Source organism: Chrysoperla carnea, chromosome 5 (assembly GCF_905475395.1).
Source record: "Chrysoperla carnea chromosome 5, inChrCarn1.1, whole genome shotgun sequence".
NCBI classification, from domain to species: Eukaryota; Metazoa; Arthropoda; class Insecta; order Neuroptera; family Chrysopidae; genus Chrysoperla; species Chrysoperla carnea.
Window position 1 is genome coordinate 22493401 of NC_058341.1, and position 109324 is coordinate 22602724.

A 109324-nucleotide genomic window follows, 5' to 3' on the forward strand; every position below is an offset into this window, starting at 1 on the left:
GTCATTCTATTTTCAACAAGACAAAAACTTAGCCTGTTTGTAGGTAATTTTATTAAAATAAAAGTTCTAAAATAACAATAAATCAAAATTTTATGTCTACTGTCGTGAAGAGTATGATTTTACACATTTAGAATAGCGTGGCGTTAGAATATAGTGTTATAAATAGGGGAAAAAATACAATGAAGACTTTTGAATTCGTATCTACTAATAGAAATTATTAAGTCATGTTACTCATGTTCTAGAGATTACGAACAATTTTGTTCTATTTTCCATGTGGTCAAATTGGAAAATACGCACAGATTTGTATAAATAACGATATTATATGACATTTTCATTTGTCCAAATATACATTTCATTTTATTTCATAATTAAATCGATCTAAAATCTAAATAATATAAGGTCGAATCTTTGACCTTACCTATCTTCGTTCATGAGGTAAAAATATCTGATTTTTTTTTCTCTTAACTAATGAAATTTTTATACCATGTATATGAAATATACATAGTCCGTTTCCGGTTGTCTGTCTGTCTGTCTGTCGTCTGTCCGTCTGTCATTAAGATTACTCAAAAACGAAAAGAGATATCAAGCTGAAATTTTTGTAGCGTGCTGAGGACGTAAAAAGTGAGGTCAAGTTCGTAAATGAGAAACATAGGTCAATTGGGTCTTGTAAACCGTTACAGATAGAACAAAAGTTTAAATGTAAAAAATGTTCCTTATAAAAAAATAAACAACTTTTGTTTGAAACATTTTTTCGTAAACATCACTGTTTACCCGTGAGAGCGCAAATTGTATAGTATATATGTTGTGGCTATATTTATGTGTGACATGTATGTATGTGTAATATGACAGAGTAATCAACACTGTCTATGCATGGTATTTCAACAATTAACTAAGTCAATTGTTTGTTTTCACTTGTTTTAAATAGTAGTTTCCACTCTGAACCTTACCATTACTTACTACTTCCATTATAATAAAATAAATTTGTACTACTTCTTATAAATATGTAATCTAAAATTTTAACATCATGCTCGCTTGCAAATTCGTAACGCATATGACTAATTTTTTATATTATTAAAATAATTTTATATTTTTATGCATGTATAGTATGATTTGTTTAAAATAAACCTTGTAGGGGATATTTGTATGGTTAGAGTACATACATATGTAATCTGTTATGTAATATGACTAATTAAAACTATGTTCTTAACAGTTATGTTAATTGTTAAATTTTTTTTTTTTTTATTAAAGCGAACTACATATTATTCACATATGGTGAAAAAGAATGAATCACAGAAATATTGGAATTTTTACTATTTTTAAAAGTAATTGCTTTAACATATTGACAAATATAAACTAGACTAATATCTTGGTAATTTATTGATATTAGTGTCTAATTATTAATTTATATTGTTAGAATGTGGTAACTAGAAAGTCTTTCATAAAATATGTCCCACAAAATTTTGTCTTTCTGAATCTTTCTCTTCCCGAAAAAACTCTTTGTTACAAATATTATTTTTGTTTGTTTGAAACAATTTTTTCTCTCCATAAAACATTCGTAGGGATATACATTTTTTTTTCAGCCAAAATATTACATTTCGTTCACACAACTAACAGTTTTTTGGGAGTGTCATTAACCAAATTTGGACATAAACGATTTGCGTCATTCCATGAAAGTTTTTGCATTCCATATATCTCCACCAATCAATAAATACTGATTAAAAGTACATTAAGCCAATTTGTGCATGAAAGATTTACGTTTTTCAATGAAATTTTTTACATTAAATGATCAATACGCATTTTAAGTTTCATAAGTGAAACTTAGTACTTTTTTCTCAATTCGAAAACGCAGCAAAAAGTCGTAGTTATTTTGCTTTTATTTATAAATTAACCTTACGTGTTAATATGATTCAAAATCTATATTATTGAAAGTTTCATTAAAATCCATTCAGAAGAACTAAAAAGATTTAATCTCCCTAAAATAAAATGTAATTTAAAACAAAAACAATAAGAAGTATTCGTATTAACTTCGATGAAAATCACCTCTAAAATAAAGTTCTACCCCCTTTTTACTCCGTTAGTCAATGAGTTTCAACAAAACTCGAAACACGTCTTCCACCAATTCTGTAAAAGAATATTTATGCAAAATTTGAAGTAGATTGGATCAAGGAATCACGTTGTCTCATATCAACTTTGCCCCCGTTTTCACTCCCTTAAGGGGTAGAATTTCGGAAAATCTTTTCTTATCGGATGCCTACATCATACAAAGAACTCTATTCTGTAAAAAGGATCTAAATCAGCGGTTAAGGCTGTGCCTTGATCCGTCAATCATTCAGAACAAAATATTTTATTTGTATAGATAAAGAATATTTCAATATTTAAATCAATTGTTACTTTCACGTTTATTTTTATTCATTACTAGCTGTGAACTACCCGCTTTGCTGGGCAACATCCCCACTTGCACCCCTCCCTCCACATTTCCTTTCGTTGGATAACAGTTTTGTAATGTACACGTCATGCTCTTTTATTTGATACCCCACTTAGGTATATTTGTAAATATTCGATAATTCCTTCCCACTTTCTCGCTACACCTTTCTACCCTCCGACGGTTAAAAGTAGATAAAAACTATAGATCTTTGAAGCTGGTTGTATATCTTGTCAATATTTGAGCTTAATCGATGCACAACTTTTTTAGTTTTTGAAGCATATTCCTTTCAACCCCTATTTCAACCTCTTACTCTACTATAATATGGATGTATTATAGATAAAAACCTTCCTCTTGAATCACTCTATCCGCATCAAAATCCGTTGCGTAGTTTCAAAGATTTAAGCGTACATAGGGACATAGGGACAGAAAAAGCGACTTTGTTTTATAATATTATATGTAGTGATTTAGATTTTATCTTTTTGATGTGTTATTTATTCTTAGTCTTTTTAGTGCGTTCCAAAACACATTTTACATTTTTTTGACTCGCGAAGTATATGTTTAAAAAATACATAAAATATAATTAACAGTTATAAAAATGGCAACTGTCATTTTTTTAAATATATATTTCATTGCTATTTTATCCGTAAATAACAAATAATTGCTTACAAATAATGAACAACATATTTAATGTGAAAAAGAAGTATTGCACCAAAATAATTTGTTAATGTTTGTTTGATTCTACAAAATAATATCATCATTGGCAATAATTTTTGGTTTTGTTATATTAAATATAAACAATATTCTACATTTTATAAACAACACCAACACACACCATAAATATTTGGTTTTTAAAATAAAATTCCATTCCATTCGTATTCGAATTTAAATATGAATCCAATTTTATAATATTTTATGAAGACAACACACATAATAACACATATGTGATTGATTATACATTATAGATACATCACATACATACAATTATTACTGTTATAAATATATCGTATCGTCAGCCATTAAATGACAACAAAATTAATGACAAATTTACAAATTTTAAATAACAAAATCAATTAAAACATACCTACGTCACATAATGATCATTTTTTAATACCATGTATATATGAAATATATCAAGGTATACTAAGTTTAGACCCAAGTTTGTAACGCTTAAAAATATTGATGCTACGAGTAAAATTTTGGTATATGTGTTTATAAAATCACCTAATTAGTCCATTTTCGGTTGTCTGCCTGTCGACACGATAACTCAAAAACAAAAAATATATATCTATCTGAAATTTATATAGCGTGCTCAAGACGTAAAAAGTGAGATCGACTTTCTTGCATGACGTAAAAAAACAAACGATTCCGTAATTATGGTATTTCAACAATTAACTTTGTTGGTTTTCACTTGTTATTTATAAGACATAAGCGAGACGATAGAACACTAAAGACGCTTTGAGATCGATTTTTTTTCAGCCAAAATATATCCAGATGAATTCTATGTTATTTAGGAAGTCAATTATAAGATTTGTGGCCTATTTTGATGCTCTGGCTGTATACCTCATCCTTATGATTATCTCTAAATTGTTATAAAGTGAATCCAAAATAATTATTCGTGGATTTTCGTTGTTATTGTCCTCGAATTTATTAGTTTTTGTCTAAACATTTCAAACTACCTACCATTCCTAACATTTTTTGGTGTGAGTTTTCCCCTGTACAAAAAAGGAGGGGTATTTTCTTACTGTTTAGAGGTTTTTATTATAAAAAATCAAAAACTTAAAAAGACCGGTTGCGTAGACTACAAGAAAAACGTTGTACTAGTTTTAAAAACGTAATTTCGAGAAAAATGAGTTCAAAGTTTTTGTTACAAATCGTCGCTTTGTATAAAAACCGATTCATTTATTGTATATGATAACTTTTTTCTACTTCTTTCTTCATAAAATTTTAGGAGAGTAATTTCTATTTTATTTTAAATGTAAAAATAAGTTTCTGTCATTATAAAATTTTTATTATAATAAGAAATTATCTGATTTTTTTTAACAGTGGCATTTATTGACTTTATTTTTGTTTTGTTTCAGAAAGGCCGACCATAGAAGACTAGGTAAGGGCAATTTCTATTACATTCAAATAAAAAAAAGATAACTTTTCAATTTTTTCCATAGCCAATATCTCCAAAATTAGACCTCAGATCGAAATTTGGTAAAGAGCATTGTCTTTACTTTTTTTCAAGCTTATTCAGGTAGTCAAGAGGTCTGCAGTCATTTATAGAACATCATACATTCACCCTGTATAGGATATAATAGTTATTTAACGATACTAGCAGGGATAACAGTATTATTAACGTACGCCTACGAAATTTGCACGACGTGTGCGTAGCTTGAATTGAACAATCGCAGATAATGCATTTATCACACGTATATCGTACAAATTATATATTAAAATTTGATAATTATTATTTAAAATTTGTCATGGCTGATTGAGGAAAATAGAAAAAGGTACTCTAGTAACTTGTTATCAGATTACATTTTGACAGTAATTTGCAGTATCATAATGAATTCATTACCACCCTAGTACGGTATTGAACTAGTATTCCCACGCCTACTGAATAAGAAAAGTACTTCTTATCTCACGGGCGTAGATAATAATCATTTTCTTAGTACAAACTCTATATTTAGTAGCCATTTCTATAAAAATAAAATAATAATATGATTGTAGTCACCAGCAGTGTTGTCAACTTAGTAGTTTTACCACTAAAACTAGTGGTTTTTTTCTACTATTTTTCTACCTTTAGTGGGAAAATAATTTAAATAATTTAATATTTTAATATCATTTCTGGCAATATTATTGCCCTCTAGTTGTTTTTTAGTGGTTTTCTATCGCCTGTTTAGTGGGCCTTAGAGTTGAAAGTTGGCAACACTGGTCACCAGTGATGAATTCATTACCACCCTGGTACGTGTAATGAACTATTTTTTCCACGCATACTGAGAAAAGTAAATCTTATCTAACGGGCGTAGATAATAATCATTTTCTTAGTACAAACTGTATATTTAGTAGCCATTTCTATAAAAATAAAATAATAATATGATTGTAGTCACCAGTGATGAATTCATTACCACCCTAGTACGGATAATGAACTATTTTTTCCACGCATACTGAGAAAAGTAAATCTTATCTCACGGGCGTAGATAATAATCATTTTCTTAATACAAATTCTATATTTAGTAGCCATTTCTATAAAAATAAAATAATAATATGATTGTAGTTACCAGTGAATAAGGTACCTATATGAAATGTTATCGATTTTAGTTGAGAGAAATGGTGTTTTGTATTTTAGTTGATCTGATTTTATACATGTATGTATGTATGTATGTATATGTGAGTATTTCTCTTTGAAAACACAATACATGTAGATATATGTACTTGTACTTGTTAGAGGGTTTTATAATAATATATAAAATATTAAACTGCACATAATGTAATGCGCATATTTATATAAAAGAAAGAAAGACCTCATTGAACAGACTACTAACAAACAAACACAACGAAACGAAACGAAACTACCAAACTATACAAAAACGTAAACGTATATACATACAATATATAAATGTGAATTGTGAATGTTTTTGGCTGGCTGATGGGTTTGTGATGTGGTGATTATCATTAATATATTGGGTGTGAGTATATCTACCTCTTGAGTACGTATACTGTACTCTACTATCTAGAAATGTACAAAATACAATATACTTGTGCTTGGCTTTAATACCAAGAGTACCGACCGACATTGTTTTAAAATTACTTTAATCCATATATAATATTCAAATAATGTTATGTAAGATTTGTAATTAGAAATTTTATATTTTATAATATTCATTTAGAAATAAATCCGTTGTGAAGGCCGCCTTAATGACTTATAATACTATAAATACAATACTACCGTTATAATTTAAAAAATCTTAACTCCAACTATTTTCCAAATGTAGTTTTTGAGGGTTCTGACCTTTTTATGACTGAAAAGCTCAAAATATATGTTGGTACTAATTTCAGTTTCATATTAGTACTGGCTGAATATCCGATCGCTTCGGTGGGCTAAGATCACCGCGTTATAACCTTCACATCCCTTGCTCTCACTTACCCCCGTTCCAAAACACTCAATACAGATTGAGATTGTTGTACTCAGATAAAAGTAATTAAATAATCAATTTTCAATTTCATGAATGTAAAGTAGTTATAATACAATGAGTATATACAAAAAAAAAACCTGTGTGAAAAGATAGATGGCCATGAATTGTATCTTCTTCACCCTTTTCACAGAAATATTTATTAATAATGATGTTCATAGATGCCGCGTAGAAGTGTCCAAAAAATAAATTTGATTTTTATTAAAATATATCTTTATAAATTATAGCTCATGTGTTATTTAGTTGTATGAATTATAATATCGTAAAATTTTTTTCAAATCCATTCAGTAATATTTGCGTGAAAGCTTAATAAAACAAATACACTAACTTTCACCTTTTGTCATCCAAGTTTATCTGTTATGATCCAAAAATGTATTGATAAAATAGTTAAATACCGAAAGCCTGGAATAAATGATTATCAATTACAGTCAAACCTGTGTTAATAAGATCTGTATAAGCGAAAAACTCTACAAGTAAAATAAATTATCAAGTCCAGTCATTTTAACCTTCTTAAACTTCTATAAGTTAGAAATAGAAGTCTCGATAAGAGAAGGAAGTTTTTCTCTCTTTTTCTCGTTTTATGACTTTAGCTGCTAATTTCCTGTAACTTAAAAGCGAAGTTTGCCATCAGTAACTTCTTGTAACGCTATGTATAACGCATGACTTATCAATACATAAATCGGATTTTTGGTATATAAGAAAAATTTACAGTCTTTACTATCTAGATCAATGAATATGTCATCAACTTTATATTTACGACTAATTCCGAGATATATAACCGTGTTAAGAACTGTATGAAAGTTTCACAGTCTTTTAAACGAATAATAAAATAATAATTAGGTTTATGTTATTAAAAATATTGGTTTAGTTCATACCGTTGAACGTGGACGATGGACGCGCGACGATATTAATAAGTAAAAAAAATAAATAAAATAAACACGATAATTTATACTAAAACAGGTATAAATATAGTTTAAACATTCACATGTATCTTAAGACGAACTCAAAACATTAAAAATCAGTTTTTTATTTTTATTTCTTTTATTTTATTCTTCTTTAAAACAACAATAACATTACAATAATACAACAACTAATATAAGCATTTTTGTACTGGCTGCTTCAAAAGTTGCATCATAATATTGGAAACCGCTTAATTTAATCATAAGTACCTGTGCGAACGAGCATTGAAGACCGTCTCAAAACATTTAAAACACCTTCCTGAAAAAATTACTGCCTCCCTATAATGATTCCCTCTCCGAACAACCCCTGAAAAATCCCCCTTAATATTATCTGTTTACGAATTTTCATCAAAATCGCTAGAGCCGATCCCGAGATAGATATTTATACACAGGGTGTTCCGTGACTCGGTGGTCATAGTTAAAGAACGTGTTCTTTAGACAACTTTAAGTTGAAAGTGTCTTAGATACTTTTGTCGAAAACTCAAATAGTTAAAGAGTTGTGCACTTTTTTTAACCGATAAAGTAAAGGCATGTTGTGTTAAGTAGTTAAAGGATGTACGTTCATCAAGGTAATTTTAAATCAAGAGCTTGATTTGTTTTTATATGAAGTTGAACTAAGTCTAAGTAATCTGAACTTTGAAATAAATGAGTTCAAAAGTAGGCATATTTAACTTTGGTTTTATGGTAAAACGATAGATGGAGGATATTGTTATCTTATAATTGAAGACGTAACTCTCTGAAGAATTAGCGATGATTAGCATATGTTACTAAGTGTAAGAAGAATAATTTCGATTAGTTAATTCGTTCTGATAATGTATTGTAGTCGAAATAAGTATTAAGTAATATACAAATAAGATCTAGGAATTGATTCGAATTTGTAATACTTTTATATCATCAAATATCTTTGATAATTTAATCTAAGATAAATATAATTGGTTAAAACTTGGATGGTCCGAATTTTTAAAAACATCTGTATAAATAATAATCTAGTATAGATATTCAGTAGTGTAGTGTTTAGTGCAATAAAAGTTAGGTTAAGTTGCATTGTATTTCTGTTGTATTGCATAGATATGGCAAAGGCAATGGGTAAAAAGAATCAGAAGACATTGATAATCTTGAGGAGTAAAAAGAAACGACATGTATGTATAAATGTTGAAATGGCCGGTTTTTTTTTTGTGATATGCCAACTTGTGATTGGTGAGATGCCGTCCGTGGTTACATTTTTGCATGCATCTTGACTGCTTCGTCAGCATCTGATAATATTATACATATTCTGCACTTTTATTATTATTATTATTATTATTATTATATGCATTGTAAAAGAGTTAACTGATGCGCTTAAAAGCCAGCGAGCTAGATTTATATAAAACTATTGAATTATTTGTCTGCTGCATCAAACTGATTATATAATTATTTTTTTGCACAATTTGTGTTTATTCTGATTGAAAATTCTGTTTTGTGTTTCATTTTACGCGGCTTCTTAGGTATATAGTAACGTTGGAGCTATATCCCACTTTCCTAGGTGGAGATGAATGTATAACCTTTTAGGAAGTCATCCTGAATAAATTTTATAGTTTATCCAATCGTTTTTTTTTGGAATCCCCACATAAAACGTAATAAACCAAAATGTATGTTTATCCTTTTCTGTTATCAGATCTTTGTCTCATACATAATGATGATACAGGACTACATTTTCTGTATCTTTTTGACTACTTTTTGGCTACATTTTCTAGATAAGTTGATTATTGTGACGATTTAATTAATAGCTTTGAGATAACCTGAATTATTTCAAAACATCTATCACTTATAAGTCGGTATTTCAGAAGCTACTCGTTCCGATCATCAAGAAATCCGATTTTCTTGTCAAAATTTCTCTGCGAATTGAGTTTGTAAATTTGTATTTTTTTAAAGGAGTGTATATAATATTTTTAACCCACGAACCTCAACAAAGTTTGAACGCTATGTACATCTGTCTGTAGCATCGTATCTCCTAAAGGGATGAACCAGTTTTTTCGTTTTGTTGGAAAAGTTATTTATTGGAGAGTGTTTTTAGCTGTGTTTAGATTTCCGTACTGTATATTTGCTTGCGAATTGCATCGGTTGTGTTCGCAGTGTAAAAAGAATTTTAATAAATATATGTATTTTATAGGGAATATTAAATATTTGTCGTGAAATAAGAGCACAATTAAAAATAAAGGTAATTTTTCTTGTTGAAGTGACTGACAATAAGATTTAATATTTCTTCGTACTCTGTGATTATGTTAAATAAATGAAATAAATAAAAAATTCGCCACAGTACCATTCAAAATCGATCACTGTAATTGACAATATACAATATTGACAACGCATTGTATTATTTTTATTATTATATTGTAAGCTGAAACCCATTGAAGAATCATTGGTACGCATTTTCTTAATAATAATAGGTTCCTTAACAATTTCACCGGATTAATCACATTGAATAATCGCTTATTTTGTTACAGAAGTCAAAATTACCAATTTATATACCATGTATATGAAATATACCATGATATACTAAGTTTAGTCCCAAGTTTGTAACCCTTAAAAATATTGATACTATGAACAAAATTTTTGTTTAGGTGTTAAAATATCCTAATTAGTCCATTTCCGGTTGTCTGTCTGTCTGTCTGTCGTCTGTCTGTCCGTCTGTCATCACGATTACTCAAAAACGAAAAAAGATATCAATCTGAAATTTTTATAGTGTGCTTAGGACGTAAAAAGTGAGGTCGAGTTCATAAAAGCAAGTCAAGTGGGTCTTGGGTCCGTATGACTCATCTTGTAAACCGTTAGAAATAGAACAAAAGTTTAAATGTAAAAAATTTTCCTTATAAAAAAAAATAAACAACTTTTGTCTGAAACATTTTTCTGTAAACATTACTGTTTACTCACGAGGGCACACGTTAGAGCTAGAGTAATCAACACTGTCTATACATGGTATTTCAACAATTAACTCAGTCAATTGTGTGTTTTCATTTGTATTAAAACATAAATTCTGATCGACCTAGAGTAGATAACATTGAGCATCGAATACTCCAGAAATAAAAAGTTTGATACGATTGGTAATTGCAGTCGTACAATATATAAACCAATCTATACAGTATTGTATAGTGTACACTTTATATATTTGATATTATATGAATAAAACTAGTTTCACTGCATTATTGCATGACTTATTTCAATATTATTTAAATTTATTGTACAATTAGTTGTATTATTTTATCGTTTATAATATAATTTTTTTTCTTCACATATCTTGTAAGTGAATAATAAGAATCTTATTTTTAACAAGTAAAAACAAACAATTGACTGAGTTAATTGTTAAAATACTATGCATAGACAGGTTGATTACACTGTAACATTACACATACATACATGTCATACATACATAGCTGATATTCCCATATAATACATACTATATAATTTGCGCTCTCACGGATAAACAGTGATGTTTACGAAAAAATGTTTCAAATTAAAGTTGTTTATTTTTTTAAAAGGAACATTTTTTATATTTAAACTTTTGTTCTATCTCTAACGGTTTACAAGATGGGTCCTACGAATCCAAGACTCAATTGACCTATGTTGCTCATTTAAATTTCAGCTTGATATCTCTTTTCGTTTTTGAGTAATCGTGATGACAGGCGGACAGACGACAGACAGACAGACAACCGGAAATGAACTAATTAGGTGATTTTATGAACAGCTATATCAAAATTTTGTTCATAGCATTAATATTTTTAAGCGTTACAAACTTGGGACTAAACTTAGTAAACCTTGATATATGTATTTCATATACATGGTATAAAAACCTAAATAATAAGTTGCGTTGCATACGTATCAACTTTTTTTTTTGTTATTAATCGGTAGGTAATATAAAACGTTTTTAGATCAATGATATTTTATTGTGAATAATGAAATTTATGTTTGTCTTAAAAGATCATTTATTTGTTGGCTGTGTAATATTTATTGCTTTCGGTTATTGTTTGTCTGTCAATTTGTCAGACATCGAGATTGTCGAAATAAAATAAAGGGTACGGCTTTTAATAATAATTAAATTGAATATTTTTTGTAATTCTCATTTTCAAAATATTTGTAATTTTCACAATTTTACAAGATAATGCAATCATGGTGTACGAAGCCATATGAAAGTCGTTCAATTTAAGGTAAAGTCAACTTCATCTTATTTTGCATACTCAATTTTCTTCTAAAATTTAAGATCAGATAATCAGTGGTAACCTAGTATGGGGTCGTGACTTCGATTCCCCTCAAGATAAAATTCGCGTAATTTACCAGTTACCGTCTACCATTAAGCGAAGGGATGTATTACATATAAAGAAATCGAACACATGTATTATAAGTAAAATTTACTAAAGAGTAAATTTCGTGTCAAGTTATCATTTATATCACAAATAAAATTATTCAATTTATGTTTTTTTAGTTCTAAATGCGCACCAAGGGTAGATTATAAATTCATATGATTTAATAATAATTTTTTTAAACAATCCTTTATGAAGTGTTTTGTTTAAATAGAAAAAGTAAATGATGATAAATCAAAGTGTTATAGTTATGCAGTTTGGTCACTAAATTTATTACACCGAAAAAATCTAAAAACTAACATGTCAAAAACCTAATAAATATCGATTTTACGTCATCGTATTCAAACATAATTACTGTAAATGATGTCTGAAAATGATTTTATCGGACTAAATGATTTGAATTATTGCATGTTTGCATGTTATTTTTATCAAAGTTTAAAAAAAACTTGTACAATTATTTTATCAGACTGTGTGTGCACATATTTTTAGGATCCGATTAATTTTTTTTTGGTTACTTAATTTAAAGATAATCACAATTTTATTTTTATCACTGAACCTACAAATCTCACCGCAAAAAAACGAATAACCACTATTCTTGGAAATATTTTCTTGTAAGTTTTTTTATCCCGATTTTTTAAAGGAGCAGGGATGTAAAGAGATATAAATTATAAACCAACCGAAAGCACATAATAACAATAACTCATTATGGCAGACGTATTTATACCATTTATAACTTTCACATTGTATAATTTTATAACGTTTTTACTCGATTTTATCCCAAATTTCCTCGGGATTATATCAACTGTCTTGGGAGGTTTCAGTTTTTTCTTCGACAAAATCTTGACAAACTATTTAATTTGGCATTCCAAAAAAGAAACTCAGATACGAAGTCCCGAGAGACAAATAGTTTAGTAATAATATTTGTTGAAAATTTACAATTTTGAATGACTATTATTCGTTTTATAATTTGAATAAAGTTAGGATAATAAAACGTCTTGAACAATATAATTGTGATACCTATATACATTTAATACACAATTTGAACACTACATCATATTATAATTCTAAAAAGCATTTATGGATAACTTGAATGTTTTCCATTTAATGCATTATATATGCATTTATGTATTATATAAAAACGTGAACAATGTACTAGGGGGTACCGCTACCGCCATCTTTATATATATATTTATCGCATACAAAAATACATTTTATACATAGACAGTATAGTCAGTATACAGTACACCCACTATAAAAAAAGTTATAATAAATGTGCTATTTTAAAAATGAATAATAAAAGCAAATAATCATAATAAATTGCTTCCTTATATTTGAAAAAAAGAAAATAAATAAGTTGAAGCTTCTTTATTTTATAAGAATCATCATTTATCAATAGTCTAATTAATTTCTTCTATAAAAAAAATAAAATATCTGACATAATACTGGTACTAAATTTATGAACAAGAGGGCTAAGGCCTTACCTGTATAGTTTCGAACAAAAAGTATTAAATTTATGTTGGCTAGAAATATTGAAAAATACTAGTTTAGGCCGTTCTAAAACAGTAGTCGGTATGAATGAAAGATAGATTCATATTAATAAATCCAAAATTTGCATAAATGGCATTTGATACTAATAACGAATTAAATTCATTCCTTGGGGGTTATCAAAGGGTGAGCTCCGCATACCAGTTCAAGGGTTAAATAAATCTCGATAACAAAGTCGTCGTTAATTCGACTAAAACTCAAACAAGTTGCACAAATTACCAAATTGAATAGAATAATATTAAAGTACTGATTCGCAGGTTACAGCATGATTAAGATTACGGTCTTAAAACCATTTTACACATCGTTACTTGCCACTTTATATCAAGTATGGAAATAACTTCTGGAACAAGCTGTTCAAGTTAGTACTACCCTTATGGTCCACACAATCGATTTCCCAGATGATGAAAATAACTTTTCCTAAATTTTTAAAATACTATAATATTAATTATTTTATTGGAAAACAGCTGTGTATCTTAGAGGTTACATAAGTAATATGCAAGAGGTACTGAGATCAATACCCGGCACTTGGATAATATTTTTTTTATTGTTATACAAAATCATAAAATCAATTATCGTAAATATTTCTGTCAAGTTGATCAGAAAAAAAGTTATAATACAGGAGACGATATAAGCTCGATCTTCAACCCTCTGATAACCAGATGAGACTTTTGATGAAATTTTATAGAACTTACTTATACTGAGAAGTTAATAATATTTTTATCGTTTAACTACATTTTTGAACAATTATATTCTTGATTCATGGTAGAATATTATAGATATTTAATAAATAAAAATAATAGTATTCGGATAATATGAAACTCTAGCTGAATGACCTCAATACCGGTCACAATATTATTATTTTATTTCTCATACTGTGTAAGTGTTCTTGTTGTTTATGTATGTATGTATGTTTGTTTGTTTGTAGATATACATAATACATATTTATAATAATAATAAGAATAATACAATAATAGTTATGCTTAACAACGCTCATAGTTCACTCACTCACTCATAGGCACAGTATGACAATATCTCACCTCTTTCTTCTTCATTAGTTTATCCATAATTATATTGAGTATTCACTGTTCGATATTTTAACTTATAACACACAAAAATCGCTAAACAAAAGCATATTTGTTTCTCCGCTCGGACATCAGATCGGCGCCGAAAGGTGAGCCAAGTTATAACTGGGGGACTTCATCAAAAGGTAAATAACGTTAAAATAATGACAAATTTTCAATATATAGTCAAGAAATAGTATGTTCAAGATACACAGTGCTGATATTGCCAAAAGGGCTGCTTAGAAAAATTGCAAATGTCTAATAGAAATACAACTGCTTGTTTTCGCAATTTATCACCAGCCTTAAATCATGAAGGATCCTAAACGTATACTGTCAAATTTCAATTCTTTTAAGCAGGCATTAAGGTAATATTCCCAAAAGTATCCTTTTTCATCCAAAACTTGTGGAAAAAAATTATGAATAATAGTACCACAAATATCAAGAACCATAGAAATTTATCTGATGTGATTTATGGTATAATTTTTCCTACATCAAATATACCAAAGAGATCAGTAAAATTTTCGTTGTATTTTGCCGTAAAGGGAGGCCGACAAAATGAGGCATTTCAAATCATGCCATCTTCTGTTTTCAAAATGTTCGATTAATTCAAGAACTTTTTGTATTTCGAAAGATTGGGGTTAAGTTATTTTAAACAACACCAGATTCATCTATCATTTTATTGGATCAAATTCTAGATCATTTGTGGTAACTTCTCTGTACGGATCATTAGGCTCAGGATAACAGATTTGATTAATTTTGATGATTTATAAGACTTTTTTCTATAGACAATGATAATTTTAATATTTCTACAACTTTGTTTGTGATAAATGTTTCCATCTTACTATTATTATACAGGGAAGTTCAAATTTAAACACATATGCGTAAAGACTATGCCTTTTGTGGTTTAGCCTAAAATTTTTATTTACTTTAGAAACAAAAACTTTGAAAAAGTTTTGATTGTACTGTCGTTTTTTCAACGAGCTTGGTACTTGAAATATAAAGCACAGCGTACGACATAATAATAACAATAAAAACTTTTATAAATATTATGGCCATTAAAAACAAGTTTATAATATTTATAAATATTTAAAAATGAATTATTGTCATATATTTCTACTAAATATAATGATAACTGAAAGATGCCTTCAAATCCAGATCCAACCATGCAGATTTGATAATAAATTCTTTTATTTTACGCAGAATCGGATTTCAATTTTCTAAAATAAGTATTTAGACATTTTGAGTAAATGAATTAACTACAATTCAGTTAATAAAACTAATGTTAACACCATCATAGAACTTGAAAATTAAATTAAAATTGATTAAAAAAACGAAGAAGTTAAGCTTTCGAAGCTTTCGATAAGTTTTCTAAGATTGTTGTTCGTCTCTTTCTTGTAAAACTATGGGGATTCATACACTTGATGTCATTTTTATATATCTTCATACGAAAGCGGAACGAAAAACTTAGTCTATGTGAAATTATTGCACCCTATATCTTGAATCAAGATCCTTACTTCAAGATAGATATAATTCCAAATCCCATACAAATTTAGAGGAGCTTGCTCCACTAACAACTGAATCAGAATTGTATTAGGTATGCAGAGATGGACCCATGTGACATTGTATATGGTGAGTGAAGTAAGACGAGGATTTCGTGACAGCCCGTATATTTATAGGAGCATACTAAACATTCTATTCATTGTAGAGTGTCATTGTATATTGTATCAATGTGTGTTTGTTTGTTTGTTTATATGTTTGTTAGTTGTAGGCGTTTATTAAACACAAAATTTATGCGTTTCTCTTGTTGTTATATTAATAATACCCATATATGTAGTATATTTATTATTTTATATGTAAAATTATATCAATAATTTAACAAATAAAATAATAAAACACTTACCGCATTACAATTTTATAAAATAAATTTTACCTCCATGTAATGTAATAAGTATTCATAATCTCATATAATAATATATTCATCGTCATCCTGATGACGATTCATAACAGAGAATTACTGTGGTAAACGCTAGATCGATCACCAAGGAATAGGTCGTTTGTATCATTTTGTAGTAAAACTCCTTTATTATTTTATCTCTTTTTTTCAAAATAGTGCAACTTGAAAATTACTTTTCTCATTACTAAATTAAATTATAAACGATTTACGGCAGATCTGAATACTTTTAATTATCGTATCAGAATTATTTCTCAACCTGGCACTAAATTATGGAATTTCATTGGTAAAATATCGTTACTACAAACCTTGCTACAAACACAGAAGGGTCACTATAACCTTCCAATATTCAATATAACCTTCCAATATTCTTTTTTTTTTACAATTTTAAAAATTACAACCTATACAATGCATAGACGTAAAAGAACTACTATCTCATTATTATACATAAATTTGAATTATTGATTTATATAATAATTTCTAAAATAAACTCATTTACTTATAGTTTCTTACTTATACATATTAGAAAAGGATACCCAACGTAATATGATTATTATTATTGTAATTCGAATATTATTGTGAATAATTAAAAGTTGTTTTATTGATCAGTTTTAATTTTATTAAAGACTAACATATGCGCTAAATACTCTTTTTTATATTTTTATTATCTTATATGAAACATACCTTTATAGTAGAAGAGCCCATAACAAAAAAGGCACCTACAAATTATAAAAACACGTTACGTCCGCCAGACTAGTCATCAATCTTTTTTTTTTTTTTTTTTTAGCTAAATTTAGCTAAAAAACAATTAACAAATTTTTACTAGTCTGGCGGGTCTAACACCTTTTTTAACATGTTTTTCAGCCATTTTCACTTTATAATTTTGAGTTCGATGGGGTGCCTTTTTTTGTCACGGGCTCTTATACTATTGATGTTTTATGTATAAGGAAATTTTATGTTTTATAAATACTTATGAAGCTAGTTGAGGAACTCGCAGAATAACCAAATAAAAAATAATGCTGTTTTGTTTTCCTGTCAGGTGCCTAAAAAAGTTTGAAAACCGAATTTATGTTTATTTTCGTTTAAACTAGAATTGCTATATTTCAAGTCTGTTGCCAGATAAGAGAGTTGTTGAAAGTCTCTTTTTTGAAAAATATCCGAATCTTTTTCGGTATTTAACTCCTCTGGCCTTGCAAGATGTTTGCGGAATCGATAGTTTTTAGCAAAAATAGGAGGAAAAATTTTCGTGACCTTTGTACTAGGATTACTCGAGAAGTTGACTTGTGATTATATGTCAATTTTAAGCCGATGTATTTAGAAAGATCCATGCAAATTTTTCGCTTGTTCTACCACATTTAAAAGTTCAGTTCAAAAGTTCATTTTTTGTCTTATTTGATTATATTAGGCCAAGGTCACACGATACATTAAATCTGCCTTTGACGTGCGTGTTAGCAATACGTAATATTAAAATACTGTTGTTCATACTGACTTCAATCAGCCACGCACGTTAGAACTCTATTTAACACTATCCAATTCTAACAAAGAGTGAAGAAAAACATGCGTTTTAATCGATGTTCGTATGACCCCAGCCTCTCTAATGACGGGCCCTACTTTGTAGACGACAAAAGAAGTAACCTAATAAAAAATGATTGAGCGAAAATTATATGTTTTTTTTAATAATTCGCGGTGTTTTTTTGACAGAATAGTATAAATACTATAATTTATTCTAATAACTAATAATTTAAGCATGAAAGTATTTTTTAAATTATTTTAAGGTGGCTTGGCCATAAACCCACTTTTCTTAAGAATATGATGAAAAGAAAATATAGTGTTAATTATCTTGGAGTATTTAATTGACAAAGATTAAAAATAAGAAAAAATCCAAAACGGGTATAAAAAGTCACTTAAATAAACGTTTCAGAAATGGTTTCATTGGTAATGTCAAAATAGTTGAATTTTCTTCTTCAAAAGAAAAATAAAACTGAATTTACTTGAAAGGAAAATTTTATACATAAAATTAATATTAAAATAAAATAATCAATATTTGTATTTGTACATCACACTTTAAGAAAAATTAAATAAAATATTTGAAAAAGAATTCAATCTATTAATTAATACATTAGCTCTAATTGCTTATACGTTTAAAATATATAATATTATGGCAACAACAAAAAAAATACATACACAAATAGCTATTGAGAGTTGAGACTCAACACATTTACGTAATCATGTGTTCGCTTTATTATATTTCATCTCTATTTAATTATAATTGCGAAATTATAAAAATATTAAATTAGCAGTAATGTATACTCTACCCGGTGTTCTAAAATTACTGAAACATTTTACCAACCACTTTTTTGTCAACTGTATCTTTTTCCATCATTTTTATTTTAAAAATAAAAGTAGACAGAATGGACAATATTGTAAGATGTATTGGTTTAACTGACTTCGCAGTTTAGTTATCAACTATACATGATATTGGCCAAAAATTTAGGAAAATTAGTTTAGCAGATTCCGGTCAAAAGTTGTCTAGAGTGTGAACCTACAAGCTGAACTCAAAAATGGTTTAAAATTGCCTTTAAATATTGGCACTTAAATCTAATTTTGATACAATTAAGTAAAATTTACAATTTTCATATCAGCCAATTTTTAACTTTATCATAACAGAGCGTAATAGACATTTTATCCCGTATTTGATTTTCGAAAATGTGTTTTCTTACCTTTACTATTTTTATCATAGTTTTACCTTTTTTGGGCGTATTTCGATTGTTCAATTTTGTAGAATCTAAAATGTACGTTATCTGTTTTCTAAAGTTTTAACAATAATAATCTCTTAGATTAGCACACTTGCTGAGCTCTACTCATCTTTAACTCTTCATTGCTGTATGCTTTTCGTAATTCCTGACCCCTTATCGAATAATACGGCGTCCAGATAATAATCGCGTAATAGGCAAAGTCAATCTCTTATCTTAAAAGCGATTTATTGCAATGTCTATTTTTTTCTGACCCTGAAGATGGCACTTCTGCCCACTCTGACCTCTGACGTAGCGTTTTTTTTTTAAATTTAATTAGCGAGCGGTTTAATTTATAGGCGAGCCTTTCTTTTTCCCATTATTCACAAATATCTAGGAATATATCATGGTTAGAATATTATTTGGAGTAATTTAATCCTAATGCTAATGAATTACACTCTAAGCAAAAGAAACGCAAAAGTTAAACCATTCTAAGTGATATTACTATAACAGTACATGTAATTCATATACCGTTTGTAAAACATTTCGTTAGCCATTATTATATATGAAGTAAGAAGAGTTTTTATTCTTATGTATAAGACAAAGAGAGACTCTTCAGACAATTAATTGTGTGTGATGATTGTGATGTATGATATTGTCTTTTACATAAGAACGTCCATAAAAACTCTTCTTACTTCATATAGCATAATGGCTAACGAGATGCTTTATAAACAGTATAATGTTATAGCTATAACAATTAAAATGGTAATACACGTGCATTTTTTGTAACACGGAGTGTACATACGTTCAGAGGAGTGTGATTGTAATTCCCTCCATCTTCTGAATCACGGATTGGCCATACCTTTAATTTGATTTGCACGTACCTGCGAATTTGCCCTTGCGTTATTCTTGTGATTCCTTCCACTTTCTGATCCACTGTTAGTCATGCCTCTAATGATATCGAGAATTGATTTAAGGATGTATTGATGGTTCTTAAAATGATTTATTGATAACACATTAATCTTCGTCTAAAACGTTTTCTAATACACAGTATAATTATAATACATTTGTTGTCTCTTTTTAACGTTATTGTATAACAGTGTTAGTGTGTATATAAGGTCTAGTTATATTTAACAGAGTAACATCGCACATAGTGTGATGAGAATGGACAATACAAGTGTATATGTAATAGGTATGTCTGACATGTGTTAAACAAAGATAATAAGTGTAGTTAATAATTGAATTAGTATCGTTCACTCTATCTAATTCATATATGTATGGATGGATCGAAATAAAAAATAATACTTATACAACGTAGTATAATATTTTAATTAATATCAATATCTTGTTGATTTTAATATTTTTTATTAATATTTTATTTTTGGAATACCTACTCACTTGTAAGATTTCTTCTTTTTTCGTTTCTTTGTCATTTTATTTCCGATGTTGTAAGCGGGCATATTATCATCATATCAACATTATTTTAATTTTTTTGCAAATATAATTTAAACCTAATCCCTAACTTCCGCCTTAAGACTGCCTTTTGTTTGACTACAATGACAGAAAACTATAAATTTGAAATTAATGTAAGATGGAAATGGACCCGATTTCTGTAATATTTGGGTCAAAATAACCATAGAAAATGATTTTCATGAAGATTGGAAACAATAAAAAATTTTCTGATTTTTCGAATTTTTTCAAAGGGGTACCCCTTAAAAAAATTGTAAAATTTCGAAAAATATAATTTCAGTCCATATTTAATAAAAACATGAATTTAAGCTAATTTGGATCCAACGAAAATGATGCCTTTGGTTAAAATTCGATCTGGTTTATGATTTTCAAGATATCAGCCCCATATCCGTGAAATGCGAATCCAGAAAAATTGACATTTTGAATTTCATAGTTCGGATATGTAAATGGACACGATTTCTGTAATATTTGGGCCAAAATAATCATAGAAAATCGTTTTCATGACGATTGGAAACAAAAAAAATCCTAATTTCAAATCCTTAAAAATCGAAAAATATATTTTCTTTTATTTGAATAAAAACATGAATTTTATCTAATTTGGACCCAGCGAAAACGATGCTATGGATTAAATTACAAACTGGTTTGTGGTTTTCGCGTCATATGATGAATGACTTCATAAATGACCTGCAAAAATGTCTACGCCGTTCTTATTGGAGTTAAAACTTAGAAGGAACTGAATATTCGAAAGAAAATCAATAGGGATATTAAAAAAGTGAAAATTGTTTCAAATCTTCTCAAAACCACAACCTTTTCTACGGCATTGAACTCATAATTTAGTCGATTTTTTTAATAAAATAATTAATAATGCTTTAAACATATATATAACTATTTAAGAAAACTTTATTTTTATTGAGAAATAATTCAAGGTCGGTAAGACTGCCCTCACGTTTAATAGTTTGATGATACATAACATAAAATATTATAAAAAGACTTGTGAAATATTTATAAAAAAAATTATATGCAAAAAAAAACTTTTTAAAGTCATAAAAATAAAATATTTATAAAAGAATAATTACTCACTTGTGATAATATTGAATGTGTATATTGAATTCTAATATACAGAATGATTCAGTTAAGTTTATAGCTACATCAAAATCTGATGTTGAGGCCATTTAACTTCCGTGCAAGTATATAAACTAGTCAAATTGGGTTCAGGGATATTTGAAATGATTTTTTTGATTGAAATCTGAAAATTCTCTATATCATTACGTATTAACTAAATTTTACAAAGAGTTCGAAGTTTCAACATTGTACGGATAATGTTTTTTGTATTATGGAGATATTCGGGACTCTCTATTCTGCTGAAGGTTTAACAATTGAAAACTATATTTCCCATTTTCGACTCTCCAAATAAAAAACACTAGAGCAATTAAAATAAGAACTAATATTAATAGTTTATTTGACACTTGAAGCACACTATTCGCACCGTGCGTGAGTTTTATTGGAGGCGTTTCCATGGTAACGATACACTACTTTAAATATAGAATTACATGGATGCATATATAATTGTATGGATTGCATTTATGACTTACATTGAAAATTTAATATTATTGTCTCACTTTAAATAAATAATTATGATAATTTACATTTGAAAGATAATATTTGTGCAATTTGATTTCTTATTTTCACAATTTTAAATTTTTCACTGGAAGCGCTGGCATCGATTTTACTGTCCCTACCATGACTACGCACACAACGAATAGACTTAAAATCAGATTATTATATATTAAGGCCGAACCATGATGTAAGTTAAAGGTAAAGCGCGCTTGTTTCGGTAGTAGCTAGGAGATTCACTGCCTGGGTAATGATAGACAATTTATTCAATAAGGCCAATTTTGGAACCTTTTAGTTACATCATGAGTCGAACCAAATATTAAATTATATAAGCTTGCTAAAGTTTATAATCCAATATATGAAAATTGTTCTGTCAAATTTGGATTCCTCCAATTGATGTTCCGCCGCGGTATTAATTTAAAATGAATTAACCGATATTAAAATATTATATTCATAATATATAAAATAATATAAATTGAGGTCATACACAAATGAACAAAGCATTTATTATTGGCATGTTCTGAATGTTAAAATTCACAATTATTTGTATTATTATGATTATTATTACCAGTTTTATGTATTTATGTACAAACACACTATACAATACATATAATATACATATACACAACGCAACGTAAGCAAGCTGTAAGTAAGTGTAAGATGTAAACAACGGAACATTTTTATAAAAACATATATTATTTGTATTACTTATACATTAAAAATTTATTGGTGTAACATCATAACAGGCGAACGTTACAAATTACAAGTTTTTAATTTGAAATTACAATAATATGTATTCATTTATTGAATATACCATAAGATGGTGCAAAATCGCCCTTAGTCATCTTATTTTGAGAGACAAAATAACTACTCTCTTATTTCATCATTATTTCAGTTAGGCAACAATATTTCTTCTCCTGTTTGAAGTTAGTATCAACTGAGTACACAAATTTTCGATATTCATTCTAATAATGCCTCAATCGATTTAAGCACTGCAATATCCCAGTCACACATGTAAGCATATATACACGGTGTTTTATTTTTTTACTGCAAACCTCTTCACTTCCTGAATAATCTGAAAAAAAAAAATTATCTGATCAGTTAAAGAAGCCGACAGAACAGAAACAGTCAAATATCCAATTTTGAAGTAATAATTTACCCTAGGTTTTTGGGGTCATTTAACGTAAAAGGGTCGCTTTTTTTTGTAAAGTTCACTGTTTTCAAGATCTTAGCAGTCTAATGTTTGGAAAAACTACAAAATGGCCATTTTCAAAGCTGAAAAACGAGGCTAAAAATTAAATTTTTTAGCTTACCAAAATCCTAAAATGAACTTTGAACATATTTATAAAGTTCTGAAGAGGCAATTACAGATTTAATTCTAAAGCCTCAGTTTTTAATTCTTCAAAAGATGTCATAATTTCCGTTAAGGATGTACGAGCACCAAGGCAATTTTAAATAAAAACCAAACAAATTTTAGGGGGATTGTCCGTTTGTCCGAAGATATACAGTAGATAAAAATGAATCTCCGAAATACGAAAATCGACAAACTCGATTTCTATAAACTATTCGATTCGAACAAATATTCGATTCGTTGTCAAAAGTAAAACCTCGGTTTTCTTTATTACCAAAAACTATTTTTATCAAGCCTCGTAAATGCAAGTGAAAATAGAATTTCCGCTTCATTTTGGTAAAATGATAGTCTTTCAGTGTATGCAGAGAAATGTCTATGAGAAATATTTCGCTTGAAAAAGATCTAAGTCAAACCTTGTTGACTAATTTTACTTTTGTTTACTATAAACAAAATATTTTCTATTTACGATAAGATAACCCAGAAGATTACGGAGATTGAAGTGTGGAGTGTAGGAGAGATAATTTCACACATATTTAATTATATAAATATTAGTAATAAAATAATTTCTAGAGATAACACTTTAAAAATATATAAATACTTATTAAGGTGATTCATTCATAAAGCCTATAAGTTAAAATTAATTTAAATTAAATTAAGGGTACTAATGTAAGGATACTACTAACCTTTGAAAAATGCATGAAGCGAGTGAAAAGAATTTGGTATTTCCGAAAAAGTAATTTTGATTAAAAAACTACGAAAATAACATTCATTTGAACGTACACTGAAATCGACCTCTGTAGGTATAATATCTCAAGAACTATTATAAATCGAATCAATTGTAGGCATGAAAAAATTAACTTTACAAGTACAGTCAAAATTAGTTATAACGACATTGAAGGAACCAACAATTTTGGTCGTTATCAATTTAAGTCGAAAAGGTCGTATTGCCGTGTGTATGAAGGTCTTAAATTATTTTTTTTGTTATTTTAAATATAGCTTTGATATCGATTTACTATTTTGACTCAAAATTATTATAAATTTTTTCATGAAAGAACCACCTTAATTTTTTTATAAAAATTGTTATCATTTTATATAAAATAATTAAACTTAAATTATGCAAATTGGCACTGTAGAAAAAGGTCAATGTCAAAGTTACACACACACACACACACACACACAATCGTATACACACATATATACATACAGTCAACACTGGGTCAAGTTCAATGAACCCCCACTTATAACTCCCCTCGACGCCGTTATATTCCCCCAATACTCTCCTATATACTACATCCTATATATAGTACTATAGTACATATAAAATTATCTGTGTCTCGTCTATATATTATTGGGATATTTACCCACAGTTCCCCTATACAGGATGATTTAAAAAAAATTAATTTACGCGAAAACATCTGAACAGTATTAAATTTTTTTTTAATACGGGGACTTCGTCATAACCAAACAGAAATATACTTCTTTTCTAATGAAAATATTTATTTTTCATAGCAGGGATTAGTTACTGCAAAAAGGAAACTTTTTTTGAAAATTTTTTTCCTAGTATATTTTACGGTTCAAGTTTCCAACAAGAACATTTTTAAACAACAAACTTTAAAAACAAGTAATAATTTTTTACTGTGTCTTATTTTTCATCGAAAAAAAAACTTTTGTCTGAAAATTGTTTTACCTGTGAATTATTACAATTTAAACCTCAAAAAAAAAACGTAAAACCAGGTGCCTAAAATAGAAGTCTAGATAAAGGAATTTTCAAACAAATTTCTCCTACAAAAATATGTTCTATTTAAAATCTAAGTTGGCCCTTGTTGGGGCAAGAAGACGACTCGAAGACTTGTAAAAAACAACTCTATTTTCCCTCCCATAAAAATCAGCTGCTACGTATTTTTGCCGTTTTTTGTTTTTCCATTCCATTTTTGAAATGTAAGAGTCGAAATTAAAAAATCGCTCTGTATATACCTAGTTTCATAAGCCAAATAAATGTATACAAGATGTTCGGAAAAAATAGTTCAAAGAATTTAACTGCAAATGTTTTTATCAAGTTATATCTTGCTCTCTGATGGCCACGACTTACGAAGGCCAATATGTCATATATTCTCGTTGAAACACCAAGAGATGAGGTGTATACTACTCTCCCTGGATGCCAGGTAATCCGGGGACCGTTTTCATAATAATATTCATGTCCAGAAGCCCCGAATATCCTCGTGAGCCATTTTGTTTTGATATTCGAATTCAGCGGCCCCAAAAACCACCGAGTAACAAAAATAGAATCATTTCAATTGATATTTAGTTTTCAATTTTTTCGAAAATTAGGTTCTCACTACTAGAATGCAAAAACTTCATCCCGACCCGTCTTACTGCTAACGAAATCAACAGTTGACCCGTTTTTAGTGCTTTATTTATTTGTCTATTAATACTTCCTGTATCTTGGCTGAATTTTATTGATTTGAATAGCTGTATAAATATGTATAATTTAATTTTTATGTCACTAATCATATAAAGATCAATAATGGCGATATGGGTTCCATTGCAATAATATTTCAATTCATTTGGTATATCAAGTAAGAGTTATGAATTCTAGCAGGAAAATGGTCCATTATTTTCATATACTTCACGGAAGTAGTATTATTTTATCCGTATTTTTCCTAGCACCCTGTATATTATTGATAAAAGTATTATACATGTATTTGGTGGGATATTCGTTGTGTGCGTAGTCATGGTAGGGATAATAAAATCGATGCCAGCGCTTTAAGTGAAAAATTTTGGAGATAAAGTGGGCTGTTATGACTAATTTGCAATTATTTACATGTTAATGATATAGAAACTGTCAAATTAAAATGATTGAAAAACACTAATTAATTAAACTTAATGCATTAAAAATTGTGAAAATAAGAAATCAAATTGTACAAATATTATTTTTCAAATGTTAATTATCGTAATTATTTATTTAAATTTGTGAAACAAGAATATTAAATTTTAAATGTAAGTTTTCAATGCAATCCACACAATTATATATGCATCCATTAATTCTATAATTAAAGTAGTGTATCGTTGTCATGGAAACGAAATTCACGCTCGGAGCGAATACTATCTAGGGAACTCTCCACATTATCAGTGGAATTGTAAATGAGCCCCATTAACAAGTAAATTACTTGCTATACCTACCTACTCTGAATTGCTACTGATGTTATTACAATGTTAAACACACTACAACACTGCATGCAGTTTACTCACAATCTGTGTAGTTAATTAAAACACTTTCTGATTATTTTTTTAAGGGGACAACACATTAACACGTATGAAATGGGTTTCAATTTTTATTGTTGGCACGTGTGACCCCTCATTTTAAAGCTTGGAGTGTGGATATTTGAGGACGATATACACTAGCATTCACAGTAGCAAAAAATAGGGTTTTTTTTTTATATAAAAAGGTTGCTAGTTATTTTTTTCGTAAAGTTTATCGATAACGGGGTAGATATATTATTTAATATTTCGAAGAACGTAGAAATGATCATTTTCAAGATTGTAACATTTACTTTTTTAAAGCGGAATTAAGTTTTTTTTTTTGGTAAGGTTAAAAAAAGTAGGGTTTTACACAAAAAAAAGTTATTTTTTTCGTTAAGTTCCAGGTTGTCGAGTTAGTTATAGATTATTGAATGCTCAAATGTTGATTGTTCATCGATAAAAATTTAAAAATTAATGCTTTAGAATGAAGTAATTTGTTTATCAGTAATCTTTAATCGGTCTAGAATTTTCTTTTTTAAGTCTGTTTTTCAGCCTTGAAGACGGTATTTTATTTTTTTTTTGGTTGGATATTAGTTTACAACTAGTTACAAACCAGATTTATTTTAACCATAAATTTTCCTATCAAATTGAAATAAATTCAAAAAACCATGTGCCTGGTTACAAACTACTTTTCAACCGGTTTGCACCTAAAATAAAAGAAAATCTAAGAAAAATTCACAGGTGTGAAAAAAATTGAGGCCAAATTTTCGCTTGGTAAATTTTTCATCTATGTTTAGAGAATTGTACTATTAACAATCAATAAAATTTGACATGTGATATTTTAGAAGTTTAACCTTAAAAATCAAAAGTTTAATGTTATGGTATTTGATTAAAATTTAACAATGCCGACAAATCTGTCAAAAACTGTGATAAACATTGATTATAGGCTAGTAGTTAGCCTGAGAAACGAATCTGATCTCAATGGCTAGAATTCTTTCAAATAACATCGATAATTTTGATCAACGGTGACTTCGAAATATATACCTACTTCTAACCTAATTTACCACCGATTTATTGATAAACCTCCAATTTATTTGTAATTTTAAATAAAAATAATGAATTTTGATTGAATTTATTTTCAATTTACTTGAATTTTGTGAATCGTTTATTATTTTGGCATTTATCTTAAAACATAAAGAAATTGTTTTTAAAACTCGATTTTCACAAATAAACTAGGCTCCCGAAGATTTCCGTGCTCGATTGATGGTTCTGAATTCACCCAGGTTTTTCTATGTATTTTTATCTCCCGAATCTGAATTTCGAAGAAGGCTAAAAATTTTAAAAGAATTTTATTAGTTAGTGAATTTTTTTGTTTTAAATAAGGCAAAGAATCTGAAGATTTTGTTTTTATCTAAAAAAATGGATTTTCTATGTTCCTCAAACATTCTCGAATAGCTTTTTTTTTCTAGTATTCTTTCGAGTTTCCAGCTTCGAAATTCTGATTTAAGAGGTATATCCTAGATGAATCGTGCAACCTCAATCAGCAACGGTAACTCCTCGGGCGCCAGGATTAATAATAATATAATATAAAAAGTAATTTAGAATATAATACCAACAAGGTATTAATTTGAGTGGAAAGTGCATATTTTTGATATCGCATATTTGATAATAATATGCGTTTGAACAAGTACATTTGCACGTATAAATTTCAATACTATGTAATAATGGTAATACGGCACTGTACATAAGAACAATATAATCAGTTCGTTGATCCGTATGATCAGTCAGCCATGAATAATTGAAATTTAAAACTTATCTCAATCTTAAATCATATAATAATTTTTTTAAACTTACTCAGTTGGCTTAATATAAAAATTAATATTTGACAAATACCTTCCTTATAATATTGGATTGTTTTTCTCGAAATATTACTAATTGTATGCTCTTTTTGGTCTTTTATAGGTATGGAAAATGGGCTGAACTACATATTAGACTAAAAAAACAACAAAGGCCATTCTGCCTAATAAAGCAATGGATAAAGAAAATGGGGACGGTGGGAATGATGGTGGTTCGTCCACAAGTAAGTTGCCTACACCTGATCCCAGTGCTCTTTTGGACGCGGCTAGCTTATTTGGTATGTAATAATTTTCTTTAACGACTCACACATTATTATAGTTCTGGAGCCATCATATAAAAAATTTCACAAAATTGCATTCCATTTGAAACAGAGTATTTTTTTTGCAAGGGCAAGGATCCATAATTTGCGTAATAGATACTTTCGGTGATAAAAGTAACAGAAAAGCAAGAGAGAGCATTTAAGGAATAAAGCCAAAAGTCGAAAAATGTTTTTAAAGTAGTTCAAAAAACGAGTTCTAAGGCGGGACAAAACCACCTGAAAAAACACATTGAAAGTTATGAAAACACGTTCCTTGTTAATGCTGTGGATAATGGAATATTTTTGGTTAATGTTGGGGCAATCTTTTATGTGATTACTCCAAAGCTATTCTGCAAAAAATTGCTTAGTGTGTGAGATCGTCTTAATGTTTAAATTAGTTTTAGATTTGACCATTTTTAAATTATAGCTTATTGGCCACGTGATACAGCATCATTATTTCCTTCACCGTTTCCTCCCACCTTAGGACCACCAGGTGCTGGTTTTCCACCACCTGGTCTCCTTGGTACACCTCCCCATTCATTGTCTACTTCGTCATCCTCAAGCAGTGCTAATCTAATGACATCACCAAGTCAAGCGCGTGGAGGTGGTGGAAATTCTGGTTTAACATCATCCAGTAGCGGACGAAGTGGGAGTTCCGCTAGCGTTTCCAGTGCATATTCACATCCATCATTGGGACAAGGCGTTTATAGTAATACGTTAAGTGTTGCAGCAAGTCAAGCTGCAAGCTTAGGTCTAAATCCAGCTGCTAGTAAGTAACATAATAATTTTTTTTGACTTTTCTACGATTACAATATCACATGTCGAATTCTATAAGAATTTTAGATCTCGTTGAGTCGTAAAATAGTCTATTTTTGCTATTGTATTTCAAAATCTGAGTTTATTTTGAATTTTCTATCTTCGAATTTTAACAAAACAAATATTTTCAGGTGCGGCATGGTGGTCAATGGCATCTCATTTAGCTGCACAAGATTACCTTGCCCGATTACAAGCATCTGGTTTAAATTTTCCGTCATTAGGCAATCCTGATTTAGGTTATCCAGGTTTAGGTTTACCAAGTTTATCGCATTCTCATAAAAAATCTAGCTCAAAATCATCGAATTCATTAAAAAATAGTGGCAGTTCATCAAAACCTAAAAACAGTTCCGCGACTAGTTTAAGTTTACAAGCCGGGGCTAAATTAGATCCATCAAATTTAAGTTACACATCAAAAACTGGTCAAAAATTAAATCCTAGTCTAACTATACAACCAACAACTAAGTCATCATCGTTGACACCGAAAAATATTGGAAAAAGTTTAAGTAAAAATGATAAAAATAGTTATGGAAAACCAAGTTCCTCGTCTTCATCATCAGTACCAATGTCCAGTAGTATGTCTAAATCTTCTGGTGGAAGTATGACATCAATGGGACTGGTTACTTCCAAAGTGCCACCACAGGGTCAACCTGTATCTTCTTCTATTTTTACCTCTCCTTTAAGTTTAGCAACGGCTTCGAATACGGGTAATGATAAGTTAAGTGGGAGCACATTAACAACACAATCTTTGGTGAATAGCTCCATTGCCACAGGAATACCTGCAAGTATTTTAAGGTGAGTGCAAACTTGTATAACTATTTATTTTACAAAATCAAGTAAATTTTAAATTCAAAATGAAATATCCTTTAAACTAATTTACTTTAATGACACTCTCTGTTAGTGCTGCATTGGAGGGAAGGTAAAAATCATTTGTTACAAGCAAACACATTAAGGTAATCCGAACACTGTACTTGGTGGAAACATCCCTAGACTGGGCCAATAGTTGATTTTGAAATTTGCAAAAGTTAGTACAGTGCTTGTACTCCCTTAATTGTGTCGAAACTAAACAATATCTTAAATTATTAAATAAATTATTTAACTTATAATTTCTTCTTTTTTTTTTCAGTGATCCGAGTTCAATCCTGGGAGGTGTTCGATTGCCGCCCGATACGGAAATAATTAAGTATACGTCTTCAATTGTCGGTCCGAAAGTACCAGGTACAACCAATCGTGGCAGAAAAAAAACGATCTCTTTAGATCCACCTTCTGTCTCTGTTGTAGCATCTCACTCCAGTACGGGGATGTTAATTGACCGGGGTGGAAAAAGGCTTAAGCCACAGGTAAACATAATTTATAAATTTTTTTTCTTATTTTTAGACTGTAGAAGATAGAGTTATTCTCATCGAAGCTTGGCGAATTTTCTATCCTCTGGGAAAAAGTTTATTTTATAAGCTCTACAATTTTTAAATTACAAGAATCCCTAACAGTGGATATGCGGGAATAGGACTATAAACGTTTTCTTGGGGAGGTTACAAAAAGGTGTCGAGTTGTGACACTTGGGCCATGTCGAAAACAATACATTTTATATACAGCATTTTAAACCCTCGAAAATACAATAAAATGTCTCAAAATCCCCTAGTTTTCGATTGCCTCAATAGTTTCAAACGAAGCATTAAACATTTCTCGTCAAGCGACTCTTAAAATGCATGGGAAAACAAATCATCGTTATGAAAATTTATAAAACTAATTTTTTGCTTATTTTCATTTTCAGACTGAACCACAAGACTTTTCAAATCCTACACTTTCCACAAATGATAGAGTTGAGGTCATAAAGCTGCCAGCAACAACCAATGGGAGTCCATCCGGTATCACAATCCCATCGTATGGTGGTGGCGGAGGTAGCGGAGTAGGAGGAGGATCTGATTCAAATTGTGATGCACCTTTAAATTTATCAATGAAACCATCATCGTCGTCGTCATCATCGTCAGCACAAAGTTCATTAAGTTCATTAAGTAATATGTCTGCAAACTTAGGAATAACACCGCCACAACAACCTCAACATCAAAGTGATCGAATTTGTACGTATATAATACATTTTTACGGAACAATTAATCTCCTATTGTTTTTAAATTTTTGCTCCTTTTCTTCTTTTATAAAATGATCCAGTGACTTATAAAATATTTTACACTAAGGCCTTTATACAGAAAGGTACACTTAAAAATGACTCGCATAAAATCAGATCAAAAAGGTTTTTTATCGATTGATAGAATGCATTCAATAAAAGAAGAAACAAATTATTTTTCGTTATATTTGATTCACACAATCGAATTTCGAAAATGTCACAATTGATTTATCGCAACGATAAATCATTTCCTGTTTGTTCCATCCTTAATTATTTCTAATAATTTCATATTACAAAGTGAACTAATATTATAAATAAATTTTTTGTTTGTTTTAGCACGACGTAAACCTGGTCCAAGACCTCGCCGAGTAATCCCATCAAATTTAACAATATCAAGTTCTGTACCAACAAGTATTCCTTCAACTCCATCCCCATCACTAGCCCAATTATTTGCAGCTGCTGATTCACCACGACCTTCAAGTGGATCAGCCGAAGAAAACGATAATAATAATTCTAATAATAGTAACAATAATAATAATAATTCAAGAAGTGGTAATGCAGGTGATAGTATAAATAATATGACAGAAAAACAAAAAGATAGTCGTCCTAGAAATTTAGGCAGAGGTGTTTCGAAACCGAAGAAAAACACTGTTGCATCGTTACTAGCACAGAGTAGAGCTTTAGGTTTTTATCTTTCAATATATTTTTTCTAATATTTTATTTGTATTTTATTTTTTTTATTTTATTATTTAATCAATAATTTCTTATAGGAATCAAACCAATGCCCATATTAGATCCTAATACGTCAATAAATCAACAAATGTCTTTACTTAAATCTAATATTTTAGCTGCACAGCAGCTTATGGCTGAATCTGGGGATGAAAAACAATTGGTAAGTTGAATATTATTTGATTATTTCTAAAATCTTTGTTGGAGATGAAAGAAGTACACCAAATTTCGTACCCATTCTAACCTACTCTAAATTCCAAAAAACTCAATATTTATGGTTTGTTATTATGCTCAAATCGACTTTCGAATTCTTCGATATATGAGTAATTGTTTAATATCCAACAAAGAATCGTCTATAAATAATCATTCACTTAGAAGGTTATAGAAATATAATTTTTTCTCGAATAAAATATTAATATCGATTTATTTTAGGAAAAATTAAAAGGTGCTTTAAGTGATTCAAGCAATATGGAAGTATCAACAGATTCAGAGAACTTATCTGATTCAAACTTAACTGATTCCGATGGTGAAATGGACAATGGTCCAAATGCCAAAAAGAAAAAATATTACGACGAAACGGAATTACGTATTCCATTAGAAAAAGGTTGGAAGCGTGAAACAATTATACGTGGTTTAAGTAAAAATGGTGGTATTAAAGGTGATGTTTATTATATTCCACCTGAATCAAAAGGAAAATTACGACAAATTTCCGAAATTATTCAGGTTTGTTAATTAATATAAAAATTTATTTTATGATTATAGATAAGAATCTTTTAGACAGATATACCATAGAGATATTATGGTTCAGTAGTAGCAAATCACAGAAATTCGACGAGAATGTCTTTAATTCTTCTTGTTCTCGGTTAATGGCAAAAGAGCTGAGTGTAGGGCTTCTATCAATTTGCTCTAACCATCGTGAATAGGAATTTCGCTACAATTTAAAACCTTTAAGAGGTAGACAAGGATGGTATTTTTCATACTTTACGTTTATGATTTCCTTGTATTTACCACCTAATATCTCTATGGTCTATATTTGTGTGTCTATTTATCTAATTTATTTTGTTTTATTAGTATTTGGAATCCAATAATGTAACAGAGTTAACGCGAGACAATTTCACATTCAGTACACGTCCAATAATTGGTGATTTTTTACAACCAGCACCGTCTGAATTGGCAAATGATGGTGAATTTATTCGAATGTCTGATGAGGATGTTGCAAAAAGGTTTTACATTTAAATAATTTTAATTTCTTATTTCCGTTTCCAAGTAATATATAGTAACGTTTGGGTTTATATGACTTGAAAATGGAAGTATAATACTCTGTCAAAAAAGTACGATGGAAAGTATTTAACATAGCGTTTTTCACAGTCTATAAAACACTTTTATATACGCTTTTTGGGGTAAATTTCAATTTCATTATCAAATTCTGTGAAAAACTTGTTTCGGGAACTAAAGCAGTGCAAACTGGATCAAATTTTTCGTTATTCAATGGTATTTGCTGCTTTTTAGAATTAAATTCGATTAAATTTTCTCTTCTTTGTAATGATACAGTATGGTCATCGATAACCCACGAATTGTTTGTCAAATCTGGTCGTTTTTTAGTTTTAGGCTATCATAAAATTAGGGGAAATAATACAATGTTAATCAACAAACCTACGTCTAATTCCAAAACCGAAAGTTTATGGGATTCACTGGGTTTAAAAATAAAGACCGAGTTATACCCTTCACCTGCCTTGCTAATATTTATCCCTCTTCTTTTTATGAAAATATTTATTAAAATATTCATAATTATAGCTCATGTGTTATTCTGATGTATGAGTTATATTATTGTATTTCATTCAAATCCATTCAGTAGTTTATTCGTGAAAGCGTAACAACCCAACAAACAAACTCACTTTCACATTTATAATATATATAGATAGGAATGAATATCCACATTTACTACTTTTTTGGCAGATTATAGAACTTTGAACAAAACAATAATTGCAACGTTTGATTTGATTTAGATTAGAAGATTTACGTGCATTAACTAAACAACAATTACTAAAATCAACAATAACTGTTGATCAGCGTATACAATTAGCAAAACAGCAACAAGCAATACGTGAAGCAAAACGACATGCACGTATATCAAACGAAACAAATTCATCGTTAGCAGCAGCCGCTGCTGCCCTTGCTGCTAATGCAACATCAATCACAGCAACCGTTAGTAATTGGGATGGAAGTGCAACAACTATTACAGCCCAATCATCATCCTCTTCTTCATCCAGTTCCACTCAATCGAATCAACAGAATCAATCAAATAAAATCCGTAGCGATCATGTAACTAGTGGATCAACATCATCATCAAATCGAAAATCAACACCAGCTGAGCGAGCTGAGAAACAGGAAGCTGCACGACGTGATCGTGAAATGCGTAATCAACAAATGCTTGAGGTTTGTAATGTATTGTTTTTAAATATTTATTGATAATAAATTTCTCCTATTTTTGATTTCTTTTGTTTTTGATGGAATGATGTGTTTTTTTCTCTGTTATGTTTGAATTGTCGTGTTTTTTGTTATAACTTCATCAGTGTCTTTTTTGATTTATTTTTTGATTTAATTTTTTTGTTTTTGATAATAATATTCAGTTAATACTTACTCTAAGTCCAAAAAAATAAGCATTCTATTTTTGGATAACCAAAAATAAATGTTACTGAAGATTGTTGCACTTTTAAATCAATAATTAATTTCTATTGTAGCCCCGTCATTAGAGAATTTTTCATCAGGGATAGAGAATCTTTTAGTTTTGAAAAAAAATACATTTCTAAAGAATCTTCAAAAAAAGAACAGTCATTATTTTCAAGTTACTTTCTTTTTTTACGAGAATCAGATAATTGTTTAAAAAAAAGTCAAGAATTTTTGCAAAAAAGTTAACATGTTGTTTTTTTTTTCTTCAATTTTCCGACGTCTTTGATGGCTCTTGATTCTCATTTCGATTGAACTGTATAACTGACAGAGAAATTTATTGAAACGATGTTTCCAATAGTAAAACCAAAGCAGTAAGATTATTTTTGACTATAATGACTGGCCTATTTAATATTAATTATTGATTTAAAAATAATGATAAATGTAGTTAATTTATATTTATTTTCTATGTCTATATATTTATTATATATTGTTTTTATGTACATTGAATATTCCAAAATTTTTGTTTGTAATTGATGTGTAATTGATATTACAAAGGAAGTATCAAAACCATCCAAAAAGTTATTAAATTGCGATCAGATAAGTAAAATTCATTCAATGCACATATTAGGTAAAACAAAAATAAGTCGCTATTATTTATTACTGTGGGGGCAGGTCTCAAATATCGAACGTTTTGCTGAATTTTTGTTTTGTAATTGACAATTTTTTTCAATTAAATTATCATGAAAGAAATTTATGTTGAATATCAAGAGCTCTAAAATTTCGACCAACTTTAGATGAAATAAATTCATAAATATTATTATTATAAATAATGTTGTCTCTGTCCTTGATAGTTGATATTGTTTTGGGTTTCTTGGGAATGTAGTACACAAATAAAGTGTCTTTAGTTAATTTTTTTATTTTCCAAAGTTTTGACGACAATTGGGCCTTTTTTAAGGCTCTCTACAACAATATTAACAATATTTGATGTATGTTTTTTTGTTTCAATAATTATTTAAAATTTTATTGTTATAATTATTAAAATAGAAAAACTTGATTTAATGTTTTTGTTGTAGAACTTTGAAAAAGTTCCAATTGATGTCGAAACGTTGTCAATTTTAATTAAATACACTTCGTTGTGTCCTATATTCCCAAGAAACCCATAACATTATTATATACATTCGCGATATTTCGTCTTTTATAAGCGCTCGAAATCTAGAAAAAATTAAAATAAAATCTATTTATTGCATAATATTGTTCATCAGTGGACTATGCTTAAAAGCTAAATACATTCATTTTAGGATTCCGGAAAATGGAATACATTCATTTTAGGACTTTTAATAAATGTTAATGTTCGTTTGTCTGACTAGTAATAGAAATTTATTTCGAAAACGGCGTGATGTAAGAATTTAAAATTTGTTACTTCTGTAGAACACCTGTCATAATGAAAGACATGTCAGCCCAAAAGAGACTACTATTCTTTAAAATAAATTTCTTTCAAGCAATTAATTTATTTTAATTCAAATAATATTCAGCAAATCGTTGATTTTTAATTTGTTTAAAATAAGACCTTGTTAAATGAATGTTAGGAGTAGAAATATTTTTAAAAACCAAAAAGAAAATAGCCAAAATATATAATTTCCACATTTAGGGACGTAAAAGATTAGCATTCACACTTGAACAAAAAATGCAAATAATATCGGAAATCGAGGCCGGTAAAACGAAAAGCGATGTATCCCGTGCTCTGGGATTGGCTAGCTCAACAGTAGCAACCATTTGGAAAAATCGCGACAACATCTTAACTGCATATGGTTGCAACGAGCAGTCATCCCAAGGGGATCATTGGGGTGGTGATCATAATAATACAACACCCCAACAGTCTGATAAAACAACTATAATCGATTTAGCGAATTCATCACAGAAAAAATTTAATTCATCTTTGGCGGAAAGTTCTTTGCCATGTTCAGATAGTATTATGGTATGTCAATAAATTTTTTTGTAGTACAAAAAATTTTCCTTTTTTTTATCTTGGCGTTAATAATTTTCAAAAAATGATAATAATTTAGTTTCCAAGTATAATTTTGTATTATTTTTATCAATTGAACTGAATACAAAAATTATTTCATGCCGAGATAAAAAGAATTATAGTATACTGAAAGTAGCATCCGCTCATGAATAAGTTCATCCAGTAGGAATTTTAACGTTCCTTTGTCATCTTTATAAAAGCCGACAAAACCCATTGACGGGAAATACAATTCTCCGGGGGCCCTAGGCAGTGTGAAAATCATTGTTCCGTGTTTTTTGTCTTCGTAAAGCACCTTATCGGCTCTTATAAAAATTGGTGTTTCCCCTTTTTCTTAGTCTTCGTAAATCAACTTTACGCCCTTCTCGTACAAATTTGTCTTTTGACCTTTCATGGGGCTCCTAGCTTTACGGAGCCCCTAGGCAGTTACCAATTTCGCATAATGGTTAATCCGTCACTGAATTTTGTCATAAAATTTGACTCTCAAAGTAGGATGTACACTATAATCATTATGAGGTCAAAAAATAAATAAATATTATGTAAATATGACAGCAAAGTTAAGAGTTGATCGCCACAGACTCCAGATGTCATTGGCAATATTATATTTCTGCTGCTCCTTTATCCTATTGATAAAGACAGCTGATTATTTCAATGATTAAAGAGAGAGGAGATATATGCTTTATTATACATTTTAATGTGCTATGCTATATTTGGCGTTCTGACAATAGTTCTTTTTTTCTATCCCTAGATAGAGTCTTTCTTAGCACTAAAATCCAATACTTTTTTATTCTGACGTCAATATACCATGAATCGATTTTGTCGGATTTTTGATACGTTTTAAATTTGATGATATTCAAGAGGGAAACGTTAAATTGCTTCTGTTACAATTTATTCAATTTTAGGCCAATTTGTTTTTCAATATTTTCAGTATACTAGAAACTAAAGAATCAGTAATAATTAAAATCCCCTGCTAACCAGTTTATTTGCTGTTTATTACAGTACTAAATGGCGTACCATAATTTTAAACTAATTTTGATAAAATCATAATAATAATGCTTGTAATTTGCTTTTATGAACCCAAAAGAAACCCAAAAATTATGTATAAGAAAGGGAATCAATAATAATCGTATCACACATCAAGGGATAATAATTTATTAATTAAAAACATGGAATATTTGAAACAAATTTAAAATACACATTAAAAAACAACATGGCATTGTATATTTACACAAATCTAATATGGCTAAAAACAAACTCGACTTTTAAAAAAATAAAAATCACACTTTTACGCAAATTATGTGAAGCATAAAAGGGATATTAAAACATTTATCGATGATATTAGAAAATTTTATTTCATAAAAAAAATTTGCTAAACTGAGTTCCGACGACCAAATTTAAATTGTGAAAATAAGTTATGGAATTTTCTTTAATTGACCCTCAAAATTATACAAATGCATTTGTATAACTGGTTAACGCACAATTGGTTTTCTAATTTCTCTCATATTAATATACAGAAAATAATACGTAAGCCAAGAATGTGAAATAATGGCTCGCAAATCAGTGTTGCTTTCAATTCTCAAGCCCATTAAACAGTCGATAGAAAACCACTAGGCACACTGCTGCCAGAACATTTTTCGATTTCGATATCACAAAATTTCAATAAAGTAATGATATTAAAATATTAAATTATGCACACACTAAAAAAATTTTTGTCTACCAAAAAAGGAAGAGTAAAACCAGTAATTTTAATGGTAAAACCACAGAGGTAACAACACTGTAAATATTTTAATTAAATTAAAATGATTTTAAATAGCGATACGAATTGTTTTAACATCAATTTTAAGCTTCACATAATTAATTACCACATTTACCATTTATTGCCTTGGTAACTTACAGTATTCAATATTTTAAAGAAATAAATTAATAAAAAAGAGCACACCATATTAATACTGTAATAAAAAAATGTTTTTATACAACTTTGGTACGTTATTATTGCAAAAGTATGAAAAATATTTATCAGTAATTGAAAAAACATAGAATTAGAATTCAAGTATAATTTTGTTTATTTTATTGTTTTTCCTCATGCTAAAATTGTAAAATATTAATTTTATCATATTTGAAATCATTATTATCGTAAATCTCAATTTTAATTATATAATTTATCGTCAATTTTATCGTTTTCACTTTTATTTCTCACCGAAAAGTCGAAATATCAATTATCTAGTGTTACGTCCCGACTCCATAAAGGAGTTTTGAAATCTACCGTTAAAATTTTTGTACATTGATAAATCGGTTTGAAAGTCGAACTTCTCTCTTTTCTTTTTGTAATATCAAAACAGAGGCTACACGAATACAAAAAAGTATGGGCATCGCCTTCAGTACAAATTGATTTATTTTTCAATATCTAGAGAATCGAGAAAAATCATTTCATTTAATGTGTATTTTACTAAAAAATTGCCACTCGTTGAAATCAATGTTCGAATATCGTATCGATGTTTTCTAATTTTGGGAATTTGTAATCCCAGCTGGCCTCGATATAAATTTAAAAATGATCGTGGTCTATTTAATAAATCAAGGGCTTTTTTTTTTATAAAAAAAGGGATATTCATAAAACTAGATAAAGAAGTTTAATTTATATATCTGAGAAGTACATAGTATTTTCTAAAGCAACCTAAAAACAGGATATCCCGTTCTTGTTACTCATTTTAAAAGTTTAGTTCTTTGATTCTTTGCTATTTTAAGCTGAAATAAGCCTGATAAAATTTCCCAATAGTTGTTAGGAAATAGTTAATAATAAAATAAAAATATACAATTATTACTTTCTCAACTTTTGCTAGCGCAGGAGATCCTGCACAAAAGCATTAAAAAAATACTGTTAGTTAGCCTGATAGTTCTCTATAAGGTAGACTTTTCCAATTCTAAAATTTATCATTGCGAAATTTAAATAATTGGTATACGTGAATTTTTAATTCGCTTTTCTGAGGATTAACTCGACAAGTTGTTTGTTTTTATAGTTTACGCCAGGCTTTCTCAAAGTGTGCAATAACATCCTATTGCGTTAAGTGACACGCTGAAAAATAATAATTGATTTTTGAAGTGGGCGATAGACGAATTAAACATAAACATTAATTATAATCGTAAATCGACTTTAATGTTTAAATTTGTATACAAAATTTAGTAAACAAACAAAGAATTATAAATATTCGATAATTCTTCTCTTTTTAAAAAAATAATTAAATATTGAGATTTATTGAGTAATGTATTTGTATTGTAATACTGTATGAACACTCCCCGTTTTAATTAAGTAAGTTATTTAGGCAACAATTTGACGTATGTGATTTGATAATATAAACCATAACCAAATATCTATTTTAATAATACCTAATAATAATGGATTAATGATATGATGTATATTTTATTACATGCATGGAATGAATATATAACATACCTTCCACTGCATATTCATATTACTTCATACTTAACTTACTATTTAATTATTAATAATATTGTAATTGCATGTAATCCGTTTTATGTTATTTATTATCATTTTAAATATGCATGGATAATATCAAAATCAATAACAACCATCTTTATGATTCAATTTTTTATGTTTTTTTTAATCCAGTTTGTATTTTCTTGAAAAAAGATGCGAATAGAAAGTTAATAAGTAAATAAAGAATTTCTTTGTTTTTCCGTGGTTTTGTAAAAGGATCCACCAAATTAAATCTTTAACTTTAATTAATTAATTAATACAATCTTCTTAAAAAATACAGAAGCAAATTTAAGGATATTACCCTCCTTTCGGAGACTGGTAATCATCGAAGTATGTGATTATTGGAATTTCCTGCAGTACTCGCAGGAAGTTCAATTGTCGAAGATCTTCCTTGAGAAAACAATTAATTTCATCGTATGTCGTCACAATAATGAGAAAACTCCCGTTTATATCTGCTTTGATTTAAATACAGATATTGTAATTCATCAATTCACATCCCAGATCGATAACTTTAGGAGACTAGATTTAGTCTCCTGGTGAACCCCTTCATAACCTCAATAAATATCTAAAAATTTTCTTATTAACTTTCTATTTCCATTTTACATTTACAGACTGGTCTGTTTTCTTAGAATTATTTTTAGTTATTTCTTTTAGTAAAAGTTTATAAGTTTAAGGCTTAAAATGTCATCAAATATGCTTTTATTAAGTAATTCAAGATTGTTTTATAATCGAACCTGTTCTCCTATTAGATTAGAATGCACCATTCATATTAATTTTTTTTAAGATATCCCTCATAGAAATCCAGAAAAAATGTATTCAAATGACCTTAACGCAAAACGAAATATATTCTTTTTCACTAGCGACAAAAACGAAAAAAAAAAAATTGTATTGTTTAATAACAGTGACAATTTCGTTAGAAGCTGGGATTTTGTCATAATGGCTAAAAGGTGGATTTTTACATGGCAAACTATTTTTTAGATAAAACTCCATCTTTTATTCATATGATAAATCACAGTTAAGACATAATCCGTCCCAAAATATTGCACATTTAATTACATTTTGTCGCTAATTTCTGCAATTATAGAATTTTTATATCAAGTACGAGTTGGGGAGTAGGTAGCGTAAAGAAACCAATTGTCTTATTTCAGACATAGTTTACCTCTTAAGCATGCGCATTACAGCAATCTTGATTTTGAAATCATCGTTCCACAGTCAATTCAGTATAATCATCATGAACTGGCTATACTGGATGTCCCGTAATATGTACATTGGGGCAAATAGGGAATAAAATTTGTAAATAGAAATAGTTTTTTTTCATTCGATGTCCCCCTATTTTTTTAAATTAATTTCGACTAATAATTAGTGTAATTAATTATAATTATCGGATAATTATTTCGTTACTGGGTACATCGAATCAAAATACTTCCTGCCTATTTGTCTGCTTTTAGATTCTCTGTATCCCGCGATGATTACGGGGCATCTTTTACATTAAATACCAACATGGTTAATATTTCTGAACTATAGTAGAGTCCAATTTTAAGCCTTTAATGTAGTATTGAAACACAGATCCCGATTGAATCATGAAGAATTTTAAAACAAATTTGGTTTTGTGTAGATAGTTTTTTATATGAATAAGTGCATGTGTCGAAAATATTTATTTATTTTTAATCTTTTTTTATTTTTATTTATTCTTACAAAATGAATGATTTGTATGTATGTTAATGGATGTTGTTTGCATGTTTGTCTCAGGCGCGACGCAAGCGTCAAGAGGAACTTGAAAAACTACGACATGAAGAACAACAACGAAAAATACAGGTACAGTACCCCAAAATAAAGCTGACTTTTTTCCAAATCGAATATTTAGTAATAAAAAATAATTATTCAGATTTATTTCGATTCAAAATATAATGAATAGAGTAGAATATCTAATTTATTTATCATCTGAACACAAAAACCTACAATTTTTTATTACTCATACGGGAAAGGTACTATCTTAAGGCAGTTAACTATTTATCAACGGGAACACAGTACACTAAGATGGATAACACGGAGTTCGTAATGAAAAAATATTAAGGCAACTCGAGGGCTTTTCTCACTCGAACGAAATGATAAAGACAATGGTCGAACATTCGAAAAAAAAAAAGAATCAAAATGGGTTCATCCGTTTAGGAATTAAGATGCCACAGACAGACATACACACATAGCATTCAAATTTATAACTTCTCTCTTCTTGTTTCGGGGATTCAAAATTGTTGGGCTATAATGAGATCGAACGAGGAATACCTTGAATTCAAATTGTCCTGTTAAGTCAATTTAAAAATATTAATGAATAAATTAATACAATGATCTCCTGGTTTAGATTGTTTCGAATGAATCGTTGAATATATATATTTTTTATTATTAAAGAGTAGATAGATTTTTAGAATTGTACAATTTATAATTTGATCGATTGGCTTTTAAATTCACTCGAGAAGTAAGTACGGTATTTTTCGAAATTCTAAACATTAGATTATAAGATGACATAATTATATACTCCTAAGAAAAAAATCAAATTTTTAAAAATTTTTCTTAATTCGTTCGTTATATATAGTGTGTCCCCGGATAGAGGTAACTATACTTGTAAAATTTCTTATTTTGGATTTTAAGAAAAAAAGTCATTCTTTATAAGAAGTTTTGCTTATTCTGAAAAGTATGTAGGTATATTTGAAACTTCTTAATAATGTACAGGGTAGCCAAAAAATTGGAATCACTATTTTTATTTTTGGTAAACTACCCTTTTTTTTTATAAGTTGGCGAAATGTTACTAAGAAAAGTTACTCGCAATTAACAATTATGACTCTATACAAAATATCAAGAAGATCCGTGTACTTTAATTATAGCATCATTTGTGGACTAGTTTAGAAAATTCAAAAGAAAATTTATTTTCTCTTTATCAAAGTTGGAAAGATCTTCTTGATATTTTGTATAGAGTCATAATTGTTAATTTCGAGTAACTTTTTTTAGTAGCATTTTGTCAACTTTTAAAAACGAAAGGTAGTTTACTCAAAAAAAAAAATAGGGATTCCAAATTTTTGGCTACCCCATACATTATTAAATGTTTTAAATATTCCTACATACTTTTCAGAATAAGCAAAACTTCTTATGAAGAATGACTTTTTTTCTTAAAATGCAAAATAAGACAATTTACAAGTATAGTTACCTCTATCCGGGGACACACTGTATAAAAGAACTCATAATAAATATGTGAGTTTGAATTTCGTTAAATAAAAGCTTTGTAGTTTATTTCATGAGTTATAGTATTATTATGAGAAATATAAAACTATACCTCATCAAATAAACTTCGTTTAATCGTTTGTTAAAAACGTAGAGATATTCAAGTTCAAGTTCAAAATCTTATATTTTTATTGCGATTATTCCTTTCAAATACGAATGACGATCGAATTAAGCATAATTTAAGCTCAAATATTCCCAGACATAAAAATAGCAAGAGAAAAATTGTTAGATACTCTTTTGAGTAGGTAATAAATGATTATTTCTAATTTTCTATGATCTTCATGATTACAGGAACGTGAAATGAAGCGACAACAAGCTGCCTTATTAAAAGAACAGGTATGATTTTTTTCAAAAAACATTATTATTTAAAAGTATACCACACTTATTCAAACAATAAAATTTAAAAACGTTATGTTAGTGGGAAAAATTTGCGAAATTTAGTCAATCTAATAGCAATTGAGTCATCTATTCGCAAATTTTTAGAAATTACAAACTCAAATGCACTTTAAACCAAAATGAGTGTCCAAAATTTAAAAATTGATTAAAATTTTGTTAAAATTAATTTTGTATATAACGATAAAGAATCAAATTGGGATCGTAAATATAATAATTATTGAGCCTTTTTCCAAAAACTTTCGAAAATAAAATAGTTTTGGACGCTTGATACAGCTGAATTAATTTTCGAAAAAAATTGTTAGTAAGAGGCTCGCAACTAATTTCTATCCGTAAAGCGGATAATTTTTCCGTCATAACTGAACGTGGCTTAGTATACATGATATTCCATGATACTTTCATAAGGCTAATCCAAACCGTAGTCATAGTTATAGTTAATTTCGATTATTAAGATTCATAAACAGTACTTAGTTAAGATTAACTCAGGTAAAACGGAGAAAAATGATAGGTCTTTAGACCAGACATTGCCGATTGAACTATCTTCTTCATAATTTGGGCTTAAGATGAAACCAGGCTTGTTATACCAGACCTCGATTACTAAATTTTATCTGATATAATAAGTTTAAATTCGTAACCTTGAACCCATTTGTTATGTGGGAACTTCTCGTAAACAAGCTAGCACTGCAATAGAACTCGCTCTACAGGGGAAGGATCTAAAACGCTTTTAATCACTCTTATTCAATTATATTTACAGTTACATTATCAAAGCGTTAATACAAACTGCATCCAACAATTAAAAATTTATTTGAGGAAAAAAAACTATTAATTGAAAATTAATTTTACGATCCTGATTAATTTTTAAAATATTGGCTAATAATATGAAATGAATTGGCTTTAAATGTATATTATTCATTGAACAAAACTCATTTTCATTGTATTTGTGTAATATATAAATTTTGTTTAGTTTAAAAATCTTAAATTTTGATTATCACTTTAGAATTTTATTGAAATGTGTGTTTTATTTAGTTTTTGTTTATTTTATAATTCAAAATCACTTTCGTATTTGAAATTATATTTTAGTGGTAATGTGAGTGTGTGTTTGTTAGAATTTGTTTTTGATGTAACAGAGATCGTATTATTTCTCTTTTCCCATAGATATACATGCAGGAGTTGAATAAACAACGTGAAATGCTCTACACTGTTGAATTGGTACGGTAAAATTCTTCCATAAAAACAAACCTGCAAAATTTTTATTCTTTGTATTTTATTTTCTGCATTTCTTTTACTTTATATCAGTTTTATTTCTCTTTTGTATTATTTGCATGCATGCAACGTGTATTGTTCAGGGTATTTATTTATTAATCTTTGCAAAGGGGGGATAGCTCAAAAAATTTCAGCACACTATGAAGATAGTGCATATTTGTATAAAATTAGAGTAAAAATGACAATATTTTACATTATTGCGGGACTGTGTTCTGTGCCCTTGTATAATCTTTTTAATTATATGAAAAATTAAAACTGAAGCATAAAGAGTCCCGAAATAACACAAATTTTCCATTTTTCTTGCACTTGGTTCTTGTGGTGGAACTAATTCTTCATACTTAAAGAATTAAATTGCTACATTTTTTATTAATTTAGTCATATTACTGTAGATTACCGTTTAGTAATATTTTTTGTTCTTTTGGATAATTTAATTATTTATAATTTTAGTATTTTTTAACTTACACAAAATTTTTATTTAAAATTATTTTGGGATAGTCCTTTTTGTGTATCAAAAGACAGTAAAATATATATAAACTTGAACCATCTCGGTGAATGAAATATGGATTGTTAGCTTTTGATCTCTTATTTAATTTGTGTAAATCTCATTATTGTTGGGCGTGCAATAAATCTTCCAATTGACAATACTTTTTTACCGTTATAGTTTTGTTCCAAGCCCTCTTTATTCCGTTTTTCTTTTCTATCTCTATTTTGTAATTTACGAACGAACATATCGAAACTGTAAGAGAGAAAATTTTCTTTGTATTAAACTTCTGTCATTCTACTCTCTACTCTAGAAGTTATTTGGCCATATAATCTTTCTTATATCAATGAGACAAATCTATACCCAGTCATTGAAGCTTAGTCAAAATTGGACACCGTCTTCCAGCGGTCACTATACTTAAAATAAATTAATATTTGTCAAAATTATCAAGGCTGTGGTACTAGTTTTTGCAGCAGTTGGTTGTCCAGCAAGTGAACTGATTTCTTTGGAATGAATTTAATTTTTTTGTTTAGTAATCCAGAACCTTACATTTATTTATAATTATCATAAATAATTTTGGGATAAGGTTTTGATTAATTTTTGCATGATTCGATTTTGAAAACTTTATAGTATTGCTTGGGTTTAAGTTAGTAACATTTTCATATCCATTTTCACTAATAAATTTTAATAATTAAACTTAATTGGGTTAATAATGAATGGTAATATTCTGTTTCCTAAGCAAGCAAACCCATTCATTATTTAACCTTTAAGGGCCTTCGTATACATTCGAATGTAGTAACTTGCACCAACATAACTTTATAATATATATTCTGAAATATTTTGAATATTAACAATTTTCTTGTAAAAATGAAAATCAATATTTGCGATTATTTATATCTGCGATCAACTATCTTTATTTAACACTGTTTCATTGGTTCATTTTTATTGCATTCGATTGTACTTGTTATTGATTCATTATCAATTGGAAAAGTTCATAATATGAGAAAGATAGAAAACGAATTTATAAAAATTTTTAAATTAGGAAAGAGAACGTCGAAGACAGCATATGGCACTAGTCAAATCATTAGAAGCACGTAAGCGTTTAGAAGAACGTGAACGTAAAAAGCAACAAGCGTTATTAGAAAAGCAAGCAACAAAGGAACGTCGATTAGAACAACGGCGTCAAGAAATGGAAATATTAGCTGAATTACGAAAACCATGCGATGATATGGAATTAAGTTGTACAGAAAACAGTCAACTACCACGGTATGACCGAATAGCTGGTCTAAAATTATGCGGTCAAGCATTTGCCGATCTCATAATGGTGTTTGAATTTTTACATAACTTCGGTGAAACATTAGGATTTGGTAAGTTATTTTGCAGAGTTTTCGATATAAGAAAATAAGCGGAAGTATAACAATCAATTTTGTATTTAGATATGGATTCATTACCAACATTAAATTCAATGCAGTCAGCATTGTTGAATTTATCGATTGAGGCTGAAGAAGAATTATTGTCGGTGATGACACATCTTCTGGTATGTGCCATAGAAGATCCTGGTATTCCTAATCCAGCCCGTCATACAACTATTTTGGGCCAATCATTACGACAAGCCGATATTACGCATGCTAATATTAGTGAAGTATTGCGCATTTATTTATATGCTAATGCAACTGGAGAAGTTAAAGCTCTAACAGGTAAGACGATTAGTATAAGCTTACTTTACTCTTTATGTCAGTGATAGTATTTTCTAGAAATTGGATAGTTACTTAAACCATAATGATACGCCACTAATTTTCAAATAAGTTTATGTTTTATGCCATACTTTGAGTGCAAAACATGGAGGGGCAAATACGTTTAATGAAATCTGCTGAACGGTGGATTTTTATCTATTCCAATATCCAAATCTCTATCAAAGCCGTTTAATCCACCCAATTCAAATCTCGTCAGGTTCTCGAATATACGGAAGCATTGCTGAGGTAATTTTTTGTTGCAGGTATTCATTTTGAAAGGGAGCATAATAAACGTTTGAATGATCATCATCAGAGTACAACTGATATTCCAACATCATCGGCTAAAAATGCCACTTATTTCGAATTATTACACGAAAATGCAACATGGAAAATGGCTGATAGCTTGAAGGTAAGCTAGGAGTTTTAAACTATTATAAAAGATTGGCAATTTTTTTTATAATTTCGATTTTTTAGGATAAACCTTTCCTGTCTTTAAATCCAACTGAAAAAGCTGCTATCCTCGCATTTTTATGTAATGAATTGTTACAAAACAAAGCTGTATGTCGACAGATTGAAGGTAGTTTAGATCATGTCTCTCAGCTTCGTAAAGAACGGTGGTTACTCGATGCTAAAATCAGGAAGTATGTGGTCAATGATTTTAATTACTGCGTAGCTTCATATTTAATATGTAAATTAAATTTTTTTAGATTAAAAATGCTTCATAGTCGAAAGATTCGTTGTGAAGCTGCAGAAAAACTTCAAGCAGCTCAATTAGCTAATGCTGCTGCTGCTCCATCACCAGCCGCTGGATCTTCAGGTGGAGATGGTGGTGGAAGTGAAGCACCTACACCAACACCAACTGTTGCTAGTTCACCACATCATAAAGATGACGAAGAAGAAGAATTAAGTGACAGTGAAAGTGTAGCTACACAACCAGAAGAGGTATAATTTTAAACATTTCACGTTCAAATCTATAATCGCTTCCACATATTGTTTGAAATTATATGAAAAGCGATATTTGCGAATTTCGGGTTGTAATTACCTTAAAAAGTCATTAGTAATAAGAATCCAAAAAAATACTAAAAGTTAATTAATTTTAAGATTGAAAAAGTTGACATATAACAAAAATTTAAATAATTTTTTTTACTATTTTCAGGAAGAGGATAAAAAATTATCTGGTGAAGAATTATCGAAAAAATTGGATAAATTACTGAAAGCATCTGAAGTTCAATTACAATCACTGAATGCATCCTCTCATCAATTACGTGCGACTTGTTACGGACAAGACAGATATTGGAGACGTTATTGGTGTCTTCCAAAAGCTGGTGGTATATTCGTTGAAGGCATGGAATCAGCACAACCTGACATCTTTGAAAAGCATAATCAAATGAACGATACGGAAGACGATCGTACAACGGCTGCAAGTACTCCTGCTGACTTCGAAATGGATACATCAATAAATGGAATGGATAAAGATGAGAATTCGAAAATTCCAAATATCGATTTTAAACCAATCAAAGCTGAATTACCAACAGAATTAATAAATGGTCCAACAGATGTTAAGGAACCAGAAAAAATCTCAGCAGCGTCCCTGCTAATAAATCACGTGGATCACAAAGATAAAGAATTGAATCATTCAAACGCCGATAGCGAAACACCATTTATTAAAAACGAAGATAAAGAATTTAAACCGAAAATAACTATCCCCGATATAAAATCATTCATGAAAAAGGAAATTTCTTGTAAAGATGAAATTAAATCGGAAATCAAAAACGAGAATATTAAAGAAGAAAATATTGAGACTTTGATCAAAAATCAATTAGATATTGAGGAATGTATTCCCAGTTCATATTTAGTGAATTCTGGTAATATAGGTAATTTATTTAAAAATCTTGGTGAATGCATGGAAAAACAAAATTCGGGAAGTTTAATAATCGATACGAGCTCATCTTCTTTAAAAATTCCAGATGGTGTTGTATCTATTGAATGTAAACCAAAAGATCCAAATACTCCTACAACACCTAATACTAATCCTGTTCAGGAACAACAGCCTCCACAAACTCCACAAAAATCATCAACTCCCAAACCATCCACACCAAGTATTATGGAAGTTGACGAATCAAAAGACGCAGAAAACAATAATCGATGGTTTAGTATTTTAACAAATAAGGAGGGAACATGTGAAGGTGTGTCATTAACATCGGGTAATAAATGGGACATGCCTGGATTAACAATGTCCCAAAAAGATATTAATACTAGCTCTGAATTAAAAATTCCTGTATTTCCACACCCAAATAATAATTTTAATACTCATACGAATTGTGATAGTCCGGGTCCATTACAAATGACCCAAGAGGAAAGTATTCTATTAGAATATATTAAGCAACATGGTTTACCGAAAAAAGTGGAATTAGCTTCGGTGCCTAAAGATTTACGTTATGGTTGGTGGCGTATAAAAGATACTGAGCAATTACAGAAGGTTTTGGATAAGTTACAAGCACGGGGTATACGTGAGAAGGAGTTAAAACGAACAATTCAGTCAACGATGCAAGTCATGTATGAAACAGCTGGCAAGGTAGGTTTCACTGAAAAATTTAAACTTTGTGATTGTGATAGGGATGGTGATTGAAGCGATTCTACAATAATTTGTATTTCTACAGTTGCAGATTGAAACTGGAGACGTCCATGCTACAGAAATGACAGTCACCGAATTAGACGATTTTATAGCTGAAACTGGGTATCCTATTCCCGATAACGGTGAATGGAGTAAAAACGTTGCTGATAGAATTGATGCTCAACTTTTGGAACAAGTTGAAGCATTAGAAGATAAAGTTGCTAATGCTAGTATGCAAATTAAAGGTTGGAGAGTGCCATCACGTGATGATGAAATTGTGTTCCAAGGAATGCATCCAGTAGAAGTTGCTAAACAACGATTATTATCGTTGGAAGCAGCCATTGAAAGGCGTTACTTGAAACCACCGTTAGGTGTATGGTAACTAAGATTGCTATTTACCTACTCAAATTAAAATTATGGCACTATGGGGAAAAAAGTATTTTGAAAATTGAAATATTATCGTTGAACTGTACAATTAACTGAAATTACAGAACCCGCGATGAGCGGGGGGTTAGAAAATTGTTGTCTGATTTTCTTTTTATGTGTATGGAATTGCCGACTCCACGATAAATGTGTCTACTTACAAAATGCGAAGTAAAATTTCTAATAAAAGAGCTCGTATACTTTGCTTGGGGAAGTTTGACATATTTAATTCAAACTTGGTTTCAAAATTTTTCATTCAAGCTAAGTTTACAATAAATTTTATCTAAAAGTTGGCAAAACCCACTTTAAAAACTCCGTAATATAACGAGATAATATGTTTCTTTCGAAACGGTTAACGGCATTTGAAAGAACTATTATTCACCTTCCAAATTCGTGGCTTAAAATTTCTTCAATATGTTTTTTCTCTCCAAACGAATTATCTTGTTTGTTAGAAAAAAAACGTTTGTTAGAATACAATAAAATAATTTTCTGTTCACTATCCGCCCAAGACTTTTCGTAAGTTGTATTGAATGGTTCGAACGAATAAGTATATCAATTTTCAAAAGTGTTGATTTGTTTCAACTTGCTTATTTAGGTGGGCCTAATAGGCCATGAGTCTCGGATATCTAATCTGAAATTTATTGTTAAAAATGAGTAAGTAAAATATTATTTTGCAGTACTGGAGATCCAAATATTGCGGCGATTACAAATCAAGAATCAAAAGAAAATAATAATTCGCAACAACAAACTTCACAACAACAAACTCCTTCAGAGAATACGGAAAATAGTCTGTCAGATTCGATTTCATCCCTCAATCAAATATCGGATCAAAATTTAAACAATAATAATTCATCATGTCCTACACCACCAAATGCTCCTGGTACACCAGCATCCTCGAATAGCAATAATAATACAGTTGATTCACCTTCAGAATCCAAATCATCAGATCATACACCCAAAGATAACATACCAAAAGGATTAACAACATGGAGGGAAGCGGTTGGACGGTCACAAACGACATCGCAACTAGCAATGGCATTATACATGTTGGAGTCCTCAATTGCGTGGGATAAGTCGATCATGAAAGCTGTGAGCATGCCTACTACCAACTTAAAAATGTCTAACAAAAAAGCTCAAAAATTAAAATCAAACAAAAAAACTAAAACCATTAACCCAACTAAATCAGGCAAACAAAATGTTTCTGCAGTGAATTCTTCTACCGCTACCATTGAACTAAAAATTGGCAGTGTGGGTTTGCTTTTCCCTTTTTCTTTTAATTTCCTTTTCTTTTAATATTTACTTTTATTTTTCTAGATTTTTCTTTCTTAAACCTTTTCTAATGCTTTTAATCTATTTTTAATTTTTTTTATTATAATTTTTTTACTTTTTTTTTTTTTAATTTTATTTTGCTACGAATGAAACTTTATTTGTGCAATTTTTGCTTCGATTAAAGAACTGCTAATTTTAACTCAAACGATTAATAAAGGACTTAAAAGTAAAATGAAATAATAAAAAGAACACTTAGATAAATTTTTTGTTTACTAGAATTCCCAATGTAGAAATATTTACTAACATTTTTAAATAAAAGTAATAAGCCATTAAAAAGATATCTTTAATTAGTTCAATCTTTTATTAAAATACTGACTTTAAACTGAAAATTAAGATAGGAGGTTGAAAATAAATCGGTTCTCAACCCCTTTATTACATTGGAATAAAAGTAAAGTTTCTTTAACACGATTTAAAAAGTGTAAAACCATTAAAATTTCAAAACCAGTTGAATCAATCGAAACGATACCAGTTTGAGACTATTTTGTAATCTGTAAGACCAATTTGATACTATAATCTGAAAAAGGTCGTATTTTTTGCGCGAGAATAAAAGGATTTAACTAAAATTAACTTGGATCTAAAATCTAAGCTTCTATTAGAATCTAAATCTAGGCTTATTTTATTTGATTATTACATTGAGTTTAAGAGTTGGAGTAATTCATTCATTGGATATTTCTTTTCAATGGCTTTTCTACAATATCAAAAAATTTCGATATATTATGGAGAAAGTTTATTTCGCCTTTTTTTTTTTAACAAAAAACGCAGATTTTTTAAACTATTTCTCTGTAATTAGCGCTAGGTGTATTGAAAAGCTTCCTTAAAGAGCGATGATATCATTTAGCGTTATATTTACATAGATAAGGACAGACAATATACAAATACCATAAAGTTTGTATGTTCTTCGATAAATAAGGATCGAAAAATAACGACACCGCTCTCTTAGAAAACGAAGCTTAATAATAGTAACAAATAAAGGAAAAAATGTTATACGTATATCATCAATCGCTTTACTGAAATATGAACTTTTATCGCTGTAATTCATTTTAGTAAGAAGTGGAGACATAAATTAACACCATAATATATCGAATGGCAATAAATTTGAGTTCAAATTTAACATGACCATATCTGCCGATCTAAAACATATCTCCGACTCAAAATTTATGTAAAGTTTTTCGTCGTTGTGGATCTAATCTTAACTATCAGTATAGACACTTATTTAATTTAAACAATAAACAAATTTTGAACCGGAATTACTCTTATTTCCTCCCCAAACATAAAAAATGATCTTGAAGCGATAATGAGATTATTTTTAAAATCCGGATAATCAATAGAAAATCAGATTGAATATAAAATGCAATAAAAAAAATAGTTTTATTTGAACTTAAATTTTAGTAAAGTACAAACTAAACAAAAATTGGCGAACGTTCTATGTTCAAAATTATATGATTTTTTTGTTTTGTTTACAGAATTGTCAATTTTGTCATAGTGGAGACAATGAAGATAAACTCTTATTATGTGATGGTTGTGATAAAGGTTATCACACTTATTGTTTTAAACCAAAAATGGAACAAATTCCTGATGGAGATTGGTAATTAATTAACAAATAAATCAATAATTTTACAATTAATAATAAATTTTAATTGTTGTTCATTGTTTGCTTACAGGTATTGTTTTGAATGTCGAAATAAAGCTACGGGTGAGCGAAATTGTATAGTTTGTGGCAAGAAACAATCATCAACCAAATTAGTTATTTGTGATATGTGTCCGAGAGCGTATCATCAAGATTGTTTACAACCACCATTAACCAAAGTAAATTCAATTTATTTTTGTTTAATTTTATACAGTTTGTATTTTTTAGAACTTTATATGTACTTTAAAAATACATGAGCACACAATAAGTCTGTCGGTGTATAATATGAATATATTTGTAGTGAGAGAACTTCCACTGTTTTCTATATGCAGAACTAAAAAATACAACCTGATCGTAATACAATAAACCATTTCAAAAAAAATTATAATTTGGCTTCTGGAGAAGCTGAGCACACTTCCTTCATGCATATACCATGCACTACATTAGCTCATCACAACTATTAATTAAATTAATTTTTGTTATGACGGTGACGGTCAGTTTAACCAACTGAGCTTGACTTGATTGATAGAAATGATAAGCACAGAAAAATTATTAATCCCGTCTAAAGCATTTTACTAAATATTAAATCTTTAGAAAAATTTAAACTAAAAATGTTATTTATATTTAAAACAGGTTCCACGTGGTAAATGGTATTGTCCAACATGCCATTCAAAACAACCAAAAAAACGAACACATGTTCGTAAAACAGCAAAATCACAGAACACATCCGCAACAAACGTTACAACAACGACAACATCGTCAACGCGTGACAGTGAAAGTTCTGATCATCCACCACCAAGGTAGTTGGATTTTATATATCGCTTCTTATTTTAACAATAATACAATTACTTAGCAAGTACTTAAATAATATAAATAATTATAATTATTTAAATATTATAAAACAATAACTATTTACTAATTATGTAAAACAATTTATAATAGACTTAATAACGTGTGTGTGATTGATTGATAAAAATAATGATTCTTTATTTTTTTATTTTTTTAGTTCAATATTTTTACTTTGATCTAAGTTGTTTTTGATGATGATGTGTTTGCTCTCAAATTTTTTTAACAAAATACAATTTTTCATATTTTTGATTTCAGTTAGATCACCTTTCCAAAGGTGACCACACTTCTATAAAGAGATAAGTTTTAATTATTTGATTGTGTTTTTAAATAAAAATCACTTGACACCAATTAATGGAGGTGTGATTTACAAAAAGTTGCATTCAAGTTTGATATTTTTAAACAAATTTTACACTTTTTATTTTTAATATCACAAATTTTTCCGTTTGCTGTCTAGTGTTTAAACATTTTATTCCAATCATATATATGAAGGAGTGGTAATGTTTAAGTTAGAGGAGAAGAAAGTAATTCGGAAAAACTGAGTAACCATTTGGATTCGAAGCTATGAATCTTTTGTTTTTCGTACCGAAAATGTTATCGGCAAATAAAGTTGCATGGCGATTTTTTGATGTATATATGATAGGAAATAAAAAGGTCTAAATCAACTGAAAAGTTTATATACCAGACGGCAGAAAATTTAAGATTTATGTATTGAAAGACGCGTTATCTTCTAGAATATTATAGAGGTTACTCAAAAATGCATTGATTTCGATTTTTAGGAGCTTTTTGTAGATTCTATCGAAAATTTTATTGAATAAGAACCGTAAATTTTTAATTTTTTGAATCTAAAACGACTTTCAGCGCTGGAAGGATTTGAAGGTTTTGCATTTAGGTTTTTTTTTTTGAAATACATAATAATTGATATAACCACGGTTACTGTATTTTCCCACTTCGGTATCGTATTTATACATCGTTAACAATTAATATTTAGTAAGTTATTGAATTGTAAATAATATAAATATAACCAAACATCTTTCTTCTATTTAAATGAAAAATCAAACTTGGACGCAACTTTTTGTGCACCTTTTGATTTTAGCCTCTATTAATCTAGGCTACAACGGATTTATATAAAGTTTAATTTAGTGAATTAATATTTTTTGTGAAATTAATTGATCAAACGTTAAAAAAACTGCTTATCGCGTCAAATATCTGAAGTTGAATAGTTTATCTTATGCCATCAATTTAATAATTCCTTTTTTTTCACGAACGTTAGACAAAAAAAGTGAAAATGGATTATTGGACCCTAAAAATTAGCGTCAAATTAAAAGACAGATTAATACGAATATTCAATACGAACTATCAATATATACTGATAGATTATTTGTTCTTAATTATATAATGTCATTGATAAATATCTCTAGAAATGCTTGTGTGCTTAGCCCAACCTTAGCCCAACTTTTCTCTAAGGAAATTTTCTTGAGGTTTTCCAATGGCCGAGAAAAGTTTTCTTAAAAAGAAGATATATGCTACATGTTATTTCTTGTTATGTGATGGCAAGCATAAAAAAGTGCTAAATATAATTTTGAATTTGTATCTATTTGTCTTTCGAGTTGTATATAAACATGAATTTGCAAGGTATAGCAGAGTCGCTTAATGCAAAGGACCACTCGAATATTTATCTACCATTTATACTTTCCTGAGGATATAATTGTAAATATTACAATGTATCAAATACAAATTTGTAAATATTACAATGGATATAGATGCTTTTTTAAACACAAACTTAATTCACCAAAATAAACTTTATAGAATTTGTATTTAATTTTGAATGGCTTCCCCCGAATACTCAAAATATGTAGATAAAAAGGGAATCTTACTACCAATTTTAGGTGTTAAAGGCATTGAAGACATCACTGTGTTATAATGTAAAGAGGATTATAATATCTTTTTATTTTTTGATAACATACTTTCCAATTATTTAAGTTTGCGAGTGTAAACTTAAAAGAGGATTTTTAATGATAGAGACAAATTAGAGAAAAACTCTCCTGAATAGTTTGATAATAGGTAAAAGGAACAACAACAAAAAATTTATTTTGGGATATATTCTGTTACGAAAGTTTTCTTAGATCGTGTACATGGAGCTACTCAAACGGAACTGATTTGTTATTGAAATTACTATCCGACTTCTTATTCATAATTTATGATCCAGCTCAATACACGGGGATACTAATGATAGAAATTGATAGCAGGAATTAAAATCGCTAATTTCTGTGTAGCCTAAGTGGTTATTTTTAATCCCCGACAAAAAAATAGGGGTGTTATTAGTTTGTAATTTAATGGAGAGTGTTCTTAGCTATGTTTCAAGAAAATCAATTTAGTTTGACGCATTTGTCGGTGGTTTTTAAATTGCATTTAAGTTGAGTCGATGACTAAAACTTACTAACTGGTTGCTGACTAGAGACAGGTATTGTAATTGTCTACAGTGTTTCACTGAATTATAAAGGTTGTGATTCTGATTCATCACGGACTGGTTAGCGATCCACGTCACAATTCGGTTCCTTTTTAAGAACTCCGTGTGTATACGCTTTTTATTAGGACATTCAAAATCTTTTTTGGGATATTGAAACATTTGTAAAAATAACAAAAACAATTTTCTTTACGTTATGCTACTTTGGTGCCATCTGTGCTTAAGATTCCCCTACTATAACGAGAATTTTCAATGAATATGAGAGAAGTGTGAAATATGATACTAGATTGTAATTATTATTTTTTTTTCAAAATAGAAATGTATTTATTTTTTGTCGTTAATCACATTTCTCTCTTCATGATATTTGAGAGGATTAAATGTTCTTTGTAAAAAACACACAATTCACGTTTCATATTTATTTTTAATTTATTTTTATCATTCAGATATACTTTTTATTAATTTTTATTTTTTATTAAAAATTAATTATGTACAACGAACTATGTGTGTTTTGTTCTCTAGTTCGTTCTCAAATTATGTAAGAAAACGGATATTGATCAATAAGAATTTATTCAGTATTTCTAATTGTGGTGTGTTATTATACAACCTGATTTACTTATTTTGATACGCTTCTTTTTTTATTTATTTTTGTTTTGAGTTTCATTTTTTATTTGAACTCTTTTTTTTCATTTCTTTTAAAGTTTTTTTTTTCAACGAGTTCGTTTTCTCACAAATTACAAAATTTTAATAATTATAAGATATATAAATAAATACGTTCATTATTTAGAATGCCTTTATATTGTCTTTACGGTAAATTGGATGTATTTATCATGAGTGTATGCAAGCAATGATTTAATAGACCATAATATTAGATGGTTTATATACACATCAAAAAAGTGAATATTTACATGCATATGTTCTTGTACTTGAGTCTTACGAGCTTCTTTATCATTGTTTAAATTAAAGGCAAAAAAGGAGTTCTTGACGATGATGCTAGTCCAATAGTCTTCAAGAACCTCAATGTTTGTAATGATTCATTCGTGTGCCTCTAATGAAGTGAAATGTGTTAAATATTTAATATATTCACCTTCAATTAGATATTTATTCCATGACCGTTAAAGTTTTCATTCTAAAGTGTCCTTTAAAATGTTTTCAGATATTTAAATATCTTAAAAACGGAAGTGAAAAGAGGATACAAGTTTCTACAAATTTTTTCTCTAATCGTTTTTTATACGCACCTTAATGTAGGGTCAATACTTATAAATATAAAGTGCTAAATAATTATTTAAGTAGTATTTAATGAATAATTATTTAACACTTTATATTTATAAATATTGATCCTGCACTAAGGTACGTATAGCTGAGCGCTCCATCTTCTGTTCCCTCCATTTCAAAAACGGTTCAACGTTTAAAAAAAGATTTCAGACAAAATTTGTAGAAAATTTTATCCTATACAACTTTTATGGTAAATACGACTGAAAGCAAAGAAAACGAGATATTCTTGTTTTTCCTTGAATATCTAAGGACGCGCACACGTGATCATATGTGACTTTTGATACAATATTTGTACTATCAAAATAAATATTGCTACATTGTTGGGTGGTCATTCTTAAATAGATCTTTTCAATTTAAAAAGTGATTATCTTTTGTTTCAGACAGTTTGTTAAAAAACTAATGTGATAAAATGCATAACAAATATCTTGTAATTTTGCCCAACTTATTACTGACTGTCCGAAACAATAATGAATCGTAATTGAAGTGAAAAGGTCTATACTTTGGAGTACATTTTATTTTCCTGCCAAGGTCACTGATACAAAAATATTAATTTTAACTTCCTAATAAAGCCAAAATAATTTTTACAATTATCAAACTTTAGTCCATTTCAAGCTACTTTTAAGTTTTTCAAATATTATGAATGACAGTACGCGTTTTATCTGTTGCTGATTTGCGTTAGTAAATAGATTACGTGGAAGAACATATCTATTTATTTATGTATCTTAATAATAAATAAGTTTAAAGTGAATCGGAGTGCCAGATTTAGGTATACAGTTTTTAAGTTCACCTCAAATATAGCTGCAAATAAAAATTGATCACGTGACCTCGAATAATACCATCACGTATAAATTTTCATATAAAAATATTTAAAAAATTGTATTTTTCTTTTTATTTGCAGTTGTAGACGTGGCTTTAGATTTATAGAGAAAAATTATTAGTGATACAAAAACTTTAAATTAAAATGGCAAGTAAGTATACTAACTGAAAATTAACACTAAATATCTCGGCTACTTTGACCAGAATGATTTGATTGATTTGTAATCAATTCATGATTTTGAAATTTTTTAATATTTTCGATTACTTATCTTTAATTATTAATTCTGATGAAAGTGGCCATGTATTATGGAGCAGAGAGTATAAGGAGATCAACCACACATCAACATAATTCGATTTAATATTTCAAAATTTTTTGAACACTTATTTTAATTTATCGTAGAGCCATTAAAGATTTTTTTGACATTTTGTTTTTCAGTAATAATCCAATTTTGAAATTTTAAATGTTCATAGTTTCAGAATAGCAAACAGAAAAGAAAATTTAATAATAATAAATTTCATAAATAATTCCATTGTTTTCCGTAAAAAGGTTTTATGAAATTCCTTGAATTGATGATTCCATAACTATGATAATTTATGGGTTTAAAAAACTACATATTTGGGGACATGCTTGAGAAACTTATTATTTGTTAACGATTTATTGATTGACCGAGAAGGCTTCATATACTCATCGAAAAATAACTACGGTTTGCTAATTCATACTGGAGGAGACATTAAGTTTAGAATTTGACCTTCCGAATTGTGGATAATATTATTAAAAATCTTATAAAATTGATTCTAATTTTTAGAACTAAGAAAATTTTAATACTTTATAATCTTTATTGACTCTACGAATACAATATTCAAAATTGTGGGGGTGTATCAAAATAAGTATAATACTTATTTCATGTTGTGTATTATGCAGACGCAATTGGAAGTTTTAAATAGCATTTAAAAACAAAAACAATGCACTTGAATAAAGCAATGCATTTTATTTTGCAAAGGTGAAAATAATTTATGTATAAATTTCTCTATTTACAATGATTACAGCCCTGCATTATCGCATTCATCAATTGCAACTGATGATGGTCACAAAATGGAAACATCGGTGACCCAACAATCGCCATTAATACATTGTGCACCGACTCCAAGTACACCAATTAATATTCAACCAGTAAATCAATCAACTCCAATCAGCAATAGCAACGCTCTATTATCAGAAACGCCAAGTTCTTCGCAACAACCTCAGCAACAGCAACAATCGTCTTTACAATCGTCCTCACAATCTCAATCCCAACAAATGTTTAATATTTCAAATGTTACAACGCCTTCAACTTCCACATCACAACAGAATATTCCAGTGAATTCTTCAGCAACTACAACGCCAACAAATACACCAACTGTTGCTGAGAAGAAAAAAGAACGAATTTCGAAAAAATTATTAAAAGAATTGGCACCATGTAAATCCTTATTGGAAGATTTGGAAACACATGATGACGCTTGGCCATTTTTATTACCTGTTAATACGAAACAATTTCCAACATATAAGAAAATTATTAAAAATCCAATGGATTTGTCCACAATTAAAAAGAGATTAAATGACGCTTAGTAAGTATTCGTAATCATTGATTAAATTTTAACTAAAACGAAAATATTAAAACCCCCCCTCTCCCGAGATCACCTTATCTTGAACAGGCAATAACTCTGTATGAAAAAGTATTTACTTTATTTTTTTTACATTTGTCTTGCATTAACTGTTCGCTTTTTATCTTTCATTAACCGTATAGTTGAAAATGAGCCACGCCAACTTTTAAGATGTAGTTTTCTTGCCATCATAAGTCTTATTTGCCAAATCTGCTGCCACGAAATATGGTTCGGCATTCATAAGGGAACATCTTAAATACATCTATCGAAATAAATTCGTTATGAACACTGTCTGCTAATGCCCAATAATCTGGACATTCAATTAATTCATGATTGAGATATTATTATTAATCGAAAGTAGGAACTTCAGTTTGTCTACTTGGTGCTTCGCTTTAATCTAAATCTAAAATTTAGTTGTTTCGTAGTTAGTGTTCGTATTTACTATAACCGAAATTTTGTTTTTGTTTTAGCTATAAAAGTAAGGAAGATTTTCGTGCAGATGTTCGACAAATGTTCAATAATTGTGAAACATTTAATGAAGATGATAGTCCTGTCGGTAAAGCAGGGCATAGTATGCGTCAATTTTTCGAAGCACGTTGGGCAGAACTTTGAGTACATGGATTAAACTAAACAAACTCAAATTTGAGTATAATAAGCACAAGCAATAATTGATAAAAAAAGGAATCTTAAAAGTTTTTATTTAAAAAAAAAAAAAAAACATTAATTAATTTTGCAAATTAATGATCGTTTTGTCAAATTAAAATTTAATTTTTATAGCTACTACCCCTTTAATAATTACTTCAAAACATAATACGCTTTATTTTATTAGTAAATAAACCAAAATGGAGAAAAATGTAGAAATCTCAAAGAAAGAACGGAATAAGAAATCGAGTGAAAAAATAAACTATAAAAAAATACTGTATAAAGTTTATAAATTTAAAACAAAAAATCTTAAATACAGGTATTTGTGTAACTTAAAGTGATATTATAGACTTTAAAACAAAAACAAAAAGCTTTTTAGTTAGTAACCGTAAGCCGTCAAAGCACGTAATAAACTTATGAACTGATAACTAAAATTAGTTGTATAAACAAACAAAAAAATACTTATTTAAACTAGCCAACGATTTTTGTAATTGTTTTTTATGAAACTTATTTATAAAATACTTAATTTAAAAAAAAAATGCAAGTATACTAGTTACTTTTTTTAATCAAATTTTTACTTAATAATGACGGTGAGCACTGATTTAATTCGATTTTTTTAAATGTCTTTCAATTTATTTTTAAAGTGAAACTTCCATAGTCAAATTTGTTTAAATTAATAACATAGAGCTTGTTTGGCAGAAATTTTAAGCGGTCAAAATTTATAGGAATCAACCAATAAGAAATTAATAACAACAAATTATGAATAAGTTAAAATTTTTAAAAAATGTTTCCGAGTTGTCGTCACGGCCTACTCAAAAAATTAATCGACCCTAAACAATATTCTATTTAGCTTATGTAACCAATAAAAAGCTCGCATCAGCTGTAAAGTAGCAAAAGTACATATGGTGGTTTTAACCCAACCCGAACATGATTAAGATGTTTTGGATATAGCCCAGGCCCGCGCATAGAAATCATCTAAGAGGTGAGGTTCAAAATTTTGTTAATCATGGTAGGTCATAAAGTCAATAAAAACATGAAACTCTTTTTTCGAGTAGGATAACATTATTTATGTCAAAATATGATATTCAATCACTATTTTCAATAAGTTAATTCTGTGAGGTACAGAAAAAACTTTTCCAAAACCGTTTAGCCGATTTTCAGACATTTGCCGATCTAAGCTATGTTTTGAGACGACGCTTAGTTGAAAAGGAGCGTTCATTCGTCGCTGTTGTCACAGGAAAAACTTCCAGAACGCAAATCATTTGGTAGACATTTCGAAAAATGGTTTAAAGTTCGATAAATTTGAATTTAATTTCGAGTCAGTATTGTAGATCTGAGTTGATTATAATCCATAAAATGAACATAATTAATTATCAAACGATGTAAATATTTTGTAAGAAATAACGAACTTAAACGCTATTGGATATTTACAAAATTTTTACAGCCAAAATTAAAGATTTTTTTTTTTGGGTGAAACTAGCTTTTTAGTTTTAAATAAGAAATTAAGTAATAATGTTCAAATCGAAAGATTTTTTTTAGATGAAAATTTTTAAAAAGCTCTCTGTATAGTACTTTTTTTTTATTTAGTCATTCCATTTTTACGAATCCGAATAATGTTTACAAAATTGATTAGACTATTTTGATGTATTTATTTTTCTTTATTAAAATTTAAATTCATCTCTTAAGCAATTTTATTTAGTGGTATTATTTCTAGGTGTGAAAAATGTTTATTTTTTATAAAATTTAATTTTATACAGAAAATTTTAAAATTATAAATTTTGTTTTTTGTTTATAATAAATAACTTTTTATTTAAAGTTAAAAATTTTGTAGTACATATTCCATGACTTAAAAACTCAAAAGTAATTTCCAAGCGGACCGCGGACGTGTAACTTAAATTGTATGCGATATGATTTTCGCAATTTTTTTCGGTAAAGAAACTTTTCTGGGTGGTGTAATACCGATTATAATCGTAAGACCGATATTATCGTAAATTGATATCAATCTAACTTAGACTAATTTAGTAATTTAACTAAATATCGTTAAATATTCATCACCAGAAGTTGATAGCAGCTCTCATTTCTTAGTATTCATTGAACTAAGAAGTTTCACTTTATCATGTGTGATATTTCTTTTCATAGAACTCATTAACACTATGTTATATTTAACCTTAAAATTACAAGATAAAAATTTACTTTCAGTACTGATTAAAGTGTACGCGCATAAAATTAGAAACGAATGCCGAACATATGACGACAATTTGTAATTTGTATCCCACACATTTTTAACATGGAAAATGAATTCTCGTCTATTCAGTACTTTGAGAAAGTATTTTGAGTTTCGAATTTTTTGGACTTAATTATAATTTCAAAAATTTATTCGACATAGTTATAGAATGTAGTGTCGGTGCTTTCTAGATAAGTGGCGAATTCAAGGGTCCAATAGGTGTAATTTCACCCCTTCCTCAATCTTCAAAGAAATTAAATTTACGTACAAAAATACGTTATCAAGTTCTTTTTAATTCTGGGCTACCAGAATTATCCATTTTGGGCTAATAATTTTTGAATCGCATTTACTAAATTCTAAATCTGGATTCATCACTATTTTTTATATAATTTATTAGCTTGAGGGACTAATTCTCGCCGACAAGATGAAATCTTAAAGGGGTGATTGAAGCATCTGTGATCTGAGTTCTTTCATTCGTAGATTAAAAAATATATTTCCTCAAAGTATTATAAAAACTGATGGAAAATGATTTTCCATAATGAAAAATTGTGAGATATTTTCAAATAATTTCCTTAAGACAAATAAATAAATACATAAATATTTAAAAGTGCTGCCAATAGTTAAAACAAGATAAATTGCCGCCGTAACGACAATTTTTTTAGTGCTAAAACAAGTGTGTAATATATTATGAAAGTATAATGACAAAAATTCACACAAATAAACTCGAGAACAATAGATTTCTATAAATTTTTTAAATTTAAAAATTTTTTTTCAATTCTTTTTAATTTGAATTTGATTTATTGATTTTAAATTTAAAAAATTTAAATGCACCTCTTTTGTTTGATCGAGTTTCAATCATGAACTTTGTATTTATATCTATTAATTAATTAATTAATTATTGTATTGTAATTGATGATCTATGTTAGATTTAGAATATGTCAACAAATATTCTGTTTTATCTCTTTTTTTTTTGTTCTTTTTATTTTTCATTTAGTGTGTAAAATTATTAAATAAATAGATAATTAAATAAAAAAAGTAAAAAAATTAAAAAAATTAAAAACAAACAAAACCTATGTATTAATTGACATGTAAGATATTTATAATAATAATATTATTTAATTATTGTAAAAATTATAAATAATGTTTTTATCCTCTATTTTATTTTACATAAATGAAAAAAAAAAATTTTAAGTTTCTGTGTAAAGGTAAGTTATACTTTTTCAATTTTATTATACTGTTTCAGGAAAGTTTTTGTTTTCGTCAAATAATTTGAACATTTAATATTTTTAATTGTAAAAATTTTGGATTTAATTTAGAAGCTAATTAGATCTACCTCATGTGGTTAATTTTATTGAGTTAATAAAGGATATTTTTTATTGCCGGAATTCGTAATTTATATTTACTTTGATAGAATAATGTTTACCGAGGAAATTTTATACATCGATAATTAAACAAGATATTTCTACATACATTTATACAAAAATATCGGCATTACTTGGTATTTTAATTCTGTAAATTAAATAAATTTTTCCTGATGTTAAAAATTTTCATTTTTATAACCCGCCCTCTTGCTTATTTATAACAAAGAATATTTAGTAAAGATATTAATAATATAACAAAATATTTAGTAAAGATAAGTATTAAGATAATTATATGATTATAAATAACCCGGATAGCTGTGTGGATAAAGCACTTGTCTATGAAAACAAGGTACGATGGTTCGTACCCTGGTGAGGATAACATTTTTACTTTTAGATGAATTTTTCTTGATGTTAAAAATTTCCCACTCTTTTTATAGTTTAAGCTATCTATATAACCCGCCTTCAAGTTATTAATAACGTCAGTTAATCATATGTCATAAATCACTATGCTGTCAGGGGGTGGAAATTTAAATAATCATAAGTATACCTCACTCTTTAAAATCATGTTCCCCTGTTACTGTTAATAAAACATATGCACAAAATGGCTTGGTTATGCTAAAATTTTAAACTTTTTAATAGGAGAACATGTCATACAGTTTATCTCACTCATATTCTCCTATTATAAAATATTAAAAAAATAGATTTTGTGTGTTTTTTTTTGTTGTACATGCTAAAATTTATTCTTTTTGAAATTTAATAAGATTTGTAATAGGAGAACATGTTATTTCACAAAATAAATCTTGTTCAACCACTACCCAACTATCAGATGGCTACAGACCAGGTCCTTAAGTATTCACATTTTGGAGGATCAAAAAAATTAAAGAGGAAAAATATTAAATTTAAAATTCCACATTGATTACTTATAATAAATTATATCATTCTTTAATTAACTCTCTCATTGTGATCAAGTTCGAATAATATTGGGAAAAGTATAAAAAAAAATATTGAAAAGATGTACTAATAAAAATTTTTTCGCCCGAGCAGGGACTTGAACCCTGGACCCTTGGATTAAAAGTCCAATGCTCTACCGACTGAGCTACCCGGGCTTGTACTGTAACCTACTTATTATAAAATAAAAATAGTATCAAAAGTTTTAATGACCTACAAAAATATTTCATTAAATCTTCTAAAAAAAAAACAAGGTAAAAAGTTAGACATTGATCTCTAGGATTGTATTATATTTTACATGCAATAAACGCACTGCCTATGGCCAGGTTCATAATAAAAATTAATAGCTGTAAATAAATAGTGAATGTTTAAAAAAAAAATATAGTTAACTAAGTGCTTTTTGAAAAAAAAAGGAAAAATTGATAATTATTTACTATTAGCTATACCTCGCGGTATGCTTAATAAAAAGAAGAAGTATGAGCATTGATAAGAGATTTTAATTGGAGCTTTTAAATATACATATTTGTGCTCGTGATATAGTTGAAACTAATAATTCTTTTCAAAGCGGGGGCAGGGACTGTATTGTAGTCTTATTCGATAAAGATATAGAATAGGAAATCACGGATATGGGAAAGCTACTTGCAAGTACCTATTCATAAAAAGGAATCACGCCAGAGAAAAATAGTTTTTAAACAATTAAATTTAGGGGCTTTTACACAAAATATACATCAGCATACTGGCCAGTAACCAATTATTTGTCATTAAGTTGGCCCCCCATACTATTGATTTCCACTTTTTACTTCCTTAATCAATATATTTTAAGGAATTATTGATTGTTCGTTTATTTTTAGTAATTGTTGGATTATAAATATTTCACATTAATTAATTATTTATTTTTTTCATTAATTCAAATTCAGACGCTTTTCCTCCTTTATTGCGAGTTTTCCAAAATTAATGCAAGACATTCGAATCATACGGTATACCCTTTATTATTATTATGATTATTATTATTATTATTATATACAAGTGATATAATTTTACTTATTTTGTATAAAAACTTTAATAAGAAAATAAGAATGAAAAAGAAAATGTACAATATGATTTTTCATGAAAACTTAAAACATTTGTTTGTTTGTTATAAATAAATAAAAATCGCTATATATTTTAAATTTTGTTTTTTTTTTTTAATTTTTTTATCCTATTATATCTTTCAGAACAAAATTATCAATTAATTAATTATTTTGTAAAGGTAAGTATTAAGGTAATTATATGTTCATTCATAATCGAGGTGGTTGTGTGGGTATAGCACTTGCCTAACAAACCAAGGTACGCTGGTTCTTACCCTGGTGAGGTTTATTACCGAAACATTTTTACTTTTACCTGATATTAAAAATTTTCCACTCTTTTTTTGTTTAAATTATCAATATAACCCGCCCTCTTTCTATAAGTAACGCCAGTTGTACATATGTCATATATCATGATTTTGTCAGGGGGGTGGGAATTTAAATAATCATAAGTATACCTCACTCTTTAAAATCATGTTCACCTATAAATGAATAATTGTAGTAATATTTTGTTAAAATGTAGGTTCTGTTTGATATTCCTGAAATCGATGTAAAGGATAAAAGATAAAGGTAGGTATAATATTGAAAGTAATAATTAAACCAGAAAAATTGATAAAAAGTATATTTTTTATTATATATATTTGTACATATTTCACCTAAAATAAATATGAATGAATAATGGTTATTTTATACAGTATAAAATCAATTTTCAGGATAACGTTTTCATTTTTTCTAAATTAATAAAAATTAATATAAATATATAAAAATCGTTATATATTTTAAATTTTGTTTTATTTTTTCTATCCCATTTTTACTTTCAGAACAAAATTATTAACTATTTAATTATTTAGCATAGGTAAGTATTAAGATAATTATATGAATATATATAACACCCGGGTAGCTGTGTGGGTATAGCACTTGCCTATGAAACCATGATACGATGGTTCGAACCCTGGTGGGGATAACAATTATATTTTTAGATGAATATTTTTTGATGCTATTTAAATTATCATAAATATAATATCTCACTCAGCTAATAATTGGTCAGTTTAATTATATTCAAAAAATAATATAATTTCGAAAAAATTTTCAATTTTTTCAACATTTGTACTAGGAGAACATAAGTGGGAATTAGTAGTTCCTGATAAGGAGAAAGGCGAGTAAGTGTTTTCACCCCGAAAGTCTAAAATTTTATTTTGGCAGAAAGTTATTGGTCTGCCCACTAGAGGTCACACTCACCAAACACGGGTGTGCAGACCACTAACTTTCTGACTTACGAGGTGACAACAATTACCTTGCTATCAGGTACTACTTATTCCGTCCGTCCTTGATGTTCTCCTAGTAGAAATGTGAAAAAAATTGAAGTTTTTTAAACTAATTTTTTCATCATTTACTAGGCAAACATGCTGTGGTGGAAATTTGAAAAAAAAAATGAAAATAAAAAAACACAGATTTTGCTTAAAAGATTTAATGAACTTTTTTTTAATATATGTCCTCACCTAGTTTCGAACCAAGGGACTATTTATTCGAAGTCAGATTCGCTAACCATTATACCATTAGGGCTCTGTTATTCGTATTAATAAATAATTATATTCATATTTTCGACTTTCTTAAATTATAACAAAAAGTAAAACTCATTTTCGGAAAATTTTGAGTAGTATTATTACAAAAAAAAAAAATGTTTGAAATACTTACCTATCGTGAAGTTCGAAATACTCACCTATTTTTAACTGAAATAATATTGTATAGCTACAAGAGATGGGGAAAAATAAAATAAAAACAGGGTTTGAGTTTTCAACTTTATTTAAATGAAATCAAAATACATAAAAACTATTTACGAATTACTTGCACATAATTCCATATAATTAATTTCATCTTAAAAAAATTTTTTTGCATCAACTTTTTTTTTACGAACCAAATACCACACAAAAATAAAATGAAAATCCAAAAAGAATATTTCGTATTTACAATCCAACTTCTTTATCTCACCTATATTTTATAAGAATTTGTTTGTACCTTTACTAAAAAAAAATTAATTAGTTAATTAATAATTTTGTTCTGAAAGGAAAAATGGGATAGAATAAAATAAAACAAAATTTAAAATATATAACGATATTTATTTATTTATATTAATTTGAAAACGTTATCCCGAAAATTGATTTTTTACTATATAAAATAACCATTATTATTATTCATTCAAATTTTTTATAGGTGACATATGTACAAATATATATAATACAAGTGAAAACAAACAATTGACTGAGTTAATTGTTGAAATACCATGCATAGTCAGTGTTGATTTATTTATGTGACACATACATAACTGATAATCAAGTATAGTACCTATTATAAAATTTCCGCCTAATTGGCGCCCTCACGAGTAAACAGTGATGTTTATGAAAAAATGCTAATATGTAATTAACTAACAATCAATAATTCCTTAAAATACGTTGATTAAGGAAGTAAAACGTGGAAATCAATAGTATGGAAATCAATGACCAAACAATGAAGAACAAACGACGAACATTGGATTAAAAAAGATTTATAATTAATTAACCCGAAAAAATTTGTATGGGGGACCAAATTACGTTAGCTAACCATATAAATACTGAATTATTTGAATGTTTAGTTTTTTTTTTTTTTTTGGATTTGGTATATAAATAAAACAAATTTCATTTTATAAAGTTGATTTTATTAAATCTTAAAGTTAATAACTATAAATTATTGATTTTACTTGCAATTATATATTTACAAATATTAGAATGTATTAAATATTATTAATTCTTAACATTCTAAAATTAGTCACATACAGGAGAAGAATATTATTGTGTTATAAAATGCTTTAATGATTTTAATTAAAAAAATTTTATTTCTATCAATAATAAAATCCTCGCTGTGTGTGGTACTAATTAATTAGTTAAACATAATATGAAGCATAATATAATTAATAAACAAAATACGTTATATTTGTTGATGCAACAAAATTACTTATTTAAATTTGTATGAGCTAAGAGTGCGAATTTTAATCTACTTTTTTAGTTGGTTCTTGGGCTGAGATTTAAAGACGGGTTTCCAAAAGGCAAAGTAGACACGTGCCTACAGGCGCGAGGTTAAAAAGAGGCTCGTGCGTAAGTATAAGTTTTTAAACAAATTAATTGTGTAAGTATGCAAACAATTATAATCCGTTGAGATTGACATTTGTTTAAATGTACGTCTAATTCACATAATTTCTGCAAAAAGAGAAAATTTTAATAAAAATAAACAGCAAGCCTTGGAACTCCCAATAGTCAAAGAATATGAAAAGGATATAAAGAGAAGAGCTCACAGCAGATGAATTTGCCAAAGACAATACTTCTTTATTATAGACAGACTTGTTGTGGTTGAAGTTCAAACGAGGCGAGAATTACATTTATTTTTAATTAAATTAAAATTCAGCACTCTTAAAATATAAGCACGTATAGAAAATTACTTAAAGTGTTTATTAAAATTTTTCCCACCCTTTATGTCCGTGATTTGAAATCAATTTGATAAAAAAAAGACTTAGATTTTCTTTCAAAATTATTAAAATTAAACATAAAGATCCATGATAAGTTTTCTACCGAAATATACCATCTCCAAATTATAGATAAATAAACCTGTTTGAATAATTTTTTTATCAGAATAATATATTATTGATTATTTGAAATTATGCACGGTTAATAACACTAATTAAAAAAGTATTTATTGTATTAAATATAGAATTTGAGAATATTAGTATTAGCACTCCGTTCACAATTTGACAGTTCTTTTTAAATGATAATATATATGAAGTTGGCTGCAGAGTGCAGTGCACGTCAACCATAGACATCAATATTATATAGACATAATAGACATATAAAATTATAGGCATAGCATATGTTTAAAGGAAAAACTGTGAAACAAAAATGATCACTTTTCTTTTCTAAAACTTAAAATATTTTTGATATATAAAGATTTTTCTGCTGTAATTTTAATTAATTAATATAAATGTGTTTTAAAAATATTTTAAATATCCACCTGTCTGCCTGAAACTAACCTTTTAAGAATAATTTAGGTCACTCTAAGGTGATTGTTCTAGTAAGTTAATCAAGTTGATGAATAAATATGCTCATTAATCTGATTAAAAATGGTTTACGCTTAGCTGAGTTCAGCAACAGGATGATGATTAATACGCATACGCATTTTAAATTGATTAGTTTTGTAGATAACAAAAAATGCCTTCACTAAATTATTTATAGTATTATTATTTGAGTGTTATGAGTCAGAAGAAAATTTGTCATGGATTTCTTACATTTCTAATATTACATCAGACGCATTTGACTTATTTTAAACTTATACTTAAAAATAAATAATAATTGTACTAAATGAAGATCAATAATTTTTAACCCTATAAAACTAATGATTGTGGATAAGTTTATATGTTTTACTCAATTCTAAATTGATACCGAATTTAAAATTTCATGTCTACATTTTGTCTACATAACGACAAGTTAAAACGATGCATTCAAGTTACTCCTGAAAATTTCTGTATAATTTAATAGAAAAATTTTAACTCTTAAGTACGATTCTATTCGATTGTTCTATACACATTTTTGATAGGCGTAAATATTTAAGAGCCCTCTTAAAATTCATTGCTGGAAAAAAAAAATTATAAAAAAAGCGGTTTAGATAAGAATAGTTAAAGTTACAATTGAATATCAAGCACTGAAATAAAGTTACAATTGAATTTCAAGTACTCTATCGATTTGAAACTTAGATATGTTATATGTAATCATATTCTACCTGCGCTTGGGTACTTCGATTTTTCGAAAATCCTGTAAATTTTCCCAATTTTCATTATTTAGAGTGTACAGTGGAATAAGAAAAAGTACTTGGATGTGAACAAGGAAAATTGGAAAAATTAACAGAATTTTCGAAAAATAAAAGTACTCAGGGTATGTAGAATATGAATTTCTATATCATATCTAAATTTCAAATCGATAGAGTAAATATTATAATTGGAGTGCTTTAAATTCAATTGCCACTTTAGCCATTCTTATCTGGTAAACCACATTTTCTTATAAATTTTTTTCCACCAATGAATCTTGAGGATTATTTAAAAATTATCAATTTTCACACCAATCAAAAATGTTTTAAGAATTTAAGGCTGGAGTTTCAAGAGTCTGACTTCGAATTAATTTCTAAAGATATTACACAAACGCATTTAATACAAATCTGCTTGCAATAGTATATTAGGGGGAGGGAGAAATGCTGTCAAAAGCATGCAAATAGGTAACTTTATGATTTTGATCATACACTTGTCAATAATGCAATTCATGTCAATCACCTAACTTTACTTGTTATGATTTTTTGCAGCATTTATCCCAGCCTAAGTTGCTGTTTCAAGTAGATTTTATAAAAGGCTAATATTTCAAGTTGATATAAAAAATCCTAGACGAATGTAATTTTTTTGACGATGGAAATTATAACATGCTTTATTTAGATAAATATTGATACTTATACGATTATTACCTATATCGACAAAAGCTTCTCGAACTCAATTTTCCATGTAACAGGAAAAAATAATAAATCATTTTAAAAATATTTTCAATATTACGTCTAAAATACTAAAAATTAATTAATACAGCCTTTATGACTCATGTAACCAGAAAAATTTGTTGAATCGGTTCTACCGCCAATTGATTTTTGTTTCTTTAATCTTGAACAAGTTGTTAATAAAATACCACTTAATGCAAAAAATATTGCAGCCATTAATGTTAAGATTGCACCAAACCAGCCTGTTTTAATGCAAACATTATTGTTTGTGTCCGGTGCACTTTCTGTAATTAAAAATATTTACCATTAATAACCGTTTCTTTAACAAATCCGCTACGATAACACAACCGGGTGGAATATGTTACATTATTTCTGCACAACAAGAGAGGGGTTCAAAATTTTGTTCGAAATGTTAGGTTATAAAGTCAACAAAAACAAGAAATGCTTAAGTCGAGTAAGAGAATATTTAATTAGGTTAAAATGTCATATTTTTCACTTAGTTAATTCTGCGAAGTACAGAAAATTATTGTATTAAATATTACAGAATTTGAAAATATCAATATTAGCACTCCGTTCACTATTTGACAGTTCTTTTTGAATAATAATATATATGAAGTTAGCTGGAGAGTGCAGTATGTCAACCATAGACATCAATATTATATAGACATAATAGACATATAATTATTGACATAACAATTTCTAAATAAACAAACAGAAAATTTTTTTAATATGATTGTTATAGTACACGATCTGAACTTGGAATAACGTTGGCTTTGGATAGATATTTTCTTTTAATTTTTTTGCAAAATTGTTATTATTTGGTATTTAATGCGGGTTGAAATTTACTTACGTTGAATAATTGGATTGGGAGATGAATCATCATTTTCACCTTCTTGTAATACACGTAATGATTGGAATAAATTTACATTTTCCGATAACGATGATGAATTTTGTAACGGTTTTGATAATGCGTCCTCAGTTGAATTGATTGAACGTTTTTGTTTTGAATTACGCCAGTGACAAGGTTGACTCTGTTGTATGAAAAACATATTTTAAATTTGAAAAGTATGCTTTAAATAAATTTTATAGTATTGAGTACTTACAGGACATCGTCCATGACACATACGAACATCACATTCAATGTATAAAGCGGGTGATCCTGTGAAACGGAATGTTTTCATATATGCAAACACTTGTGTTTCAAATACTCCACTATCCGACCAAGAACCTCTAAATCTTGATATTAATTTATCATCCACTGGACAACTGTAAGAATTGTGATTAATCATGATTAGTATAAATTTGGTTTCCTGGTAAAAAATAATTTGCTTTCGTATTGTGTCCCAGTCATTCCAATGGGAAATTTTCTATTGAAAGGAACAACAAAGAAATATTTATCCGATTTTTCGCGAGATACGTTAGGTATAAAGAATCAAGTAACAAAATCGTATAAAGGTAGTGTGACCAATGATAGCCCGAGTAGTATCATAGCCCATATTTAAAAGTATTCAATGTATAATCGGGTCCTTCTAAGATCATAAATACTGTAAGGATTGCCCTCTAAGCAATCAAACTGGGCCCACAAAGACATAAAAATAGCCTGCTGTTTAAACTACCAGCTAAAATCTCGAGTAATAGTCACGTGATACAAACATGCTATTGGGCATTTTTATTTACCTTTCAAAGAACTATCCAGCATTACCCTACACTCAAACCTACCCCGCCTTCCTATAATTAACGTATCAAATTATTTTTCGGATTTTTAACTTTACGAAAACTATTTAAGAAAATTAAAACACAAGTAAATACTTAATACTGTATTTTTAACTTACCCAAATTCATCAATTAATTGAATCTTTTTCGTAGCACCATTATGGGCATAGCAATCGTTTACAACAATATCAAATCCATCTGAAAATTATAAATATCAAGAAAATTATAAATAAGTCAATATAGACTTTTAGAGGTTGAACGTTTTCGAAGCATTTCCAGTCGGATAAAATTTTTAGTAACGTCTATACTAACCATACTTCGATCTCATGTAAATAATTAACGTTAAAGGGTCTCCTACTCGTACTGGCCCAGCAACTCGATTACCCTGAGTTCCATATCCGTAACGTATCTCCATATAACATTCAGGTGGAGTAAGGGTAAATACCACTGGATTCCCAGTAGCTACTCTGTAGTTATGAATATAAATGATAAAAATTATTTAAAATACAAAACGATATCTAGGCCTGTTCGTACATTATTTTTGTTTCTATACAAATTTAATATCAGTAATGTAATATGTATTGCATAAACTGATTGAAAAATGAATTAAAAAATAAGATAAATGTACAAAAATTGCGAACAGATTTATTAACAAAAAAAAAAAGATGTTCTAATTTACTCACTCAACGTCTAAAAATGGGAAAGTTACTGTTTTCCAAAAATCATAACCATATTCACAAGTAACCTTAAAATGTTCATCAAATTCTTCCTCAATTAATGGATTATACTGTACAGTAACCGTATTCCACATGAAATTTTTCTGAAGCATTTTGAAAAGTTAACGTCGTTAATTAAACTTTAAAATAAAATTTAAGGAATGTAAATTTAACTTACACTTGGAGCTTTTCGACTATTTTCACTATGTGTATTTTTTCCTAAAGTCCCACAGCGATTTAATTGTATATAAAATTCGTAGTAATCTCTACCAGTTCCATTTATATACATACAATCTGGGTCGTACGCATATCCTAAATTAAAAAAGCAAAAATTCCTAAGCTGAAAAATAATTATAATCATATTAAATAGATACCGCGTTTGAATCTTTTAGCACTTTGTGAGTCTTCTTTGAAAATAGCTCATCTTCTGATGCTTGCGGAGACGAGTCAAATGAAGGATTCTGTCAAGGACTGGGATGTCACAAAATGCCTAACTGTTGGCATTTTTCCCCTAACGTATGATTAAGTTTCTTCTCAAACAGACGGGCTTTCAATCGAATATTTCGAAATAATGGAAGTCTAATATCCGGTTAAAGGACCCTTCACATTTTGACATTTTTCGATAGCACTATAGTACGAGCAAAGTATACTTGAAGAATTTAGCTAATGTATGCCTCGAAATATTTGTAAACAATGTTCGTTTCTTTCTAAGTAGTACATTTTCTCGATCGATTTCTTTTGGTGATAGGTCTTAACCTGTTTAAATGATCAAGACAGTTATAGCAAAAGATAAGTCAGGGTGGTAAATATGCATGTTTTTGACAGTATTTGATCCCGAATTCTGCTATTAATATCCCCACAAGCGAGGTACATTGAGGAATAATTGGAATCTTGATATTTTGACTTTGTGTCGTTCCAAATTATGTCAAAGATTTAACAGTTACTCTTCAGGTGAATACTTCACAATATATAAGTTATGAAAATCTTTAATAGCGCTCACTTCCTGAATTGGTATCGAATTCTTGCCTATAAAAGGTTTTCGAGACTACTAAGGACTCTGTTTTTGTCATTTGGCAACCAAGCCTTAAAATAGACATTTCGAGTTTGACTTCGTTACATTTTTCTAAAATACATACCGTTATAATTAACAAATAATTGTTATTGTGTGTATATTTACCAGCTGAATATAGTAATCCCGCAAAAGAGCCATTGAATCCAATACGAATTTTCATATAATCGTCTTGACATTCAGCTTCAATATCTGTAAATACAATCAAATTAAAATTTTTTTTTAAAGTAATCAAAATTAAATCTTCAAGATTATTTGTTTTCTCTTTATTAAATTTAAATCAATTGTAATGATAAAAATCAAATTATTTTTAATTGCCATTATTCTTAAGTTGAACAAGTATAAATAATAGTAAGTAGAAGTACCTATATTTGTTTAAAACAATAAACTGAAGACTTCAAGGTCGTTAAATTCAACACCTTCATAGTAAAATATAGTATTTTACTATATGCGTCTACTACAGTGTGTCATAAAACAATGCCTTTGTACAGTATACTGCCAAATTTTTCGTGATAAGTTTGAGGAAGAAAGAACTATCGAGAATATTAGAAACAATCATCCCGGAAGACTATGATCATCCACCGGCCACACAAGCTAAGTGGATGTCATCGAAAGGTTTTAAAATGAAGAATCGTTGGCACGGTAACTTTTAATTTTTGCACATATTTTCATGATTGTTAGATGTCGGTTTTTCTGCTGATTAAATTTACTCAATAGTAGGTCAATGCTTAAAGCATTTGTTGTCGACAGTAAATCACACATTTCGACGAGTGGAGTTCGATGTAGAAAAATTATATCGAGGACAGATAGATAAATCATTATTTAGAAGCTTTGTTCTAGTATATAATATAATAATACTCGTACTATTTCGTTATTATTATTAACTCGAAAATACTTAGCAAACTCTGGCTATCGGCTAAGTCTGAGTGCTAAGTGCTCATTAAAAACAAATCTGATCAAACATAATTTGTAATGAATACGAAAGTTTTGGATTGAATCGGGCAGCGTTATCAGCTGTGTCTAGAGCATAATGATCAACGATCTGAATACTCGATAAATAGCTGGTGTACATTTGTTCTCATTATTTTGAATTTAAAATGTTACAGGTATAAAACTCGTGTATTGCAAGTGTTATAGTTATGTATACATTTTTTTGAGACATTCGGTATAATAACTTATGATTCTAAAACGAAAAAAAAAGTAGGCCAATAGTTGTGTGATGATTTCCAAAAGATTAATGTATATTTATTATTCAATTTTGTGGTTGAAAATGATGAATTTGCAATTTTTAAGACAATCGTTAAAATCTTATGCAGGCGAATTGTTTTAAAAGTATACATTTATGTTACTTGTTTGTTCTCGAAAATACATACTAGCAGTAAGGTATTTTACTAGGTTTGAAAAAGTACTTCCAAATGTCGATTTTCCTAATAAAAAAAAATTTAACACGCTTTATTGCCATAAAATTAAATTAAATTTTAAACCTTTTTTATTCTGTCAAAAACGGTGTCATCTATTTTGGTGACGTAATATCGCTATTATAAACAGTCATTACTTCAAAATATTTCGAAGAATAATCCACTTTTATATTAATTCTAACACGGCGGTTTTTGGGGTCGATGAACACGAATAACGTGGCAGAATTGGCCTCCTCAGTGGTACCATTAATTACGTCCATACGTTTAGGATGGGGGGAGGGGGGGGGGTATAAAAGTTACTGACACTTACGTAAAAAGTAAAAAACGTAAAGGTAATCAAAGCACATCATTCTATTTTGAATCACTGTTAAAACTAGAAATATTTGCACTACAAATATTACTTGAAGTTGTAAATGTATTTGTTAATTTAGAAAACTTTGGTACTTAAGGGCTTTGGATTTCAGTCTATTTATTTCCCATGTAGATCTCATCCATGAGCCTGTGAACTACTTGCATTAATTATCAAATTATCTACTATTTTTATTTTAATCATTTTCGTGATAAATAATTTGTTATCATGTTAACGAAAATTATCAAAATTGTAAACAAAAATGCATATTATATTTATAAACAAATTTCCTCTCATTATGAAACGGACATTAATTATTTATTATTGTAATTAAAAAAATTAACATTATATGTGTTCTTCATTACATAATTCTAAAAAAGTGCCAAAATATTACAGTTAATATGTAAACAAAAATGTATTTTTTTATATAAGGGAAAGTGGTTCTGCAATAAGTCAATACACACAAGTAAAGTATATTTTATGTGTGCATATTGTGAAGGGTTTTTCATTAAAAATGATAGAACTTTAAACTTAAATTAAATAGCAACTAAAATTAAATTAAGCTTAAATTAAATGATACCAGAGAAATATCACCTTCGTTGAGAGGCCAGTATGCGAAAAATACAATTTTTCGTTTATTCGATCGCATTGATTTAGTTCGATATCATTGATGGCATTGTATGTATTTATTTTTAGGGCACTTAATCAAATTTCACGTTTTGATGACTTTTGCATGTTATTTGATTATTTTGGAACGATTTAAAATTTCTTTCCAAACGATAAAAAGTCGAGTCGTATTGAAGATATGAGCTAATAAAATTTATTTGACGGGCGGTAAAATAGCTCAAAATGAACACTCATATTGATAGAAAAGTTTAATAATTTGCATGCGTTGTTCAACATTTCATGGTGATTTTACCAATATTAGTTATATCGCGCTACTCAGAGAGCCGTGAGCTACATTTGGTTAAATGTCCAGGCTACATTTGGAATTTGTCTGGTATCATAGATCGTACAAAATTCTTTATATCTCATACAAAAGTTTTGTAAGTATAAAATTCTATCTTTTTAAATGGGAAACACTTTATATATAGACAACGAACGTCCATGATGGCTTATTACCAGAAAGATGAATATAAGAGATAAGAAACGAAAATACTACATAAATAAATAATAATAAATTAATATGGTGTGTAGTATGAAGGTACTGCTATTATTATGTCTTTGTAAAATAATTGTATTTCAAAATTACTTTAAATTTTTATCCTCTAAATATTTTATTTTATGAACTTAGGTAATTTTTTAATTAATTAATTTTTCCATTTATCGATAAAATCGATTTTGTAAAACCATCCCCAAAAGCAATAATTTTCAATTTACGGTATCGAAATACCTTAAAGAGTTTAAATAAAAATGATAATAGTTTCGTTCAATAATTATAGATATCGTTATCTATTAAAAATACAGAATCCGTATGTTGGTGGTCGAATCCTCGAAAAGTAGTTCATTCTGAAAGAGGACGACGCTTACTGACTGAACTGAATTTTATTTAATATTAAAAAATTAAGCATGCATGTATGGGGGTTTAATTACGACAAGTTTAGAAAACAGAATTAAGACGAGGAACACTTACGATAGTTAATCACAATCGAAAAACCGATATAGTCTATGTAATCCATGTATCGTAAACACGTGGTACTGCAGATTCCACAGTAACTGATTTAAGAGTATTTTTTGATTTATATTAAGAGGCCCATCCAGAAAGGACGAGCCATTAGAAAAATTCATTCTAGACTCATTTGAGTTGTTCCTCTCCACGGAAATCTTTAGTAAAAGGCGAAAGATTTATTCGCTCTGAAGAGAAACCAGAGTGATTGAACATATATTTTCTAGAGTATTTAAACATTTGACTTCAACATACCTCTTGCGCGAGAAGACCAACATATTTTATATAAACTGACATTAAATACATTAAAAAACATTATTTTGAAAATATAATTACGCTAAATTATGCTCAAGTATATTTTCTAACGTTTTCTTATTTTCTTTTATGAAAATTTCATGCTGTTATTGTGGAAAAAATATAATTTGTTAAATTCAAATAGTAATAGATATTTGTATGGATATATTTCATTTGTATTGAAAGATTGTTACACATGTGTGTGTGTATGTTTAGTATGTTAGTACATCCTAAATAAAAAAAGAACGGTATATAGCCACTTTAATAGACTAGAAAAGTAAAAAATATATTGTTCTTCTTGCTTATGTTATCACAAACATAACCTTTTAATTTTTCATGATATTGATGAACGAAAAAATTTTTATTTATTTATTTTATGCTAAAAAATTTGATCAATAAATACAGTATTATTAATTTTAAACAAAGGTATTTGAAAAATTATCTCCGTTAAGTACATTGTATTTTTTACTTGTCTTTAAAAAAAAAAAAGAAGTTATTACGATTGAAAAACAGTTGATGAGATTAATGATTAATAAGGTGAGATGAATAAATATAATTGAAAACAAATGACGATTGATAATCATTTAACTGTAACCAATTGAATTGTCTGTAACGTAATACAGTTAGACTTATTTTAATCGGTATGAAAAATTATTTGTAATAGGTTTAAATGTTTTTTTGTTCTCCTATATTTACTGTAAACTTCGAAAAATTATTATGTGAAGTAATAACTTACGTTGAACGCGTGTATTATTGAATCGAAAACGTCGATATTCACGATCCCAACCTTCACTAATCGCTGTAGTTTGATGATGCCAATCAAGACCAGCCGCTGTTAAATCTGGTGGTCCTGATGATCCAGTACTAGGTATACCTGCACCAGTTGTTACTCCAATTCGATCTGTAATTACTTTCGTTGGAATTGAGGATGATGATGAACCAATTGTTAACCCAGGTCGGCCTCTTGATGGTAATGGAACATAGCCAGCATTTTCATTTACAAATACCACTTGCTAGAAATAATTATCATATGATTAAAAATCCTTTAATCCTTGTATGATTTGTCCTAATTTCTCCTTAAACAACAAGCCCGGGTAGCTCAGTCGGTAGAGCATTGGACTTTTAATCCAAGGGTCCAGGGTTCAAGTCCCTGCTCGGGCGATATAATTTTTTATTTATTTTTAAAATATTTCATAAATTTAACTACTGAATACGATTTTTCATCACATCTTTTGTTGCTTGCGATAAAAAAAATTACGTATTTCAAACGTAATGTGTTTCAAACATTTTTTTTTTTTTGAGGTATGCGAATAATCAGCGATTATTGTAAAAAAGCAACTGTAAATTATTAAATAATTTCACCTCATAATAAATATTTTATGTGGCTTAAGTATTATTTTAATAATATTTAATACAACATTATAAGATTTTATTTTTTTTTGTTAAATCCATTGATCTATGATAGTTAAGTTAAATTTCATTCTTTTTCATTGAATTTTTCTGAAACATTGAAAGTTTAGGCTGAAGAGAAATTCATAATTAAAAATTAACGTAAACTAGTAAACCTATGGCTATATTTTATTTGATGTTATATTTAAAAAAAATAATATAATTTTGGTGGGAGCGCTGGTTACATTTAATTTTATTACTAATAGATATGTTTAACGCAATGATATGCGCTTCCACCAGAAAACCTCTAAAATAACGAATAAAAAGAGATAATGAATTTTCGACTTAAAAAATAGTTTGAAATACAGATAATTTAATTGCTTAAATTTCGACTTAGAAAGGCCCGATTAGATTTTAATAACTACGACTTACGGAGTCTGCTTTTCGAGTTACAGAAAATAAATATGTACTATCCAATACCTCGCAGGGAAATAACATTGTTTTCGAGTTACAAAATCTAAATAATTCGTGATACCACGTATTTAGGAGTTCAACGGAAGAAGTATATTTCTCTATCTATAATATAAAAATGAATGGCTGAATGTGTTGCTAGGCGCAAATATCGAGAGCAGCTGAACCGGTTTCGCTAATTCCTTTTTTATAATATTCCTTGAAGTACGAGGATGGTTCTTACGGAGAGAAAAGTTAAAAAAATTGCCTGAAAAAGTCAAAAAACAACATTTTTCTATATTCCTATACAGAAGATTCATAATAATTAAAAGTTAATTTGAATTTTAATACCATACCAGAAAGTTTATGTGTTAGTAGAAAGTCCCTTGATCACAATAAATACAGTTTTGGAGCTTCTTGCAGTGCAAAATTGTGAATTATTTCATTTTAAAATTGTGATTCTTAACGCCGAACTTATGGAAGAATTCAAAAATGTTTTGATCGTGAGGAAATGAAAAATGAAATCACAGGTTCTTTTTATGAAAACATATTAACTTACGGTGCTTTTACGATATTTTTAGATAATTTTATTACATTTACGTCACACAAATTGCCTAGTTTACGATATTTTTGAGCATTTTATTACATTTACGTCATACAAATTGCCTAGTTGACTAATTAACTAGTCACGTGATGGCTGAAATACTTTAATAGGCATATTAAAATTGGAATTTCTCGAGGCCAAATTCGACCCTCTTATTGACACATATCCTTTTACGCTAGCTATGTTTTTCACCGACTAAATAGGTTAGCTAAACTATGTTCATAAAGTGAAATAAATCATTCAATATTTGATATAATAATAAATATAATATGAATTATTATATTTGATTTGATTGTTACAAATAACGGACATTACAAACCATGATGGTATGGTATATAATATTTTCAATAATACTGCATATAATACCTTTAAATGTTATACAATATTTTTTAAGCAATTATGTTAAAAACCCATGAAATATACCTGTATTGTTACTAACAATTTTATAATAGTTTAATATTATTTTATTTTATTTTATTCTGAATTGAAATATGACGGACATCACTATGAGGTTATTTATTTTAATTGTGAACTGTTTTGTGGTAAAATTATATGGCCTTGAACCATTTCGAAGATCACTGGAACATTTAATACATGCAAAAAAATGCTTGAATTTCATATAGTTTTGTTTAAGTAATATTCAGTAAAAAAAGTTCTTGATTGTGGTTTATGAGTAAGGAAATTTAAAAAAATCAGGTTTCAATTTCCCTATTTAATATGAAAGTTTAAAACACTTCAATGGCTTGAAGTTTATATAGAAAAAAACTTTACTTTAAACAAATTAATATGCACTAAAACGTAAAAAAACAACGATAATATAATGTATGTATATACAATTATTGTTATTTTTGAAGTCGGTGCAAGCCATGGAAACAACAGTGACAGAACAATTTGCTACATTAACTTGGCTGACACCGAATCCAAAAATAACAATAATTGTAACTACATTATATTATCGTTATTTTTTATATTTTAGTGCATATTCACTTGTTTTGGAATAGTTTTTTTTTGAAGTCAGTTAATTTATTTTGTGATTTTTAATGAATCCGAAGTACACTAGCTAATTTGACACTAAAAAAAGAATCATCGAAATCAATTGGCGTGATATTGAGTTATTCGTCCATTATTTGTCGCGCATATACTTAATGCAAATTTAAGACTTATATGGTTTTCTTAAGTTTTCTCATAGATGCTATTGTCAGAACTGGACCAAATTGAAATGATATCAAACGGAAAGCAACAGCTTTCAAATAATAAAAGAATCATCTAAATTGGTTCACCAAGTCGAAAGTTCTGAAGTAACAAACATAAAAAAAATACAGTCGAATAGATAACCTCCTCCTTATTTTGAAGTCGGTTAAAATGGATTAAATGAATTTGTTAAAAAAAAGGGGTAGCAATGGGCTATTTTAGCTCTAGTAATACAGATAACGTATACAAATTTTGAGATGGAAAGGCGTCTTCGCATGCTATAATACATATTTTCTTGTTGGAAGCTGCAAATTTGTTTTTATGGCAAAGTACAGAAATTTGCTTGTATTATTTCTGCGTATATTTTTAGCTAATTTTAACATGTTATATACCTATATAGTTTTAACTAATTAAAACTGTTACACTTAATTTCTAATAATTATTAATTTTATTAATTACATAATATAATTAACACTTTCAATAATCTTACTAAACCAAAGTAATTTAAAATAAATAAGTAATATAAATAAAATATAAAGAAGAAATTCTAACAGGAAAATATGAATTAATTATGTCAAAAACCATAAACCAACTAATTTTTTAATTAACTTAATTAATATTGTATCTGTTTAATATTACTAACCTTCTAACAATTATTATTAAACAAATTAGTAAATAAATATAATTTTTTTGTAATTTGTGACAAATAATGAAGAAACTCAGAAGGGGGGCTTCATTCAGGTATGAGACTTGGACATGGGACTTTTACAAGTTGATTTGTTTTCATGTGAAGACCAATTTTTACAAGCCCGGGTAGCTCAGTCGGTAGAGCATTGGACTTTTAATCCAAGGGTCCAGGGTTCAAGTCCCTGCTCGGGCGAATAGTTTTTTTTTCAACATGATTATGATCGATTGTATTCGTTATTCCAGATTAGAGTATCAAACAGTCGATAATTTGTTATTTACTCGAGGTTACAGGCTGTCGATAATTAAATTTTTTTAATTTTTTCTTCGTTATGGTGGAAGCGCAAATAAATGCTTTAAACATATCCATTTATAATGGAAAAGAATTGTATTTGGCACTTCCACCAAAATTGTTGTGTATTAATTTCATTTCATCTGACTGTATTCAGACTTGATTGATTTTTATTCTGAAAATATGTTTAATTGTTCGAATAAAAAAACATACACCCGTAGCTAAATGCAAGACATTTTATTTCTAACTCCTTTTCGTTAACTTCTTCATAATAAATTCCAGCAAATTCTTTTAAACTTTCCCTCAATTCTACGAGATTAAGAGTTTTCAAGCGAAAAATAACTCAATTTTTTTGCCACGAAATACCAAAATATTAGCATTTTGTTTGCCTTGGAGAAATTTGTAATAATTTTGCGAATGAATTAGAATGATAGATAATTATTCAATGTCATTGAACGGACATGAACACTTTCCCAGAGTGTCTAGTGGAAAAGAGAGCCTGATTCTAAACGATCAAGATTTGCGAAAATTTACAAAACTAGAAGGGATTTTTAAAAGAAATAAGTTCTCCTCTTTGCAATCGGAATAAAATGAATATAGTGCAAAGAAAATCCAACGATATATTATATAACTTTAAATTGAAAATAGACACCACTAAACTATTAACCTAGATTTATTAAGTAATACTACATTTTATGTTAAATCATAATATTTATGTGAATAGCCAGAATAAATTAGCAAATCTAATTAATAAACAAATAAAAAATAGCCACATAGTCCAATCAATAGAACCAAAAATAAATGATTTTATTCTTATATGATTGGAAAATTTTACCGAATTATAAAAACCTCTATTGCTTCCATTGATAGTTAAAACCTTATTATTCTTTATAACCAAACTTACTTTTATCAATCTTAAAACGAAAAGATAACAAAATTCGTCAGGCCACACTTGGCCATCAAAAATTTCATGTAGAGAAGTTATCTATCGTCTGCCTTGTTATTACGTATTAATGCAAAAAATCGGACACACAATTTGCAGATATTTAAATTGGCAATCAATTTATTTTTCGTACTTACATCGAATTTCTAAAATATCTACCAACAGTACCATTTTTAGCGCAAAGCGTGAATGTGAATTTGTATAGAAGTACATGTTTCGAACAAAAGTTGTTTATTTTTTTATAAGGACCATTTTTTTTACATTTAAACTTTTGTTCTATCTCCAACGGTTTACAAGGTTTACACGGACGCAAGACCTTGACCTACAAAGCACATTTACGAACTTAAACTCACTTTTTAGGTCCTGAACACTTTATAAAAGCTAAGCTGGATATCTTTTTGTTTTTGAGTTATCGTGATCACAGATGGACCGATGTACAGACTGATAGACGAACAGCCGGAAGTGGACTAATTGGATGATTTTATGAACACATATACCAGAATTTTGTTCGTAGCATCAATATTTTCAAGCGTTACAAACTCGGGACTAAACTTAGTATACCTTGATATATTTCATATATACAGAGTTTAGGTGCAGAATCAGTCTAAATTCCTAACAGCTAAATAAAAACCAATATTAGAACAAACTGATTTTTTGCAATTAATTGACATATCAAACTGCAGTGGCGAATTTTAAGGTAAAAAGCCCAGAGTGCAATTTATTGAGCACTGACCGTACGCTCCATTCGTTTTTATACCAAGTATATCCACAGTTTTTTGAATCCTCTGGGTGTGCTCAGTAGGCAAACGCTCCTTTGCTCACCTGTTACAGTCACCCGCCACTGTAAAACTATGATTTTTTGGCTAGATTACCGATTTATCATTGAGTTTATGAGTTGAATGATTTCGCGCATGAAAACACTAGTTATAAAGTACTCTTGCATACATAAATCTTTGCAATAAAAATCGAATTGTTTGGGAGTTATTTCAGTAAATTTTTGTAAGATTTGATGATTGTCATTTTGAATATGCAAATTCTCTAATGACTGGACTAATATAAATTTGGTAGTACAATCTTGCGTTGAATATTATATCAAAGTACAAATTGTATTCATAGTATATCACAGTAAATATTATGAGCCTATTATAATATTGATTTTAATTTGAAAACAATAGTAAATATCTTAACAAAAATAATTTTTTTTTCCATAAACCTAATAATTTGTACATATTTCTTTAAAACGGAAAGAAAGTAAGAACTCTTCCGACAATTGGATGTCAGTCAGATTATTTTTGAATACATTTAGCAGCATATAGATGTTGATATAATAAAAAAATTTATTAATATTTCATTTGCTCTCATTATTTCCTGCGTATTGTTAAATATTTCAATTAAAAAAAAAAAATATTATTACATTTTCAATTTCGCTTTATGGCTATTTACCTGTTGTTATATTATTATGTAATTTTTAAAGTTAATTTACATCTTTAAAATATTCTTGTTGTAATTGCAACTTCAACCTTAAATGTGTTACATAAACTTTATTTGTTTTACATTATCTATTTATGCATAATTTATTTGTACAGTAATAGGTACCTCGACTTATACTACCTCGACTTACGCGAATTCAATGTTACGAGGTCTTAATTTCATCTATCGTGTAAATTCGAGGTATTGTGTTAGTTTTGGAGCAAAGAAATAGTTTTTGGAATTATGTTCCTTATCGTACGTTCTAATTTGTTTACTGGTTGGGAGGTAAAACCAAAAAACAACCCGAAAAGTCGACATGTAGGTTACCTTGGAAATTAAAATTTTTTTAGTCGATTCAGTCTGCCATGAATTTTGAAAATATAAAAAAACATTTTACAATTTGTCAATTTGTATTTTTATCCAAAATTTATGTTTTTTCATTCAAAAAACTGAGTTTTGAGCTATCAGAAGTTAAAGATAATGGAGATAATTTCAAGTAAGTACTTAGAAGGAAAAACAAATTAAACCTAAAACTATCATTGCACAGAAATGCTAACAGTATCGTGAGACAAAAAAAAAAAAAAAAAAACCATTTACAGGAAACTAATATTTATAATTAATTACCAATAATTTAGTTATTTGTATTTTCAAATAATTTTTATCTTGTTGTATATTTTTCATTTTTTTTTTTTTGGAATTTGTGGAACAGCAAATCAAAGCAAATCTGAGAAAAAAAGTAAGCTCTACATTAATAATATAGGAAGATACGATTGGAGCATAGTTCCTTTCGAGTGACCCACTATACTTCTCGTTGTTTTAAAAGAATTGTGTTTGAATCTTGATAAAGCTATATTTTACTTAGATTTACTTAAAAATTTATTAATTAATTCAAAATTATAAGTTTAAAAATTGTACTTACCGATTCTCGTTCACTACTTTCAACATTTAAAATTTCTTTAGTTTCATTAACTTTTGGCCGTGGACGCTTACGAATTAATTTACTAGTTTTAAATGGTAAAGGTGATCCAGATGCATTTATCTTTTGCCGTTCAACGGTATGATCAGTTGTAACAACTCCGACAAAATGTTTTCGAATTTGTTCTTCGGCAACTGGATCTGGTATTGATATTGTTTGATGACTTTCATCACTATTCAATGGATCTGTGAAACCACTGTACGAGTCTGTTGAACTGCGTGTAGACCCACGACTACTACTTACAGTAAATACAACTTCTGTTACGGTTTCTTCTAAAAATACTGCATCCTATTCAAAAAGAAAAAGGGTGATTATATATAAAAAATGTTTAACAAATACTTATGAGATAGCGCTTTTTAATCTTTTTGCAGGCAACCTAACTCAACCTACTCCAATTATAATGTTTTTCTGATTTCAAATAATCATGTTCGGGCATCAGATCCCATCAAGGTCAATTTAGATCCCACAAGGTAAGTGATAGAATAACACTTAGAGAGTTGATTCTCATAAAAAACTAACATTTTTTATTTAAAACATTTTTTCGGAGAAAGTTTAGCTTTCGGATTTCGGAATTTATCTTTAGAAAAATATTTAGATAACAGTTATCAAGAACTATAAAGGTTATTCGTCTGTGTTAATAACTTTTAAGCCCAGGTAAATTTTCAAGATCTAGGTCAAATGATCTCGAGTGTTCTTAGTTCTGTTTCAAGTGTTAGCCTAAGGTTCCTTACCCGGAAAATTTGTCGGCGGTTTTCTAAATTTTGTAAATTTCACTTGTAATAAATAATATAGTTAGTTAATTATGTTTAAAACAATCAATTGAATGTAAAAATATGTTCAATGAATGATGATAATAAATTTAGTTCATTGAGGAAAAATTGTATATTTTTTCTATGGCGTTTACATCAACTAACAAGGTTTATTAATGTAAAAAATTAAATTAAATGCATATTAAAATGCATAAAAGTATATATATTTAAAAAAAATATATATTTAAATATTAAATTTTTTATAATATTTGTTAAAAATAAGTAAAATAGTACATATGTTTTTTTAGTGCATAACAAAATAGTTTTAGGAGGAGAAATTTGAAATACATGTATATTTTTTTAATGACATTTAATATTTTTATTTTTTCATTTTTATAATGACAAATATTTTTTATTAATTGGTTGTTGTTTATAGTAAAAAAAAACTTTTTACAAAAAGAAAACCGATTTCAAAAGAAAAACTTTTCCAAAACAAATTAATATGCACTAAAAAGTAAAAAAATAACGAAAATATAATGTAGTTAAAATTATTTTGGAGTCGGTGTCAGCCAAAGAAACAACTCTGACAGAACAGTTTGCTACATTAGCTTGGCTGACACCGACTCCAAAAATAACAATAATTTTAACTACATTATATTTTCGTTATTTTTTTACTTTTTAGTGCATAATAATTTGTTTCGGAAAAGTTTTTCTTTTGAAGTCGGTTTTCTTTTTGTTAAAAGTTTTTTTTTATTTTGTGATTTTTAGTGTATCTGAAGTACGCTAACTAATTTATCACTAAAAAAAGAATCATCGAAATCGGTTGGTGTGATATTGATTTATTCGTCCTCTTGTCGTGCATACTTAATGCTTTAAGACTTTTATGGTTTTCTTTCAAATAGATAGAGAATCATCAAAATCGGTTCACCCAGTCGAAAGTTCTGAGGTAACAAACATAAAAAAAAAATACAGTCGAATTGATAACCTCCTCCTTTTTTGTTTGAAGTCGGTTAAAAAACAAAGGTAATTCAACATTTGATTGTGATATAAAATGTTATTGTAAATATCTAACGATAATTACTCATATTAGTTGAATAAATCTACTGGATTTTGATAAAGAATTCGATAAATTTTTGCAAATGGTCAATTTTTTTAAAGTAGGTTTCTTTTGATTTAAAAAATACAGAAAAGGAGTTTCTCGGTTCCGGAACGATCCCCGGGAATTTGTGCATGCGGTTTTATCTCAATATTGTATTTTTCGGTGTCGTTTTCTTGAATATCTATGCTTCCATAATCGGATTGAGACGAAAAAAAAAAGAATTGTTTACTAAAAATTTCTGCATTGACCTTGTTTGGTATCGAACTCTGAACACAGTAAAATAACCTCAAAATTTCAACTTTCTCTATCAATGCTGACGATAGAATCGAGTTTGGCCAGCATTAGTTTAATAAGCCTCGGATCAACTCTCGGGTTGCCAATTGTTACCCAAGTCTTGATCAAGACTAATAAAAGAAGGCTTGACTTTCCAGCACTTGCACCAGATTCGACCAAGACTAATTATAGTCTTGGCCAAGGTCAAACATTCGAACCTTGGTCTGCCAGTCCTTGACCAAGCCTTGGACAAATAAAAATTTAGTATTTGGGATTGGGATTTGTTTTTCTAGTCCTAGTCCAGACCATGACCAAGGACAATACATCCAAAGCTTGGTTTGCTAGTCTTGTTAAAGGTTTGGAAAAGACGTGGAAAAGGCTGGATTACGTAGCTTTGACCAAGACCTGCGCAAGAGGTGGTTCCCCTTTTTTATGCCAAACTATTATGATTTCGTGGTTAATGGATTGTGGTGTATTTGTTCGCGTCTTTTATGACTTCAAAATTAAGCTTAAGTGTTGAAAGTCGGTGTGTAGGCCAGGTTAATGTCATGTCCTGCCCAGAAAATTCAGCCCGTTTTGTTTAAATGAGCTGAAATTCGGTATGTAAAAGACAGTTTTCTAGATGGAACCATGCTATAAAAATTGTGGAAAAATAAGGGGATCATTTCAGCAATTTGGAGGGGATTTCCAGCGGAAAAAGTATAACCAATCCAACCGATTTTTAGATAACTGCATAAAGAATTAAAGCTGTTTAATATATTGGCATTGAATATTAAATTACGTAAGTTATACTCCAAGAAAAAAAAAGTTCTTTCGAGATTAACTACCCAAGAAATATTGATCTAAATAATTATGTAGGTAACGTAAATAAAAAAAATACTTACAAAATTAAATGATGTAACTATAAGTATAAATATCCATTTCCACCTGTAACGAAGAATAAAAAAAAATATTATTATTATTTATAAGTAAATTGAATGATTTTTCTTGGAAATATTTATCTTTTTATTATATGTGATTATAAATCCAAAACCAGTGTTCGCATTATGTCGTCTCTTATTAACAAATTAATAAATATTTCCTTTATGTTAATAAATGCAGTAGTATATATTAAATACAATTTTTTTCTGGTTCATACCTCTTGGACAATAAATGAATAAAATTAAGATGTAACTTTTTGAAATGTAGGCTAATTTAAATATATCATCATAGTTTATTCAATTAAGTATATAGTTAAATCAATGAATTAATACCTAATTAAAAAATTAATAATATATTTATACCATTTTACTCGATATCGAAAAAATTTTAGGGTATATTTCTTGTAAAATTCTAAGACATGTTTTCTTTTGTCGTTTCATTGACAACCCAAAATTAACGATGTTATTAACGATTAAAGATAACCAACGCATTCAAAATTGTATTTTTCATTTATGTAGGCTCGAAAAAATTTCGGGCTTCTCGAGCCCACGAGACAGCGTCCTTTTTGTAAAATGATTAATACTTACTCGAAACTTCGTGAGTGGCATCCTTTTCGCGAGTCTACCAAACTTAAAAACACAGCAGGTAATTTGCCGGACACTATGAACATTTGCTAACATTAATAATTATGAAAAAAATAAAATATTTTTCCGAAAAAAAAACTTCGGCTATGAGCTTGTCTATCACCTCGAACAGTCTGTACTTATAAGTATTTTTGTTTTTCAGTGTATCCTTAGTTTACATTTGCTGAAGTGATGAATTGACGTTCAAAACGTTCATTAAATCATCCTAGTGTCCGACAAATTCCCTGCTGCGTTTTCAGACCGATAGCTTAAATCTGACGTTATCGTGCTCATTTGAAAACGCAGCAAATTCGAAAAAAAAGTCGTAGAGAGAAAGTTTGATAGACTCGTCAGAAGGAAACCACTTACGAAGTTTCAAGTACGTATTAATCATTTAACAAAGCCCCCTTTCTGTACCACGGATCGATTGGTGAAAATCTTATCTTTTTAGCATGTATAGAATAGAAAATCGTAATTTTTGGGAGGTTTTCAGATTTTCCACGGGGTTGCAATGAAAAAGTTGAAGTTTTTAGATTTTCCCATTAATTTCAATTAATTTTCCTTCGAATTTCGAAACCATTCGAGAAGTTTCAGGTATGCATTGATCATTTAACAAAAAGGGTGCAGTCCCTCGGACTAATAATGAATAATATATAGACGAAGCGTCGTTTAATCACGTTTGGTGAAAATCCCATTTTTCTAGTTGAGTTGCAATGAAAAAGTTGATCATTTAACAATAAGGATGCTGTCCCGTGGACTAATAATGATTATATAGATGAAGCGCCGTTATAGTCTCGTTAAATAACATACCTTAACTTTTAAATCAAATTATATAAACATTTAATTACCAAAAAAATTGTATGAATAATAAAATGAAAATACTATTCAAATAACTATTGGAAAGTAAATAAATAGGTATATATTTTACACATTTTTAGAATTAGAATAAACAAATTACTCAATTTCCTTTCTTATAGTTTTTAACTTGAAATCAAATGACATTAAGTATAAAATAATAAAAAAATAATAATAAAAAATCGTTGATGATATGGACGAATTAGAGACAGTGAAGGTTAAATTACATTATGGATAGGTAATTGTTTAAAACAATTTATTAAGTAATAATTTATTATATTTTTTGAATGTTTCTTTTTATTAAGGGAGAAAAAGTTATAAATATTTCTCCAAAATTATATCAATGCCAAGAAATTTCTTTAATAGTTGAACTATTTTTTTAATTGTTTGAAGTAATTTTTACATAATTATTAATTAATTTTTATTTTTGTAATAATTTAATTTGATTTAAATATTAAAGGATCCGTTTTATGTTGGAATATATCTTAATTAAGTTGGTTGGATTTTTAGCCAAGTTTTCGAAATTTGAATATATCATTACGTTTCATAGCCTGGACAATGTATTAATACCACTTTTAGATTGATGTCTGTTTACGATTTTAGATTGATAACAATCTCGTATTTGTACCAATCGTTCAATTAACGCATTAAACAAAATTCTTAATATACGGCGAAAACGGTGAAATTCAATGACTTATTTATATCACGCCGAAAAAATAAATCACACGATTTTTCTAACGTATATTCTATTCGTTGTGTGCGTAGTCATGGTAGGGACAATAAAATCGATGCCAGCGCTTCCACTGAAAAATTTTGGCTATAAAGGACGCTGTTATTACTAATTTGCAGTTCTTTACATGTTAATGTTATAGAAAATGTCAAATTAAAATAATTATTGAAAAACACTAATTAATTAAACTTAATGCATTAAAAATTGTGAAAATAATAAATCAAATTGCACAAATATTATTTTTCAAATGTAAATTATCATAATTATTTATTTAAATTTGTGAGATAATAATATTAATTTTTCAATGTAAGTCATAAATCCATACAATTATATATGCAACCATACAATTCTATAATTAAAGTAGTGTATCGTTACTATGGAAACGTATCCAAAAAAAACTCACGCACGGTGCGAATAGCAATATAGACTGGATTATAGGATTAAATTTCGTCCTATATCATGTAATATTCATTCATTCAAATTTGATCATTTAGCACTCATATTTTTATGAAACACGCACAGTAAATAAAAAATTTTTAATAACATAATACAAAAAAAAATATGTTGAGAACCACCACATGACTTCCATATACAGACTTGAACATCAAATATTAGACTCAGTCCTATGTTATTATAAAAATTATTCTAATGTATGCCAACATAGGAATTTTCCCATTCTTTATTTTCTTAGTGTAGTTTCAATAACGCTTAAAAAATATAAATGTCCCACTTTATATTCACCGTAAAAAAATTTCAGGACAGATTGATCATAAAGCCTGGGAAACATCAGAAAGCTAACATTGGGAATTAAAATTTTATAATAAGTAAATTAATAAGTCAATTAAAAATTATTTATCGTGAAGGACATTAGCTGACATGCATTTTATGTAAAAATTCAGACCTTTTTGTTCTAAACTCGGTGATTTCGAGATAAATTAATGAATATATAACTACGTTGTCTGACTATTTTAAGGAGTAAAATTAAAAATTTAAACTAACCGTGAGTTTTTAGTTTTATTTAGGTACTCTATAACACCAAGTAAAATTATTCCTTCAGCCCATGGTCCATTATGTCGAACAAGATACTTGATACTTAAAAACACTAGAAGGCCAGACAAAAATTTTGGCTTTCCTAGCCAAATGTAGAGGTAGAAAAAGTCTTATCCTTATCACCAACTATCAACCTAGCAACCATTGGATGGTTATAACTTTTACATAAAAATTCATGTCAGCTCCTTAACTATTACAGTTAAAATCGGTTATAATGAGAGAACCAACAATTATGGTTGTTATAATCGATAGTCGTTATAAACGATGTTTACATTTTTACATTAAAGTGAAAGAATGTACATTTGTACGTATGTTGGTTCTTATATTGCTCACTAAATCCAATGATCGAATTGGTCGTTATAAACGATATATTAGTTGATAAAACCCAAAAAAAGTTAATAAGACCGAAAATAAAGTTTCTAGTGTTCAAAATAATTAAACAAGTATGTACATAATATTACACAACAAAAGTAGTACATTGGTCGTTATAGTCGATATGTCGGCCTAAAATTTTAACGAATATTGGTCGCTATATCCGATTGTTTTAAGTCCGATACAATCATTTATTTATTTATATAGAAATTCGATCGGGATTTTTCAATTTCACCGTATTAGGTGATATCGTTATAGCCAATTTTGACTGTATTTCAAATTTTAACTTCTAGCTTACTGTCTGGGGCTTAAATATTTAGGAAAATTTTGTACTATTTATACAGAGGTATATTAATCTAGTAATAAGTTTACATTAGTTTGCATGCATGTGACAATATTGCAGAGCATAAAAAGCATTTATACGAAGTATAGAGGTGGAACAATACGCCGTTAGCACATATCACATCACAAGACGAAATATTGTTACACCTTTTTCAAAGCATTTATTTACAGAAATTTTTAAATACAAAATTATTATGATTATTACTATTATATCTAGTCTCCTAGGTCATTACCATATTCTTCTTAGAGACAGGGTGTCACCTAAAGAAAAGTATCTGTCATAGTATATCTGATCAAACATTCGTAATGGGTCGCTAAACTTCGTTAGTAAACAAATATTTTTAAAATAAATATTTCTACAAATAATTTCCTTCTGAGCAATTATCTCTTGTAGTTAAAACCGATGAAGCGATTTTCAATACTCAGGGGCCATCATTGGGTCCTACAAATCAAGGTATATAGCGCGTAATTTGGACCTATTGAGATCTTCAGTTCCGAAAAATGCACTGCCGTTTATCTTGTATCGACGGGAAAATGATGGTGGTTCAGATCGATATCCTGGTTGAACATTTTTTTTTCTTGGAAATATTAAAGATGATAGATATTGATTGTTTACAGCACGGGAAAATTAAATCTCCATCCGCAATTTCGCGGAGTATCCTCGCCAAGTATACTCGCAAAAGTGAAGCATCATATTCTCGTCTTACTTCACAAGTATCTCATTGCTATGGCTGACATCGAAGCCATTACGATATGACAAACCTTTTGAACTGAACTACACAAGTAATCACGAGAATACGAAGATGATAATCGCATTGCCTTTGAATCGAGTAGAAAAACCGATTTTTTACCGAAGTCGGGCAAGGCGAGAAAGCCTGACTTCGTGGCACTTCGCGAGAGCGTAAAAGAGGCTAGACACTTTACAACGCAGACGAAGCGTATTAAAAAAAGTTTTTATTCATTTTCACCTTGTATATATATATATGTATATAATTATTTTACCGTAGTCTAAGACATTTTAAATGTATTAATTCTAGTAATACTAGAATTAATGCGCATATGGTTTTATTATACAATATCAGAGTATAGGTATATTAAGTTTAGTCTCAAGTGTGTAACAATTAGAAATATTGATGTTACAAACAAAATTTTGGTATAGGTGTTCATAAAATCATCGAATTTTCTAGTCCAATACTATTTGTCTGTCAGTACGATAACTCAAAAAAGATATCGAGCTCAAATTTTTATGGTGCATTCTAGAGCAATTGGATCATGGGCACGAAAAACCCATCTTTTAATACGTAAAATATAGAAGACAAGCCGGATAATATTTTATCCGGCCACTATTCTGCCCCCTTGCCAACTGGCTGGCGATACCCTTGTTGACGTGGTATTTATCAACCGGATTTCAATTAAGAATAAATCAATGAATAAATTTCAATCTGACAGCTGGTTAAATCGGAATAGTTACTAGTTATGTGTGATGAAAATTTGTTTATCGTTTAATAGTTTAATCAATTTTCTCTAAGCTTTTGTAAAGCCTGATAACCTGGAACACCGGTCAATGCACTTAACATATTTGTAACGAAATTGAATATATCCAGCAACCTTTATCCTATAGTGTAGATTCTTTCAGTTGTGTATAGTTGCAGAATCAGTAGAAGAGCTGCAAAGCATTTTAAAGTATCTACGTATTTGAAGCACAATGAAAATTGCTATAAGTTAAGCTAGCTAAGCCCAGCCAATATATTTTCTGGTATTTAGAAAATACAATTTGAAACCCTTTGACAAAATTTGAATCCGGCTTAAAAATATTAAGTTTGAAAGTACTAAAATACCACAAGTATTTTTTTGTAAATAAATTTACCCAATCCAAAATTTCTATAGGCTCAATACCCTTCAGTAATTTTTTCAATTTTTAAATGAGCTTAAAATAATCTTATAACGGCACATATGATGTCACTGGTCTACGTATTTTAAAAAAAATGTTAAAACTTTTTCTTTCCGTTTGGTAAAAATGATATTTTAATTTATGGCTCATGTATTTTGTGAAAAATTTCAGATTCACTTAAAATACACATATACGGTTATCACATTCAGTAAATACTTTAAAACAAGATTTTACTTCCGATTTTTTGTGTGTAATTTGTTTGTTTATTTAAATTGTGATAACTGTATTTTGTTTAGATAATTACGATTATTTAGATAAATGACTTTTATCTGAATGCGTCTTGTATATGTTTTGCAATATTAGCAGTAAACAATCTACAATTATTTTTAAGGTTTTGAGACAACCATTTAATCTATTGTAAAAGTAGAAACGAGGAAAGTATATAAGACAGAAAGTATACAGCAAAACAGCTTTTTTCCCATATAATATTTTACGAAATTTGATTGGAATAGTCTGCACCTTCAAAATCCATTTTGATAAAATATTTATCCCCCCACCCCTTTAAAAATCATTAAATAGATAGGTATGTTAATAAAGTTTAAAATAAAAATCGTTATTAAAGTATTCAATAAAATTTACCTTAGGTATATTAATCTCTTGTATACTCAACTACCGAAAACCAATTCAACCCAAGTAATTGATGCCAGAAAATATCAAAAATATCAACCTTGGAAAATTTGATACTCATAACTTATTATAAGATAAAAAGTTGACTTCAGTTTTATTGGTTTTTATTACTTGAGTATTCGCATCGTGTGTGAGTTTTATTGGAGGCGTTTCCATGGTATCGATACACTACTTTTATTATAGAATTGTATGGATGCATATATAATTGTATGCTTTGCATTTATGACTTACATTGAAAATAATAATTTACATTTGAAAAATAATATTTGTGCAATTTGATTTATTTTTTTCGCCATTTTTAATGCATTAAGTTTAATTAATTAGTGTTTTTCAATAATTTTAATTTGACATTTTCTATAACATTAACATGTAAAGAATTGCAAATTAGTCATAACAGCCTCTTTTATGGCCAAAATTTTTCAGTGGAAGCGCTGGCATCGATTTTATTGTCCCTACCATGACTACGCACACAACGAATAATTAATGCTTATTAATGAAAAAAGAGTTGGAGTTTAATTGCAATCTAAGTGAAAGGGTTTCGAATAGGATCCGGCCCAAATGTTTCTTTCCTACCCTTTATCGAAAATTGTTTTTATCAATATTTTATTTCATTATAAAAACGATAAAAACAGTAAAAAAACTACAGAAAAATTCATGCGTAAATTATTTCCCAATTATTACAAGAAAATATATTCATTTATATTGTTAATTTATGCAAATTTTATTAAACTTTTAAAGTGAAATATTCATTTCTTATGAAATATGTTTTATCTTATAATGGAATCTAAATTGTTTTCATACAGAGTTTTTTTTTTTAAATACCTAAAAATTGCAATATTAAAATTTATACGATAATTGTTTTTGATTTTATTTTTTTTTAGAGGACACGGCACGCGTTATAGCCAAATTTAATCCATGTAAAAAGAAAGAGCCGATTTATTTTCTGGTTTCACAAACTTCTGTCTGATATGACAGTAAGAACAATAAAACATTTTTTATTTACTCATGCTCGGAAGCCAAATTAACTTATTGGACTCAAATTATTTTTTGCTTCCGGTAATATCACATTCAATGGGCAATTATCTATTTGCTATTGCACGGAAAAACTTTCAGGGAGAAAGAACTAGCTTCGAGTTTGCAAAAATATTTCGTTCGTGTTTCTAAATCCGATTTCTAGGTCAGTTTTTCGCACTTATTAAATTTAATAACACACTATTTTAAATCAGGACGTCAGGAATCAGGAAGTTTTTTTTGAATGGTTAATAGTTTGATCAAATTTTTTTCTCAAAATGGTAGGATAAATTAAATGCTATTCCCACCGTGCGTGAGTTTTATTGGAGGCGTTTCCATGGTAACGATACACTACTTTAATTATAAAATACGAAATTATTAACCATATTTTTTAGCTTCAACTGTCACAAATTTGTCTAAAATTAAATCGTCGAAATTAAAAGTAAAACACCTTAAAAAAATTAATTAATAAAAAAAATAATTACCTCATTTTCATCAACATGATTTCGTCTATGTTTTCGTTAAAAAAAATCAGTTCAAAAAAAGTATAATTAAAATATTTTGCGTACAATAATTATTAAAAATACACAAAAAAAAAAAAACCAAAATAAAATGCTTTCTAAATTAATTAAATAGGTGTAATTAATATCATTAAAACAATATTTTTTCTCCACTAATTTATATTCACTATAAAACTTTCAATTATATTATTTTTACTTGTCCTTAAAAATTTTCAATTTTTATTAAATTAAAAAATTGTAAAATTATATTTTATGATTAATTAATAATTTTTTTGTTATCAATCAAATAAAAATTTATTGTTTATAAAAAACTTTCACATAACAAAAATAAAAATAAATTATTTTTAATTAAATCATAATCACTAATATTATTTATAAATTAAATTTTTATTATATAAATAATTTTCAAATACATTTTGCATTATTATATATTTGCTATGAATTAAATAAAATCAAGTACTGTGTGTTAATGTTGATTATACTCTAGTTTTAACAATAATGCTGTTTTAACATTTATTATGGTACTGAAGATGTATTATGACTGATGATTTCTTTTTAAATAAGTCCACCTCCAACTATTATACTTTTTGTATTATATTTTACAATTTACTAAAATAACAATGTTTATATATTTATTATGATTTTTACATGGGCATGATTTATTTATGATATTGTAATTAAGAAGATTTTTGTCTATGGGAAATGGATGCAGAAATATTTAGCTCCATGAAAATAGAAACCCCGAATGCGAATGTTCATAGCATGCTGATTTGAATCGTTTGACCATCTTTTTTCCAAATTTGGAAACCCCCAGATGCCAATTTTTATAAAATATAGATTTCAATTGAGAATTATTTGTTCACGTTTGTTCACCCAAAATTTTTTTTTGTCCACCCTCTAATCTTATGAGGAAATTAAAATTTAGTTTTGCACCCCTAAATGCGAATTTTTCAAAATGCAGATGCCATTCTTTTGGAAAAGGTTTGCCCACGTTTGTCCATCCAAAATTTTTGTTTACCAGCATCAGAACTCGCTACGCTGGGCTTAAAAGCAAAGACCGCCTCGATTTAAGGCTTCGCCTCCCCACTGAAAATATTGATAGGGATTGTTTTACACGTTTGTAAAAGTATATGTACAGATTTAATTAAAAATAAAAATGTAAAATAGACATAATGCATTGAATATATCAGAAAACCCTGGTTGAACAGATGGCCGTAAATTGTATCTTGTTCACCATTTCTATAGAAATCTTTAATTTATGCTTTACAATGATGTTCATCGATGGCGAAGAGAAATATCGAATAATAAACTTAAATTAATATTTTTTTTAAATATTGCTTTATAAATTATACCTCATATGTTATTCTGATATAAGAACTATATTATTGTTAAGTTTTATTAAAATCCATTAAATAGTTTTTGTGTGAAAGCGTAACAAACAAACAGACAAATTTACTTTTAGATTTATAATATTTAGGGATTGTTGGTTCCTAAGGGTTATACTAATGGAGGTGACATTCTTTTTCTTTGGCAGTAATATAAGGCGATAATGGAGGTGATTTACATTTTTTTTAACCCCCGGACTAAAAAAAGGGGTGTTATAAGTTTGACCGCTATGTGTGTGTATCTGTCTGCCTGTGGCATCGTCGCGCCTAAACGGATGAACCGATTTTGAATTTTTTTGTTTTGTTTGAAAGGTAATTTAATGGAGAGTGTTTTTAGATATGTTTCAAATGCGAGTTTAGGGTTCCAAACCCTAAACTTCCAAACCCGAAAAATTTTGTCGGGGGCTACGAATAAAAGCTAGTTTTCTATAAAACCATTAAAATTAAAGCGGAAATTGACAAAAGACTGATCATCATCATAATTCATCAAACTAAGTGATTACAGTAAAACACTCTTAGCTTATAGTTCTAAGTATAACAAAAGCTAATCATTATAGTTTTCACAGCAATAGAGTTCAATAAATTAATATACTTACATTATATGGAAGCAAAATGATTATGCACCGAAACAAATTGAGTAGCATTTTTTTATAATATATAATTGAGTCATCTTTTATTGTTCTTTTCTATACTCATTTATAATAAATAGTGAAGAAGAAATGAATTCTGCTAATAAGTACTTTTTAAAGTAATTTTACAGATTTTTGTCATTATATTAGATGACTTAAAAAAAATTTATTTATTTATTTAATGATTTATAAAGTGTTTTATCGTTAAATTAAGTCATTATTAACGTTAAAACAATCTGTTTAACTTCTGTATTCAGAATGAAACTTTTGAGGGTATTCCTGGAGGTACGCAAAGATATAACACTTTCAGTAGATTTCTTTTAATTTGAAACGCTTTTTCCAGTAATTTTTTTATAATTTTGATACGTCCTACTCGTAACGATTGTGTTTGGGGGCAACATTCAAGATGTAGTCCATTCATCTAAGCCATGCCAATTCTTGATAAATACGATATTTATTCCATACGTTTTTCAAATGGTATAGTATTACATGCATTCAAAAAATACATCAATATCTTTCTAGAACATGGATTTGCACTTCCCCTACTTTGTAATCAATTCTCCTCTGGTATCAATTGACGCCAAAACTAACTTTATTACCGTGAAAATCGGCAAACACTAGATTGAAGTTGTTCATTAAACATGATTGAAGTCAGTGCAATAAATAGAGTTTTTGCTTTAATTTCGAGCTGAATCTGTAACTAGGGCGGACAAAAGAGAATCATGTAAAAGGCGCTCATTAATTTACAATATTATAAATATCATAATTTGGTGATAGAGCAAAATTAAATTTTTTGTATTCTGAATACGTCATAAAGTAAAAAAATTCTATTTTTTTCATAACACAGGAAAATTTGATCCGATCCTATTGGAATTTTTTTTGAAGCCCACTAATTTTGGGTCATTCTTTTCATCTGCGATGTTAATTTTTCGTCGACTATCACTTATGTGCCTAATTTCGGGACCAGGACTCCATATTCTTGAAACCTATTAGAGCTAGGTTAATTTTGACCATAAATTTGAAAAGTATGGCCCAAATTTCGTAGGATTGCATACTTGGTTTATCAAAATTGCATAAACTTTGAATGTGATAGAGCAAAATTAAATTTTTTGGATTCTGATGACGTCATAAAGTTAAAAAATTCGATTTTCTTGATACCACAGGCAAATTTGATCCTATCTTATTGGAATTTTTTTTGAAAACCACTAATTTTGGGTCAATCTTTTTAGCTGCGATGTCAGCTTTTCGCTAGCTATCACTTATGTGCTTAATTCCGGGACCAGAACTCTTGAAGAGCCTATTAGAGCTAGGTTAATTTTGATCACATGGCCCAAATTTATACTTGGTTTATCAAAATTTCCAAACTGTTTCTTGCTACATTTGTTTTTATTTTTCTGTACTATTTACTTTATTTATTATCATCAAAATTTCGATTTTGAAAGTGTAATCAGTTCCTTGTGCAAAATACCTCAGTATCATTGAGGAGAGTATAAGTTCCTTAAAAATATTTTTTGCTCGGAAACGTTGAGAGAAATCAATACTTTAATTTGACTCTATCATTTGAATAAATTTAAAAAGTTTATCCATTAAATGTACAGACTCCTTAAGATAAAATGACACGATTATGGCTGCCTCCCAAATTCCTTCGTTACATTCTAAAGGTAAATAAAATAAATCATAATTTTTGTTTTATTATGGAATTTTGATCTATACGCTCCCGGCATAATAAAACTTCCAATAACTTAACCTTTCAAATTCTGAATTAAAAATGATATTCAAGTCGGTTCCGCACTTGAATATACGAGGGTATCATACATTTAACCGATATTTTAAATCAAGAGCTTAAATACCACGACAAACTTCTAACATAATTTAATCTGTACATAGAGGTTGACATTCCCATATCATTTTTCTCGCGATAAAAAAACTGTAAGCTAATGGATTTTGATTTAACAATTTTATAATAATGAGTTAATTTTTTTGGTTGGTTAGTTAAAAAAATGCGATATAAATGAAATAACTTTATATTATTGACTTGAAAGAGTTAAAAATACAAATTAAATATATCGAAATTAAAGAGCGTAAGTACAGGGGAAAAAAATCAAGGAATAATTGATAGTACCTATTTACTAACTATAATTGGGAAATTTACCAAACAAATCTTCGCATAATTTTATGTAAACCAGCTTCACTAAGAAGAACAAATCTTAATAGATTTGCAAAAGCTATTGCTTTAAAATTAATGTAAAAAAATATATCTAAAAGATTAATCTATATTTATTTCATATGGCACTAAAAATAGTATTGTCAGTTCTTTGGCGATCAAAATTGAAAAATGATTTCCGCGGAGGAGTTTTTTGCTATGCAATAGTAATTTTCAATTTCCCATGTTTATTTTCAATTTCAATTTCTTTATTAGCAAATCCTGAAAATGAAACTTTTGAGTGTGATAGCTTGGCATTTGTTCGACATTTAGCTACAAAATTAAGTCTATTATCAAAAAGACAAACTCTATTAACCTATATTAACTAGAAAACTGAGAGTGTCTATTTGCATGAACTCCAGAATTTAGTCTAGGAAGAAATGAAGTATAATATGTATTAATCCAGATTACAAACTATCCGCATGCCAAATTTCAACTCAATCCGTTAAGCTGTTTCAGCATGACACACAAACAATCCTTATATATTATAAATGAGAAAGTAAGGTTGTTTGTTTGCTTGTTTGTTTATTACACTTTCACACGAAAAGTACTGAATGGATTTGAATGAAACTGTAGTAACCCAACCACCCAAATTCTAATTCATTTGAACAAAAGGGAACCACTGCGAAAGTTCAAATATATAGCGGAAAACAAATACAGTTGAGTTTCAAAAACCCGAACATTCGATAATCCGAAATGTCTAAAAATGTTACAAGAACATTTTTTCAAATTTAACACATAATATTTTAATAGATGCGGAATAAGCAATTAGATTTGATAATGAAAATTGTTAAAAGTGTCAAGTAAATAAAACAATTTTTACCGCTTATGACTATGTAAACTTGTGAAGAATTTAAAATGTATTAACTATTATGGTATTAAAAATTAATGGTAAAAAAATTGTTATTATACAAAAAAACAATTTAGGTTATATAATAATGGCATGTGCTAAATAAATAATATTATTATTACAATCTTCTTATTTTAATGTGGTTTTATAGTTGCAGTTTTATAAAATTTTATTACATAGCATAGGTTTAGTAAAATTTTATTTCATAGTCGTAGGTACTATTATGTGATGTAGGTATATTTTGTCTAACATATATTGGAGTATCATCAGTTGAGAAAGCCCTGGGAAGAAAGTTCACTACCGAATTAAAGTTCATAGTTTTTACATTTTTGAAATTAATGCTAAATAAAAAGGAAAATACACCCGTTTGTGGATCGATTTTACAAATTCTGTTATATCGGAATAGCGCTCAACTCAAAGGTATAGGTACCGTTAATGTTTCGAGTACACGTTCGACTAATCTAGACAACAAAGAAAATCTTAACTACATTTTTTAACCCCCGAACTAAAAAAAGGGGTGTTATAAGTTTGACCGCTATGTGTGTGAATCCGTGTGTTTGTCTGTCTGTGGCATCGTAGCACCTAAACTAATTTTAATTTTTTTTGGTTTCATTTGAAAGGTAATTTAACGAACGAGTGTTCTTAGCTATATTTTAAGTACAAGATTAGTGTTTCGTACCCGAAAAAAACTAAAAAATTTGCGATGATTTTCAAAATTCATTCAGTTTGGAAAAGGCATGACATATACTTTTAACATATAAATAAATACTATGGAAATGAATGGTCAAATAAACCTGGCTCAATTCATGTCAAAAAGTTAAATGGTAAAATAATTAAGTGATTCAAAAGAACAAAGTCAACTCAAATATTTCAATTTCAATTAAAATATTTCCAAAAATTTGTCCCAAAAAATGATAACTCTCTAAATATCCTTATCATCTCATTTGATGTCCTTGATCATCACTTTGATATTGATTTATGAAGGAATGTTATAAGTTTAAAGTGTTTATTTGTGCCTCTGTGTGTTTCTGTGCATCGTAGCCCCTAAACGGTCGAACCGACTTGATTTCGAACATTTTCCAAGTCTCCAAAAATGGGCTTACAAGAAATAAATCGCACTTGTTTTAACTTCCCAGTAAATGGAAGTTATTGTTCTAGCTTCGAAAATCGAGCCGAAATTTTTAACATAGTTTTAAGTTTCATAGTATTAAGACCATTCGTTTGGAGATATTTTTTCGTTCAAGATTTTTCAGTGGATGGTCGATAATTATATCATCATTATATCATATGCTGAAAATACTGACAAAAGCGTCGAAATTTTGCATTTGAGGGGAACGTAGAAATATTGATAATAAGTAAATTTTTAGAAAATTAAGTTAAAAATAATTTATACCGTGAATATTTACGAAAATTGACTTTATGAACCGGTATAATATAATAAAAATAAATTTTGGAAGTGTAATATTGATCTCATTACCTACTTCTTATCTAGAAATTGCGAGATTATCCCTTAAAACAGATGGCATATTATGTTTTTAAAAACCCAATAGATGTGAGTCACTTACAGAAAATTACTTCCTTTTCTGAAATCTTTTTCGATTCTTGTAGATAAAAAAACATCAACGCGATCATTTATCGAATACAATTTCATAATGATAAGCAAATAGCAAAAATTAAAAAAAAACCTCACTGTTTAATTGGTGTTTACTTTTCTGCGTCTTAATGAACAACCAATGTGAACTTCAACAGTTCTTCGCAGAATGAGCCGATAAATAAATTTCGATTTTCGGAACTTATACGCCAATTTATGCTAGACTAATTGCAGAATAAGTATTTTATAAACAACAACAATTTTAAAATGGACATTTTTTTTATCATTATCGTTATTATTTTAATATTATTAAAGATTCTTTATGTATAAGTTAAAGTATACTCGTACTTACAAAAAAATTATTAGATCGTATTGTGGGTAACACTTTCATTACGTGAAATATGCCATGTAGCTGTTAAAATTTAATGCATAAATTGGTTCATTGATGATATTATTTTAAAATATTATGATTTTTATTATTACATAAAATTTTTAAATAATAATCATAATAGTAACAATTGATCTTCATAATCAATCAATAAAAGTAAAGTACAGTTTCGTTTTGTAATAGACAAGTCCGAAGCCTGAAAAATGGGCCACGAGCCAAATTATTATAGAAATATAAATGAGGCAAATTATTAAAGAAAAAAAAAGAAAACAAACAATTGTCTGAGTTAATTGATTATCACATAACACATCCATATAGGTCACTCATACATAACTGATATTCCCATATAATACATACTATACAATTTGCGACCTCACGGGTAAACAGTGATGTTTACGAAACAATGTTTCATACAAAAGTTGGTTATTTTTTTATAAGGAACATTTTTTACATTTAAACTTTTGTTCTATCTCTAAAGGTTTACAAGATGGGTCCTACGTACCCAAGATCCAATTGACCAATGTTGCTCTTTTACGATCTCGATCTCACTTTTTACGTCCTGAGTACGCTGTAATTCAGCTTGATATCTTTTTTCGTTTTTGAGTTATCGTGTTCATAGACTAATTAGGTAATTTTATAAACATCTATACCAAAATTTCGTTTTTTAAGCGTTACAAACTTGGGACTAAACTTTGTATACCTTGATATGTATTACGTATATACATGGTATAATTGCAAACAATTTTCCTTGAATTTTGAGAGAAATATATTTTGTCTACTTGTTTGGAAAAAAAATCAAAATTTTCCGTCATTTTCAGGTCAGCAATGAATTTTATTTGCAAGTGTTTAAAAACTTTTGACTTTGAAGTGGGTATGCTTGAAAATTGTTATAAAAACTTAAAAAGTTACATTTACAAATTTTTATGTATGCGATTCAAGGTAAATATTTACTTTTTAGTCAATTATATCTAAATAAGTACCAAAAATTCCAAAAATATTTAAAGTGCAATTAGTCGTCCTATAAATAAATATTGTAATTTATTAATTTATTTTTTTTTGTTTTGTTTTTATTTACGATTGAAAACATATATAATATTATTTATTACTATATAAATGTACTTAAAATTGGAGACCGGAATTACAAATTAATTTAAATTAGGTGAAGGTTTCAAAATAAACCGCAGTACATATACATACAATACGTATTTATTTCAATTGTATATACACTTAAACAAGAATATTTGTTCGTTGTGCGCGTAGTCATGGTAGGGACAATTAAAAATTTTCAGTTAAAAATTTTGGCGATAAAGGAGGCTGTTATGACTAATTTGCAATTCTTTACATGTTAATGTTATAGCAAATGTCAAATTAAAATTAATGAAAAACACTAATTAATTAAACTTAATGCATTAAAAATTGTGAAAATAAGAAATCAAATTGCACAAATATTATTTTTCAAATGTAAATTATCATAATTATTTATTTAAATTTGTGAGACAATAATATTAAATTTTCAACGTTTAGACCTCAATTAGGTCTTTTTCAAGGCTCTACAACAAAAACCGTCAATAAATTATTGTTTGATAATAATTACAAAAATTAATAAAAATTAAAATTTTGTAGAAAAAAATTTTTGTTGAAAAAATAGTGTTTAGAATCTTACCTTAATTAAAAGATTGTTTACACTTTGGTCAAAACACAAAATAAATAAAAATATACACGAACACATAAAACATAAGTTTAAAATATTTTAATTTATAAATTAAAAAGTTAAAATTAACTAACACTTCTATTCAATGACTTGTAATAATTATCTGTCAAACAAGTTGGTACAGATGGAAAATAGATGATAGATATACTATTATCCATAGACTTACTATATAGTGGTAAAATAGACCTTGATTAAAAATTTTTTCAGTAAAATTTTCCACGCCATTAAAAATTTCTCAAATTTCAAGAAAAAACCTTCTGAAATGATTGTCAAATAGATGCTTTGCCGAAACCCCAAAAGTTGTGACATTTCATTAGAAATTTAATGATCTAAAATATGCATCATTTTAGTTAGATATTTACACCGAGTATGTCATTATGTTCACCATTTTTATACAGTTTCTGTATATACAGTTTTAAAAAATACAACACGTACATATAAATAAAATATAAATTAAATTAATTATATATTTGTTTATTATTTTAAATATTATATGGCGATTGAAAAAAATAAAAAATACATATTTCGTAAAACGGGAAGAAGACATTATTATCACCTTCAAAATTATATGTACATATATTATTTTTTACGCTTACTAAATAACATCAGTGGCATTTTTACATGAATATTATAGTATTTTATTAATATTTTTCATTAAGGTAATTCGGTAATCTCAGGTAATTTCAATATGTAAATATGGAAATTCCAAGTCGGTAAAACTAAAAGTAAATTTTTCTGTAGTCCATGTCAATTTTATTATCAAGATATGAGCGTTTTTGTAAACAAAAATTGCACAATTTTTTTAAAAACTTTGTTTATTGAAGATTTGATATTCTTAAAGTCGGTAATTCTTTTTGTTTCGATTAGTTAAAGAGCTTTTTCTATTCGATTTTAAAAATGACTATAGCAATTTAAGAATAAAGAAAATAGACAGAAGATATCAATAAGAAGGTAATCTTTCGAATATCAAATGGATTTTGTAGGAAAACTCTTTCAATAAGACCCCTATACAAGTCATACTTGACTCGAGAAGGTTTATGTTTTCGGGATTTATTTCGAATTTTTAGTCAATCTTTATTTATGGAAATTTTTGCCCAAAATATGGCCATATAGCCGAAATTAAACATACACCGAATCGCTTCTTAAAAAGCGCGGTTTTATGAAGACCAACGTTCCTCAAAGGTATACAATTAGTAATTTGATTTTATGTAAATAATTCAAAAAAATGTGCCCTAGGATTATACCCCTAAGTTTTATGTCAAGCTAAAAGAAACACATAGCTCCTGATAGGCTATTAAAATATGGGAAAGATTATAATATATTTTTACTCTCCGATTTGCACATGAGTGAACAACCTTAATGCACGAATATTATATTTGATTATTAT

General features: G+C 28.3%; 2 protein-coding genes and 4 non-coding genes across 17 annotated transcripts; 3 read left to right on the forward strand and 3 right to left on the reverse strand.

The window, feature by feature from the left end:
* Positions 1-4499: 4499 nt before the first annotated feature.
* Positions 4500-62152, forward strand: LOC123301018 (bromodomain adjacent to zinc finger domain protein 2B). 12 transcript variants are annotated; one of them, XM_044883735.1, is made up of 30 exons: positions 4500-4526; positions 28823-28994; positions 29443-29784; positions 29963-30623; positions 30730-30747; positions 30955-31168; positions 31600-31906; positions 32287-32634; positions 32721-32842; positions 33112-33402; positions 33751-33902; positions 34686-35115; positions 36998-37324; positions 42612-42677; positions 44427-44471; positions 45684-45737; positions 47315-47639; positions 47709-47969; positions 48269-48414; positions 48480-48646; positions 48713-48947; positions 49162-49879; positions 49973-50580; positions 50666-50997; positions 51720-52131; positions 53835-53956; positions 54033-54177; positions 54632-54798; positions 60447-61004; positions 61511-62152. In XM_044883735.1, the coding sequence occupies exons 2-30, from the start codon at positions 28892-28894 to the stop codon at positions 61650-61652; spliced, it is 7818 nt and encodes a 2605-aa protein (XP_044739670.1). In that variant the 5' UTR covers positions 4500-4526; positions 28823-28891; the 3' UTR covers positions 61653-62152. The 12 variants fall into 12 exon arrangements, with proteins under 12 accessions (XP_044739670.1, XP_044739668.1, XP_044739665.1 ...); XM_044883733.1 differs by having other exon boundaries at positions 30955-31046; positions 31110-31168; positions 49162-50580; XM_044883730.1 differs by having other exon boundaries at positions 49162-50580.
* A 4148-nt stretch (positions 62153-66300) lies between these two features.
* On the reverse strand, positions 66301-66373 carry Trnak-uuu. Its single transcript has one exon. It is a non-coding gene; the product is annotated as a tRNA-Lys (tRNA).
* A 6528-nt stretch (positions 66374-72901) lies between these two features.
* LOC123300162 lies at positions 72902-99166 on the reverse strand. The gene is made up of 12 exons (XM_044882666.1): positions 99145-99166; positions 91062-91104; positions 88000-88344; positions 80794-81070; positions 76439-76522; positions 75440-75573; positions 75229-75365; positions 74858-75012; positions 74665-74743; positions 73936-74098; positions 73683-73863; positions 72902-73116 (listed from the first exon to the last, which is right to left on the reverse strand). Exons 1-12 carry the CDS (start codon positions 99159-99161, stop codon positions 72911-72913), a joined length of 1821 nt encoding a protein of 606 aa, XP_044738601.1. The 5' UTR covers positions 99162-99166; the 3' UTR covers positions 72902-72910.
* LOC123301912 lies at positions 79849-79971 on the reverse strand. The gene has a single exon (XR_006535468.1). It is a non-coding gene; the product is annotated as a U5 spliceosomal RNA (small nuclear RNA).
* Trnak-uuu lies at positions 81146-81218 on the forward strand. The gene has a single exon. It is a non-coding gene; the product is annotated as a tRNA-Lys (tRNA).
* On the forward strand, positions 84499-84571 carry Trnak-uuu. The gene has a single exon. It is a non-coding gene; the product is annotated as a tRNA-Lys (tRNA).
* Positions 99167-109324: the final 10158 nt, after the last annotated feature.

What these genes read in the sequence shown, in the direction of transcription:
- LOC123301018 (XM_044883730.1), top strand. Translation starts at nt 28,892, where the DNA reads ATGGATAAAGAAAATGGGGACGGTGGGAATGATGGTGGTTCGTCCACA. An exon ending in CTCGATGCTAAAATCAGGAA is followed by an intron (nt 48,647 to 48,712) that starts GTATGTGGTCAA and finishes AAATTTTTTTAG; the next exon opens with ATTAAAAATGCTTCATAGTC. An exon ending in AAACCACCGTTAGGTGTATG is followed by an intron (nt 50,998 to 51,719) that starts GTAACTAAGATT and finishes ATTATTTTGCAG; the next exon opens with TACTGGAGATCCAAATATTG.
- LOC123300162 (XM_044882666.1), bottom strand. An exon ending in TTACATGAGATCGAAGTATG is followed by an intron (nt 74,744 to 74,857) that starts GTTAGTATAGAC and finishes TATAATTTTCAG; the next exon opens with ATGGATTTGATATTGTTGTA. An exon ending in TGTGTCATGGACGATGTCCT is followed by an intron (nt 73,864 to 73,935) that starts GTAAGTACTCAA and finishes TTCATACAACAG; the next exon opens with AGTCAACCTTGTCACTGGCG.